This window comes from Hibiscus syriacus, unplaced genomic scaffold (assembly GCF_006381635.1).
Source record: "Hibiscus syriacus cultivar Baekdansim isolate YM2019G1 unplaced genomic scaffold, ASM638163v2 tig00002317_pilon, whole genome shotgun sequence".
NCBI lineage: Eukaryota > Viridiplantae > Streptophyta > Magnoliopsida > Malvales > Malvaceae > Hibiscus > Hibiscus syriacus.
The window spans coordinates 1,249,811-1,393,989 of NW_024061925.1; the positions used below are offsets into that span (position 1 = coordinate 1,249,811).

At 35.6% G+C, this 144,179-nt stretch overlaps 2 protein-coding genes and 3 pseudogenes across 4 annotated transcripts; 1 reads left to right on the forward strand and 4 right to left on the reverse strand.

Annotated features, from left to right (window-relative positions):
* Positions 1-19,949: 19,949 nt before the first annotated feature.
* LOC120144750 (phosphoinositide phosphatase SAC3-like) lies at positions 19,950-26,888 on the reverse strand. Of its 3 annotated transcripts, none has more exons than XM_039158742.1 (16): positions 26,609-26,888; positions 26,205-26,409; positions 25,950-26,115; positions 25,501-25,723; positions 25,307-25,383; positions 24,954-25,141; positions 24,760-24,857; positions 24,367-24,500; positions 24,081-24,209; positions 23,404-23,767; positions 22,756-22,877; positions 22,357-22,467; positions 21,670-21,858; positions 21,150-21,326; positions 20,591-20,696; positions 19,950-20,238 (listed from the first exon to the last, which is right to left on the reverse strand). In XM_039158742.1, exons 1-16 carry the CDS (start codon positions 26,723-26,725, stop codon positions 20,158-20,160), a joined length of 2,487 nt encoding a protein of 828 aa, XP_039014673.1. In that variant the 5' UTR covers positions 26,726-26,888; the 3' UTR covers positions 19,950-20,157. The 3 variants fall into 3 exon arrangements, with proteins under 3 accessions (XP_039014673.1, XP_039014669.1, XP_039014677.1); XM_039158738.1 differs by having other exon boundaries at positions 25,869-26,115; XM_039158746.1 differs by lacking the exon at positions 22,357-22,467 and having other exon boundaries at positions 25,869-26,115.
* A 5,136-nt stretch (positions 26,889-32,024) lies between these two features.
* On the forward strand, positions 32,025-92,441 carry LOC120144769 (annotated as a pseudogene).
* Positions 92,442-92,928: 487 nt separating this feature from the next.
* LOC120144778 lies at positions 92,929-94,405 on the reverse strand. Its single transcript, XM_039158756.1, has 3 exons — positions 93,988-94,405; positions 93,183-93,499; positions 92,929-93,152 (listed from the first exon to the last, which is right to left on the reverse strand). Exons 1-3 carry the CDS (start codon positions 94,020-94,022, stop codon positions 93,016-93,018), a joined length of 489 nt encoding a protein of 162 aa, XP_039014687.1. The 5' UTR covers positions 94,023-94,405; the 3' UTR covers positions 92,929-93,015.
* Positions 94,406-98,175: 3,770 nt separating this feature from the next.
* Positions 98,176-100,453, reverse strand: LOC120144386 (annotated as a pseudogene).
* Positions 100,454-127,826: 27,373 nt separating this feature from the next.
* LOC120144566 lies at positions 127,827-129,783 on the reverse strand (annotated as a pseudogene).
* Positions 129,784-144,179: the final 14,396 nt, after the last annotated feature.

Genomic DNA, 144,179 nt, shown 5'->3' on the forward strand with positions numbered 1-144,179 from the left:
CCCCATATGAGCATCAAGCATCATAGAAACATCATCATCGTTGGAAAACCGAAATGATGTATACGTGAGTGGAAAAAGTTCAGTAGGAAATCTATACTGAAGTGAAGATAGTCTTCTCCGGCCAGCTACACGAATCTTTAACGAAATTTTTGTGATTAACTCCTCAAGAGTGATGTTTCTCTTCAAGGTTAAGGGGGTATAATGATCTGACTCAAAAACAACCCCCTCTTCAGCTTCCTTAATTTCTCCATCATATAAAACAACAACAGAAAGAAAACTCATTTTCAGAGAATAGAGGAATGAGATTTTTGAGAAATTTAGAGTTTGAGAATTTGAAAGCTTGTGAACTGAAGTTTGTTTTGAAAGTCCATAATACGTTGCATATAATAATGTTTATAACCGGGGTACTATTCACATGAAGGCGCGTTTCCGGGGGCGCACATTCGATTATTTTGTCAGAGAATATGTTATCATTGCCCTATTATGTCACTCATGTCCCTTGAGGGCACTATTTATGTCAGCACCTATTATTTCTGAGGGGACTTGGCAAAGTGGTGAAAGCACGTTCCCGGGGGCGCGCCTTCAATTATTTTGTCAGAGAATATGTTATCATTGCCCTATTATGTCACTCATGTCCCTCGGGGGCACTATTCATATCAGTACCCAAAGTGGTGAAGGCGCGTTCCCGGGGACGCGCCTTCGATTATTTTGTCAGAGAATATGTTATCATTTCCCTATTATATCACTCATGTCCCTCGGGGCACTATTCATGTCAGTACCCAAAGTGGTGAAGGCGCGTTCCCGGGGGTGCGCCTTCGATTATTTTGTCAAAGAATATGTTATCATTGCCCTATTATGTCACTCATGTCCCTCGGGGGCACTATTCATGTCAGTACCCAAAGTGGTGAAGGCGCGTTCCCAGGGGCGCGCCTTCAATTATTTTGTCAGAGAATATGTTATCATTGCCCTATTATATCACTCATGTCCCCCGGGGAACTATAGATGGATGGTGAAATCAGGTAAATTATAACCAAAATTTAAGTTCTTTTTCGAATAGGCGCGCAAGTTAAGGATAAAATTATACATATGAATAAATTTAAGTTCATAACTTAAGTTAAAACGTTATGTGAAGTTTGAATAAATTGGATAAAATGTTATGAATAAATTGAATAAATGTTAAGTGATCAATTGGTTGTTTGAATATATTGGATAAAATGTTATGGATAAATTGAATAAATGTGAAGTGATAAGTTGGTCGTGACATTAAAATTGTATGGAATGAGCATCGACATGTTTTTACGAATAAATATGAAGTGATAAGTTGGTTTTAATGTATATGTTAAGGATAAAATCATACTATGGACAAATTTAATTTCAATTTAAGTACTATGAACTATAATTAGAATATAACTTTTAATTTTGAAACAATTGGAATATTAAGTTGAATTTAATGTTAAATTTTGAATACCATAATTTGTATTTTAATTTTAAATTTTGAATACTATAATTTGTATATTAAAAACATTTAATGTCAAGTTTCAATAAAAAATAACATTAAAAATATTGTTCTAACAACCATAAAACATTAAAATAACATAACCAAATTACATAAATTTATGAAATATAACTATTTAAATAACATTAAAATATAACTGGATCACCGATGTCGTCTTCTCGAATGAGTTCCACATGCGATGATTGTCTATTTCACTGAGGATTTCTCGTGGACCTTGTTCTTCAGTCTCCTCATCTTTACTATCATCATCATCATCAGTATTTTCTTCGGCTGATGTTGTAGATGACGCTGAAAGGCCTGTATAAAATAACGACCCTGAGGAGTGCTACTAACAATCCCACCGCTCATAGAAAATTGAGAAAAATGTGAAAACATTGGCATCGATGTCTGTGATCTATATGGAGATTGGGGTATCTATGGAGAAGGACCACCAGCCAAATAAGATGCATATGAACCATATGTTGGATCATTAAACATAGCCGTATATGCACCTCCATATGGTGTCATAAAACCCTGTGAGCTAGGCATATAACCTGGCGGGCTAGGAATGTAACCCTAAGGGCTAGGAATGTAACCCTGCGGAGATGGCATATAAACTGGTGGGCTTGGCCTATACCCCTGAGGAGATGGCATCTGAACTGGAAGGCTGGGCATCATTATCGGTGGATAGGGATGTTGTGGTAGGACTGATGCAGAACCGGTAGCACTTTCTCTCCGTCAACGAGCCGGGGACGATGATATTGAGACGGTTGACGTCTCTCTCGGTGCCTAGGAATGTTAACCCCTCGTGCTTCCGCCGAAAGTAAAAACGACTTTCCAATTTCATTAAACCAGTCCATATAGTTATCCGTAACCATATGACCAGTTTCATCGTAATATTATCGAGGGGCCACTGTGCATACCAGTTCTCCCAAAGCGCAATCCAATCTCTGTGTCTCACCACCTAGTTAACATCTTTCTTGCCTCGTCTATCTATGTTATGCATGTCGTCTAAATTCCTAGGTGCTCCAGGAATATATTACGTACAACCAAACTGACGAAGCACGCGATCAACTGGACGCTACTCAATAATAGCATAATATATAAGAGGTACAATTGATATCCATACCTCTAATGACCCACTCAGGTGAGGTGGGATGCAAGCCTTTACTTCATCGCTCGCATAAGGTATCCACTGAAACTAAAATATAAATATACAATTCAAATATATATAATATTCTAATTATATCTAATATTTTAAATTAAAATATTCATATTTAAACATATTTCAAAACATACCTCAGACCCAGTTTTTGTATCAATAAGTAAATGGATTTCCTCTAGTCCATTAGGTATATCTCTATGGTTCTTTCTTTTCATTGACCACCTATGAAATATAATATAAACTAATATCACCCTATTTAATTAAAAATATTTAAATCAAAATTTAGTTCGAAAATTGCCTCAATAATAAGGGGAATATGTATGGTTCATTGACGATCGGGCATAAGAAAGGCATACGGAACCACACCCATGATTACAGAAGCATGAGACATCCACCGATAGCAGTTTTCTTATAATTTATCACACGTCACATTTCTCTAAAGAGAAATGCCAAAACTGTAGCCCCAAACTATATCTTTCAGCTTCATACAATGCAATGCACCTGGTTGCGAGATTTGTTGGGCATCAATATTCCTCCAATGATTCGTAAAAATAAGTCCAAGCACATGCCTTTACTTCATCATCTGAAGCATTTTCATTCAGAACTTTAAAATTAGCTTTCAACCATGATAAAGCTATTCTACCTCCATTATACTCTGGCGGAACAGCTCCAAGATACTCCATGCACATTGACTGCCAATCACCATCCGCCATACCACACATAATATTCCCATCGACGGGAAGCCTCATATGCATAGAGACATCCTCCAATGTAATTGTAGCCTCTCCACATGGAAGATGAAATGTGTGTGTCTCGGGCCTTAATGCAGAAATTAGGACAAGTTAGAGTTTGCAATCGCCAATATTGTTGCAATATACCCTAACCCGACATAAGACAAATATGGCAAAATACGTTGTGGTGTGGTATACGTGGGTTTTTAATAAAAGTCTCTAAAATACGATATGTTCCTAAATAATATGTATTATAAAAATTTATAATTAATATAAATTCATTATAAATTTAAATAAAAAATAATAATAAATATTAACATTAATTATAAAAAAATATTATCATATCACTAAAATGTCTAGAGATATGATTTGCATCCAATCGTAACAGCATTTCACTTTCTATTATAACTATAAACAAAAAAATATAATTAGCACAAAAAATAATTAAATAATAAATGTAAATAAATAATAATTATATAAATATTATTTTAATAAAAAATATTTATATAATTATATTACTATAAAATATAAAAACTATTTAAACAAATACTAACTTCAAAATAAATTTCTTACCACTAATAAAAAATTTAAAACTCAAATAGTTTGAGAATTTGAGTTATATAAGAGAAGAGAAGATGATTTTGGTGTAAAGAATGAGGGGGTTTATATAGGGAGGAGAAGGGGTAGTTGGGGAAAAACGGATGGGCATTTATGACATTTAATGGTAGGCGCATCCCTGGGGATGCGCCTTACCCCCCATGGCATCCGACTCAGTAGAACCCCGTGAAAGCGCATCCCCAGGGATACGCCTTACACGCGTGGCATCACAGTCAACATAAACCCAGGTAAAGCGCGTCCTCAGGGATTCACCTTTGTGCCACCTCAGTCGAAAGGGTGCTACTTCGGGAAATATCGGTCAAAGGGTGTTAAAAAGGGAGATATTCAGCGAAAAAGTGTCAGTTTAGTCAAATCGCCGACGGTCACCATCCTTTAGGTCATGGTCATTTCCCCCCTCCTCTCTCTCACGGCCTTTCACTAAATATAACCCTTTATTAATTCAAGCCTCATAAAAAACTACTGACCTCCTTTTACAACCGATTTGGTGTTTTTCCCCTTGCAATCGATTGATCTTCCTCACTCTAGTTACCCTTTCAACCTTGCTTTCTTCGTTAGCTTTACTTTCCCTCTACCATCAATTTATGTTGCATTGATACGAATACGGGGATGTAAAATGATAATTTTAAAAATTTTAAAATACAGAGTCGGTAAGGGTACGACATATAAAAAAATTTAAAATTATAAATAGATTTAAAAAATCATAAATAAAGTCAATATTTCATAGAAAATTGGCGTAACATCCTAATTTAACTATAATTAAAAATCCTAACATTTGATTTTTTTTGTAAATTCCTAAATTAATTTTAGTGTCCAATTTGAAAATACTGTAAAATTTGTTGCTATATTTGAAAGCCCTAGAAAGATTAGGGATCAAATATCAATTACACCAAAAATTATTTAAATCCTATTTTAATTCTTATTCTTCCCTCGCGGATGTTTCTTCTTCCTTTTTTTATTTTCTTCTTTGCAAAACCTTGGGCGCCCGATGAAGTGGGAAAGGAAAGCCATAGGTGAGTCTTGATGCAAACAGTACTTGCCCTTTGGATACTCTATAGGCTCCTTATGATCTTCTGCAAACATCCTTTGCTTTGGAATCTTAGAATACTAGTATGTTCAACCATAAATATTTTTTCCCATTTTTAGACTGAGATTTTATCAAAATTACCCTTGTGGACGTCCCTGAAACATCCCCAGATAAACTTTAACCGTCCCCTCGATCACCTATACCCTACCATCGTGACATCTTCCTGTTACGTACCCCAATCGTCTCCGTGCCAAAAATGTATTGGGCACTTGAAACGAGGCTCCTTTGCCGTCCCCGTGCTTTATTGCCATCAATTGCCGAAGAGGTCTCCACCTAATGGGTCAACTCTCCTTCAAAGGAGGAAGTCATCGTGTTTGAAACTCCTCATGTCATCCGTCATGAAGACTTAAAGATCATATATAGATAGATTTTTGCAAAAGTTATCGCCTCCAAGCGAGTGGATGGAGAGGTGGTTATCAAAGTTTTTAAGTCGATTTGAGATCTGACAAAGGTCATTGAAGCTACTTGATTGTGTCCCAACATGTTTCTGTTTAAGTTTTCTTCATTGGCAGACAAGCAAACAGTTATCCGCAGGTCTCTTTGGAACTTTGATGACGATCTTTTAGCATTTGTGACTACGACCCAACCTTTAGTGTGGAAGAATACGACTTCTCAATGCTGCCTATATGGGTTAGGATCTTTGATATCCCCCTCGGTCTAATGAACCAAGTCTATAGCATCAAGTTTGGTAACACCATCGGTTCGACGATGGCTGTGAATCTCTATAATGAGGAAGGGAGATTGGGCATATATTTGTGCATCTGAGTTGAGATAAACATCAAACGATCATTGATGAGATATTTAAACTATGGTGCTCGACGGATAGATAAATGAGGCGTTGCCTTTTGAAGTATGAGAGGTTACCAAATTTCTATCATTAGTGCGGGATTATCGGCTAAATGATCACCAAATGCCCGTCTTACATAGCCAACCGCCAAAAATCCCTTCAATATGGGGATTGGTTGAGAGTCTACAAGCCCAAATATCAAGCTAGTAGCAGCAGCTCGAGGAGTGATTGATTGTTCTTTATGGAACAAGATTTGACCCTAACGTCAAATGAACAAAGCTCTTCTTTAAGGAGAATTCGAATGACACCCGAACCTTGTCTTTGCAAGCTACCAAGGACCCAAATGATGCTTCCCAACAAGTAGCTGAGAACATTGTAGAGAATGAAAAGAAGGCCATAGAAGAAGATGAAAAATTACCAAACCAAATCATCCCAAGGACCAAACTTGGAGCGAGTGTGCATGTTGATCAACCCCAACCAAATATCATAGTGGATTTAGCGTCTTTAAGCATCAGCAAGAGAAAGAATGGAGAAAGGCACAGTGGAAAAAAGAGGAACAAGAAAGCACACGGTAGATCGACATGGTGGGTACTATGAACTTTAGAGTTGAGAATTACAATGAGAAAGATCCGTTTGAACCCCCTAGTGAGGGGCAACAACAATGTACCAGTGGTGGAGGCTGTGGAGCTGCCCTACAAATCACCATGAGTATCCTTTCTGGAACTGTCAAGGGCTTGTGAACTCATTAACGGTTCGTGAACTTAAGAGATTAGTCTCTGCAAAGGACCCAATACTTGTTTTTTATTTTTTGAATCAAGACTCTGTAAGCATAAAACGAAGCGTATTAGGATTAGGCTAGGCATGAAAGATTATTTTGTGGTCTAAAATTCTGATTTTTGTACTGGCCCAATTTTTTTTTTGGAATGATGATATAAATGTGTCTCTTTTTGGTTACTCGAATGTACATATCGATGTTGAAGTTTATTGAAACGCTTTTCAGTTTCGTTTCACTGGGTTATATGAAAGTTGTGTTAGGGGAAAGAAAAGAGAATTAGGATCTTATCAACCACCTCGCCGACACTTCCATCCTTTCTTGGTTAATAGGGGAGGTTTTAATGAAATCCTCCACCCGGATAAAAAAAATGGGAGGACATAGGAGACTAAGAGTGGACACGGATGATTTCAGATGTGCTCTCCAAAGAGCCAACCTTTGGGATATCAAAGCTAAATCAGGTTGGATCACATGAAACTCAGTAAAAATTAGAATGAACCATATCAGGGGGAAAATTGATCGTTTTGTGGCAACTCAAATTTGGCTTCAGACATTTAGTAATTGTTTAGTGACAAATGGGATATCATATTCTTTTGACCACGTGGTGAGTGTCATTGTTCCTTTTAATCTTTCCTCTTCAAATCATCAAGACAGACATATAGACTATATGTTGGGTGAATAAGGAAATGTGCAAGAAGGTTGTGGGGGAAACTTGGAAAGACATGATGGGATCAACTACCGAAAAGATCACAATAATTGGGCATAAATTGGAAAATTGGAAGAAAGACTGACGATAAAAAGCTAAGAAAGAAGGGAAACTCTGCTCCCTTATTAAAACTTTAGGGTGGGAAAGATTACAGACCACTCAGTTGAAAGACTTCTGCAAGCCAAAAAATATCTGAAAGATTTATTTACAAAGACGAGGGTTATTAGATGTAAAGATCAATAGTTGCATGGCTTAAGGACGGAGATGAAAACACATCTTTCTTTCGTGCTCGGGCTGATGGTAGACGAAAAAAGAACATAATTGAGGGGTGTTGGGTTGAACACCAGGATGAGGTTTTTGACATCTCCATCGAGTATTTCACCTCTCTCTTTAACTCTTCATGGGTGGATCCGTCTAGCACAATCCTCAATGCAATTGAGAGACATGTTACAAAAAAGGACAACACAAACCTGAGCTAGAAGTTCACTACAGAGGACTTTCTTCTGGCTTTCTCTTAAATAAATCCAAACAAAGCCCCATGTATTGATGATGGACTCTATGGTTCATTTTTTCATTTCTTTTAGAATATTGTTGGATATGATCTTATTTCTCTTTGTCTTGATCTATTAAAGGATTTGCTTGATTTTGACATTGTCAATAAAATAGTCGTAGTCCGTATTCCTAAGACTAACAACCCTAGAACAATGAAAAACTTTAAACCCATAAGTTTTTGCACGATTGTCTATAAAATTATGTCAAAAGTGATAGTTAACCGTCTTTAAGCCATTAATTCCTAAGGGTGCGTTTGGTTCACGGAATGTAAGATTACCAGTGGAATAAAAGATTACCAGGGAATAGGATTATTGAGAATGTTGTATTTTGTGTTTGGTTGGTTTAGCAGGAATGTAAGATTACCGTGTTTGGTTAAAGGAATAAAAGATTATTAGAATGTATATTTGACCAAATTGTCCTTATTATATATTTGTATAATATTACAAATTGTAAAATATTTATATATTTTCTTTAAAAAATTAAATTCATAATATTCATATAATTTTTTTTACAAATTTAAAAATATAAAAAAGGTTTAATGAAAGGGTAAAATTTTTTTAACCCCTGAACTTCATATAAAATTTTAATTATAGATTTTTTTGTAAATCTAAAATAATTTAAGGATAAATTTGTAATTTAACCTTTGTAGAATTTTTATTATTCAATGACAGAAAAATGATATTTTTGAAAAAAAAAATTTAAGGGCATTTTAGTCCAAAACGTCGGTAATGTTACAATACCTTTGGGAAGGAGGTAATGACATTCCCGGTAATATACCCAAAAATCTACTATTGGTAATAAAACATTACCGGGAATGAGATTCTCGGCCAACCAAACATGGGAATGTGGGATTCCCATCCCATTGGAATCCCACAATCCTTGAACCAAACACCCCCTAAGTGTATTGCGGTTAACCAATATGCCTTTGTTCTGGGAATAAGAATATTTGACAATTCTCTTGTCCCACAAGCTTATTCACTACCTTAAAGGCTCAAAAAAGGGACATAACAAAGGGGCGACCCTTAAATTAGACATGGAGAAAGCCTACGATAAGGTTGAATAGAATTTTTTGTTTTCTATAATGGAGCGAATGAGCTTTAGCAATTCTTTTATTGCGATTATGAAGAAATGCATTTGTACTGTGACATTTCATATTAAGATTAATGGCCATCTCCCAGATTCTTTCACCCTAGAGAGAGGGTTAAGATAATGAGAGCCCATTTCCCCGTATATGTTTCTCTTTTGTGCACATGGTTTGTCGACTTTAATCAACGATGCTGTTAGAAGTTTAAGTTAGTTATTTTTCTGTTTTAATTGTAACTGATTGACAGTTAGTTGGTTAGATCAAATTGTATATATACATGTATTATTTCTATTCTAATACATGAGGTATTACACAATACAATATTTCCAATTTTAACATGGTATCAGTCTCCAGGCCATACCTTCTTGGGTTCTCTGTTTGGCCCATTTATCACTAACCGTTCTAGCCCGTCTCCCATCTGCAGCAGACTCGTTTCATTTCCAACAGTCCTCTCATTTCATTTACTTTCCCAAATTGATTTCTCTTAAGGTTCATGGCGCTCACAGTTTATCCAAATCACCCTCTCTTGCATCCGTCTGATACACCTGGTGTTCAACTGGTGTCCCTTCACCTCACTGGCGTTGAAAACTATAGTCTCTGGAGCCGTTCCATACGCATCGCGCTTCTGGCCAAGAACAAGCTTGGCTTTGTCGATGGAAGCTGTCGACGAGACGATTATGAAGGTTTGATGCAGTCTCAATGGGAGCGTTGCAACGCTCTTATACTCTCATGGATCCTGAATTCAGTCAGTCATGATCTATCTGCTGGCATCATTTTTGCCTCGACCGTAGAATCTGTTTGGAAGGACCTTAAAGAGCGTTTTGACAAAATTGATGGTTCCAGAGTTTTTTATTTACATCGGTCGATTGCAACTCTCGTTCAAGGTGACTCATCTATCTCCGTTTATTTCACTCGTCTCAAGCTTCTGTGGGATGAGTACACTGCTCTTGTCCCCTTCACTTCTTACGGTTGTGACGTTGCACAACAAAATTCGGTGCATGTGGCTCAACAGCGTCTTTTTCAATTCCTGATGGGCCTCAATGAGACCTACTATGCGATTCGGAGTCAGATCCTTATCATGAAGCCTCTTCCTACCGTCAATCAGGCGTATTCCATGATAACTCAGGAAGAACTGCACCGAATCCAGTTGTCTACTACACCTCTTGAATCCTCTGTCATGTCACGGATGCCTCCAAAGGGAGTGAACGAAAGCGGTTCACTGGAACCTGCGAGTACTGCAAGGTCAAGGGACACAGCCGTGATCGGTGTTATCGACTTATTGGTTTCCCACCAGAATTCAAGTTCAACAGAAAGAAGGCTTCTCCAGTTGCCATGACAGCCAATTCTGTACACACTGTGGATGGGGAGACTGAAACAGTTTGACGATTTGCTCTCCTGTCTCGGTTGTTCCCACCTTTACCTTAAGCAATACAATCAGATCTTGCATCTGTTGAACAAAAGCTCAACCGTAGATTCCAGTGTGAATCTTGCAGGTACTGTTGCTTGTAATTTACCTGCTTCCAGTAGTGCTTGCGTTCATTGGATAGTTGATACTGGTGCAACTGATCATATTTTGTCTGATTTTAAGGGTTTGCAATTTCCTGTTTCATGTTCTTCCCATCGCTATGTTCATCTTCCAAATGGTCAAAATGAGCTTGTGTCTCATATAGGGTCTCATAGGTTAACCTCTGATATTGTTCTGTTTAATGTTTTGTTTGTTCCAAGTTTTGCTCATAATTTACTTTCTGTTTCTCGGCTTGTCAAAGATCATGCATGCATCATTTCCTTTCATCCTGACATTTGTATCCTGCAGGATCCTTACAGTGGCATGATCAAGGGGATTGGTAGAAGGCTTAATGGCCTTTATATTTTTGAGTCTACTAAAGGAGCTACTGGTTTGCTTTCTAATTCTTTGATTGGTTCTGGGGTTAATTCTTGTATTCATCATATACCTGTTGTTTCTGATTTCAATAAAACTAGTCTTTGGCATGCTAGATTTGGGCATGCTTCTGCTTCTGCTATAAAAAAAACTGTCCTCTTATATTTGTGATAAATTTGATATAAAGTCTATTCATACTTGCAATGTGTTCCTTTAGCAAAACAGACCAGATTACCATTTCCTCTCAGTACTACTCGGTCCTCAAAACCTTTTGAATTAATTCATATAGATTTATGGGGTCTTATAGGATATCTACTCATAGTGGTCATAGGTATTTCTTGACTATTGTTGATGATTGCACTAGAATGACTTGGGTTTATCTCTTAAGGCTTAAAAACGATGTTGTTTTGTTTCTCAAACAGTTTCTCTCATTTACCTCCACTCAATTTGCTTCTATCACTAAAATAGTTAGAAGTGACAATGGTACAGAAATTTTCAATTCTTGTTGCTCTCCTTTTTTCTCTTCTCTTGGTATTTTGCATCAAAGTTCTTGTGTTCAAACCCCACATCAAAATGGAGTTGCAGAAAGAAAACATAGACATCTTTTAGAACTGGCTAGGGCTTTACGTTTTCATTCAAAAGTGCCTATTAAATTCTGGGGTGAATGTGTGTTGACAGCTTGTTTCCTTATAAACTGACTTCCTTCTTCTGTTTTGCAATGGAAAACACCTTATGAAATTCTTTATCACAAACCTCCTGATATGTCTATTCTGAAAGTTTTTGGTTGTTTATGTTATGCTACTGTTCCTAAACAAACTGATAAGTTTTCTCCTAGTACCTTCTGTTTTTATGGGATACTCTAACACTCAAAAAGGCTATCTCTTGTTTGATCTTACCTCTAAGAAATTTTTTGTCAATAGAGATGTTATTTTTCATGAACAGGTATTTCCCTTTCACTTTCCTGTTCAGACTGGTTATTTCTTTTCTTCTACTCCTTCTGTTCCTGATTCTGAGTTTTTAGACCTCTCTTTTGGGCGACAACCTGTTCCTATTGTTTCATCTGATTCTCCTTCAGCTCTGGTTCTATGCAATCATCACAACATCTAGAAACTCCTATAGGCCAGTAGCTCCGGTCTTGGTTAGGAAATCTACTAGGGTCCCTAAACAGCCTCAATGGTTGACTGATTTTAATTGTAATTCTGTTTCCACTTCCACTTATCCCATTTCAGATTTTATTTCCTATGAGCATCTTCCTTTTAGTTCACAATCTTTTGTTTCTTCTATTTCACACTCTGTTGAACCTACATCCTATCATGAGGCAATTCAACATCCAGAATGGGTACAGGCTATGAAGGATGAAATTCTTGCCCTTGAAACAAATAAAATTTGGTCAGTTGTATCTTTGCCTTCTGGAAAAGTTCCTATTGGTTGCAAATGGGTCTATAGGATTAAATAGAATGCTGCTGGTACTATAGAAAGATTTAAGGCCCGATTGGTGGCCAAAGGTTATAGTCAGAGAGAGGGTGTAGATTACGTGGATACCTTCTCACCAGTGGTTAAATTGGTCACTGTTCGTTTTCTCCTTGCCATGCTTCTGTCTTTGATTGGCCTCTGTTTCAGCTTGATGTATATAATGCTTTTTTACAAGGAGATTTGTCTGAGGAAGTATATATGGAACTTCCTCTTGGTTTTTGCAGTCAGGGGGAGAATATGGTATGTAGACTGCAAAAATCCCTTTACGGTTTGAAACAAGCATCTAGGCAGTGGAATTTGAAGTTAACTGAGGCTCTTTTGGGGGCTGGTTATGAACAAAGTAAGTTTGATTATTCTTTGTTCACATTGAGGAAGGACAAGAAAATTGTAGTTTTGTTGATTTATGTTGATGACTTGTTGATTACTGGCAATGATAATAGTTTGATTGATGATTTGAAGAATCTTTTGAACAAAAAGTTTAAGATGAAAGATCTTGGTGAATTGAAGTATTTTTTAGGTCTTGAAATTATGAGATCAAAAGAAGGAATTTTAGTTAATCAGCGTAAGTATGCACTTAAGTTGATTGAGAAAACAGGAGTAAGTGGCTCAAAACCAGCAAAAACACCCCTTGAACAGAATTTCAGACTTACTACATCAGAGTATGACAAATTATGCAAAAAAAGGAGTAATGAAGTTGATGAGTTATTAGCTGACAAGAGTGTTTATCAGAGGCTCATTGGAAGACTCATTTACCTCACACATACCAGACCTGACATAACTTTTGTTGTGCATTACTTGAGTCAATTTATGCAACAGCCAAAGGAATCTCACTTGCATTCTGCCTTGAGGATAGTGAGGTACATTAAAAGGAATCCTGGTCAAGGGATTTTGATGAATTCAAACAGCAGCAGTGAACTTAAGGCATATTGTGACTCAGACTGGGCTGCATGTCCTATCACAAGAAGATATGTTTCTGGATTTTGTGTTAAGTTTGGAAATTCACTGATTTCATGGAAATCTAAGAAGCAAAATGTCATAGCTAGATCATCTGCCAAAGCAGAATATAGAAGCATGGCTATTACATCAGCAGAGTTGACTTGGTTAAATGGTTTAGCCAATGAGCTTGGGTTAGCAAGAAAGCATCCGATCAAACTGTATTGTGACAACAAGGGTGCTCTTCAAATTGCAGCAAATCCAATTTATCATGAGCGCACAAAGCATATAGAAATCGACTGCCATTTTGTAAGGGAAAAAATACAAGAATGGCTTATCAAGACAGAGTTTGTATCTTCTTCAGAGCAATTAGCAGATATATTTACTAAAGCTCTTGGTGTACAACAACATGAATATCTTGTATCCAAGTTGGGGGTAAAAGATATTTTCTACCCACCAACTTGAGGGGGAGTGTTAGAAGTTTAAGTTAGTTATTTTTCTGTTTTAATTGTAACTGATTGACAGTTAGTTGGTTAGATCAAATTGTATATATACATGTATTATTTCTATTCTAATACATGAGGTATTACACAATACAAGTATTTCCAATTTTAACAGATGCACACCAAAAAGGTTTGATTAAAGGGGTCTGTGCCAACATCAGAGGTCCAAGGATCACACACTTTCTATACGCTGATGATAACATCATTTTCTTTAAGAAATTGGTAGAGGAAGCCAAAAAGGGTGAAAATCTATATAGCACATATGAAGAGGCTTCTAGAAAAAGATTAACTATGACAATCTAGTATTTACTTCAATACTAACACGCAACAGGAGCACCGAGATAACATACTCAAGATTTTCAAAGTTGTTGAAAAGGAAGAACCAGGCTCTTATCTTGGTTTGTTGCTTTTAGTTGGTAAAGGGAAGATCATCACTTTCAGTTTTTTTAACAAAATCACTAAACGCATAAAGGGTTGAACCAATAATCTTTTTTCTTTCAAAGGTTGTGAGATCTTCCTCAAGCCAGTTGTACAAGCCCTTCCCACTTATGTAATGTCTTGCTATCTACTTCCGGAGGGAATTATCGAGGGTATCACTTCCCAGATACGATCCTTCTGGTGGTAAGGAAAGCAGGACAAAAGAGGTTGGGTAATGGTCTTCTGGGACAAGATATGCAGAGCTAAGTGAGAATGATGCTTAAGCTTCAAGGACCTCAAAATATTCAATCTAGCACTGTTTGGCACACAAGTGTGAAGGATTCTACAAGACCCCGATTCTTTAGCAGGAAAGGTGTTGAGAGAAAAGTATTTCCCTAATCATGACTTTTTTGACGCCAAACTGAGGGATCGAGCATCTCATGCGTGGGATATCATTTTTAAAGTAGAGGAATCTTTTAAAGACAGTTTCTTCTAGATAGTTGGATACGATGGTCATGCAAAAATGTTTGGTGACATGTATCACCCTAAACAAGAACGACACACAGTCGACCGGTTAGAATTCCACATGGAACCATCGGAGTGACTAACCAATTTTTTTAATTTCTTAATCAATTTTTTTTTCTTGAAAATAATCAAAATAACGTAAAGTGACCACGTTTATAAAATATGTATACATCATAAGCTCCTAAAAATAATAATTCAAAATATACAGACAGTCGTTTAAAATAGTTACGACTCAAATATACAAAACGGGGGTCTACAAATATACATGCCCTCTAAAGAAGAACTAGATTTGTACTCTATTGCACTTGGTATAGATCTCGCTGCTCTAAGGCTTCCTTGACTGCTCCTCTACTAACCTGCGTAAGGAAACAAATTCCAAACGTTGAGCTAACTAGCCCAATGTCACATCAACAACTAATTCATACTAAAAGTGTTCATCAAATGCTCAAGCTAACTGGTAAAAATGCAACAGTGAGTATACTCGTATGTTGTACTCTCTACTCTATGGTAGACATCGCGGTGCAACTGAATGTTCTGCATCTCGGAGCTCAAGCACCCCTCTAGTCTATCGAGGATGAGGCCCGGAATCTCTACAACGGACACAACACCCTCGACTAACCCACCCCTCGCTAGTGTCGAGCCTCGACCCTAGTTAGTCAGTTTAAAGTTCCTCGAGCACTACCTAAGGATTTCGGACTGATTCTATTGATCAATACTAGTATCATTTCTAAAGTAACATAGGTGTCCTGATCGTTTCTCGAGTGTACAATTAAGGCTAGTTTTATATAATCCTAGTAGTTATTGTTGTTATCATTATGATATAAATTATTGTTATCACTTGGAGACTTATTTGTTATACATATGAGTATATGGGTACCCTGAGTCTGATCTCTTAATCATTGGATTAATTATCCAAAAATTTTTGTGGGTATCGATTTAGTATCGATACTAAACCTTTGATATCGATACCCACCTGCTGGTATCAATACCCCCAGACTAGTTGGGTAAGGTTGTATCGATACTCTAGGTATAATATTGATACTCTAGTGTTGGGGTATCGATACTTGCCTGAGTATCGATACCAAATTTAGGTTCGATGTTTTGAAAAATACCCCAAATTTGGGTAATGAGTATCGATACTACCTCTTTAAAAATAGCCTAGTTTTTGCCTGAAAGATGAACAATATCGATATTATTCGTACAATATCGATACCATCGCTACAAAGGGTCCTGTTTTGGAACAAAAACACCCAACTAACTACCCAAAATGTCCTAACGTGGTCCCCCATTAGTGTTTAAATGTCTTATTTGATATCAGGAATAATAAAGAATGCTTTAAGCATGCTAAAACCACAAAATGTATAACCTACCATGAATGCTCCATAACTCATCTTTAAGCTATAATGCATCTCTAATGACTTATAAGTGATATGAAGAAGTTGTGATTGTGTTACCTTGATTCTTGGTTGCTAAAATGCCCTCAAATCACTCAAGAGACAACTTTCTCTTTTCTCCTTGTTTTTTAACTTTCTCCCACTTCTTTCACTAATCAAAGGTAAGAAAAGGTGTACTAACTCAACTAAGTGGTTGGGTTAATGATAAAAACGTTTCCTATAACTTGAATCTAATAGAACAAGCCAAATCCATCTATTCTTTTGAACCTCTCAAAAACCCATTTTTGGAAACTAAGTGAAAAACTTGAGAAATAGGATTTGAATTGAAGCTTTAAGAGTAGAGATTAATAATCTTACCTTGGTTACCCAGACTTACACTTGAAACTCCTATAATCTCAACTTGGAAAGGAATAAGAAGAAAAAAAGATGGAAGGAAGAAAAAAAGTTTTTGGTGAGAAAATAAGGGGGAGTGGTTCACGTTAACCATATAGAAATAGGGGGTTTCAACTTTTAATATAAACCATGGGTAAACTACACTTTTAGTCCCTATGCTTTTAGTTTCAACTTAAAATCATCCTAACCCTTGGGCCTAACTCAAGGCCACTCTCTTTTTAAATAGGTCCAAACTATTCTAATGGGTCATTTGGCTCAATATATGAGTCTCAGGTTGACCCAAACTACTAACCTGAGATTCAGGGCCTTACATGACACTTGGGGGGACTCCTCCTGGTTTGCTAGACAAACTCCTACTTGACAATGTTAACAACCCTATCAAATGCTCAGATTTTATGCTTTCAAGGGTGTCAAGATGGGATAAAAGAAAGACAAGACGAGTTCTTTCAATTGAAGATGTGGACAAGGTTCTGGGGACCCTTATTGCTTATTACAAATCTGACAAGCTAATATGGAGTCATCTACTTCGGGTTGTTTCTCAGTTAAATCGAGCTATAATTGGTCACTTCTTTGAAAAAAAGATTTTGAGAGGGATAATGAAAGAATTTGGAAGACCCTCACCAAGCTTCTCGTTCTACTAAAAATAAAGATCTTTGGGTGGAGGATTTGACACAATGTCGTTTTGACATGAGAAAAACTTAAGAATACACGCCTTTCGAGGGAGCTTGTCTCTTCTTTGAGGACATTATGAAAATGTTGCTTCACGCCCTTAAGGATTGCCCAAAAACAATGACCATTCTATAGCTTTTTGGCCTCAATACAGACATCATCGAGTGGCATGAAGCCTTTTGTAAAGCATGATTGGATTGGTATGTATCTCAATTGGATCACATCGGGATCACAAGATTGATTGTGCTTATCACATAGGGATCAAAAGATTGATTGTGCTTTTATGGAATATATGGAACATGCAGAACAAGTTTCTTCATGATGGAGAGACTCAAAAAGGCAAAAATGTAGTCATTATAGCTTGGAACCTCTGTTCTGAGTTTTTGAGGTTAAAGACGGTTGGACACACCCTTAGGTGACCTCTTTTCTCTCTCGAACGTGGACTAAACCACTAAATTCTATTATAAATATCAATGTGAATGGGGCTTGCAATACCTCTAGCAATGTTGCATCCATCAAAATTGTTGTAAAAAATAATAATGGAATGGTGGTTGGTGGGATGTGTCGGCAAATTCCTTTCTCGTTCACTGCGTAGTCTATTGAAGTTGAAGCATTCACATAAGGGATCAAGTTTGCAATTGAGAATGGTTGGAACAACGCGATCATTGAAGGCGACGCGATCTCAATTGTTAACAGGCTAGCCAATGGAAACAAAGATGTTTCCACAACCTGATTGTTACTCAACGAAGCATGAGGGCTCCTTGCCCCAACCATGAGCTAAAAGAGTTTTACATTAATTGTGAGGCAAACTGGTTTTACTGTGATGAGCTTGATTGTATTAGAATTGATATAATTAATGACGCCATTGGAATCTAATGAACTCCTTTATTCAAAAAAAAGTTGTCTATTTGGATGAACAATCCTAAAAAATGCGCTTCTTTTATAGTTGATAGAATTTACAATGGATTCCCCACACAAAAGACATTGCATTGATTCTTACTTAATATTAAAAATAGGTTAATATCACATTAAAATTTCTTTAAATATCATTCGAATAAAAATGATACCTTTTATATGAACAATCATTGGAAATGTGCTTCCCTTATAGTTGGAAGACTTTCCCATAGATTCCCTTTTATTATTTATTATTAATATAAAATTATATTTAACATAGAAAATAATAGATGTAAATTATATAAAAAAAGGTATAAATACGTGTAAAATATAATAATAGTTATAAACTGCAAAATGTGTGTGTGTATATGTACATGTATGTATAAACCCGCCTATTCATTTGAAGGATGGTGGAAAGCTAAACATGCTATACTCTGACATTCTCCAACCAGCGAGGATGGTCATCGAATCAGCATGGCTTTTAGGATCAGACTTTACTACAGCAATAAATAATGGCAATAGGACCTGGATCACTCCACCGCGGGATAGAGGAAAGCAATGGCAGAAACCAAAGGTTGATAGATTTAAACTCAACGTTGATGGTGCTTTCTTTAATGGCACAGGGCAAGGGGCGATCGAAGTTATAGCAAGGGATCTTAATGGAATGAATGTGGGAGGCCATGCCCGGAAGCCGATTGGTACGCTCACGGCCGAGATCTTGAAGGCTGAAGCTTTTCGTGTGGGGATTGAATTGGCAAAGGAAAATGGATGGATTCGGGTGGACATCGAAGAAGACTCGTACGCTGTGATATAGATTGTGATCCAAGTATCCTGATCTATCGGTTGGCAGTCTTCTTCTCTCCGAGACACGAGCTATAATCTCACGGTGATGTATATGCCAAGAGCAGCAAACCGTGTGGCTCATGAACTAGCAAAATGGGTTGTTTCCTGCAACTCTCTTTTTCGGTTTGTTAGTGATGATCCACTATGTATTTCAAACATTGTTGTACTGGACGATGTTGGTTTAGAATAAATGAATTTCCTTTTTCTAAAAAAAAAGGTTTTATTATTATTATTACCGTTATTATCATTATTATTAAAAAAAACATTCTAAAACAAAATGCATTATATTTATATCAAGTCAGTATATCAAAATCCATTATAAAAGTTGAGCAGTCAAAAACTATTTGAAATGTCGAATGTACTCGTCCGCAATTTTAGGTCAGCCAAATCATCGGTATACCGGTAAAAACTTCACCTTCCATTCAAGACTTGGTCTTAATTAACATAAATCCACGGTTAAAACTTGCATAATTTCATCCGCTACCCTTGAAAAGGGGAAAAAAGAAGTATAAATTTATTGGTTAAGAGGAATTGGTCGTGTGTTTCAATCTAGACTAGTTTAATTCATGTGTTTCAATCTAGACTAGTTTAATTCATGTATTCCCTAGAAATACCTGCAAGACTGCAACCATTGTTTTTCAAAACAATAATTATACTAAAAAAGTTAACATAATATAATATTCTTTATGAAAATAAACACCAGGAAGCTGAAAAGAAGTTTACAGCTCTAGAACTTGGCAGCTTGCCATAAAGACAGCATCAGTCCTATAAACTGATTCTTTCCCCCACCCCCACCCCTCAAATGCAACGTCGGTTTCATTTCCATCTATCATCTGGCCATGGATGAACATGAAAAGGAAATAAAGAATCAAAGACCCGAAAACTCGGAAACGGAGCTCTTCAAAAGAGCAGAAGAAAAATACATATTTACAAGATCGACCAACCGAAACTGAAAAGCCCCTAGGAATTAAAGAGAGATGGATGATGGCTCCAAAAGAATCCTGTGTTTAAGTGTTGACTTATTTACTCTGTTTCTTGGAGTATTAGTTTCTGGTTTGAGGGTTTTTTTTTTTGGGATGACTGCTGTACTAGTACATGGGGGGATTGGATTGCGGGCGAGGTTATCTTACATAAGAGTGTCAGTACAAGTGGTTCCGCTTCTCCTGTTGCCTCAACGGCTTCCGTCATTGAGCCAGCTTGACTAGATGGACCCATCGATTTGAGGAAATTGAACAAACCTTCAACGGGAAAGCACATGTCCATAGTTTACCCACTGCACAAAACCATCGGGAAATTTCTCAGCCCCTTTCTGCTGCATTCCCTGCATATATATATATATATATATATATATATATATATATATTTGGGTTAGCCACTTTTGTGCTCGAGAAACTCACAGCTGCAGGTTTTATAAGACATTGCATAAATGGTATATAGATTGAATAAAGAAAGCAAAACTTAGTGTCAAGGAAAATTTTGTTGAGATGTACATGGTTATGGCAAAAAGAGAATGTCTTAGCATTATGAGACGTAAAACTATTATAGTCAAATCAAGTTTATCAGAAAACCTTGATTCATATATGGTGCATTCTTCGTGTGAAAAAATTTATATATAATAATATAACCATAAAAGTAAGATTCGAGAGCCTTCCACTGGCAATACAAGTACCAACCTTCATACTTGATCCATATTCACTGGTAGATGGGGTCGTTTCTCCCAATACTCCATTGACAACGTTCTCTGATGAATGCCCTGGACTGCTTTGAAGTAGTGATGACCTGCAGATGTTTATAACGATGTCTGAAATTTAGTTTCCACTCATAGGTTATACATAATTTATACAAATGCAGAAACCTTGTAGAACAAGTCATGAAACAGCAGTGCCCCTTTTGTATGCACGCACCAGTGTCGGGGAAAATTGCACTATTTTAAGATTCCATTTTTGGCGCTGTCAAGAAACTCTTACTAAGCTCTATCTTGAATGGAAACTATGCTGTAGGGTTGGGGAACAACAGGTCCGATTCTGAATAAATTAAATCATTTGATTTTTCAAGCTGCTCTCTTCTTCTTTAACCAGTGGTACAGGTAATAAGCACAAAAAACAAGCGTACAAACAGAAAATAACAAATAGCAAAAGTTTATGCCTATGTTAATCTGAACAACAAATGCCACTGTAGCCTTGAAGGTTGAGCTTTGGAGCATTCATGAAATACAGAATAGGAAAAATGTACCTCTCATATGGTTCGTCCTCGCATGAATTTCCAGAGGATGAAAGCCAGTCTAAGTCAACAAAGTTAGATCTATTAACTCCATCCCCATGTCCATAAAAGAAAATTTGACCAGTTTCAAGATAGCGATCTCTTTGCACATCTCCAAACAAATGCCTTTGAGACATAGAGGGTGTAAACCTATGCAAAGAATATGAAGATACATGTATCAAACAAGAAATTTAAAGGGACAACCATGTATGCAACATGCTACGGATGATCCATTAATTACAGGAAACCGTGAAACATGAGGTTCCACCAGCTGATTCATGCAGAAACACTTGACTTAATAAGTTACGAAAGCACTGATACAAAAGATTAGCTCAACAAAGCATAGATTAAAGGTTCAACAACCAATACCAATGAAACCGTAGATCCCATCTCATCTCCCAGCTGTTTATGGGAATAGAAGGTTGTAGCTATTAGAAACCAATGACATTTCAAAGTAAACGGCACTCAACATTGGGAATAGAAAGCCAGTAACCTTGAATATGACACATCACTTCCACAAGTTGATATCTCGGGTGATGACTCTGAAAGGCCACTACTTCCTTGTGATCGGTCAGGCAAAGATGAATTGGTAAATTTCTCTGGCTCATCTTTTGTAGCTGGCGTAGGTGACCCGGTTTGACGAAGAATGTTTCCATCAGAAAATGATCTTTTGAAAAATGACCTGAAAATTAAGGATTAGAAAGAGTAGTGATACACTGCAATAACCAGCTGACTAATAGAAAGTCCAAAACAAAGAAGAAAATGAAATGCAAAAAATCTCATTTCCATGCATTATCTACTTACTAAATTCATTACATCTGATCAAGCATATGTAAAACTGTGAACAAGAGTTATAGTTTATGAAGAAATATGGATGTGATGTGGGTTAGAAGAAAAACAACAGTAATAAAAAGAAATTAGGGTGAATAAACAAGTAGGAAAGAAGATGGAACTCAAGAAAAACATAGGGTTAAGGGAAACCTCTACTGGATTTCCACCATAACTCAGAAAAGCCCCATAACCATAATTTCCTAATTAACAAGAAAGTTGAGCATTCAAAATAAGAAATTGAAGAAAGCGTATTCACAAAGATGTGGTTCTCAAAAATAAAGAATGGAGGATGTTTATAGATACTACTTTATGGTTCAGGCATGAAGCTCAAGGTTACTTGGAAAACTACCTTCCATCTTCATCGACAATGGTTTCCCCGCTTTTTCCCCTATAATGTTGATCTGAACCCCACTCCCAAAGAGCAGGTTTACCAGCCTGGGGCTGGAAATTCCCAAGAAATCTGCACAAAGAATTAGTAATTCAATTGCTCAAGATACTAACAATAACACATTTAAGAAATGAATTGATGATAGCTACAAGAAATGTCAAATTTACTGAACTCCAAATAAAAGATATGAGCCTTTTATTACATTGAATTAGGATCAAGGATGTATTAACCCAAAAAAAGGCCAACTACCTATATGCATCAATGTTGTAGAGCAACATGCTTTAATACCATTCGTTGTCAAAGTGAAACAGACATCAATTTTCACCCCGAAAGTAATATACACATAATACTGAAACTTACACATTAATTGCATCTTGTTTCTCAGCATCCATATACGCATTGCTATAGTATCGTTGAAGTGTTCTAAAGAACTCCTGTGACTGGGTTGCGGCTCTCCACTGACCCCTTCTCTCAGAGAATATCTGCATGGTATAAAAGAACAGAAAATTAACTAATCGAGATGATTGTATTTAGAAATTAAACTAAATTTTAGCAGGCAGCTGAAGCATGTTACCTGAACTAGTCTTAAGTAACACATATTACCCTCGTCATTTATTTCTCAAAGAACAATTTTTTTTTTCAAAATAAGGCGGGGCCTCATTAAAAATTCCCTTCATAGTCAACGACAAATCAAGATTTAACGTCGACAAGCGGAAGGGGGGAAAGAGTGCCCAAGGAATATTATTAAAATAAACAACTAGGATAGTTCGAACAAAAATTGAAACCCAACAGGTGCAAGGTATCCTATAGTAGACGATTCCAACCAAAACCAATAAATGCTGGGGAAACCCACCACCCAGCCCCGACACTAAGGACTAAAGCAGCAGGAAAGCCAAAATAAATACACAAAGGCTTCAACCAGTTCCTTCTTTGGCAAGGGCATCCGCTTCAACATTTAAGAATATATCTTATTGTGAGCTGCAGTATTATAATCACAAATTGGAATACCTTATTGTGAGCTGCAGAACCACCGTACTGGTGTGCAAGTGTGTCACCCATTCTCTCATAGAACCCCATTAAATTATCTGCCAAAGGATCATTAAGATCTATCTTCGGGGTATCTTTAATCCCTATAGCATGAAGCTGGTGTCCAAGAGCACCCAATCCATATGCATACTGTGCAACATTTGTGCGATCCAGACAGTCAATACAATTGGTCCTAAGCACACCTCTTTGGAATGTTGGAGGCTTGAGAGAATGATTTCCGTTAGTAACATTACTATATCCAGAACATTTCCTCTCCAACTTGTAAGCATCATCAGTAACATTGTTGTGATATCTCCGGGGTGATATGTCAATCTCATTTAAGTTCCTGTATCATCGTTTGAAGACAAAAATGCCATTTTCAACTTTTACCAGATACAAAGCAGAGATCTTTAATACTTATAACATGGCATCATCAAAGTCTCACCATATTACACTAATAATAGATAGATATCCATAATTCATAAAGCCACGTGCCAACCTAATGCTAAAGTCTAACACGTTGCAAATTCAAAATGCCTACTGATGAGTGAGATTGGGTTGGGTATCTAGATTACATTCAATACTATGGTTTGGAAAAATGTCATATTTACAAAATTTTCATATACAAAACTAGAAGTTACTAAATGTGAAAAACGTACTCAAAGGAAGACCAAGCCATGCACTCCTCAGGTCTCAAGGTTGAAGTCAACCGACAATAAAAGAAACCTGTTAGCATTAATGCGTACGCAGCCACTTTGCCCAAAAGTAGCAAAACATTTGTTGCTTTGCTGGAAGAGAAAAATTGGAAGTTTTTAACAGTTGAAGAGGAATCAAACTATAAAAATAAAAATGAATCAACACCAAAGAGCAAAGAGGAATAAATAGATGGGGAAAGAAGGGATAACACGCAATAGTTTGGGGCAAAACAACAAGCTTATGGCATACCACCGAGAATGTTTGTGCAGATCCCAGTGAAGGAACCTCAATCGATTCTCTTCTGACAAATCTTTATTTATAACATCGATTGCATTTGCAAACTCTTGACGAAGAATTGACTCTCGAGGCTTCTTCTCTTGTGTCTGCTCATCAGACAAAAGCAATAGGATTCAGAACTTTATCATTAAATCAGTTATACCATAGAGTTACGTCAAAGTACGGTATTATCCCCCTGCCCCCAAAAAAAATCTTTTGTACCAATTTTTAGATTTTCTACGCATGCATTATCTTTAAGAAATATATCAGTTTATGAAATAATAAACGAAAATAGAAAATCGGGATAATGTAGACATACAGCCGAAGAAACCTTAAAGGAATACAGGGTGATATAATGAAAATTACCTTAATCAGATTCAAAATAATTATAGGGTTGCCATATCTTTTGACAAGATTTTCAAAATGAAGTCTGGTTGCTTCATAATTTTTGTCCTCCTTTGACACTGTAAAAGGAGAAAGGGTTAGTTTTCCTTTTTCAGAGCAAATGAAAAATGGCTGCAGCAGCACCTGAAGTACTCCCAGCAATTACAAGCACATACATATGATATCTGGTTTAAGATTCAAACGGGAGGTTTCTTGTGACCAAAACAGTGGAATTGAGCCACGGTTCTGGACAATTGAAGTTATTTCTGCAGGAAGCCCATCAGGGACATCCTCAAACACAATCTGCTCTGTCTCAACATCATTAGCTACTCTGCCTTTCTCATTCACCCCTCGTTTTAAATACCTACATACAAAAAATCATGTGCACATGAAGAGAAGAAGTTCCAATCCATAACTGTCCAGATCCATATCACAGAAAATAACAGTAGGATTTCATCTCACATAGCATTAGTGCTCTACAAAAATGGAACTGAGTGTTTTTCCCTTTAATGTGGGAAAACTTTCCTACCTGGTACCAGCATAGTGGCGGGATCGCCTTGCAATGAGCGTAAGTTTGAAATCCCTTCCAGCTATAGAAAGTGTGGCCTACATTCATATAGACCAACGTCAAACTATAAAGCCAACCATCCATCTTATAAAAGCACAACAGAAACTTAATAAAATATTAGCTAATAATAACTTCAAATGAGCACCATCCTTAACCTGCTTAAAGAAGCCGTAAACCAATGCAACTGTCCATAAAGTATTCTGGAGGTGATTGCGGATCCCTCGAGTTAGGAACTCATTCCACACAAACATGGTCTCATAAAGAACCTGACCTGGTTCATTATTACACATGTTCTTTTGAAGACTACGCATAACATGGTATGAGTAGCTGAAGAAGAAGTCCTTTGTCAGATCAACCGTGCACAGGAGCTTCTTGTACCTAAATAAAAAAGTATAACAACTATTGTCGAATTAAAATCCAAATGCATAATGCGTAGCAGAAGTCACTTAATTTAAAAATAAAAAACAAAAGGGACATAATAGAATGCCCATAATTTTCTACATATCTCAGTGCAGAACAGAACAGAACAGAAAATCTTTCTGCGCAACATTCATGACTTTTTAGAAGTGGACCAGGTATATTAGCAAACAGAAAAGAAGAAGACCTATTCTCATCCTTAGAGTCAGCCATGTTCGAGTTAACAGTTGAATTTGGAACAGGAATCATCTCGCTCTTTGAAACCGCATACACATTATGACCACGAATTGAGCCAATCTGCCTTCTTCGTGTAATAATAAGCATATAGTAAGGCCCCAGAAATTTAATAAACCCTAAAACATGGAACGATTTACATATTAGATTATCATTTGAATAAAATTAATAGTCCCCTCAAGTCATAATGGAATTCCAACATCCATACCAACAATGCCATAACAAATTGTAACGAATTTCAATCCACCGGTAGAAATATTTCCTTCATGTATTCGTCTCAACAACTCGGAGCATTCACTCTCCGAATACATGGTAGAATCTTCGCGAATGTTCAGCTCAGAAGGATCAAGCCGGTTTATCTTTAACACTCTCCAATACGTTCTACTCTTGTCCCTTCCAATCATATAAAAGCTCTGCACACAAACAACAAAATGAAATTAGTTAAAACAAAATTCTTCTTCCACTTAATTTAATAGTTCAACATCAAAACAATCCATTCCAGTAAAAGTACATCCGAACTAAGCTGTTAACAGAGTAAATTAATGAAATCGAAGAAAACAAAGAAACAGTGATACAGAATTGTTAAAAAAATAGAAATGAAAGAAAAACTACCGATCGAGTTTCGTAGAGTCTGAATTTCTGCATACACGTAGACGGTTGCGATTGGGAGGAGCTCCCATTATCGTTAATATTTTCGTAATCGCAACTTTTTGCAGCGGATGATTCCATGGTAAGCGTCTTTATTCCCTCCGTTTTCAGTTTATAGATTCAGATCTCCCCGAGCCCCAGGCTCAGGGAATTTATCAAAACAGCATGCACCGACGACGGAACTTTTCTTGCTTTTATTTTTTGTTGAGGAAAAAAAAACAATACCTTAATCCAAAATTAATTTATTCTTGTCGAACGAAAGCCTCTCTTCCTTTGCAAATAATAAATGAAGATACTAATTTTTTTTACCCATTTGTTTTTAATATTATTATTAATATATTATTATAATTTTATATATATTATTATTATTAAATAATTACAAATAATATTGAAGGCCCAAACCTAACAAAACTCTAAAATTCATTTAGGGTTTGATCTCAGCTTCAGCCGCCGTTCTTCTCTCAGCCGTTGGATCAGACCTTGATCCAACGATCCAAGGACCTCCAGATGCAAACCCTAGGGTATGATACCCTAGGGCCACGTCCCAGCCGTCGCTTTTGTTATCTCCACCGCCACGTTCAACGCCGCTCAACCGCTGCCACGAAGCCTCCAGAAGAATTGAAGAGAACCGTCCACGTTGAGGGCTACGGTGAGTCACCACTATAGTTTGGTGACTCACCAAACTACAACCCTTTTATCCGGTCCGAGACAAGCGCCGGTGATGGCTATAAAGCCATCAACCGAACCTGCAAAGAAAAAACACAGAAAAAAAGCCAGAGAACACAGCAACCAAAATACCGAAGGTATTTTTTGTAGATCTATGTAAATAGGAGATATTTTGAGGGAAAGGGGGTCGGATTCGATTTTAGATCATCGATCTATGTTTTGAGAGGTTTTAGAATTTTCGACCACCGTTATCGGTGGCCGCGCCGAGGAAGGCGGCGGTCGGCCGGTGACCGACTTCCCTCCGGTGAGGGAAGCTAGAGAGAGGCGAGAGAGTTTAAAACTCTCTCAGAAAGAGAGAGAAGGAAAGAGAAGAGAAATGAATCTTTGGCCTTAAGGCCGTCTGATTTGGGGCTTAAATACCCCTCCCCGAACGATGCCGTTTTGGGGAGAGGTCTGTTTGTAATTTATTAAAAGTTAAACCCCGCACGCAGTCCAGTAATTTTGTAATTTTATATTATAGTCACTAGAATCAAATTTATGATCTTTTTAATTTGTTCTATTAATTTTATTTAAATCATAATTTAGTCATTAGCATAATATATATATTTTAGGCAAATAACCGATTTAGCCCTCATAATTTTATTAATTAATATTTTAAACCCCGAATAACATGTTTTGATTTCTTTTAATTTGATATACGAATTTGATATAATTTTAATTTAGTCAATAAAATTAATAAATGAGTAAAATAACATGTTTAATCCCTGTAATTTTAAATAATTAATTATGAATTAGGTATTTAATTCTATTAGGTTATAATTTAGTCACTAATTTCAATTTTTATTTATTTTTTACAAGTTTTATTTATTTTAAATATATAGTTTTAATTTTATTCATTGTTTAATTATATGTTAATTTTATATGTTTCCTTTTAATTATTATTACTATTATTAGTATTATTTAACCATAAATATATATATTTATATAATAAATAATATTTATTTTATTTATTAAAATCTTATTTGATTACTTTTAACTTATTTTAATCCTGTTTTAATATTTATTTTTTAATATTAAGAAAGGGCATTCTTAAAACAACTGGATGTCCATTTTCTGATATTTTTAAATAAATAAATATCCTATTTTATAAATTATATATTAATTATTTTAATTATTTATTTATTTTTTAATATAAAAAAAAGAGTTGTCTTAAGGCACCTAGATATCATTTTCTGATATTTATAAATAAATAAATATTTTGTTTATAAATATATATAAATTAATATTTTTTTTCATAATTATAATTTTGAAATAATAGGATTATAAATTAAATATATTTTGAATTTTTAAATTTCTAATAATAAGAGACAATTTATAATTAAAAAGTATCAATTTTAGGCGTTGTAGGGTGCTAATCCTTCCCTAAACGTAACCGACTACGAATCCCTTATTATTATTAAAAAGAACGATTTTTGGTTAAAACGCAGATCAATTTATCTTTTAATCGATGTTTTCTTAAAAACTCTTTTAAAGATGATTTTTAGGTATTCGACTTACCTAACCCAAAAGGACGATGACGACTCCTAAATTATTTTAAAAATTATTTATTCAGCTCACTTTTCCCGCCAAGTAAAAATTCGTGTCCGGACGAAAACCGGTTACGAGGATAAAGTTTGGCTTCTTCAAATACAACATCTTCTTTGCAACCAGAACAAAAGAAAAACCGACGAGACGGGGAACTCAGATAAGCTGGCTATGGATATTTGACCTTTTCTTTATCCCTAACTTCGATTGTTTTCCCTTTCAGTTTCACAGCCAATCAAACACAAATGCCAAACGCCGAATTACTTTGACAGAATTTGTTATCACAAATGCCAAACGCCGAATTACTTTGACAGAATTTGTTATCTTTCTCCAATCACGGCCGAAATTGACGAAATTACAGAGATCGAAATAAAACTAAGCAATGTTGTATGTATTTTTTCATAAAACTGCTTGCGTTTTTTTATTTTGGGAAGCCAGCGACAAATAAAATTGCGAGTTTATAAAGTAAGGGAAGATGAGTTTGAGATTGAAAAAAAAATAAACAATAAATGATTTTTTTTGGATAGAAAATAGAATATTATTTTAGATGAAAAGGGGTAGCTGCTGGGTTAATATTAATGATGAGTTATTGTTTGTTTAGCTAATTAGCTTCGTTGGTGTAGTTGTTTTTTATTTTATTTTATTATGATGGTGTATTTGAACTATAGGGTAAACTACAACGTTAGTAATTAAACTTCAGGTTTTATGTCGATTTTCACTCTAAACTTAAAATCCTGAATTTTAATTTAGAGTTCAATTAAAACATTTGATTGTTAAATTGTTAATGACATGATGAGATCATAGTTTCTTCTTCATTTTTTACAAAAAAAAATGTATACTCATACTAAAGATAATATCGTTCAGTTATTACTTATCATTGATTATTATTTGTGACAAAACTTATATTAAAACATTTATATTTTGCATAGTTTTTTTATCTTCAGATTAATTGTTTTTTTTCTAATGACACTCAAAATTCATTTAAAGGTTTGACTTTCTAATGCATTGACATGTTTTTACGGTCATTTGATGAAGCTAATTTCGATGTGTGTTGCTCGTCTTCTTGAAGAAAAAAATACTTCATATCATACAATTTTTCAAGCACGTGTCCCAAATTCCTTGAATTCGAGAAAGCTTTCAAACCCTCAAAATGATAATTTTATGTTTAGTTTCACAATTTGAGAAAATTTAAACCGACAAAATAATAGAAGATGATGAGATGAGACCATTTGAGCATATGATGGTTAAAAAAACCAAAAAGAATATTATGATTTCCAACTGCGACTGAAAATGGTAGAAAAATATTAATTTTAATGAAGATCGGATAAAATAAAATAAAAATTATTAACTCCCACATTACCACTAAAATTGCTATATCACCGTGTCATTTTGAATTTAACGTCTCAATGCTTTAATTGAATCCAAAATCAAAACTCAGTGCATATATTGAAATATTCTAAAATTAGGTGTTAAAATAAATACTAAACTTAAAGTTGTGACTAACATTATAGTTTAGCCTAAACTTTAAAAAAAATAGGGGAAATAAATTAATTAGTTGAAAAAGGAAAATTCGTGTGAGCAAATGAAAACCACATCTTTGGTGGCCGCCACATCCACATATCAGAATTACCCTTATTTCTGTACGACAATCTATATCTTTCCCTTTATATTATTTTAGGATGCTTCTAAACTTTTCCTGATTTTCCCCCAAAAAAATGGAATTAAATCTTTTATTTCGAAAATAATATACCACAGATCACATAAAATTTTTTAAAATAATATTTAATAAATTATTTATTGATTAGAAGTATTGATGTAAAATCCTTATATACGCTCAAGTAATATTTCGTATGAAAAAAATTCCTACTAAAAAACTCATCCACCAAAGTCAGGTGTACGAAATAGATTGGTCCATCTCAAGTTCAAGCACCAGAGACTATATGATATTTGAGTGTTCATCATCAAACGGTTAAGAAACTTTATAATATACACTACCCCTTATAAGTCACCTTATATTGATTAAAAAAAAGTATTGATCAGATTTGAACTCAATTATCATTCATGTTGAAAATTTCATTATATATATATATATATATATATTTGTTTTTATAATTATAATTAATATGTTTATATAAACATATGAATAGATATATTAATAATTAAAATATTATTAATTTACTCATTCTTCACATTTCTTTATCATTTTTTGTTATAAGGTGATGGGAACGTATGATTAGGGTGGATTTGATTTAAATTAATAAATAATGAAAAAAGGGTTGTTAAGGCAAGTCCACCAAAGCTTGCGTGCTTTCCTTTGGACTTGGAAGATTGCTCTGCAGTTGGAAATTTAATTTGGTAACAACGAAAGAAGTTAAACAAGAAGTGTGACGTGGCAGAATTAGGGAATTTCTTTTTTTTTTTTTTAAATAGCTTTATGCGTGATGTAACCACCCAAAGCATGTGACCCCGACTCCTCACTCAGTTCACCTGGACTCAAAAAGCGCCCTTTCGACTTGACTTCCTGCCTGGCCAGTGTGCTGTCTTCTTCCTTTCACGAATAAATTATTACCAAATATATAGGTTAATTTATTATCGACTGAATTCGATCCAAGTGATCAGTTGAATCATAAAATGCTGTTTTGATTCCATTATTACGCAGTTATCCACGTTATAATATAAATTAAGAGGTACAATATAACAAGATTCAGAGGTCCATGTGGCCTTAAACATGTGATCGGGAAAGGTTATTGTTCTTTTCTGAGTTTGCTATCTCTTCAAGACAGCCGAATCTCGACTCGGGATCTATACGTTATTTGAAAGGTTTCAGCACTTATATGGTTAGATGATCACTCTGTCGTCCTTGACTAGACGATCACAGCATCGGACATGCTCCATTTTTGTTGTTTTGCTGATTTCAGCTCCGTTGTTATGTTTTGTAATGGCTTTGTTCTGTTGAATCTGTGCTTTGTGCTGTTTCAGTCAATAGGGCGGCCTGTGGCCTTGATGCCAATGAAATGAATCTCGTTTGATGCCCAAAATTAAAAAAAGTTTGTTTTTTCAAAGAAAACAGGAAACAATCAACTCGTTCCCTCTAAAGTTTGTTTTTTCATAGAAAACAGGAGAAATCGAAATGTCAAAATCGCAATCGGATTCGAGCGTTTTCTGCGTTCGAATAGTGTCCATCGATCATTACATGGCACCGCCAATCCCCGACTTCGGTATTTGTTACAATAGCATTCAAGGTACTATTTCATTTGCAATTTTTCTTTTTATCACCGACTAAATCCAAAACGTTGTGTAGCTACTGTTGTTTCTGATAAAGCTACAATTGCTGAAATTTTTGAAGGTGGAAAAGTTAATGAAGTTCCAGTTATAAGAATTTATGGTTCGACACCGGCTGGTCAGAAGACTTGTTTGCATATTCATAGAGTAAGATTCCTATTCTATTTTCTTTCTTGATCATGACTTGGGTTTGTAATTAATTAACAAAATTGTTGTCTTTTATGAATGGTCGAGCTGTTATTTGTTTTGTAATTGGAGATTGACAAGCAAATGGAGCTCATCAGCCTGCATCATGTATTTGCATATATTATTAACCAAGCCTTCTTAGTATGAATGAGAAAGAACCATTCGTAGTCCTTGTTACAGGTGAGTTTGTTTAACTATAATTACTTCCTTGTTTATGAGGTCTTGATTGTTGCATTTTCCATCTCCTAGGCTTTGCCTTATTTATATGTTCCATTGGCGAATTTGTTACCTCAGAGCACTCCTACACACCAGGAAGGTACTGAGCATGTTTGATGCTCTTTGCATTTTGTTTATTGTATGGGTAATATTTAAAATAAATTGCACTCCTTATCTAATTTATAGCAGATGATGCATGCATACATGCCTTAGCTCTAGCCTTAGAAAAAGCCTTGAAACTATGTTCAGTTAAATTCATGGAGTTGTGATTGTTGATTTGTGGTTTTGGCCTTTTTTCGATAGCTATGTTGCTGATGCAGCAGATATGATCTGAATTTGTTTTGAATTTTACTTGTAGCTGAAAGGTGTTGTTGGTTCAAATCATCACCATGTCCATGGTTGCAGCCTTGTACGAGCAAAGAAATTTTATGGTTATCATTCATCTGAAGAGCTATTTGTGAAGATTCACTTGTATCCAAAGACTATATTATATTAGTATTGTCAAAAGCAATGAATTTTATTGTAATTCTCATATATTGAAAGTGAGGGAAACTTACAATTAAATATACAAGCTTATGCCTTATCTTAGGTAACTTCTAAACTAGGAAAGAGACTAATTATAATAATAAAACAATCCCTTAGAGTTAGGGATCCTAACTAATAAAATATTTACAAATCTACTCAATCTCTTTAATTTAAGAATCTAATCTTTGACACTCCCACTCAAGCTGGGGGCATGGATGTCTTCCATCCTCAGCCTCAGCTTGCCTGTTAACTTCTGAAAATACTTACCAGGTAGTCCCTTGGTAAGTATATATGCAACTTGATCTCCAGTGGTCACATAGGGAGTACAGATCATGCTATCAAGTTTCTCTTTTATGAAATGTCTATCTACTTCAACATGTTTTGTTCTGTCATGTTGAACTGGATTAGGAGCAATGATGATTGCTGACTTGTTATCACAGTATAGTTTCATCGGTCCATTCCATTTTAGCTTCAAGTCTTCTAAAATAATCTTAAGCCATAATAACTCACAAATTCCCAATGCCATAGCATTAAATTCAGCTTCTGCACTGGATATGGCCACCACATTCTATTTTTTTGCTTCGCCAAGTAACTTAGTTTCCTCCAACGAAAGTACAGTAGCCTGAGGTTGATCTTCTATCAATTATGGATCCTGCATAGTCTGTATCCGTGTATGCTTACAAAGTCAAGTTCCCCCTCTTCTAAACAGAATTCCTTTGCCTGGTATTCCCCAAGTATTGCAAAATTTAGACTACAACCTTTAGGTGTGATTCCTTAGGATTGTGCATGAATTGACTCACAACCCCAACAACATATGCTATGTATGGCTTGGTGTGTGACAAATAGATAAGTCTTCCCACGAGTATCTGAAATAAACTTCTGTCAACTGCCATATCATCCTCCTTTGAGTCTCCAAGCTTGTGATTGACTTATATAGTTTCTGTCGGTTTACATTCTAGTTTTCCAGTTTCCTTCAACAAGTCCAAAGTATACTTCTGTTGAATATAAAAATTCCTTGTTGTAAGTGTGTCACCTCAATACCAAGGAAGTATTTTAATCTTCCAAGCTCCTTCACTTTAAACTCTTTTATAAGACACTCTTAAACTATCAATTCCTTCAGAATCATTACCTGTAACAATTATATCATCTACATATACCAACAATACATTTACTCCCCCTGAAGGAGAGTGTTTCACAAACATAGTATGGTCACTTTGACTCTGTTTGAAACCTTGTCTTAGCATTACTTTAGTTAACCTTCCAAACCAAGCTCTTGGGGAATGTTTTAGTCCATATAGAGCTTTCCTCAATCTGAAAACTGTCTGTCCAGTATTTGAACTAAATCTAGGTGGAATATCCATGTACACTTCCTCTTCAAGGTCCCCATGCAAGAAGGCATTCTTAATGTCAAAATGTTGCAAATTCCATCTCTGAATAGCTACTAAGGACACTAGGACCCTCATTGTATTCATCTTTGCAACAGGGGAAAATGTTTCAAGATAGTCGATCCCATAGGTTTAAGAGTACCCCTTTGCCACCAATCTTGCTTTGTTCCTTTCTAAAGAACCATCTGACTTATACTTGACAGTAAACACCCAATTGTATCCCATTGTTTTTCCTTTCTGGCAGCTTCACTAAATCCCATGTCTTATTTTTTCCAGTGCCTCCATTTATTCTTTCATAGTATGTTTTCAGTTCTTATTTTCTAATGCATCAGATATTGTTTTAGGAATAGTAATGTCATTTAGGCTAGTAAGGAAGGCTATGTAATTTGTGGATAGGTTTTTGTAGGTCATAAACAAATAGAATGATGTTTGGTGGTGCAAGATCTTTTTCCTTTTCTAATAGCAATATATAATTCAAAATCAGAAGTAGATATAATACTTTCAATATAATTTTTTCAGAAGAAGTTTTAGAGTGTGCCTCAAATGGTATAGGAGCAAGAGCATGAGAAGGGAATTATTGAATCTGCATAGGTGTTTTTCTCCTCGAATAGACCCTTAGGGGATAAGTAGTGTCTTGAATATTGGGATGTGATGTATTAATGTTTGGTTGAGGAGTTTGAAGAGTATTAGGTTTTAACGGGGGAGAAGAAGATGGAGTAGGAGCAGGTTGTATAGGTTTAGGTTGTATAGGTGTAGATGTAGGAAGATCAATAAAGGGTTGAAATAAAAACAAATATGCATCCTTATCTTCCCTAAATTATATCTCCCCTGAAGATAAAGAACTTTAAAATAACTCTTTTTCCACAAAAGTGACATCAGCGGAGGTGTAATATTTCCTTGTAGGTGGATGGTAGCACTTGTAGCCCTTTGAGTAGAGGAATAGCCAATGAATATACATTTCAATGCCCTTGGATCAATTTTACCTCGACTTTGAGAATGGATGTGAACAAAAGCAACACACCCAAATACCCTCGGTTTTAGGTTAAGAGATGGGCTAAAATTTGGAAAGAATTTTGAAGGGGACTTTGGGATTCAAGGACTTTAGTGGGTAGTTTGTTTATCATGTAAGTGAAAGTTTATGCAACCTCTCCCCGGTACCTTTTAGGGACCTTGTTTTAAAATAAAAGGGCTCTAGTTATGGCATGAGATGTCCATTCTTTCTTTTTGCTATCACATTCTGTTGGGGAGTATTTACACAAGAGGACTCTTGTATAATACATTTTTCTAAGAAATAAGGGAATATGACTTGATTAAAGTAGTCCTTTGCATTGTCTGATCTAATTCGCTTTATTTAATCCCCAAACTAAGTCTTAATCATGGTGTTGAAGGTTTTAAAAGTAGAAGTAACAACTAAATTCTATTTCAGTAGGTAAATCCAAGTAACCCAAGTACAATCGTATATAAAAGACAGAAACCATCTAGCCTCAGTTATGTTAGGAATAGTGGAAGACCCCCAACATCATGTGAATAAGAGTAAAGGGACTGTTGGTCCGTTTATTACTTGTTGGGAAATGAACGTTTATGTTTTACAAGTTCACAAACTTCATAATAAAATTCTTCAATATTTAAGGATTTACACAGGGAGGGAAACATAGCTTTTAAGAATCTAAAAGGTGGGTGACCAAGGCGAAAATGATGTAGCCAAATTTGGTCTTTATTGGATATAGATTCGGATAAAAAAGACAACGATTGGGTATTCAATACTTTAGTTGGTCCACTAAGGTCTTCAAGGTAGTATAGGCCGTTTATTTCCCTAGCACGCCCAATCATCCTCTTCATTTTTGCTCTTGAAAAATGCATTGAATAGAATGAAACAAAACATCGCAACTAGTATCTTTGATAAGATTTGGAATAGAAATAAGGTTAGTAAATAGTTTTGGCACATGTAGGATATTTTTAAGTAATAGGGTTTTACTAATGGCAATATCTCCTTTGTTGGCAACTGTTACCATAGTACCATTTGCAACTGTGATTTTCTTATTGCTAGGGCAGTAAGTGTAGGTGAGGAATTTTAGTGGGGAACTAGTCATATGATCAATGGCTCTTGAGTCAATTACCTAGGAGTTTTAGGGAGGTATGTGGGTGGATGATTCCAAGGCATTAGAATTCTGAGAAGAGGAAAATTATATACCTGAGAAAACCATATTGCATGTACCTGTAGAGGATGGTTTTTCTATGGATTCCAATAGATTCTTTAATTTTTCTACTTCTTCTCAGTTAAACTTAACAGATTGTTCATCTGATTCCTTAGCCACTTGTTTGGTTGCATAAGCTCTATTCTATCCCCTTGTTGAGCCTCATTTCTCTATGAAGTTCCTACTTGCTGACTGAGGCTTCCCGTGTAACCTCTAGCATTTCTCTTTAGTGTGGCGAGGCTTTTTGCAGTATGTACACCATAAGGAGTCCTGTTCACTGTCCTTGTTCCTTCTGGTATACCTTCAATACTTTGTTGTTCCAGACGTGTTAGTCCCTCAGGAACAACCCTAGTAACCAAGGATGAACATTATACTTGATTGTTTTCAACCACCATCACTCATCTTCTTTATTTTTTAGCAGAATGATAGCAATAGTTTCATTCAGTGAGGAAAGATCTTCTTTTCCTAGAATCTGGACTCTCACTATATCAAATTCTATATTTAGTCCAACAAAAAAGTCATAAATCCTACATTTTTTGACAAATCTCTTTAGAATTATTGCATTCTCACTGTATTTCATCTTAATGCATTGATAGTGGTCTATTTCCTGCTAAAGATTCTGTAGCATGTTAGAATACTTTGTAATTGATTTGCTTCCTTGTTTGGTGGCTGAAATCTTACTCTTGATTTCATAAATCTTGGCAGCATGTTAAACCTTCTAATAGGTTTATTTTACAGCCTCCCATATCTCATAGGCTGTTCTAAGAAACATATATGTATCACTAATTTCAAGCACCATTGAATTCTATAACCAAGACATCACTAATGAGTCTTGTTCATCCCAAGCCTCGAATATGGGATCTCCTTCCTCAGAACCTTTCCGAGGAGATTACTAAGTTTACCTCTTCCTTTTAGGAAAGTTCGAACCAATTGTGACCACTTAAAGTAGTTCTTACCATTCAATCTATAGGCGACTTGTATGTTTTGTAAGTCACTTATCATATTAGAGTAACTTCCCTCACTCATTGTGTCTCCTTGAACAATTTTAGTACTGATGTAATCACCCATATAACCCATATTTTGCCGATCAGGTGCTATACTTTCTTAAGGAATGATAGGAAATAATAAAAAATTGCTCAATAAGAAGATTACGACCCAAAAACAAGTGTCTCTAATACCATGTCAAAAGCCATGAATCTTACTATAATTCTCATATATTGAACGTGAGGAAAACTTACAATTAAATATACAAGCATATGCCTTATCTTAGGTAACTTCTAAACTAGGAAAGATACTAATTTTAGTAATAAAATAATCCCTTAGAGTTAGGGATCCTAACTAATAAAATATTTACAAATCTTACTCAATCTCCTTAATTTAAGAATCTAATCTCTGCAATTATCATTATTATTTTTTTGATAACTTTTTGTATTCACTTAGACTAGATATTGAGGACCTTGACATGATTAAAGCTACCAAACTCACGATGTCTCTCGTGCTGCCAATCTTCTTTTGGTTAGAACTTGTTAATGTTATTCAATGTTTTGTTATCATTTTCATTCATGGACTTCATATTTTCTTTGATTTAATGTTTTAGACTATTTTCATTCCGTTCTAAGATCTATGCTGACCTGTAAGATGATTTTTGTCATAAGTGGTCTATTATGTTTAGCATACCTATTAATTAGAATAACATGTTTCTCTGTTACATTTTTATCTTTGTTTCAATATTTTAAAGAAAGCAATTTCAAATTGTTCCCTAGGTTATATGGCAATTAGAAATTCATAGATAACATTTGATTGCCACTTTTTGTTTATGCTTTTACATTGTAGGCTCTTAATAGTTTTGATTTAGGAATTTACTTAAGAAACTCATAGGTCATTGGTCATGGTTTTTCAGACAGGTTCCATGTTGGATAAAATATTACAGCCTCATGAATCACACATTCCATTTATTCTCGAGTTTCTTGTAAGTACTTTTATGTGGATGTTAGTACTACAGTTAATCACTAATTACTTTTTCTCATTTAGAGCCCCAATCAGAGCTGTAGAATAGAAGATCATCTTAGTAAGTCCACAATATCAAATAATAGGTACTAGAGGTAGAGTGTGTGTGTGTGTGAGTTTGAAAGGTCGTTCTTCCTCTGTGATGAATGGACTATCTTTGTTGACAATCTAAGTAAGGGGTTTCTAGAGAGCATTAAGGGAACTATTCAATCATCATGGTACAGTTGTGAGGGTCTTCATCCCAAGTTATACGAATAAACTGAATTATAAATCTTCAATGTTCGCCTTTGTCCAGTTTGCGAAGGCGGTCAATAGAAGAATGACAATACATAATATTAATGGAACATGGATAGATGGGAAGAGATTTTTGGTGGGGGTAGCAAAATATAATAAATATAGGAAAAGAGTAGCTGATGATGGCAGATTCTAGACAGAAGTTAACAAGCCATTAAGTTATGAAAAAAAGGTCTGAGGAAGATGTCGAGTTATTAAGAAGCCTGAGGGATGGCAGAACGTACAAGGAAGTGTTGAACGTAGAGAACAGATCGAGAATCAAACAAGAAACAAGGGTTAATAAGGGAGGTCCAATGCAAGCTACAAAGGGGTTAAGGAAAGTATGGGAAATGCATATTCCTACGAAAGAATCCAGCTGGATGAAAAGTTCTTTAACGAGGGTTATCAAATCCTCTTTCGATCCGAACTAGGTGCAGAAAGCTTTGGCAAATTAGGGATTTGAAGTAAAAATTGTGAGATGGGGATATGTATGGAATTCATACATCATCATGTTCAAGTCTAATGAAGAGTTCTCAAAATCGTGGACTAATCATCGAGAGGAGATTTTCTTTTGGTTTGACTGGTTGGCTCATCGTTGAATGATGAAGGTGTTCCATTGACGTATTATTTGGTAGAGTTAATCATTTCTAGAGAAACTTATTCGGATGTGGAGGAAGTTAGTATGTATTACTGAGGAGATAAGAAAAAGGGAGGACCTATCATCGGCGAGATTACTAATCAGGGTGGCGAGCCCTTTTGATGTCCCAAAAATAATTAATATAGGGTCATATGACAGATCTTTTAAAGTTAAAATTAAGTTGAGATCGGTTGATAAAAAATATTCTAAACTTTCAGGGAAGAGATGGAAAGGGTTTTAGATGTGTGGTACAATGATGATGTCTCGACGGAGGAAGATGAGGCAAACGTCCTGCACTGGTAGTAGCGGAACGTGTGTTGTCTTCTAAGGAGGTTCGGTCAAAGGTGGACATGTAGTTGGAGCAAAGTGATTTGGGGGGTTTGAGAAAAGTTTGTGGGGGACATCATTGAAAAAAAAAGTCTTACATGGAACCTTCTATTAATGGGGTGTCAGGTTCCCTTGAAAATGGGAAAATTCAAAAGGGGATTTTGCGGGTCTTGGGTTGAGGAAAGAAGTGGACCCGGATCCTTTAACCCATTCTAATGACAATTGGGAATCCAATTCTCCAATTAAGAAACTCTCACCTGCTGGGCCCGTTTTTAACTTTAAGTGGGGAAGTTATGGTAAGCATAATAAGTTTCGTTTAATACCCTAAAAAAATGTTGGAATAGACAACACTGGAGAGGATACACGTGAGGGAGATAATATAATAGTAGCATATTCTCTTGTTGTGGAAGTAGTTAAAAAAGGGCTATTGAAGGTAAATCAAGAATTTAACTCGCAAGGTTTTCAGCGCTGGAGTCTATCGCATCCAATGTCCAGCCGATTATCAATTAGAAATGCCCAGATGGAAAGAGGGAGAGATGAAGTTATGATAGAGTGTACAACAGATCTAGAAAAAGGTGAGTCTGGTTTCGTTCGGGTAATGAAGAGGTACCAGTGCAAACAGCGGTTCTTCCAAATAAGTTAAGAAGATAAGAGGTTATAGAACGGGTCAGCGGTCCTTTTCAACAGATTCGGGTGAAGGTCAGGACATGGGTAATAATGGTTCTGTCAATTCTCCGAATATATCTATGATTCCTACCCATTCCAGTATGTATACAGAGATTTTTTAGTAGGATGTCATGTTGTTTCATGGATTGAGAAAGACCGCAGTAGGAGGATAATGACTTTGATTAGTGAAACTTTGGACATGGTCAGTAGTTCTACAATTTTTTCCTCCTCATTCTCGGTGTTTTTGGAGGAAGCTTTGGCTACCTGGGATGTCTTTCAGATGTTAGGAATTTTTTTCAAGGAAAGGGAAAAGGCTTTCATCGAAAAAATTGTAAGTCTGAAGAAAGGATCAGGAGAAGATAGGGTATGATAATACTCTAGAGAACTTTTGTTTTATACGGCTTTTGGTTTTTGGAGTTTGGTAATAAATTTATTAATGACTAAATTAAGTATTATCTCGTGGACTATAAAAGGCTTCGGGAGAAGAGAGAAGTCTATAGCAGTGGCAAGGCTTGTTAAAAATATCAAATCGTCAATCCTATTTATACAATAAACTAAGCTAGATCAGTGCCAATTGATGTTTAGAAGGAAGATAGGGGGAATTTACTAAAGGGAGTGATTTTTTCTCCAGCTGAGGGGTCTGCGGGTGGGTTGCTTTGTATATGGAATGAAAACTTGTTTGAAGTCACAGGCCAACACATTCACAATAGATTCATTGCATTTTTGGGAAGTTTATAGGAGTTCAAAGCAGAGTGTGTTTTTATCAATGTTTATGGCCTTTCAATAGAAGTTGAAAATGAAGAGTTTTTCAGGGAGTCATTGAATTATGTATCTAGTTGGAATTTCCCAGTTTGCATTGGGGGTGATTTTAATGTATATCTTGACACATGAGAAAAGATAGGGAAATCACAAAATTGTCATGCCATCGACCTTCTTCATTCCTATGCACAACAAGTCAATCTCATTGACCTTCCTTTGTCGGGAGGAACATTCACTTGGTGCAATAAAAAAGATTCTCCAACATGGGTTTGACTTGACCATTTTTTAATTTGTGGTAGTTTCATGAACAGTTTTCTAAATATTTCTTAGCGCATTCTCCCGAAATCCCTTTCCAATCATAATCCAATAGTGTTGGAAGATAATAGTTTAAATTATGGCCCCATACCGTTTAGATTTTTTAACTATCTTTTAAGGAAGAAGGTTTTGATGAGATGGTTAAATCATCCTTAGCAGCCTCGAATAAGAAGAATAATTAAATTTTCAGTACGTTACAGGGTACTAAAAAGATGATCAGAAACTGGTCTGACAACTTTCATCTTAGGTTGAAAGATTCTATTTCAGAGTTAGAAGGTAAAATAAATGTTTTGGAGATTAAGTCACAAGGAGAAAGCATATATTTGGGGGAGTGGGACCAGTTGATGCAGTTTAAAAAAGATCTTTGGAGGTTGTATAGGATTGATGAAAGCATTTGGTTTCAGAAGTCGAGAGCGAGATGGATCAAAGATAGAGACAAAAACACGATGTTTTTTAACCTCAGTGCTCTGAATATGAATAAAGTCAATGTTATTTCTACCTTGAAAGTCTAAGGGAACGTAGTCTCAGCTCCATAAAAGATTAAGTCCCTTGTTTCCAATTTTTCAAGGCAACTTATAATACCAAATCAATGTTGGAAGTCGAGACCATCAATTTTGTATTTGCAAAATTGTCAGCTTCTCAAAGTGCTTTCCTTGAGGAGCATTTTTCAGAACAAGAAGCGTGGGAAGCCATTTCATCCTCTGACAACGCAAAAGCCTATGGTCCAGAAGTTTTACTATGGGATTTGACAAAAAATAATGGCCTAGTCTAAAGGAGCAGATTATGAAGTTCTTTTTAGATTTCTATAGTGGAAGAAAGTGGGATCACAAGGTTAATCATGCTTTTATTACCCTTATTCCAAAGAAAATTAATCCTGAGAGTTTAGAAGACTATAGATAAATTAGTCTTTTGGTAGTCTTTATAAAATTCTCTCAAAAGTCCTTTCTAAGAGACTCATTTCTTCTGTAAAAGATATTGTTAGTCTATCTCAGTTTGCTTTTATCCCGGGGAGGCAGCTGTTGGATTGTACCTTCCTAGCTAATGGAGGTATTGATTTTTGGAGGAAACAATGACTTAAAGGGGTTGTTTTTAAAGTTGAATTTCATAGAGCATATGATTAAGTTGAATGGCCAAATCTTCTTCAATTAATGAAAGAGATGGGCTTCAGTGAGAGATGGTGTTCGTGGATTTCATATTATCTTTCTTCTGCATCAATTTTCGTTTTAGTAAATGGCTCCCCTATAGAAGAGTTCCCAATGGCTAAAGGGTTAAGACATGGTTGCAGTGTTTCACCTCTTCTGTTCAATGTTATTGGTGAATTGCTCCATTTGATGTTGTCTAAAGCTACTGACTTGGGTCTCTTTAACGAATTTACTATTGGAAAGTCTGATAATCCTTTTAGATTGTCTCATCTCCAGTTTACTGATGATTTTATTATTTTCTGCCAAGCTTCTTTACTCAAATTAAAAATATCAGAAGAGTTTTGAGGATTTTCAACTTATTGACGAGGCTCCATCTAAATTTAGCTAAGAGCAAACTTTATAGTATAAATGTAGAAGATGACATCCTTCAAGAATGGGCTTCGACCATTGGTTGTTCAATTGGTTCTTTTTCTTCAGTATATCTAGGCCTACCACTTGTGGCAAAAAAGAATTCTGATGCCTTATGGGAACCAGTCATCGAGAATTTCAAAAAGAAATTGACCGGTTGGAAAACTTACTTTTATCTATGGCGGGTAGAATGGTGCTTTTGAAGTCGGTTATGTCTTCCTTACCCATCTTTTTCTTATCTATTTTTAAAATGCCTTGTAAAACTAGCCAGAATATTAATTCTTTGATGGAAAATTTTCTCTGGGGAGTTGGAGCTGAGAAAAAACGAATTCACTGGTGAATTGGAAGACAATATGTAAATCGTTGAGTAATGGTGGTCTGGGAGTTTTGGTTATGAATCTTACTAACCATGCTCTGCTGGGTAAATGGGTTTGGAAGTTTGCCACTGAAAAAGATTCATTGTGGAAAAAAATGTTGTGCAACAAACACAATGTCAGCTGTAATACCATGGCAATCAACAAGGTTTTCTCCTCTCATGACTCTAGGATCTGGAGAAGAATTGTCAAGAGTTTCTTGAAGGATGACTCTGCTGGAGTATGCCTTATAACCCATGCGAAGTTTCAAGTGGGTAATGGTAAATCTATCTCTTTTTGGAACGACATTTGGATAGATGATTCTCCTTTGAAAAACCAATTTCCTAGGATTTATGCTCTTTCATCTAATAAAGGGGTTATGTGGTTGATTTTGGTAGTTATGGTTCAAATGGCTGGGAGTGGAATATACAAACTAGGAGAAATTTATGTGATTAGGAAGTGGTCCAGTGGGTGGATTTAATGGATAAGTTGAATAACATCATATTGATCGATTCAGTTGATGACTTTTTATTGTAGAATGGGATGGGGATGGACTGTTCTCGGTTAAATCTTGCAGGATGAACCTATCTTTGCTCTCTGGGGATAATTTTTTGTGAAAGAAATGGGTATGGTTGGGTTTAGTTTCTCCAAGAGTTGAGACATTCATTTGGCAGGTTTCTCATCAGAAATTAGCATTGAGAGTGGAGTTGAAGAATAGGGGGTTCCCTTGGGAGAATACATTTTTTGTCTATTTTGCAGTCAGTATGATGAAACAGTCCAACATCTCTTCATCTCGTACTATGTTTCGTGGGAACTATGAACAAATTAATTAGCTTATGGGATCTTTCCTCAGCTCTGCCTCGTGATCCTTTTCCCTTCTTAGCTCGTGGTCTGATTTGAGGGTTAATTCGTCTATATATAAGTTTATTCGTCGATAGAGGGAAACTTGACAGATCCACACTTTTCTTTATCGTTAGATTCAGGTTAGCAAAATGGTTTCTAGCCAAGTATCATCTCGTTCCTATCTAGGTGGATTCATTGATTGGAGATCATTCCCTTGCATACAAGAGTTCTGTTTTAAAGATTAAGTGTAGGCCTTTGCTTTGTTGGAGTCCCCCTCTAGTTGATTTTTTTAAGATGAATGTGGATGGATCGACTAGTTGTGACGGGTTGGTAGGAGGTATTGGAGGTATTATAAGAGATTGTCATCGCTCTACTCTCCTGTCCTTTTCAGAAAGTGTTGGTCCTAGCCCTCCCCCTTTGGCAGAATTGAAAGCAATCAAAAAAGGCATCGAGATCTTTATCTCTTCAGAGTGGGTTTCGGAGGGTAGACTGATTGTTGAAAACGATTGCAAGTCAGCAGTGGAATGGATTGAATCTCCTTCTTCGACTCATATTTTCTTTAGTAATATAGTCAAGGACATTTTCTGTATTGTATCATCTAAGGCATTTATTGTTAGGTTGATCCCTAAGAGCTGTAATTGTGAGGCTGATAAGTTAGCGAAGGAGGTGATTGGCGATTGTAAGGATTTTTTTAGTTATTCTGTGTGCTTCTAGAGAACTGATGTATTCAGTGTTTTTTAAGTCTTATATAACCTGTTTATTTTCAATATACTAAGGTACTCTTTTCTTCCTTCCGCTAGTCGGTTCTTTCCTTAGGGAATAGGACTATTATGAGGGAGGTTTTTAATGAGGCCTCACACTTCTATAAAAAAAATTACTTTTTGTCTATCATGTACGTGCACGTTGAGCATGTACATATGTTTTGCGAACTTCCCTTTTATTTGTCATACTCTACCATTCTACAATACTTTGTTAAAATACCACAATAGGTAATTGGTTTTGTACCATTTCTTAACAAATTTAGGAATACATATCTTACAATAAAAATGTGTGTTAAAAATATTGTTATGGGATGCTGGAAATCTATCTACCATACTTCATCACCTGCTTTGTTGAGGGCCTCTGTTGTATTATCTATTGTTAAATTAGTTTATGCATTTCTTATATAGGCAGTAACTTAAATACGATTTTCTAATTCTCATTAATTGGGTACTTTGAAATACAATTATTCGGTTGAATGATTGTGAAAATTTTATTGTGGAATTTTTATTTATCTTTAAAATAATTTTTTCATTAAATGTTTCATACAAACCATTCTCCTTGGAAACTCAATCATACTACTTCCTCAATTCTGCTTTTCTTTTTAATGGTGTTTTCAAGATCTCATCTCACCGCTTCCTTTCAGGTGGATTACAACTAATATGGGATGAGTCATCTTCATTTATTAAGGATGAAGTTCCGTAATCCCATCCCTGATCTTTTCCATCCAAGAAAATTTAATTGGTACGGTCAACAGAGGCAGAACATGGATGACTTAACAATGGATTATGGTGGTTTTCAGGTTATTTTTGTCTTTCCTCCCCCTTGTGTTGCTTGATGCTTCATAAAGCCAAGTAAGCTTAGGAATTGTAAATCATCTTCAGCCTCTATGATTCTAAAGATTATTTTCCTTCTGTTTGGTAAGTAGGAGAAACTCAATGTTCAAACTAGGAGAGTGTAGGTCTGAGGCGGAGAATATGAGTGAGAGAGGCAGAGGCGGAGAGAGAGAGAGGAGAGAATTTAAAAGATCGGTCCTTTGCCGGTGAGGTTTGGACACATCTCATCTATAATATGAGTAAGAGAGTTTCGAGACGAGCACTAAGGGAACTGTTCCTCTTTCAGGGTCATGTAGTGTGAGTCTTCATCCCAAGCATAACGAGTAAACCAAAATACAAATCCTCCACTTTTGCTTTTGTGTAGTTTGGCAATAAGGCAAGTTTGAGGAAGGCTATCGAGAATGTAAATGGATCGTGGATAGACGGGAGAAATGTATTAGTATGAGTTGCAAAATATCATAACTCTCGATTAAGGACGGTGGGGACAAAACAAATACTGACTGATGCTTCAAGGCCGAATATATAAGAAATAACAAAGTCAAAAGAGAAAGCTAAGATTCCGAGGAGTATAAGGGATGATATATCTTATAAAGATGCTCTTTTGACAAACAGAAGGCAACAAAGTGATTTGGAATACATGGAGAATAAGAATGACAATAAAGATAAGACGACAGAAGAGTGATCGTTTGTAAATGTATATGCTAAGGCAAACAAATATGTGCAAGTATACATAATCGATGCAAGTAATATAGTAGTGAGTGAGTATCATCTCCACAGGGATTGGATTAGAAATATATTTTCACCACAACTAGAACTAATATCACAAACTAAGTCCTACTAAGTATTATCCTAAGAACTAATATTAATGAACTAAGAAAATGATTTAATGATTCCAGAAAACTTTGGTTGAGGCAAAATTAATATGCAGACTAATAAAACAGTTGATGATTTAAATATAATGCAAATAAACTCTCATATTCAGATGTGTCACAGAGCACTTATGTTAAACCATTGTCTTGAAAACAAATATTCTCAGTTTAGAATGACTTATTATGACTCACTAAAACTGCCCGACAAGATTACTAGGTATTCTTAGACGGTTGCTACGACCATACCTCTTGGCGTTAACTACGGACGTAGTCTCTCCTACTCTAGCATCTATCCCTTTTAGTCATTTGAAACTCACTCCTTATCTCTAAGGTAGACAAGTTAGAACTTCACCATCCCAGATTCATTCCATTGCTCACGTTGATCTATCTTAATTCTCTTGAATGTAAGAATCACTTATCTAGACAAAGGCTATCTCTCGATGATCTTACAATGCCAAGACATGTTTTACCAAAACCCAAGGCTATCTCTCCATGCTCTTACAGTGCTAATGTAAAATATTTAAACTATGAACAAAACAGTCATAAGTGAAACATACTTCATCATTCATAAACATAAAAAAATATTGTTCAAGCAAAACAAAGTTTAACACCAAGTAAAGCATTCATGGTTCTATCAAAGATCATCCAAGATTAAATGTTTGATACAACCCCAAATAGATAAAGAGTTAAAAACAAAGGAAAAACGACTCCCAAAACCAGGGGCTCTGTCGCGACAATCTTGATCAGCACCACGCATGCCTTGGTGATCACCCTCTCTTAAGGCCTGATCACCGCTCTACTATCGTCTGGCTATGGAGGAACCAAGGAAGTTTGATAGGTAGATGGTGGGAAAGCACTGCAGTTGCTTACTCACGCCTTAGGTAATGTTATTCTCTCTTCTTCCTTGCTTCCTTTTGGCGGCTACTGCTGGTTATTTATAAGGAAAATCTCCCAGGGATTTGTCTACTTTTGGAGTTTCCTTAACTAGCCGTTATTAATTGCCAGAATTAAAAAGAAAAGGTAGCTGGCGGTTGTCAGAATAATTGAGGTTGGCGTGTGACATAGGCGATATAGCCACACCTGCTTTAGACTTCTTTAAATGAATCTTGCCTTGGTGAGATAAATTTTCTCTTCACGTTCTCATCTGTTTCGTTGGCCTCTGCACTTTTACATTGTCATGACTGAAATGTTCTTCTTCTGTAGGATTCCTACACAAACACAACCCAAACAACCCTTTCTCTCTAACAACATCAGTCAAACCAAATAAATCTTGCCTAAGCAAAACTTATCCACCACAATCTAATATAATCTATATGCAACTAAAAATGTAATGTATACTTTGTCTAGACGAGCAATAACTTAAGTGAAAAGACTAGGAATTAAGTCTTTTTACAGAGTTATCAAAGATGAACATATGGCAGATGTATATCCTTTCTGAAAGTTCAAGCTGGATGAAACGATCATTAACGGGGATTATCAAACACTCTTTCGATATGGAGTTGGTGCAGAAGGCTCTGACTAATATGGGTTATGAAGTTCAGACTATAATTTGGTGATACGTTTGAAATTATTGCATCATCACTTTCATATCGATCGAAGATATGTCAGAGGCATGGATGAATAAGAGAGAGAAGTTATTTTTCTAGCTCGATCGGTTGGCACCTTTGCTGAATGAAGTTAGAGTTCCAATGACATACTTCCTGGTTGAGTTATATGGTGTCCCTCTTTTTTGTTAGATGGATTCTTTTCTAGAAAGGCTAGCTAGCAGGTGGGGGCAGTGGAATGCATTTAGGAGTCAACACAAAATATGGAGGATCTTTCGACGGCAAGAATTTTGGTTAGGGCGACGGTCCGTTCGACATCCTGGAGGTGATCAATGTATGGTTGTATGGTAGGTCCTTCAAGGTGAGTACAAACCTAGGATCGGTCTCATATTTCAAGCATTTTTCTAAGCAAAATGTCAGAGAAAGATACCGATGATTGAGTCAATGAGAAAGCTTCATCGGAGGAGGAAGTTGACAGACGAATGACTATAGACATTGAAGGATCTGAATAGTCAATCGAGGATGCATGACAGAAGGTGGACACGTGGATTAAACAAGGAGTTTTTTTTGATTGGTGGGGGACAACAGTCATCAATGAGAAGTTGGGATAGGGAACACATTAATAACGGGGTGTCAGACTTCCTCATTTTTAGGAGAAGTAATGTTGGGGAGTTGGGGTGTTGGGCATCAAGAATCTGGTATGTTCAGATACTAGCTCTCAGGCCCAATCAGTGGAAAACAGTGAGACCGATTCCTCTATCTTAAAGATTAAACCTTCTGGGCCAGTAATTGATTTAAAGGGGTACGGGTTTGTGAGTCAGAAAAAGAATCGAGTTTTGTCTAATAATATCAGGGGCATAGTCAACTATGGGAAAACTCCATGTGAGAAAGGAGTAGTTGATGGAAAAAGGGCTCCTGCAGTGGAATTAGTTAAGGTAGGGACTTCTGAAGGTTATACGGAAAATCGATCAAGGGGAAGCTTGACATATCTTTCAGTAAGTAGATTATCCATTAAGAGCGCCCTGGATGGGAAAAGGAGGATCGACTGTTTTAACAGAGTTTACAGAAGGCCAAGGGAGAGAAAAATATGGCTTCGAAATGAGGAATGTACATATTGTGTAACAGAGGGAGATGCTATTGGTTTTACGTTCGTGTCAACCCTTATCTATTGCAGGCCCGAAGGTAGCAATTACTAGAAAATGACATGTAGACACTTATTCTCAAAGCTAAATAGAGTTTCAAACACAAATAAATCCCGATAAAGGATGTCATTCGGAAGACTGCAGTTCTGGCATCGTTAAGGAGAATAATAATAGGAGGTTTAAAAGAACTTTGATAAGGGATGCGTTAGATCAAGTCATCATTTCTACAATCTCTTCCTCAGTTTTCATGTTGTATCTTTCAAGGATGGGAAGAAAACATTTCTGGAGAAAATAATTAATTTAGAGAAAGGAATAAGATTGGCTAGGTAAGGTGGCTGCCTTATTGTGGGACGGTTAGGTTCCTATATTATTATATTATGTTGCCAAAGTTAGTTATAATTATATGGAATGTAAGTGGCTTGGGAAAGAATGAGAAACAACGCGCAGTACAAAAATTAGTTTCCAAGAATAATTCATCTTTTCTATTTCTACAAGAAACCAAATTGGAAAATTTACCAAGATCATTCTTTAGAAAGAATGGGTTGAATAATCTTCAAGATTTTGTAGAATTGCCAACTGAAGGCTCCTTAGGAGGTCTTTTGAGTTGTTGGGATAAAAACATTTTTGAAGTGAAAGATCATTTTGTCAACAGAAGGTTTATTTCCATCTTTGGGAAGTTTAGAGCAAATCAATTTAGTTGTGGTTTTATTAACGTATATGGGCCTTCCATGGAGGATGAGAAAGCAAGATTTTACGAGGAGATTTGTTTGTATCTGGTTATTCACGGAATACATTTATGTGTGGGAGGGGACTTTAACGTATATTTAACAGAAGAAGAAAAGAAAGGTAGAGTACAAAACAAGAATTCAATGGAGATTTTTATGCTTTTTATTCATCAAGTTGGCCTAATTTATATGCCTTTATCCGGGGAATCTTCACATGGTGCAATAATCAGGAATCTCTAACTTTTGTTAGACTGGACAGGTTCTTGGTGGATACAAATTTCATGACAGCCTTCCCTGAAATTACCAGTCTCTACTTCCTAAGTTAGTTTCATATCATAATGCTATTATTATTGAAAATGGTGAGTTAATTGGGGCAAGTGACCTTTCAAGATGTTCAATTATTTAATGGATGAGGATGGTTTTGAGGTGATGGTGTTTTCATCTATTAAAGATTATAAGAAAAACATATGTGAAAAAACATGAGAGAGAGTGGTAGAGAGAGTGTGAGAGTCACAAAGGTAATCATCCTTCGATGAGGAATGGACGGCGTTTGTGGATAATCTGAGCAAGAGAGTCTCTAGGAGAGCAGTTAGGGAATTTTTCCAACATCAGGGTAGTGTTCTACGGGTTTACATACTGAGTGTTTCTAACAAACTAAAGTATAGAAACCATACTTTTGTGTTTGTTCACTTCGCGAAGGATGAAGGCTTGAAGAAGGCGATTGCGAATTTAAATGGAACGTGGATTGATGGGAAGAGAGTAACTGTAGGGGCTGCAAAATACGAGAGTAAGCAGACTAGGTTAGTTGCTACTAGAAAATCCAAGATGGAAGAAGAAAAGTTAAACAAGGGAAAGAACTGGAGAAGAAGAGATGGAGCAGAGTCTTTGAGTCGATTAAGGGATGAAAGAACATATAAGGATGCTCTGGCATCCAACGGATTGTTGAAGGATGAACCAGTGAGAAAAGAGAATAGAGAGGGGCGTATGAGGATGAACTCCAGGAAAATGAACGTGTAGGAGATGCATATCCCTTCGGACGAATCGAATTGGGTTAAAAGATATTTAACAGGGATTATTAAACCTCTTTTTGATCTAGAACTAGTATAAAAGGGTCTAGCTAGTGATGGGATTAAGGTTAGGATAGCCAACTAGGATATGCTTGGAACTCATGCATTATCACCTTTGGTACGGTCGAAGAACTAAAGGAGATATGGTTGAATAAAAAGAAGGAACTAATCTTTTGGTTTGAATGTCTTAACCCTATTCTGAATGAGAATGGTATCCCTATGGCCTTTTGCTCAGTAGAACTGGTTAGAGTTCCATTGTTATGCTGGAATGTTTTATTTTTGGAAAAACTTGTTGCAAGGTGGGGGAAGTTGATGTGCATTCAGGATTTGACGGTGAATAGATAGGACATGTCGGTTGCAAGGGTGTTGTTGAGGGTGGCGAGCCCTTTCAACATACCGGAATCAATCACGTTGGGATCATATGGGAGATCTTTTAAGGTTAAAATAAATTTGGGATCAGTTTTAGAAAATAGGTTATTATTAAAGTAATATCATCAGAGTTGGCTACCGACGGTGTGTACAGTGATGTTACAGCGTCAGAGGAGGAGGAAAAAGGTGGGGCTACAAAAGTGGTTGGTAAAACTGATATGTTAGCTGAGGATTCTAGGTGTTGGGTGGACATGTGGTTGGAAGGGGGTGGACTTGCTGGTTTTTCTTGCTGCTGTGGGGGATAGCAGTTAATGCCGCGGGTTAGAGAAGGTCAACATAATAGAGAAAGGGTGTCAGATACACTAGATTATGGGATAAATTATAGAGGGGATTTTGAGGGGCTCGGGTTGAGAAAAAATAATTGGATGGGAGTGAAAAAGCCAGTCCGAAAATTTTAGTGAGCCCATCTCTACCAATTTAAGAATTATTCTGTCTGGACCAGTTTTAAAATTAAAAAAACATGGGTTATGAAAATAAGAGCGAGGTTCGGGCAGAGCCTCAAGGAATTCTGGAGCATATTGTCTTGGAATGAGCAGAACGAGAGAATGGTTTTTTTTGATGTTGGTTTTAGTGGTTTTGCGACAGGAAAAAAATTAAATAAAAGGTGTTCTTCGTCCCCGCCAACAAATTGAAGACGATCGAATAGTGTTGCTACTGTTTTCTATGATAGAGTGTACAACATGTCGAATAAGAAAAATTATAGAGTTAACTCAGATAGGGGTTTCTCTATGTTGGATGTTTCGATAGAGAATGATGAGCTCATTTCTACTTGGCATGTTAGTAAAATACTGGGTGTAACATTTAAGGGAGGGAAAATCGCCTTTGCTAAGAAGTTTTTGGAATTGAATCCGAGTAGGGGTGAGGAGGATGAGAATTAATTAACTCTGGATAAAGTGTTTAATGTACTGTAAATGGTAGGGGTCTCATGTGTAACTTGGAATATCAGGGGATTAGGAAGGAAGGGAAAGGCAAGGGCTGTTAGAAAGGTGGTAATTAACAGGAAACCTTCGATTCTCTTTCTGTAAGAAACTAAATTGGAGCTGGTTAAACCGTCAATGAGAAGGAAGTTAGGGGGTAAGTACCTTGGAGGGTTTGTTGTATCGCCGTTAGAAGGAGCATCTGGAGGAATACTAAGTTTATGGGATGAAAATTGGTTCATACCTCAGATACAGAAAATATCATTTAGGTTCATGGCGATTAATGTACAATCAAGGAAAGTAATGAGGACTGCTGCTTTGTAAATGTGTATGGTACTACAGTAGACTTTAAAAAGGAGGTTTTTTTAGAGGAATTGCTAAGTTTCATTAGTACATTGGATTATCCCTTGTGTGTAGGAGGTGATTTCAATGCGTATTTATCGCAGGATGAGAAGATTGGGAAATCACATAATTCGATTTCACTTAGGCTCTTCAGGGATTTTGTGTTTCAAGCAAATTTAGTGGATTTACTGTTGGTTGGAGGGAGTTTCACATGGTGTAACAATAGGGAAGTTCCTTCGTTTTTGAGACTGGATCGTTTTTTAGTTTCTAACAATTTTTTGCGGCTATTCCCAGACATTGTACAAGTATTATGCCAAAATCACTTTCGGATCACAATGTAGTGGTGTTGGAATCGAGTAAGATAAATTTGGGTCTGAAGCCTTTCAAAAATTTTAATTACATAATGGATGAGGTAGGTTTTAAAGGCACGGTTGAAAGGAATATTAAAGAGTTGAAGAAAGAGAAAAGTAGGGGTATCAAAATATTAATTAAAGAATCAAAGGAAGTGATCAAAATGTGGTCTAACAGTAGCCGATTGTAATTACCAAGATTGATGGAGAACCTAGAGAAGTTCATTTCTTACCGGAAAGCACTACTACAACAAAGGAATTCAATGATTTCGATGGCGGACATTGCACAAGATAAGAATGAGTTATGGTCCTTTTATAAAAAAGATGAATTAATTTGGTTCCAAAAATCAAGGGAAAATTAGATTTAGGATGGTGATCGGAACTCTAGATATTTTCACCAGTGTGCCACAAATAGAGGGAAGATCAATGCCTAAAATCTATAGATGTGAGAGGTAAATTGATTGCGGATCTGAAACAAATAAAATCATTCATTTTTGAATTTTTCAAGGCATCCTATAACTTGAAGCTTACGGTGGAGGTGGAGCATTTGGATCTGAATTTTAAAAGGCTTTCTGAGGATCAAGTTGTGCATCTATAAAGAAATTTCTCGGATGAAGAACTTTGGGAGGCAATTGCATCATCAGATAGTAATAAGGTGACGGGTCCAAATAGATTGAACATGGGTTTTTTCAAGAAATTTTTGCATGTTTTGAAAGAAGACATTCTGAAGTTTTTCAAGGGTTTCTATGATGGGGAGAAGTTAGGGAAAGGTGTGAATCATTCTTTTATCACACTTATTCCGAAGAAACCGAATCTGGTTGGTGTTGAAGAGTATATACCTATTAGTTTGGTTGGGGGTTTATATAAGATTTTGTCTAAAGTTTTGTCAAGAAGATTAAGGATGTGCATAGATGTGTTGATTAACCCTTCACAATTTGCTTTCATCCCAGGGAGACAGATTTGTGACTATTAATTCTTAGCAAATGAAGGCATCAATTATTGGATAAGGACATGGAGTAAAGGTATTGTGTTCAAAGTGGATTTTAGGAAAGCATATGATACTGTGGATTAGGATATCTTGATCAAAATAATGGAGTTTATGGGGTTCAGAAAAAGATGGCGGTCTTGGATGTTAGAGTGTTTAACTTCAATTTCAATTTTGATTCTTGTGAATGATTCTCCCATAGAAAGCTTTAACATTTCTCGGGGGTTATGCCAAGGATGTTCTTTATCTCCGCTTTTTTTAATCTTGTGGGAGAATTTATTAACCTTTTGCTCTCTAAAGAGTTGAGTTGGGGTTGTTTGACGATTTTCAGATAGGTTGCGACAATTTGTCTTTAACGTTTTTTCATTTATAATTCGCTGATGATTTGATAATTTTTTGCAGAGCCTCAGAAGGGCAATTGAAGAATATTAAGAGGGTTTTGGTTATCTTTTAGTTGTGTACGGGTTTGTAGTTGAATTTGTTGAAGAGCATGATATTTGGTATTAATATGGAAGATCAAATTGTTGAGGATTTGGCAAGCTCTATTGGGTGTTTACGTGGCGCTTTTCCGAAGGATTATCTGGGGCTACCTTTGGGCGCAAGGTAAAGTTTTGTTTCTCTTTAGGAACCGATAGTGAATAATTTTTATTATAAGCTTGCTGGGTGGAAAACAGGGGTCCTCGGTTCAGAAGAGTCGGATCCACTAGGTTAATTGGTCGACTGTTTGTAAAAAGAAAGATTTTAAGGGTTTGGGTATCTCAGATTTAAATATGAGGAATAGGGCTCTATTGGGAAAATGGGTATGCAAGTTTGGGAGTGAGAAGGATTCTTGGTGGAAGAAGATAATTTGTTGCAAGTATAATGTTAATAGAAGATCTATTATAAGAATTTGCCTCCCAGTGCATCTTGGATTTGGAAAGGAGTCATTAATAACTATCGGTCGAATGAACCTTTGGGTTATGCTTTCGAAATCACCTTATGTTGCATGTGGGAAAGGGATATTCCATTAGGTTTTGCAATGATAATTGGTTATGCAACATCCCTTTGAAGACTAAATTTTCCAGGATGTTTGCTTTGTCAGTTAAAAAGGATAGGGTCATTGCCGATTTTGTATGTTCTAGCAATGGGAAGTGGGTTTAAGACTTTCATCTTAGGAGGAATTTGATGGATAGTGAAACTGACCAATGGATGGAACTGATGTTGTTGTTGGATAAAATTCATCCTGGTTTGGAGGGTGAAGATTGTTTCTCTTGGAAAGAAAATGGTGAGGGTGTGTTTTTGGTTAAATCATACATTAGCTTAATTTCTAGCTTGTTAGAGCCAAATGTGTCATGGTCTAAGATTGTTTGGAGTGGGTTAGTTCCTCTTAAAGTGGAGGTTTTTCTTTTGCAGGTGATCCACCAGAAGTTGATTGTTAGTACTATTTTATTGAGCAGGGGTGTTCAAGTAATTAAGGATTCTTAATGCACGGTTTGTGGCTTGAAACCAGAATCGGTGTGCCACTTTTTCTTTTCTTGTAAAGTGGTTTGGGAGATTTAGGTGCGGTTCCTTCAATTTTGGAATTTATTTTCAGTTTTACCCAATAATCTTAAATATTTGGAAATTTGTGTCGGGTGTTGTTTTCTGGACTATTTGGAATTGCATGAATCAAATAGTGTTCAATAATGGCAGCCTGGATAAGGATAATATCTTATTTTTGGTGAGGTATAGGGTGGTTTCTTGGTTCTTGGCTAAAACCATATCCATGTTGACTGCCTTATGGGTGACTTAACCTTGGCTGATGTGCACCGTTCCCCTTTAAAGTTTGGTTTGTCTAAGCCAAAGTGGTGTCATCCCCTTTGGATTTCTTTAAAATGAATGTGGACGGGGCTATTAATTTTGACTGGAGGTGCAATGGTATTAGCGGTGTTCTCAGAGATGCTGATAATAAGAGGTTGGGTTCTTTCTCAAGAGCGTCCAGACCAGGCCCCCGATCCTTGCTGAGATTTTAGCGACCCAAGCAGGGTTAGACTTTTTTTTTGACTCAGTGTGGAGGGATAAGGGGATTTTGATTTTAGAGAGTGATTTCTCTCTTGCTTTGAAGTGGATCAACAACCCGGAGACTTTCCCGATTCACTATGTTGATTTGGTTAGAGATATTCAGAAAACTGTGTTGTATTTCAATATTATAACTAGGCATGTTAAGAGATGTATTAATGGGGAAGCTGATTGTTTAGCTAAATCAGACATAGGATAGTGTGAGGGGAGATGTTTTGGTTCGGTGAGATGGGGGTTGTTTTGGGTGTTTTAATGGGGTATTTGTACTGTATCTATTTTGGTTTTGGGGTTAGATCTTATAGTTGGTAATAAAATTTTGGGCTCTCTTTTTCTCCTTCCAATGACTATTGAGTTGTTTGGATTTTGATTGTTATGAAGGGTTTTTTTAATGAAGCCTTATTCTTATCGGAAAAAAAAAAAGATTATAAGAAAATCTAAAAAAGAATTGGAATCTTGAGTATCCTGAGAAGCACGAAAGCTGTCATAAAAAAACTGGTCTAGAACTAGAAATCAGTTTCTTGGTGGTTCGATCCTTGACGTTGAAGAAAGAATTCGCAATTTAGAAAACTATTTACAGCAGAATCCTGATTCGAATGGAAGTGCCACACTTTGGTTTCTTTTAGGAATGAATTATAGAGGCTTTATAAAATCGAGAGCAAAATGGGTAAAAAATGGAGATCGTAATTCAAGATTCTTCCATACCTATGCTTTTATTATGAAGAGGATGAATTCCTTGAATATTCTTAATGTAAAGGGAGAGATCATCAAAGATTCGGCTCTCATCAGGCTAGTTTCCTAGATCACTTTTTCGAAATTTATAATTATCGATCAACCTTGGAAGTAGAAGGTGTGAAGCTAAATTTTACCAAAATTTCCTTGGAGCAATGCCTTTTCCTAGAAAATGAGTTTTCAGAGGAAGAAATTTGGGACGCTTTAAACTCGTGCGATAGCAATAAAGCTTCAGGGCCTGATGGGTTGAATATGGGGGTTTTCAAAAGGTTTTGGTCCTTCCTAAAAGAAGATATTATGAAATTTTTAACTATTTTTTCTTGGGAAAAGAATGGGAGCACGTAATCAATCATACTTTCATTACTCTCATCCCGAAGGGTTATAATATTGGTGGCTTAGATGACTATAGACCTATCAGCTTGGTAGGAGGGATACACAAGATTCTTTTGAAGTGTCTTTCAAGGAGATTGAGAAGTTGCATCAATGATATCATCAGTTCTTCGCAATTTGCTTTCATTCCTGGTCGACAAATCCTGGATTGATCTTTTATCACGAATAAAGGAATTGACTATTGGAGGAAAAAATGATTGAAGGGTTGTTTGTTCAAGGTGGATTTAAGGAATGTATATGACACGGTGGATTGGACAATTCTCTTTAAAGTGATGGAGAAGATGGGTTTCAAGGCCAAATGGTCCAGTTGGATGAGAAAACATGCTAACACCACCACGATGTCAGTTCTGGTGAATGGGGTTCATACTGAGGAATTTCCAATGGCAAAGGGTCTTAGATAAGGTTGCTCCATTTCCCCACTGTTGTTTAATTTGATTAGGGAACTTCTTAACTTATTGCTTCTTAAGACAGTTTCTTCGGGTCTGTTATGTGGTTTGGTTATCGATAGGAATAAAGGTTCCTTTAATTTATCGCATCCGCAATTTACAGATGATCAAATAATTTTTCGTAATGCCTCGAAGATGCATATCCTAAATGTAAAGAGAGTATTACGAGTCTTTGAAGTCATTTCTAGTTTTCAATTGAATCTCAATAAATGTAGATTATTTGGCATAAATACAAGTAAAGAAGATGTAAAGGAGTGGGTGAGTACTATTGGATCCTCAATTGGATGCTTCCCATTAGATTACCTTGGGTTGCCACTTGAAGTAAACAAAAACTCAACAGCCCTATAGGATCCAGTTATTTAGAAATTTTATAAGAAGCTTGTCGGTTTAAAGGCAACAACCCTTTCTTTGGCAGGGAGATTGGTCTTGTTAAAGGCAGTATTGTGCTCTCTTCCTACTTATTATTTATCTTTATTTAATATCCCTTTTTCTGTGAATAAAAAGAACAATTCCATTATGACAAGGTTCTTATGGGGAGGAAATTGGTTGATAGTGTGTAAAGCCAAAAATAATGATGGTCTGGGTGTGTTGGACCTCAACCTTATGAATATAACTCTTCTAGGGAAATGGTCTTGGAGGTTCGCTAATGAAAAGGAGTCTTAATGACGGAAGTTGATATAAAACAAGTACAATATTGACAAGAGTTTACTACTGTTCAATAGTAAGATTCCGGCTCAAGCTTCTTGGCTGTGGAAATCGGTAGTGAATAATCATTTTAAAGAAGATTCTTTTGGTTCCAAATATCACAACATGTTTAAAGTCAAAGTGGGCAATGGCAAGAACATTCGGTTTTGGCACGACTTTTGGGCGATAGATTCTCCTTTTAAAGTTGTTTTCCCTAGACTTTTTGCCCTCTCTACAAATCAGAATGGTAAGTTAATAGAGTTTGGTGAGTTTCGAACTGCGGGTTGGGTTTGGCTTGTAGAGATGAGAAGGAACTTAAGAAATTAGGAACTAGATCAGTGGACAGTTTTGTTGAAAATCATCAATAAAACTAGTTTTTCGGAAGCCTTGAGGGATGATTTGATTTGGAGAGGAAATTGGAGGGTATCTACACTGTCAGCTCATGTGTGAAGTCGTGCTCCTATGGTTCGGATGTTGATCCCTTTTGGAAGAGCCACCTATGGAGGAGGTTGGTGCCTCCAAGGGTGGAGACTTTTATATGCAGGTTTTTCATCAGAAATTGGTCGTAAAGTCAGAATTACTAAAGAAAAGGGTTTAAGGGATTGTGAACGTTTTATGCCCGTTATGCAAATTGGAGACGGAATCATCCTCACACTTATTCTTCACCTACTCAGTTTCGTGGAATATGTGGAATAAGTTCTTGAATTTTTGGATAATCACTTCGGTTTTTCATGAAAATGCACAAAGATTTCTTTTAGCTTGGGAAGATTTGGTGTCTCATTAATCTATTTGGTCTTTTATTATGGGTTTCGTACTTTGGATAATTTTGAAATATAGAAATGTCATTGTTTTTTATGGGGGATGTTAGATCAGTTTGAATTTTTTTTCACTGCAAGATTTAGGCTAGCGTCTTGGTTCTTAACCAAGTTTAATGAGGCTTCCAGTTCTAAAGAATCCCTCATAAGTGATCCCTCTCTTGGTGATTTCTATTCGACTTTTAAAAATCTGATAGTTAAATAATTTTCTTGGTCCCCCAGGGCTTTCTAAAGTTAAATGTGGATACAACCATCAGTGGTGACTGGAAGACAAGTGGATTAGGCGGGATCTTAAGAGATGAAGCTACTTCGGTGCTAGGTTCTTTTCAAGAAGATGATGGCCCGTGTCTACCTTCCTTAATGGAGCTTAAGGCAATTAAGCAGGGTTTAATTTTCTTTGATTCCTTTCGGTAGTGCTTCAAGAAACGATTGATTATTAAAAGTTATAGTAAGTTGTTAGTGGAGCGGATAAATAATATGGAATAAATGTCTAGATGTGTATGTTACAATTGTTAAGGATATTGCTGATAGGATAAGAGTTTTGGAGGGTTTAATTCGATGGGTAGCTAGGACAGAAAATGTTGAGGCTGACGGTTTAGCAAAGTCTGGTATTGGCTAAGTTTAGGAGCTTCTTTTTGGAAAATTTATCTTTTTTATTTTTGATTTTTCGTTGTAAGGGGGTGTTCTTGACTATATTCAATATCTATGTATTAATCTTTTATTAATGAAATTTGAGGCACTCTTTTTCTCCTTCCGCTGATTAAGAAACACCCTTAGGCATTTCAATAATCACGAAGAGGGTTTTTTAATGAGGCCTCCTCTTCTTATAAAAGAAATTCTTCATAAAGCCATGAATTTCCTTTCTTGCGTATAATTGTGTTCTCTTTTATGATATGGAATTGCAATTAGGCAGATTCAAGTTCTGATGTGTGCGTAAGTTCTCCTATTTGGGTATCTTCCAAAATTCCACGTGAATGGATGTGGCACTCTTCAAATGAACTTTATGTGTCGTCAGGCCAAGACATTTGTAACACCTAAAACCCATGTGATTATACCCATACATATTTTAGATGTCACATGAATTTCTTAAAATATTTTCCCATTCAAAACTAATTTAAAATTTATATTCTTAAAATGATAACTTATAATATAAAAATATTAAATCACATAAAACTTTCACAAATTATTTAAAACATATATTAATATGGATTTATGATATCCATATAGAAATAAAGTAAAAACGTTCAGTTTAGTCATTACAAACCAGTTCAAAAATAATTCAACATAACAACTAGGACATTGATAAGTACATGCCACTAACTAAGTCAAAATCAAATCATATGATGTCTTACTGATATTGTAGTATATTCCTTGATGATTGGAGTGCTCTGTACTCTTTACTCTACTCTTGGATTTTTACCAAAGCATGAAAATCATCACACCCTAAATATATACTTAGTGAGGCAATTAAAAACAAGAAATAGTGCAATACAACTCATGCATGAAATTTAATGTCATATTCAAATGTCATAAGATCATGTTACTTGAATGTCCAATATTTTACCATAATTAACATGATATAACCGAATATAAAATTTCTTACCAATATAATTGCCATTTATACCATAAGTTCGTAAGCTTATTTGTATGTTTATCATTCATTAACCAATAAACCATAGCCCAATTTAAACCCTGAGGACCCTAGGTACGCGAGTCAAATACCTGCACCGTAGTGCTAAACCTGTACTAAGCTTACGCTATAGTGCTAATCCGGATATGACAAATAAGGTCGTGCCCACCACCTACACTAGGTTTACACTCTAGTGCTAATCCGGATATAAACCAGCACTTAGTGTCCTTACACATTATAGTGCTAATATAAACTTGCAGCTGCTATACTCTATGGCAAGCGAACTATTCCATGCCCCTCAATGACTTACTTGGGCATATAGTCTATTTTATTTAATCCATCCATGACAAATTATATTATCATAATTTAACAATGGGGTAGTTCATACCCAAAATAACATTCATGGTAAAATATAACATTATTCATGATCAATGCACTATAATTTCACACTGTGACATATCAATGTTATATCGAAGTTATAAAAATGACAATATCATGCTGATATAAACAAGGTCAACTTGTCGCAAGTCTTCCTATGATGTATAAAACATCTATGTACCATGTCATGCATGTATTGCACTCACCTGGGCCTCACTAGTTAAAACAATACTTATAATTCTTATCTCTCACTTTATCAATCTTATCTCGTTAACCCGTCCGATTATTATTTTCGATCAATATCTCAGTTTTCGTGCTATATCGATCGACCAATTAGTCACCATTCGTTCACTCTCGAACTTGAAACCAACTTCTAAAAATTCCTTAGATACATAACAACATGAATTTTATCAGAAACAGAGCTTTATTGTAAAAAATGGATCGAATCAGGTGATTAATCAGTGAAAAATGCTTATCGGGTTTGAATTTAGCAAAACATACCTAAAAAATAGACTCAGGACATCAAAAAACGTCAGGATAGGTATACCCAGAAAAAGTCAATGGTCAGTCAACGGTGATCAACAGTCAACAGTGGTCAACGACGGTCAACAGTTTGACTTAGTTCAGCTCAATCCGGTCCGGTTTGGCTCGGTGTCTCCGATCGTCGGTTCAGCTTGAAATTTTCCAGATTGTCGATCGACACCCTGGGAGTCTCGTGCAAGTGTTATTTTTCCAAGAAACATAATGTCTTACGGAATTTGAAAATATATCAACTTCTCCAACGGGGATCGACGAGTGACAACGAAAGAGCCAAAATGACACGACGATTCGGTCAGGTTTTGAATGATGAGTCCGATGGTGCAGAAGGTATGATAAACGGGTGGTCGGATCAACCGGAATCAACTGAAACAAATGGCGGTCAAATTAAAACCAACGAAACTTCCAATTGAGTTTTACGGTGAACGACGTCGATTCACAACGGGATAGAGGTCGGGTTTTGTTCACCGTTCAATGGTGAATCTATTAGTGGTGTCAGATCGACGAATAGTGGTCGTATGGTGGAGAATCAAGGCTACAAAAGTGGGTCGATGCAGAAGAAAATTGGATAAAAGATTTGCGTAAGTTTCTGGAGAAAACCATATTACACGAGGAAAGGGGTTTTATTTTTCAACATCTAAGAGAAATGGGTAAATTCAGGACTGGGTCCTTGAATTTCTTTCACTTTCTAAATATGTTTATAACTTTTGGAAACTTATAATTTGACCTCCTAAATTGAAGTGTTTAATTCATTTCTTATCAAATGATCATTATATCTTTTTATCCTTACTTCTTTGTTATTCAATCCTACACAAAGATATTCCAATTAAGTCCTCGAACTTTTAAAAAAATTCTTCAAAATTGACCACAATGTTTCAAAAACTTACAGTTTAGTCATTAGCCCACATTTTGGGATGTTACAAATCTCCCCCTTAAAGAAAATTCGTCCTCAAATTTTCACTGCACAAAGAGATGGGAAATTGTCTACTCATATCTTATTTCACTTCCTTGTTATACTACAGATCCACTTCTTTCAAAGATCTCATAAGGTCCAATGAATGTAGGACTAAGAGATACTATACAGAGAATTTTATTCGGAACAAGACGTTAAAAAATACTTTATCACCTACCTAGAAATTCCATTTCTTTTCTCTTTAAATATGTGTAGAACTTCTGATAACTATCAACTATCTTAATTTTTTATATATTAATGTTCACTTTTTCTTCAACTTCTTTGATCTAATCTGTCCATACCAAATCTCAATATTTCAATTCAACTAACTTAATGGTGTCCAACATTTCTTTTACACAATACTTCACTTAAAGCTATGTTGATACCTTTCTTTACTTACTGATATACCACTCATTAAACAACTTAATGATAACTCTTTTTATGGCATGATAACATTCATCCGACTTTAAGTCTTTAACTCTACCTTTGTGGTTGCAATTAATAAACTTGTCTTCAATTTTTAAGGAGTTCTATCCATTCCTATCTTTTCACTCATTCAATTCTACTCCTACTTTTAATCTTTATAAATCTATATAAATATAATGTCTCTCAACATGTAGATAATAATATTCTATCAATATTGTAATCCCCAATCCTTGCAACTCAAGGTCATGAGTCAGCTGATTTTATTCATCAATCTCTAATGACTTACAACATAAACCAAATCTTTATTCTTGTATCATCTTCACCTGAAGTACAATACATACTTCTTTCCAAAATTTACTTATATTAATCTTGAAATTGATGTCAATGTTCTTTTTATCATCTCAAAAGTAACATGCTTATCTTTAACAACTTGATCAAAGAGAATATAATCATTCAAATATATCTCAAGCTTCCTTCCTACATATCAATAAATCCTTATCTCTTTGACTACATTTACATGGATAAGAAACACAACCTTAAACAAATACATGTCACACTTGGTTAACTTATCCTGACATTTTTTCTGATATTTTAAACTGCATTACACTCATCCCCTTGCATAACTTTTCTAAAAGCCTGAATAAGCTGTTTAAACTCACTATCTGTCTATTTATAAATATCAATGCTACAGTTAATTTGAATTCATGAGACCTTGTTCAAAGATTTCCATAACTTTGAGGTACCCTTAAATCTTCATCAGATATAATTGAGACATATACTTCACAAAATCAAATAATCTTTTCATATAACCTTACATATTTATCCAAGAAATATTTACCTCTTTAAACTAAAGGGTGCTAACTTAATCCATTTCTTCATAAAAGTCCAAATTTAATCTCCACAGAAATTCTGATACAAAATTCATAACAACTCTTTATCGTTTCCAATTAGAATTGAAATTTTTTTACTTCTATACCAAACTTATAATCTATACCTCATCATAACACTTGTCATACTTCAGCCTTTAAATTCCATTACTCTTCTCATATCGATATGAGAAATATCATCATAACACTTATACTCATATATGATTATTAATTTTTATCATATCTTCTTAACCTTGATAGTCAACACTACTTGCACATAACTTTATTCTTTATCATTCTTATACTTGTATTTTCTCCACTTGATTCAGCAATTACCATATTCCAATACTCACCTAATCCATTTAAAATACTTTTTCTACTTCAATTTACATAATTTCTAACAGAACTTTTAATCCAATTCACAAAGATTATATTTAAACCTGATTTATTATCAATTAAACATTTTTTACTCCTTATTTAATCTTCCATCACCAGATCCTACTAATTGAGTTTGTCTGACTCTCATCGGATTTGATCCTTTGACAGACGTACAACTAATTCAAATTGAGTCTGAAGTTGAAAACCAGAATCTCTACCTCTCTTTGATTGTGCTGAACTCTATGAAGCACTAATTCTCTTAATCATCTGAGATTTTTGTTCTTCAAACCTTTAATTCTAAGCTCTCTCTAGAGCTTTAGCGTGATTAACCACTTCTTGAAACAAAAACAAATTCAAAACTAGTAACACTCTTTTAATTTAAGGCGCAAGCCCTAAACAACTAATCACATGCATCATTTTCAGTCAGAATTAACTCATCAACAAATATGCTGAGTTTATTAAACTTACATTCATACCCATACACGGTGTATTTCCTTTGCTTCAAGCTCATATATTCTAGCTTCATTTGTCTTATAAACTGGTCATCGATGTACTTATTCTTGAACTCTTCTACAAACAATAACCACATCACTTGATCTTTTAACATTCTCATGGTGACATTTGTTCACCATACTCTAGCTTGCCCACGTAGTAACAAAAATACTCCATCTAACTTCTCTACTTCTGAGCAGTGAAACCTTCTAACATTATCTTCATATCATTTAACCAAAGGTCCATAACAACAGAATCTTCCTCAACTTCACCCTAGAACACGGGTGCTCCTAATCTTTTCAACTATTTCGCAATATTTATTCTTTGAGTTGAAGGAACAGGAGATTGGAAACACATCAGAATATCATTCAACATCCTGAAAAACATCCTCTATTTTTATACAGGCACTCCCTGAGGTGTTCGCTTTTCACCCTGCCTGGCCAGAGTGAATTGCTATTACCTTCAGGTCTATCGCCTCCCACTTCACTTCAGAAACTCTCATAGTTAGACATTTAACATAATAATTTAACTATATTAACAAGACATCACACTCCTTACACTATCATATCAGAAAAGTTTCACTTTGTGTTAACATATCCTTAAGTATCTCGAGCACAGTACGAATATAAACATCATGCTCTTTCATTATCTTTGTGTATACCAGAATGTCATCAATAAAGGCCACCACAAATTGATCCAAGTAAGGTTGAAATACTTGGTTCATCATATCCTCGATCTAGAAGCTCTTGTTATTGAGCCTTCATTCTCTTAACTCAATTTCATCCATTTGATATTAAACCATATATACAAAATCAAAGCCCTGAAAATCATAATATCTTTAATTTCACCTCTCGATCTGGAGATAACCCAGATAATAAATCTAAAAAGACTTATGGAAATTCCTGAGTTATTGAAATATCATATGATCTTACTTCAGATACTTGAGTATCTATCACATTAGCTTGAAAAGCTATGCATCCTTTTTACATCATTTTAATCATATTCATTGTTGATATCACGATAGTGATGATCTCGTTTTTTTTTTCATCAATCACTAATTTTTCCAATTTATCCACATCTTTCTAAATTAATCACTTCTTGTGACCATTAACACAACCTTAGTGAAAATACGACCAATCCTTGCTCAATATAATTTAAAACTCGTTAAATGATAATCCCCATAAGATTCATCAGGAACATAAGTTCCTGAATCTTTATCAAACATTTACTACCTATCCGACTCACACTTGCATCATAACCCATAGGTATTCCACTATAATATCACTTGATATCAAGTAGAATTGAATATTTCTACTTTGGAATTCCTTATTTCATTCTTAAGGAAATCTGTATAACTTATCCAGATCCATAGAAATTATTCTCGAGCAATTGAAACATTTTTCATCTCAAAATGAAAATCTAAATGTTCACTTCGTTCAATAAGAAAACTGGATAAATTTGTAGCAATAACTTCATAGTAGTTAATGCTAAAATCACACTATCAAGCAAATTTACTATTTTTCCCCTTACTACGAACTTGAAACTTTTCAAGTTCTTGAGAATCAATCTCAATCTAAACAATAATTCATTGCAACATGGAAGGGTTAGACAATCCATTTCACAAATTTACCTTCGCAAGGTAACTCTATCAAGTCCATAAAGCTTAACATCTGTTCTCATTCAAACTCGTAATCATTTGTTTCACTAATAACTCAACTTTCTTTTAAACTTTTAGCAGATAACTTATTTACCGCTTATTTATTTCCTCTTACTCAAATCAACAATGCTTTAAACAATTTAATGCTTAACTTAAATATTCCTCAATTATTTAAGCTTACCTGAAGAAACCTCAGAATCATCACTAGATTCAGAAATCTCCTCTGGATCCTCATCTGATTCAATTTCTCTTGTAATCCGTTTAATATTTTTAATGGATTCCTCAAATGCAGAAACTTCTTTAAACGCTGGGGCATTTCTTCCACAGAATAGAGGAAAATCCCTAACAACATCCACTCTTCTAAGGCATTTTACAGAAGTCATATCGGATTCTTTTGGATTGATTTTTATCTCGACCTTTTTCTCAACATTATCAACTTTCTTACCTTTATCTTTAGTTTCCGACATCTGAACATAGTCAAAATCATCTTACATTAGTAAAGAGTATCTTTACTCCCAATAAGAATCATCAAAGTATATATACAACTATCAGTAAACTTTTGACATCCTAGTGGCATGTATACATTCTTGACTTAATATAAACTCTTTCCATGTCCATAAACGGCTAAACATGTAGCTCTGATACTAATAAATGAAACACCTATAACCTGTATAATTATACCCATACAGATTTTAGATGTCACATGAATTTCTTAAAATATTTTCTCATTCAAAACTGATTTAAAATTTATTTTCTTAAAATGATAACTTATAATATAAAATTATTAAAAACATAAAACTTTCACATAATATTTAAAACATATATTAATATGGATTTATGATATCCATATCGAAATAAAGTAAAATCATTCAGTTTAGTTATTACAAACCAGTTCAAAAATAATTCAACATAACAACTAGGACATTGATAAGTACATACCACTAACTAAGTCAAAATCATATCATATGATGTCTTACTGATATTGTAGTATATTTCTTGATGCTTGGAGTGCTTTGTACTCTTTACTCTACTCTTGAATTTTTATCTACGCGTGAAAATCATCACACGCTAAGTATATACTTAGTGATGCAATTAAAAACAATAAATAGTGCAATACAACTCATGCATGAAATTTAATGTCATATTCAAATGCCATAAGATCATGTTACATGCATGTGCAATATTTTACCATAATCAACATGATATAACCGAATATAAAATTTCTTACCAATATAATTTTCATTTATCCCATAAGCTCGTAAGCTTATTTGTATGTTTATCATTCATTAACCAATAAACCATAGCCCAATTTAAACCCTGAGGACCCTGAGTACGCGAGTCAAATACCTGTACCGTAGTGCTAAACCTGCAGTAAGTTTACACTATAGTGCTAATCCGGATATGACACATAAGGTCGTTCCCACCACTTATACTAGGTTTATACTCTAGTGCTAATCCGGATATAAACCAGCATTTAGTGTCCTTACACACTATAGTGCTAATATAAACCTGCACCTGCTATACTCTATGGCATGCCAATTATATCATGTCCCTCAATGACTTACTTGGGCATATAGTCTATTTTATTTGATCCATCCATGGTAAAGTATATTATCGTAATTTAACAATGGGGCAGTTCATACTCAAAATAACATTCATGGTAAAATATAACATTATTCATGATCAATGCACTATAATTTCACACTATGACATATCAATGTCATATCGAAGTTATAAAAATGACAAAATCATACTGATATAAATATGGTCGACTTGTCGCAAGTCTTCCAGATGATGTATAAAACATCTATGTACCATGTCATGCATGTATTGCACTCACATGGGCCTCATTAGTCAAAACAATACTTATAATTCTTATCTTTCACTTCATCAATCTTATCTCGTTGACCCATCCGATTATTGCTTTTGATCGATATATCAGTTTCCTCGCCATATTGATCGACCAATTAATCACCATTTGATCACTCTTGAACTTGAAACCAACTTCCAAAAATTCCTTAGATACATAACAACAGGAATTTCATCAGAAACGGAGTTTAATTGTGAAAAACGGAACGAATCGGATGATTAATCAGTTAAAAATAGCTTATCGGGTTCGAATTTGGCAAAACGGACTCATGACGTCGAAAAACATCAGGATATGTACCCGAAAAAAGTCAACGGTCGGTCAACGATTAACAACGGTTAATGGTTCAGCTTAGTTCAGTTCATTCCGATCCGGTTCAGTCCGGTTCGGCTCGGTCTGGACCGATCCAGCTGGTTCAGACCGATTCAACCCATTTTCCTGCTGGCAGACAACGCCCACTCTCAAGGGGGCGGTGTGCGGCACGTGCGGCGCGTGTGGTGTTCCCGATCGTCGGTTGACTTGAAATTTTCCAGATTTGTAGATCGACACCCCGGGAGTCTCGTGCAAGTGTTATTTTTCCAAGAAATATAATGTCTTATGGAATTTGAAAACGTACCAACTTCTCCAACGGGGATCGGCGAGTGACGACGGCAGAGCCACAACGACGTGATGATTTCGGTCAAGTTTTGAGCGTACGGTGACAGTGAGTCCGATGGTGCAGAAGGTGTGATAAACGAGTGGCCGGATCGACCGAATCGTCGAAAACAAACGGCGGTCAAATTAAAACCGATGAAACTTCCGATTGAGTTTTACGGTGAAAAATGCTGATTCACAACGGGATAGAGGTCGGGTTTTGTTCACCGTTCAATGGTGAATCTATTAGTGGTGTCGGATCGATGAACCGTGGTCGTATGGTGGAGAATCAAGGCTACAACAGTGGGTCGATGTAGAAGAAAATTGGAGAAAACATTTGCTTAAGTTTCTGGAGAAAACCATATTACACGGGAAAAGGGGTTTTATTTTTCAACATCTAAGAGAAATGGGTAAATTTAGGACTGGGCCCCTAAATTTCCTTCACTATATAAATATGTTTATAAGTTTCAGAAACTTATAATTTGACCCCCTAAATTGAAGTGTTTAATTCATTTCTTATCAAATGATCATTATATCCTTCCATCCTTACTTCTTTGCTATTCAATCCTACACAAATATATTCCAATTAAGTCCCTGAACTTTTAAAACAAATCTTCAAAATTGACCACAGTTTCAAAAACTTACATTTTAGTCATTAGCCCACCTTTTGGGACGTTACAACACTTGCAGTGTTAAACGTCAGGGTTTATGTGAACTTGAGGGAGATACTCTATAGATGGTTTGTATGACCTTTCTTTGCAGTGCTGGCAATATATACTTCTTCATTTTGTATCTAAAATTGTTTGTTACCTTTACTTTTCAGACATTCTTAACCACCAATTCAAAATATTTACATCTCTATCACAGACCTCATCCGATGTGAAAATGGTTCAGTCACTTATTCCAATTTGGGAGGTTTGAACTCTCCTATCTATTAGCTGTTCTGTATTTGGATATTCTGTTCCTTTGTTAAACTTTACAATCGGTACTATAGGAGTATAAAAGAACAGGGATGCGTGGGACAACTCTACTATCAGACCTTGACAAACCACTTCCTGAAGATGTTTCAAAAGATCTCTCACTGGGTCTTGGATTTGATTACAAACTAATGGAATTGTGCTTCAAAGTTGAAGAACATTTGCCTCACAATGACTTGGGATTTGAACACCCAATCCTGCCTTCAGCCAACCTGCCAGGATCTCTGTCTCAACACTGTAAGCCACGTGAAAAGGAGATGACTGCTGCATTATCTGAAGACAAAGATGTCTGTCCTGTACTATTGTCTGTTGGTGAAATACAATCATCAGAAACAGTGTTACCCTCTGACCCCAAGGTAGTTCTCATATATTGTGTTCTTTTGCTAGTGTCTCTTTACTCTTAGTTGACTTTCATTTCTTGACCATTTATATTCATATGCTTTTGTAACTATTGGCGATGTGTATTTGGGTCATCATCTGCTTTATTTCTTTTGGGGTAATAGAAGCAGCCAGCTGACTGCATTGATGGCTCTCCTATTTTCTCCCTTTCTCCCCACAGGGGCATCATGCTTCATGTTTTCAGCTTTTTGGTGGTCTAACTTTTACTATTTGAATGTGCAAATTTGAGTGCACGAAAAATTTTAGTTACTGTTAAAATTTTATAAATCAGGTTACATGCCTGTCTAAAGGAATTTGTTGGTAAATTTTTTGTGAAGCTGCTTACTTACACTCCAGTTTCTTCTACTTGTGCTATCAATTACAGGCTACAGATACAGAAGTTTCGGGACTTTTGAGGTGGCTTGCCACTTCTCATGCCGCTGAAGATATAAACTCAGATGATGAGCTTGTTCGTGAGTCTATTCTGACTCCTCTGCTACCTGCAACAACCATGGATAAGGTGCTAGAGAAAGCCAATATCGATTATAAGAGTGAATCACAGAAAGAATGTCAGGATATTCTTGATTTGGTTGAGGATTTAATCATCTTTGAGGGTCTGAAGGAAAGAACTTGTCATTCTTTTGATCCTACCCAAGTCTCCTCTGGCTAAAATATTCCCCAAACAGATGGATCCAGCGATGATCTATCTCTATCTCCTTCAGCGGGATCAGTTTCAAATTCCACAAAAAGAGACATAAAAGCTGAACATAAGAAGTCTGGTTATCAAAATAATTTCGATTTCTTAATAAATAAAAAGAAAAATGTAGTATAAAAAAGCATGGTCGATCCACAGAGACTGTGATGTTTCTGATTTAATAAATCTCTTTCTTAATTTAAAAGAAAATAGATTTCCAAATGAACATGAAAATATATAATAAAATAAATAATTATAATTTAAAAAAGAAAAAATAATAAAATAATAAATATTAATAGTAATAAATATAAATATAAAAGGTTTTTTTAATTATTTAAAGAAATAAAATATAAAGATTAAAAATAAATAATAGAGATAGCGATAAAGAAAACTTAATGTAAAAAGAACCCCATACTTCAGCTTCGCCTTAAATTCCTCGAATCATCGAAACTTATCTTTACTTCAAGATTCACGTCGGTTACTACAAGAACAATTCCTCGCTGCTGACTCGGATTATGTTGTTTCAACAATAACTGATTTCGATCTCCGTTTCCTCTTAGCAAACAATTTTGTTAAGTGTGTTCTCAGGAAGTTGAATGTGCTTCAATAAGTCAGTCCTTCTTCCAACGTTAACTATAACAATATCCAAACAAATGCTGAAAATCGTTTTGATTTGAAAAATAAGCCTAGAACACAACGAGAAAATCCGAAGCGATTTAAGTACCTTACAATTCTCACGTTTGGAATTGAACATTCGCTTTAACCCTCGGCTTAAAAATTTTTAACTAAGCATGACCAAAGTCATACTTAACATATTAGAAAACAAATTTTAAAGGGAAATAAAGGAAATATGCGAAAAATAGAGAAAAAGCTAGAGAGAAAAAGAAGATTTTATTCTCATATGAGAGAGATGTGTTTCAAGGTTCACCCTTAGAGGGTATTTATAGCATTCAAATTCCTAAAAATAAACTAAAGATAATTCCTAAAAAATATATTTTATCCTAAAAAAACACTTAAAACTATTTAAACTAAAATACTATTTAAAATAATATCCTAAATCCTAATTGAAATACTAATATCTATTTAAACTAAAATACAAAGATAAAATATAATGTTTAAAATATTATTTTAAACTTGAGTTTAATCCAAATCCGTATTCCAGAAACGTGCGGCCAATTTATTCGTTCTTCTAGAAACACTGACTGGATCTTCTAGAAGGTGTTGAAGTCATCGCCTCGTCAGATGTTTCATGCCCGAATTCATGTTCACTAATCCAACTTCGATTCCGAAAATAAAAAAAAAATTGTAGAATTCTTTCATTTTAGTGTAATTTCTAGAATCTGACGTACTGCACAGAAAATGAATGAAAACAAATAAATAAACCACAAAAACTAATGATTTAGGAGTAATTTTAAAGTAAAATATTAACTAAATTAAACACTTATCAATAATGGTAAAATATTTAGTAGTAAGCAGGAAAAAATTCTTTATGGGCCTCTTTCCGTGATAGAAAAGGGGAAGGATAACTTGGATGGTGTCAATTTCAACGTTACTGAAGCATGCACGGATGAAATTAAAGAATATTTAGGCACAAGTTTCTCATCTGAAAATAATTTTGGGAAAACTTACAATCCTTTATATGTAAATTTACATGCTAACGACTGCAATAAACAAGAAGCAAGCACATTAGTTGAATGCTCTGCGCGAGACTTGATGAGGAAAAAGAGAAGTCGCCAAATTGAACCCGCTGATTGTGGATCTGTTAGAAGCAAGAATGTTTATCCAACTAGGAAAAAGGAAGCACCTATTTTCATTAGCCCAAAACAATTAGATTTTCATGAGGTACATGATGACCTTGACATGAAAGCCCCTGGTTCTCTCAAGCGTAGGCCATCATTTACCAATAAACAAGAAGAACTTGCCCATTCTAATTCGACATATGGTGTTCTACCCCAATTTTCTGACGTTTATAATGCATCAGAGGCTAGCACAGACCATCCTGAACATAAGGGGAAGATGTCAGCGGTGAAGCTTTACCCTGAGAAGTGTGACTCAACAATTTCTGTTGGTCCTTGTGAAACCTATAATGATAAAAAGTTCGACTTTCAAGCAACTGCTGCAGAACCCGTAATTTCTAATGCCTACGCTTCAGAATCCCATAAGGAAATAGTTTCTCCTGATGAAACAATTGCAGCAAACAGGGATTAGCGGCTCTTGGTGTTTGTTCGCTTCATGTAAGTATGAAGTGCAAGGAATTGATGGTTACATTCTCAAAGATTACAACACAAGTGGAACTTCCTTATCTGCCCACAAACTTGTGCTCGTGGATGCAGTGATTGACAAAAGCGATTTGCTCAACGAAGATTGTGGTGGTGGACAACATGGTCACCATACTGGCTTGGTTGTTGGAAATTAGGAAAAAACTGAATTAATTGGCATGACCTTCTGCAAGAGACCCCTACCTGCAGATTGGAATGATGGACCTGGAAATGTTCCACTTTTTAGATAGGGAAATTAACATTTAACATCAGGTGCATTTTTGTATTCTCTGAAATCTTGTACCTTAACATTTCATTATGTTTTACCTTTGGTTAAAACCACTTCTCCTTAATATAAGCAACTATGCATCTTGTTTCTGTGCATCAAGAACCATTCCTGTCTCAAAAGAGAAGAAAAAAAGAAGAAAAGAAGCAGAAGCAGAAGCAGAAGGGGCGGGGGAGTGTTTTTTGGCCGTAAAGAAATCAGAAAAACAGTTGTCTTGTGTCATATGGTTATGGCTTATTGTTAAAACCTGTCAATAAGCCACTAACTGTGCAGCTTGTATTGTTCAGAATAGAGTTTATGATATTCTAGGCAATATGCTGTCATCTGTGCATTTGTTTGAAAGAATTATATCTAAGGCCCGTAGGAAAAGCTATAGTTACAATGACTCCTTGTATTTATTGTTGACCAATTTGTGTGTGTTTACCTTTGAAAAGGGAGAGCTATGGATGAGATTATCCCTTTTTTTCACAGGAAACAGAAGAGAAGGAAAATCAGAACAATTCCGTTGGAAATAACAGCTGTAAATCTTAAGAAGCTGCCTAGGGCGTCCCTACTCAATATCAAAATGATGGGTCTTTATTGGACCAGTTAACGCCTGTATTTTCACCCCCTTCTGTGGATTCTGTGTATGGATGGCTATCATGTCTTGACAAAGGTATAGGCTAGATTTGTTCAAAGGGCTGCTTTGTTTCCTACTTTTTTCAATTTCTTTTTCATGAATTTTGTTTCTGTATTTATAGGAACTTCAAAACAGAGTAATGAACTAAAAGCAGAGTCTCCACCTTTAACAGGTAGAGTTTATGATTTTTCTTCTGTCGAAAGATAAATTGGAGAAACCATATCAATAGGTTATAAAATTTTGCAGGCTCTTCCGAGTGTCTAATTTCCTCAAAAAAGTCTTCACCAGTTAACCATAAGGAGTCTTTGACTGAAACTACTTCTAAATATCACATGGAATCAGTGTTGGATCGAGGTCATCCAGAGAAGAATTTGGTCCTTGGTTCAGACGTGAACTCTTGCCGCGATGAATCAAAATATCAAGGACAAATTACTAACATAAATAATGCACCGCTGGATCACAAGACATGTCTCAGATTTCAGGTCCAGATGGAAAATCCATGCCTACTGCGCTAAGCCAAATTGGATTCCAAGTTCCTGCAAGTGTCGGTGCTGGGCAGCAGCTTACATTGTTAAGCTTGGAGGTATCAGTCACAACATCTTTGTTGATGCAGTATTTCTTATTGATGCTTGAAAATTGCATATCATTACTGAAATACAAATTGATGCTTGATCTCTGTAGGACTTCAATGCTTTCTGACAAGTTCACACAGAATCTAGAGGAGATCTACGACCTGATCCTCAATTTGATGCCGTCAATGTCATAGCTCTCGCAATTCAGAATGACTATGATTATGTGACTGAAGTTTATGTGCTTTTGTATAGCAACGGTGGATTTTGTCAGAGGTTTGCAAGTTTGTGATTTAATTGCACGTTGATTGGTTTATTCTGCATCCTTTGATATAAAGTTTATTTCTGGATGTCATTGTCTTCTTTTATTTGAAAGGTTTATTTAGCATCTAATGATGCCAACATCAGTTTCGCCAGAAACTTTTTGTTCTATTTTATTCACATAAAATGTTTCTGCCCTTTTAACTTTTCATACTCATCTTGATTTTATTGCAGGAGTCGTGATGGGATATCTGGGTTTAAAGTGTTTGATTTCGATGAGGAGAAACACTTATTTGGTCAGTTTATGGACATTTTATGTTCTCTTGATCCTGATATTTTAATGGGTTGGGATATACAAGGTTGCTCTCTTGGTTTTCTAGATGAAATAGAAGCACATCTTGGCATAGGATTGCTTAATAAAATATCAAGGACGCCATCTGAAACCAAAATAAAAGCTGAAGAAACTAACACTTCTGAGAAGGGTTTAGAAGATGAATTGCTGCTTCAGCCATTGGTTGCTGATAATGTTGTGACTGAAGATGCAATAATAGAGGATGAATGGGGCCGAACTCATGCAAGTGGTGTCCATGTTGGTGGTAGAATTGTCCTTAATATCTGGCCGTTAATGCGTAGTGAAGTTAATATGTGTATAGCTGAAGCAGTAGCTGAATCTGTTTGAGGCGAAAAATTCCAGCAATCCCTTATAAAGTATTGACAATATGGTATTCAAGTGGTCGTGCACGTGCAAGGTACAGATGTGTCGAATATGTGGTTGAAAGGGGAAAGTTGAATTTGGAGATAACGAATTAACTTGATATGGTATGATAATGCGCACCTATCTTGAATTTTTCATGCGGAATGGTAGTTGGGACATCGTATTGTCTCCAATAACTATTAGCATTTTCTTTGTCAAGAAATGACATTTTTTTATTGTTCTTAATTGTGCCTATCAGTGTTGTCTTTGATCTATTGTGCCTGTTGTCTACAGTGAATCTATGGAGATAAGTCAAATCTCCTTCCCTGGTTTTACAGTTCATCCTGGTTTACAATTGTGATCGTATTGGCTTTTACAGATAAATCGAACATCAGAAGTTGCTCGTGTTTTGGTATCGATTTCCTTTCTGTTCTTTCTAGAGGTTCACAGTTTCGTGTTGAATCCATGTTTGTGAGGTTGGCACATTCACAGAATTATCTTGTTATTTCTCCTGGAAGCCAACAGGTTTTTGCTTCTCATTTTTCTCTCTTTTGGTTGACTTTTAGACCATGATATAACGTTGCCCGTGCTTCTTCATCTCTCTCTTTGTAACCACTTATACTCTGCATTTTGTAACATTAAATGTTGAGATTGATTATTGTTATGGTCCTTGGTTGTGGATTGATTACCGGACGATTGATTGGCAAATTGCTCGACTTGAAGGAGTTTTTTCCCCCTTGATTCTTGTTTCTTCCTCATGTACCCATGATGAAAAAGGAGATTAAACTTGTCAAATGGAGTTTCGAGACTCGTTTGGAGACATGAACCTTTTAAGAATTTAATAATCTGACTTGAAATTTATTGATTCATATCATCCCCTTTAAGTAGAGGTTACATACCATGTTGAAATAAGTGTTACTAAACAAGCAATCCAACTAAGGGAAAACTCCAAAGAATATAAGATACTAATAAATAAAATCTCCTAAACTTACAACTAATAATTCTCATAATAAAGTCTGACTCCTAATAATAAAAAGAGAAAATAACCTCAGTGACCAAAAATCCCATATAATATACGATTTTAACCAACTTTTTCCGGATTTGCCAAAATGACCAACAAAATCGCAATGCGATCGCTAATTCGCAACGCGATCTCCATTATCGCAAATTCGCGTTGCATTTTCGCAATGCGATAGTTGAAAATCGCGTTGCGATGGTCTACAGTATCGTTGCGATTTTGCCAATTCGCAATGCGAATAAGTAAATCGCAACGCGAATTGGGAAAATCGCAATGTGAATAAGTAAATCACAACGCGAATTGGGAAAATCGCAATGCGATACTGATTATCGCAATGCGATAATAAAAAATCGCAACGAGATACTACTTTCACAACGCGATACTGACTTTCACGTAGAAGACCTGACAAGATTTTTGAATAATAAAGATGGTTTTACTCGGATGGATGACGTCGACGTTGTCCGAGTATGCCTTCTAATTCTTTTGCATGCCGGCTTTTTAGGCAGAGAGGCAGACAACCTATTCCAAATGATCTAATCAAATTGGTAGAAGACCTAAATGCGTGGAACCTGTTTCCGTGGGGCTCGTATTTATGGAAAGTTACATGGAATAAGTTATCGTCTGCCTTGGATGATCGAAAAAGTTTGCATGGCGATAGTTCCAAATACACTTTGACAGGCTTTATTTGGGCCTTTAAGGTAAGAATTTTTATATGATGTTTCCAAAATTATAAGTAATTATTTAACAATTACTAATGTTTGTTATTATATTGTTTGTAGATTTGGATATTTGAGGCCTTTCCCGCCATGAAGACATATGCAATAAAAACTTCAAATGATATTCCCAGGGCTATTTCCTGGAAGAGGAAACGGACCTTGCAATGGGAAGATTTACTACGGTATACGACAATAAATAATGTAAGTTAACATAAATACTACCATATGTTTATAAACAAGTTATTACTAGTACACGTTTAACTTTGTTTGAGCTTTTATTTTAGGAGGCCAACACTCTCTACAGAGGCTGACACCCGGAAGCTGAGCTTGCCACTGATTGTGGCAAGCTAGTAAGCGTTTTTTGATGGAACGGTTGATGAGCAGCCTCCACTTCGGGAGCCATCACCTCGCCCAGAGCTATCACCTCACCCAGAGCCATCATCTGATCGACCCGGCTATACACCTCCACAACGACAGCCATCACCTATTCTGTCACATCATCGAGCCTCTTCTCCACCATCACCGCAAGATAGGCGACCGGCAAAGATGCCACGACGTTTATCTCCCTGTTCTCCACCTCCACCTCAACGGGATGAGTTAGGGGAGTTACGTGATGAGGTCAATGCCTTGCGTGAGGAGGTCGGTACTTTACGCAAAGACGATGGTGCATGGCGTGTTGAGGTGTCTACATTACGCGGTGAGGTAGCCGCTCTACGTGAGATGGTAGCATCGTTGCAGAATGAGGTTCATACTCTACGCAACGAGGTAAGTTTAAGATTTTTCATACTCGTAATTCATTCGGTTGCTGCCAATACTGCTAAACTGTTTTTGTTAGTATTTTTTGGTTTTTTTTTGTCTTTTGGTTGAAGTAATGCAATCCATTCAAGTTTCAATTTGCAGAAGAAGAATAGTTTACTTTCGCAACACGAAAATGACTATCGCAACGCGGAAATGGCTATCGCAATGCGAAATGAAAATCGCAACGACAAAATCGCAACGCGAAAAATCGCAATGACAAAGCGAAATGAAATCGCAATGACAATCGCGCGAAATGAAAATCGCAATGCGATTTGTGTTTCGCGTTGCGATTTCATTTCGCGTTGCGATTTTGTCGTTGCATTTTCATTTCGCATTGCGATAGCCATTTCCGCGTTGCGATAGTCATTTCGCGTTGCGATTTAAGTTTCGTGTTGCGAAAGTAAACTATTCTTCTTCTGGAATGTTTATATATGTTGTCCTTTTAAATGTTTATATAAGTGCTTACTTCTGGAATGTTATCTGAGCATTTTGTGAACTATGATAGAATAGATTTGGGTGAATACAATGCTAGTTTGAAACATATTTGTCTTTGTTTAATATCATGTCTGTTTATTTACTGATTTATGTATTAATTTTTTTTAGCGGCCCGATAAGGTGGATGCTTTACGTCGGGTTTTCCTTGCACGACGGAGTTCACGCATCAGACGGCGTGGACGTGCTATTACGTCTCCATTCACCCCAATGGTGCGAAGACTCCGCAAGAAAACCCGACTCACCGGTCATCCCTCAAGAGTCCCCTCCAATCGTTCAAGAGGCCCCTATTCTCCCTCACCCCCACCGGTTCCGGACATGATGGATGAGAGTGGCTCTCGTATGAGTTACCGGCTAGTACCCTTCCAGTCTGAAGAGAGATGAGACAACTACCGGAAACAATTGTGGATAATCCCTTTGGGCTAAGACCGCAGTTGATTTTTATCTATGAGCGGAGCCAAGGGTGTTACACTGACATCAGCAAACTCGATGAAATGTTTTTGTTGCTTGATCGGTCTTGGTGGGGTGTGCTATTAGGGTTAAACAGTGGCTATTTGGATGGGGAGGTAAGTCTTATATTTATGATTTTGATTAATTTGTTTAAAAATTAATGTAATTCACTAATATATGTATTTTTTTGTAAAACACATATCGATGCGTGGGTGTCATGTCTACTAATAATAAGGAAGCTTAGGAAAAATAAAAAAAATTCGCTATATACAATAATGCCGACGGCTTTTCACGCAGTTCACTTGAAGAATCAACGAGATGAATCATTTTTGTTGGGCAATGGACAAGCTAAACTTTATCCTGCATGGTGGGAGGTCGATAAGGTTAGTGTTTATTTTTAAATTTTTTAAAGGTGTTCATAAATAAGTGCGCAAATAAATGAATTATTACTTATGATCGCAGGTGTTTTATCCCTGTTTTGGAACGTCGTCACTGGCTTCTCGTCCAACTTCAGCTCCCATCCCTGAAGATAATAGTGTATGACAGCATGATCAATTACATATCACTGTCTGATTTGAGAGATATTTTCAAGGGATGGAGCTCTCATTTGGCTAAATTCTTGGATGGGATTAAGTATTGGAGTCATTCTGGACACAAGAAGCCAAAGAAGTTCAATGTCACAGTTGTCAGAGACGAGACCGCGCCACATCAATGCCGGGAGCCAGAGGGGATTGTGGTCCTCTCGTATGCCTTTGCTTGGGCGTTTGACGACGGGAAGCATAGAGTTTTTACCTCCGATAGAGATAGAGCTGCAGTAGGCTTGTTTTCGGCATTATATGGCTAGAGCAATATATTCGAGACGCTGCCTACCTGCATCCGCGTTATGAAAGTGTCCATTGTTAATTGGTAAGTCAAATGCAAGTTTTGTTAACATATATACTCCTTTTGGTTTGAAATGTTGGTTAAGTACCTAGAATTCAATAATTTGCTGTTTGTAGGTTTAGATGTGTAGGAAGTCTTGTTTGAGCAAATGTTTGGTTTCTGCAGGTAATCCTTAAGTGAGCTGCGTGAAATGGATGTACGGGGTCACAAAGTTGTTGATTCATTGATTCAATAATTGATGAAGAAATAAGAATTATTATTATTTTTTGATTGTTTAATTGATTGTAAAAGATGATTTGTAAATGTTGATTTGTTTAATTGATGTGTACATAATTTGTGTTGAAATGTAATAGTTGATTTGTTGATTTTCAATCTGCTTTATGTTGAAGGCAAAACAGACTATCGCAACGCGAAATGGCTATGCAACGAGAAAATCGCAATGCGAAATGAAAATCGCAATGCGAAATAAAAATCGCAACGAGAAAATCGCAATGCGATTTTCATTCGCATTGCGATTTTCTCGTTGCGATAACCATTTTCGCGTTGCGATAGCCATTTTCGCGTTGCGATAGTCAAATGAATGTCTAATAAGTGATGACAACTGAACAGATCATAGCAATGTTCAAACTCAAGTTACTAATACATGCCTAACTGAAAATGTTAAAAGTGCACACATAAAATACACATAATGCAAGTTTTGTTAACATATATACTCCTTTTGGTTTGAAAATGTTTGGTTAAGTACCTAGAATTCAATAATAATTGTTAAAAGTTTATGCATGTTAATCCTCGTTGCCTTTTTCATTTCGCATTGCGATTCTATCGTTGCGATTTGCATTTCGCATTGCGATGGTCAATGATTGCCTTTCGCAACGCGATTCTGACTTTCGCAACGAGATAATATAGAATCGCAATGCGAGTTTCAAAGTTCGCAACAGTTTTAGTTTCGCAAGCCAAATTTTTGTGTATATATATACGCAGCAGCAAAACTCATAACTAAATCCCTAAATCGCAACTCATTCCATCTCATCTATCACTCTCTCCGCGACATCCGTTCCAATATCCAACGACATCCTTCCCATCCGGCAACAGGTCTTAGTTTCGCATCTCGTTTGTTTATTACAACCATGAAATCATCTAATGTTGATCATGTTTGGATAGATTTGTGTTTTGGAGGGTCATGGGAGAATGTTCATGGTGTTTTACAATATATGCCTTTACCCATGAATCTTCAACTAAAACTGTCATTAAAGAAGTTAACTTATGAAACCCTAATGTTACGTGTTTCAAAGAAATTGAATTTAGAGCCCCTAAGTGGATTTAGGCTATCTTATCAGAGAAATGGTAAAGTTTATTTGTTAACCGACAATGAAGATGTTGAACGATTCATTGCTTACATTAATGTTTCAAGTGATAATGTTAATTGTATGTTGTTGAACCTAGAAGTAGTATTGTTGGGTCAGTAGCGGGTAGTAATCAACTAAGTGGGTCTCAAAACCCACAGCCTTTCTCTAATCCAAATCCAAATCAACTTTCAGCACCAAATTCGGTTTTCGTATGACCAATTAGAGATGATGAGCCAAGAGAAAAAATTGTGAGTACTAGTCAGTATTCGAAATTTGATCTTGGTCAATACCGGACTTTGATATTGGTCAATACATGGATTTTGATGATGTTTCAGAAGAAGAAACAGACCCTGCGTGTAATGATTTTGATATTGGTCAATACCCGAATTTGATGATGAAACACCCGTTGCCGAGGAAGATGTTGTTGATGATAATGAGGAGGAAGTTACGACTGTGAATGAACATGTTGAACATCCATTCTGTAATTCATATAATCCTGAAGAAGAAAAAAGAAGAAAAAGTCCCCGAAGAAAAGAAAATGCCACGGGAGTATAACTGGAATATGCCAGAATTACTTCAGTTACCGGAAGAAGAGTTGGCAAAGAAAGCAGTTGATTGTTACACAAAAGTTATTCGTATCAAGAAAGATGATTGTTTTGATACAAAGGAAGACTTGAAGATAGCTTTGTATACGAAATGTGTGGAAGATGGCTATCAACTAAAAGTTAACAAATCAAGCAAAGATCGTTTCGAAACAAGGTGTACGATTGACAAAAACTGTACGTGGCGTATGATTGCAAAGAGGATAAAAGATTGCGCAATGTTTCAAGTTAGGACTTTTATTGATAAACATACATGTTCAAGAACCCAAGTTTTTCCTCACCATAGACAGGCAAACAAAAAGGTGTGGGTGGTTTCTGGCTGAGTTAAAGTTTTTGAATGGCAGGGATATCGGGGCCATGAAATTATGACTGACATGAATGCTCGGTTCAAGATTAGTATATCATATTCTCAAGCTTGGAGAGCCAAATGTTATGCCTTGGAATTGTTGAGGGGGTGCCAGAAGCATCGTTTGCCCAACTGCCGCTTATTGTCACAATTTAAAGCTGAAAAATCTGGGTCGGTAACTCATATCAAAACAGATAGAGATGGACGCTTTGAGTTGTTTATCGCCATTGGTGCTGCGGTTAGTAAATCAATATAATTCTGTTGACTCATTTCTGTTAGTTACATGCATTTCACATTTAAATGATTATTTCTTGTGTATATTATTTGTAGATTCGTTCGTTTATTACTTGCATGCGCCCAGTTATTATAGTTGACGGAGCACATTTGAAAGGTCGATACCTTGAGTAAATTATTAGCAGTAGCCATGGATGCTAACAATGGGATATTGCCAATAGCTTACGGGGTTGGCAAATCTGAAACCTCTGATTCATGGACATGGTTTATGGGGCATCTTAGGGATTGCATAGGTCCTATTAGCAATCTGACAATCATATCCGATAGGGCAAACTCAATTGACAACGCTGTTAGAAGGTGTTTCCCAGATGCTTTTCATGGATTTGTGGTGTTCATTTGTATAGAAATCTAAATCAAGGTCTGCTGGTATAAAAAAGCACAAATGGACATACTGGAAGGCTGTAAAGGCTTATCGGGAAGTGGATTTCAATAAGCATATAAACTGTTTAAGACGTGTTTTGCCTCAGTGTGCTCAAACACTAGAAGATGTCGGGTTTGAAAGATGGTCAAGAGTACATCAACTTGGAGCAAGATATGGTTTCATGACGTCTAATAGTGCAGAATCAATTAACGCTCTAAGTCGTCATTCCCAAATTACCCATTACTATGTTAATGGAGTTTTTTCGAGCCTCTATTCAACAGTGGTACTACAAGAAAGAAACCATGCAGGTATTATTTCTTTGAATTCGTAACTTATCATATTTTACTAAGTATTATTTATTTAAATTTACAGGAACATTGGAACATCGTGTTACACCATGGACTGAAAAAAGATAACGAAACGTGTTGTAAGTCAACGTCATGGAGAGTTGAACCATGTTCAAACACTTTGTTTGAAGTACTGGATAATAACTTAAATGGGCTTGTCGATCTAAATGCAAGGACGTGTAGTTGTATGAAATGGCAAACATCTGGTTATCCATGTGGCCATGTTATAAAAGTTGCTCTTCATCTAAACCAGATGATTCAAGCACATACCTATGGATTGCTACACTACAGAAGTATATCGACAGACTTATGCCGAGATTGTCTACCCTATTTCACATCCTTCTGAGTGGGACATACCAGATAACTTACAAACAGTTTTGCCACCAGCCATGGACAGAAGGCTACCTGGCCGACCAAAAAGTCACGATCGTATACCGTCTAAGGGTGAAGAGAAGAAGAGATCGACATGTAGTCGGTGCAAGGAAAGTGGTCATACAAGGTTTACATGTGGATCACCAGTGCCATCACAATCATCTTTTCCTCTACCAAAATATGGATCATCATCAAATCCAAAGCTCATATGGTGTCAAGAAAAGGCAATCAAAATCGCAATCATCTTTAAAATCCCAATCACAACTGGCTTCACCTTTTGGGACTGTTAACTTAGGTGATTTTTAAATGCAAACGTTGTATTATGTAGATTTTATGTGTGAACTTTTAACATTTTCAGTTAGGCATGTATTAGTAACTTGAGTTTGAAAATTGCTATGATCTGTTCCAGTTGTTATCACTTAATAGGCAATCATCTTAATGTCCATCGCAACGCGGAAATTACTATCGCAATGCGAAATGAAAATCGCAACGAGAGAATCGCAATGCGAAATGAAAATCGCAACGCTAATTTCGCAATGTGAAATGAAAATCGCAACGAGGGAATCGCAATGCGAAATGAAAATCGCAACGCGAATTTAATTTCGCGTTGCGATTTTCATTTTCGCGTTGCGATTCTCTCGTTGCGATTTTCATTTCGCATTGCGATAGTACTTTTTGCCTTCAACATAATGCATATTGAAATCAACAAAATCAACCATTACATTTCAATCAATTAAACAAGCACAAATAAGAATTATTTTAACATCAATTAAACAAATCAACTTTTACAAATCACCTTTTACAAATCAATTAAACAATCAAAAAATAAGCAATAATTATTAGAGAAAATAACACTTCTACTATTGAATCAACTTTTGCAGCCATACATCATTTTCACGCGCTCACTTCTGAGATTAACCTGCATAAACCAAACATTTGCTCAAACAACACTTTCTACACATCTAAAACCTACAAACAGCAAATTATTGAATTCTAGGTACTTGACTAAACATTTTCAAACCACAAGCCTATAAACATACCAATTGTTTATGGACATTTTTATAACGCGGATGCAGGTAGGCAGCGTCTCGTATATATCGATCTAGCCATATAATGTCGAAACCACAAGCCTACTGCAGCTCTATCTATATCGGTGGGAGGTAGATACTTTATATTCCTGTGATCAAACGGTCCAACGCCAAGCATACGAGAGGACCACAATCCCCTCTGGGTCCTTTCGTTTGTTGTGGTGCGGTCTCGTCTCTGCTAACTGTAATATGAGCTTCTTTGGCTTCTTGTTTCCAGAACGAGTCCAATAATTTATCGCATCCAAGTATTTAGCCAAATAAGAGCTCCATCCCTTAATAATATCTCTTAAATCAGCCAATGATATGTAATTTATCATGCTGTCATATACTATTGCCTTAAGGGATGGGATCTGAAGCTCGACGAGAAGCCAATGGTTACGTTCCAAAACAGGGATAAATACCTGCAATCATAAGTAATAATTCATTCATTTGCGCACTTATTTATGAATACCTTTAAACTCAATCTAAAATAAACACTAACCTTATCGACCTCCCACCATGCATGATAAAGTTTAGCTTGTCCATTGCCCAACGCAAATGATTCATCTCGTTGATTCTTCAAGTGAACGGCGTTAAAAGACGTCGGCATAATTGTATACCGTGTATTCTTTTATTTTCCTTAAGTTTCCTAATTATTAGAAGACGTGACACCCACGCATCGATATGTTGTTTACAAAAAAGACATATTAGTAACTTACATAAATTTACAAAAAAAATAATCAAATGAAAATATAAGAAAAATATAAGACTTACCCCTCCATCGAAATAGCCATTGTCTTCGACCCCTAATAATACGCCCCACCAAGACCGATCAAGCAAATAGATATCATCATTGAGCTTGCATATGTCAGTGAAACACCCCTGGCTTCGCTCATGTAGATAAAAATCAACTGCGGTCTTAGCCCAAAGGGTGTTATCCAGAATTGTGTCCGGTAGTTGTTTCCTCTCCTCTTCAGATACCGGTATGGTATTGGCCGGTAACTCATACGAGAGCCAACTTGAATCCATCATGTCTGGCACGTCAGAGGGTTTCTCAAGAATCCTACATATGACGCCATGTGAATCGGGCTCTTGAATGGTGGGAGGGACCTCTTCAACGATGACAGTGGCCTCTTGAACGGTGGGAGGGGACTCTCGAGGAATGATAGGGGCCTCTTCAACGATAGGAGTGGACTCTTGAGGGATGATAGGCGAGTCGGGCTTCTTCTTGCGGTGTCTTGCACTATTGGGGTATACGGAGACTTAATAGCACGTGCACGACGTTGATGCGTGAACTCTGTCGTGCAAGAAAAACCCGACGTAAAGCATCCACCTTATCGGTCCGCTAAATAAAAATACAAATATCAGTAAATAAACAGACATGATATTTAAACAGTGAAAACAAATAAATATATTTCAAACTTTCAACCAAAAGACAAAACAAAGACAAATACTAACTTCACAGTGTTAAAGTAAAAAGTTTAGCAGTTTTGGCAGCAACCGAATAAATTTACTAAGCAATCTAAGTGAAATGGTTAATTTAAGTGAAATTACGAGTAAATTTATCATCAAGTTAAATATGGAAAATCTTAAACTTACCTCGTTGCGTAGAGTATGAACCTCATTCTGCAACGATACTACCATCTCACGTAGAGCGGCAACCTCACCACGTAAAGTAGACACCTCACACGCCATGCACCATCGTTATCGCGTAGAGTACCGATCTCCTCACGCAAGGCATTGACCTCATCACGTAACTCCATTGACTCATCCCGTGGAGGTGGAGAACAGGGAGATAGAAGTCGTGGCATCTTTGTCGGTCGCCTATCATGAGGTGATGGTGGAGAAGAGACTCGATGATGTGACGGGATAGGTGATGGCTCTCGTTGTAGAGGTGTATAGTCGGGTCGATCAGGTGATGGCTCTGGGTGAGGTGATGGCTCTCAAAGTGGAGGAAGTGGAGGCTGCTCATCATTCGTGCCATCAAAAAAATGCTAACTAGCTTGCCACCAATCAGTGGCAAGCTCAGCCTCCGTGGGTGTCAGTCTCATTAATGGAGTGTTGGCCTCCTAAAAATATAAAAACTAAAATAAAGTTAAACGTCTACTATTAATAACTGTTTATATATGATAGTATTTGTGTTAACTTACATTATTTATTGTCGCATATGGTATTAAGTCTTCCCAATCCAACATACGTTTCCTCTTCCAGGAAATAACCCTAGGAATATCATCTGAGGATTTTAATGCATATGTCCGCATGCTGGGGAAAGCCTCGAATATCCAAATCTACAAACAATATAATAACAAACATTAGTAATTGTTAAATAATTAATTATAATTTTGAAAACATTATATAGAAATTCTTACCTTAAAGGCCCAAAGAAAGCCTGACAAAGTGTATTTCGACCCATCGCCCCGCAAACTTTTGCGGTCATAAAGGCAGACGACAACTTAGTCCAGGTAGCTTTCCATATATACGAACTCCACGGAAACAGATTCCATGCATTTAGGTCCTCTACCAATAATATTAGCTCCTGAGGAATAGGTTGTCTGGCCTCTCTGCCTAAAAAGCCGGCATACAAAAGTAGTAGAAGGCATACTCGGACAACATCGACTCATTCATCCGAGTAAAACCATCTTTCTTATTAAACAATTCTTCATGTCGTCGACGTGTAAGTTCGGCTTCTCTATTGACTCATCAGGAAAAACCCTGGATAACCATGATGGGGTGATATGACGAGTGTACCGGCCTACATCATCGTGTCCGAATCGTAACCAGTGATTAAGCAGAACTCCTTCCGCCCAAAACAAGTATACGCCGGTGGAAAATGAAACCATATCTCTTCCTCACCACGTTGTATACTGTCGGGTAGATCGCTAGTCATGGTCTGAAGCCACAAATGGGTCAAACTAGCATCTCCACCCGGATGTTGTACTCTCAGCCATGGCCCGAAGCAGGTTTCTTCAAACAATTTTCTTTGTGCAGCTGAAAGCTTCGAAGCAATTGTAGTGGCTAGGCTAACTTTATTCCTTAATGTCAATGAAGCCGAAAAAAATTTCTACAAAAAAACAATAAACATACCAAGTTAGATATACCAAAAATTACACTGTCAAGATATACCAAAAACAAAACAATAAATATAAATAGTAGTTTATTCTTGAAACTAAAATTTGCAACACTGTTTTTGTCTTTTGGTTGAAATGAAAATCGCAACGAGATAATGAGAATCGCAACGCGGAAATGACTATGCAACGAGAGAATCGCAACGCGAAATGACTATCGCGACCAGACAATCGCAACGCAAATGAAAATCGCAACCGCGAAATAAAAATCGCAACGCGAAATGAAAATCGCAACGCGAAATGAAAATCGCAATGCGATTTTGGTTTCGCGTTGCGATTTTTATTTCGCGTTGCGATAGTTATTTCCGCGTTGCGATTTTCATTCTCGAAACTATTCTTCTTCTGCATTACTTCAACCAAAAGACAAAGCAAAGATAAATACTAACTTCACAGGCTAAACATTTAGCAGTTGGCAGCAATCGAATGAATTTAATAAGAAATCTAAGTGAAATGGTTAATCTATTATTGAAATTACCAGTAAACTTATCATCAATCTCAATATGAAAAACCTAAAATAATGCAAAAATTTAAAATAAAAATAAAAAAACTAACCCTCGGAGGTTGATTTTCCATTTCTGAATGATTGTGAGGGATTTTTGACTGTGAATGGTTGTGAGGGATTTCGCAGCGATGGGGACGGAAATCTTCGGAGATGGGGACGGATTTCGTAGAGAGTGAGAGATGGAGATGGGACTGAGTGTTGTGTTTTTGGGTTTGAGGTTATGAGTTGCGATTACTGTGGACGGTTCAGTTTCCGATTTATTAAGAAAAAATTCGTGTTTGGAATTTGAAAAAAAAAATACGCGTTAATACGAATGGCGCTATGTAAATCGCATTGCGAAAGTCAGAATCGCGTTGCGAAAGTCAGTATCTCGTTGCGATTTTGTATTATCGCATTGCGATAGTAAGTATCGCATTGCGATAGTCAGTATCGCATTGCGATTTTCCCAATTCGCGTTGCGATTTACTTATTCGCATTGCGAATTGGGAAAATCGCAACGACATTGTAGACCATCGCAACGCGATTTCCAACTATCGCAACGCGAAATGCAACGCGAATTTGCGATAATGGAGATCGCGTTGCGAATTAGCGATCGCATTGCGATTTTGTTGGTCATTTTGGCAAATCCGGAAAAAATTGGTTAAAATCATATATTATATGGAATTTTTGGTCACTGAAGTTATTTTCTCTAATAAAAAATACTAATGTTGTCTTTTTCCTAAAATATCTGTTCCCTAATAATTAAATATCCTTGGTTACTAAGGAACATAACAAACATTGATTCAGTTTTTCTCTTATACAGGTTGCTTGTCAACCAACAATGGAGTGTTTGCCTCTTGTGATGGAACCTGAATCTGGCTTCTATGCTGATCCAGTTGTTGTGTTGGACTTTCAGTCTCTTTATCCATCCATGATAATTGCTTACAACCTTTGCTTTTGCACATGCCTTGGAAAAATAAATACTCTTGGGGTTAGTTCATATGCACCAGATCCAAATGATTTGCGGGATTTGAAAGACCAACTGCTGCTTACTCCAAATAGTGTTATGTATGTGCCTTCAAAGGTAATTATCGTTTCTACTGTGTAAAATTTATTTTATTTTGGATTTTTTCTCTGCTTTTATTTAGGAAAATAAGGGGTGGAATAGAGAGATAAAAGAGAAAAGGATGCTGCATATCCAGTAATTCCCACTTTTTTTTCCATAGGTACGCAAAGGAGTTCTGCCTCGCTTATTAGAGGAAATATTATCAACCAGTATAATGATGAAACAAGCAATGAAGAATTTGACTCCTACACAGCAAGTTCTTCAGAGGGTATCTTTGTTACTGATGATTTTGTCTTCATATTTTACTCTTAAAGTACAATCAGAATAATTACATTACCCATATTCTTGGAATTCAGCTGCTGATCGTCTGATTCATTGTCTTGCTTAGCTCAGATAATTTCTTATCCCTTTCGCCTTCCCCTCTCTGCAACGAATATTCTTAATCCTTCGAGAAGTTCAATATTTTAGCTGAACTAATCACAATATTAGCAGTCCTTAATATGTATTTATTTTATTTTTGGTTATTCAACCATGTACTGTTGTATGAATCTAAGGCGAGTCGAAATTAGTTGTATGTTACAGTACTTTTTCAAGAACTAATGTGAAATAAACTATTGTCCATCAGGATAAATTAACATTTGACATTCATTGTTATTTTGCCAATAATATTCTTTATATAGACTCGTTAATAAATGTGATAGGTCACTGTCTTTTATGTTCTTTTTTTAAGATATTCAATTCAAGACAGCTTGCTTTGAAGCTGATAGCAAATGTAACATATGGTTATACTGCAGCTGGTTTTAGTGGTCGCATGCCTTGTGCTGAGCTTGCAGACAGTATTGTTCAATGTGGTCGTAGCACGCTCGAAAAAGCTATTTCCTACATAAATGCACATGAAAAATGGAACGCTAATGTTATACATGGCTACACTGACAGGTATGTAGTCAGGCTTGTTACAGCAGTAAGGTTGAAATGTAGGTCAAAAAGGCTTGTGGTGCATGCTGTGCTTCAAAGGCTTATTAAGAATAATTCCAGGGTCGGTTCATAATCTTTGATCTCTTTATTGTGCACGGGGAATATGATACTAGATTTTTTTAATACCTCATGCATTTGGGGAAATGTAAGATTAAGGGACTTTAATTTATTGCAGCATGTTTGTCCTCCTTAAGGGGCACACCGTTGAGGAATCATTCTAAATAGGGCGTTAGATTGCAACTGCAATAACAGCGATGAACCCATATCCAGTTACACTGAAAATGGAGAAAGTCTATCACCCATGTTTTCTCCTTACTAAGAAACGTTATGTTGGCTATAGTTATGAGAGTGCTGACCAAGCAAAACCTATTTTTGATGCTAAATGCATTGAGACAGTTCGCAGAGATACTTGAGGTGCTGCTGTCAAGACACTGGAACAGTCATTGAGACTGTTTTTCGAGCATCAAGATATATCAAAGGTATCTAAATTTTCTTATTTATATCTTTACTTGTCTAGGCTGACAATCCACTTGAAAACCCTTGGCCTTTGATAAATTATTTGATAAGTAGGTTTAGTGAGGAACTATCTAGCAAGCAACTAGGCTTTAGGTGCCAGAACCTCTATATACACCCCACAATATCAAATTTGACATGAAGCTATGCCTCGTCGCTCTGAATGCCATGATAAGTTGCCTTAAGATGTTGGCAATTCTTTCATCATCGATGATGAAATTTACGTTTGTTGTTTTGTAAGGTTAGAGCATACTTGTATCGTCAATGGACAAGGATTTTGTCCAGTAGGGTTTCTCTTCAAGATTTTGTTTTGGAAAAAGAAGTTCGCTTGGGAACCTACAGTACGAAAGTAGGTTCTCTACCACCAGCAGCAATTGTGGCAACTAAAGCAATGAGAACAGACCGCAGAGCAGAACCACGCTATGCAGAGCGAGTATCCTATGTTGTTATCCATGGGGAGCCTGGGGCTCGCCTGGTTGACATGGTGGTGGATCCATTGGAACTTCTAGCAATTAACTCCCCTTTCAGGTTAAATGATTTGTATTACATCAACAAACAGAATCCCAGCATTACAGAGAGTTTTTGGGCTTGTTGGTGCTGACTTGAACCGGTGGTTCTCAGAAATGCCACGTCCAGCTAGGGAAGCTTTCGGTAAAGGTTTAAATGCTCTAAATCCCCAGCGTATGAGAATTGATTACTATTATCTTTCAAAACACTGTATACTCTGCGGTGAGTTGGTCCAATCATCAGCCCATCTGTGCAGTAAATGTTCACTAAACGAAACTGCAGCTGCGGCTGCAATAACTGGGAGGACATCGAACATAGAGAGAGAGATGCAACACCTTGCTGCTGTAAGTAATGTGTCCCCCTTTTAGCCTCATATCGTTTGCCTAATTTCTGGTATTGAATTCGTCACAGTGTCGACTCTTGCATTGCTTTACCTTGGTTATGGATCTTGTGGCAGATATGTCGACACTGTGGAGGGGGGACTGGGTTGTGGAGAGCGGGGTAAAGTGCAATTCACTTGCGTGCTCGGTTTTCTACGAGAGGCGTAAAATCCAGAAGGAACTTCAAGGTCTGTCTGCGGTTGCCGCTGATAAAGGTTTCTATCCCAAGTGTATTGTGGAATGGTTTTAAACTTGGTTCTTGATGCTTGAACTCGATAAGGTAAGGTTCTCTAACATGTTTTCGGGTCTCAGAGAGTCGACTATTTTGCATATACACTTGGTTATGTTTTTAAGTTAACGTTCTACTTGTAATTATTGTATATTTTCGTGATGTAACTTTAAATTTCCTGTTATTAGCTTTCTCATCTTTGGTAACTTGTTATGGTGCACCTCCAATGGTACTAGACCTATTGGTTTCATCGAAAAAATTTTAGGAAATAAAGTATAATACTTTCAGTAAATATTTTTTTAAAAAAGTATTTTACTGTACTTAAAACGATGTGTACACTTTTTTATATAATTTAATACGTTTTTTTTCATATTCATTAAATATAATAATTAGTATCATTTATTAAAAACTAATTTTATGTTTTCAAATACTATATAATTAAATTAATATTGTTTTTAGGGGGGAAATTATTTTTGAGACGAAATATACAAAAGCTTGGGTCAACATTTTCCTTCAGACAATAACAAGGATGCATAAAACGTGAACCTAAATCCCCTTTGAGCATAAACATCAAACTACGTCTATACGTCATAACAAATTATTGTCAAGTCTCTTTCTCAAAAATTAGTTTCATCATGAAATGAAGCACAGTCTGGATTTATGCTTCCTATAACCGTACTATATGCCCGGACATCAGCCAGCGAGAAGGGCCGCCAATTAGAGGGATTCCAGCCACTAGAAGACGACGATGGCGACAACGGGGTGGTGTTGTTATTAAAAGATGTTCGGGTTTGAGGGTGCAACGGAGGAAGCCGAGGGCTCGATGCTGAAGTGGAGTCATCACTTGTACTAGAGATGCTTTCGGAGCTACTCATTGCAACGGCTAGAGCCAATGTGCTTGTGCTGGAGCTGATGGGCGGCCTAGTGGGTCTTTTATTGTTCCTGCTTTTGTCCCATAAGTGGTTGATTGCTAATAGATTTCTCCTCCTTGTATAAGCGTTTTCAGGCTTTGCCATTTCTTTAATGGATGTTGCTGAGGAAGCATCGGCTAAAGTTGTGAATGACTTCGATTTGCCATTGTAGAAACTCGAAATGCCTCTCCTATAATACCCAATTTTGACGAGTTAAGATTTATTACAAGGACCAGTTCCTCTCAACTCATTTATTTCATTCACAAAATAAGAATTTGAACCTTTAATTTTGTTTATGATGGATAATTTATCATCATCTTAAATTATAACTATAATTTATGACTTTACAGTTTTTAAAATGATTAAATTAGCATTTAATTGTTTATGGGAGAGCATAAATGGATTTATACCATTGTTATAGTTGAAAACTTAAATATTTTAAAGGGTGGCAAGCCCCTGAGATTAACTTCTTAATTTGTTCTAAAATGTGAGATTAAAATCTAAGGAAGTAAAATAATAAATAATTTCACCTTTCTTCTTCGTCTAATACATAATTATTACTATCCAATTTAGTTCCAATTTTTTCACTAATTAATATGACAGATCTACATCATCACTCAAAATTAAGAATAATTTCTTTTCTGATCAAAAAAAAAAAATCGAGAGATGAGAACAAACCTCATCGGCAAAACCTGTTGGAGCGAATCCATCATGTTTGAACCTTTGTAATGGCTTTGAACCTCATTTTCGTCGCAATCTCCACCGTCCGATGATCTTCCGGACACCTCATCACTGTTCCTCCCGATCGAAGACGAGGTCGCCGTGGACGAAGAACTCCTCCAATCATCTTCCGCCTCCTTTCCTTTCTTTCAGCGGCGTGGATTCAAATCTGAAAGTAACAGTGGCGCGCTCCATCACCGTTGCCGAATGCAATAGGCATAAAATTCCTCCTTGTGCAGAGTACCTTTGGCTACTAAAAAAAACAATGAAAACAGAGAGAAAAGGAATGATTCAAGAAATCTTTCTTCCTTAAAACACAAAAAAACAACCAAAGCCACCGAGAAAGAAAGAAAAATAATAAACGAAAGAGAGAATGGAAACAAGAGTAGATATGAAGGTTTTCTATGCCATTTTATTGGATGTTTCTTTGTTATTTATTTATTTATTATTTAAATGAAAATGTAGTTGATTATTGAATTGTGTTTATACAGCAGTCATAAAAACAATTTTTAAATATTTTTATAAATTATCGCAACTTTATAATTAAAATGAATTGCCATATCTAATAGTAATAAATTATGAATTCAAATATAAAAATCCTTAAGCAAACTTTATTTTTTTTCTTAAAAAAAAAGTACAATTGGATAAGGCAGTTGGTGGGAACAACTTTAAATTGAGGGTGGAAAGGTAATTAAACGAAGAAACCCCAGGCCCATCAAAATAATAATAATAATAATAAATGGGTGGATTATTGGTGAAGTGAAAGGCCACGTGGAGAGATGTAAGAGAAAAGAGGATGATGACGACACGTTGAAGAGGTGTCCCGGTACTATGGTCGGAGAAAGACGTATCAAAGACCTGCTTATTCCCACGTGTACCATGCTGTCTGCCTCACCTTATCCACAATTCCTGCGTGGGACCCCCATGTGAGGGTGGAGTAAAAATTCATCGCACTCGGAAAATTAATCTCTTTAATACCAAAAATTTCAACCCTTATTGATTCGACTTATAATTTCACGAGTTCTATTCCATTTAAAAAGTTAAATTTAAGTTATAAAATATAATTGAATAGTTTAAAATTTATATATTAATTTTTAATTTATGTTGATTCTTTTGATTTTTTATGATATATATATATTGTATATAAAAAATATATGTGATATATATAATTATAGAAATTAATTTAAATTAAAATCAATATTACCATAATATTATAATATTATAAATAAATTTAAATATAAGTTCAAATAAAAAGACTCAATTCAAATTTTATAAACCCAATTCAAAAATCAAATAAAATTGCAATTATAAAAATATAATTCATAAATTCAAATAATTTAAAACTTTTTTTTAACTTGACTCAATTTATCGTATGCTCATCCCTACCCTCCATAATTTCTTTCTTTAATAGGATCCAATGCTAAATTGGTTCATAATTTATGAGATTAAGTAATCGATTAAGATATATAAAAGTGGTAAAAATAACTAAAAAAAATATCAAATTAGTTATAAGATTAGAAAAGATATACTTTCCATGTCTATTTAAAATATCTCTTATTGATTTTTCTTGGGTCAATTTTCTTTAGTTTGTATTCATTAAATTTATTATTGATAAAAATATGTAAAAATATTTTATAAAATGTTAATAAAATGTTTTTGAAATATATATTTAATAATTTTTTAAAATATTTAAAATAATTATGATCAAAATTTAAAAATTTTAACTTTTAAAAAGTCAATAATAAATATTTTTATTATGACGAACCTAGTAATACTTATTATTCAGGATGATTCAAATTTGATTGATCGATTTTAACTTAGTTCTTACTTTTCAATTAAAAACTTACTTCATTTTTAGGGATGGGCATAGATCGGGTTGGGTTGGATATTTTGTCCCCCGACCCGACCCGAGAACAAGATAGCCTCCACCCGAGACCCAAAACAAGGTTTCACCGACCCGAATATATGACATAGAAACCCAACCAGAAATAATAAAAAATATTTTTATTCAATAAAAACATCTTAATTGAAAAAAAATTATATAGAGGGATATTATTATATTATACCTAAATATATAAGGTAAAATTATATATTTTTCGGTCGGATTTTTTTCACCCTAAATCCGAACCCGACATCACATAAAAAATCCGAGCTGACCGACCTAAACCCAATTTTTTTAAGAAAAATCTGACCGATCGCGTCGGGTCGGATTTAAATGCCCATCCTAATCATTTTACCTAAAATTCATATTTCAAAAAAAAGTTAAAAATGGTATAAAACCAAACCTTATCCAACTGGACTATTGGAGTTTTTTACTATAAAACTGAATAGGAAAGTAATATTTAAATAGCCGTGCTAATTTTTGTTAAAGACATTAAATGATTTTATATATAAAAATTTATTATATAATGCAGTTTCCCTTTTATTTTTTCCTTGAAAAAATATTTTTCTGAAAGGGAAAAAAATATTTTATATAATATTTTTCATAATAATCAATAATTCAGGTTAAGTATTAATCAATTATATAAATAATCTTTGATTAAAAGAATAATCCCCTAAACCCTACAATTTAAAGCTAAGCTTATCTTCTTAAACCTCCAATTTAAGGCTAAGCTTATCTTCTTAATAAAAATTATTAAAAAATAATATTGAAAGTGAACGGTAACCTTATCCACAGTGACTTTGTGATTCATTTTCTTTATAAAATATGTGATTTATGTCATCTAATCAACTCATTAACAACTTAATAAATGCACTCAAATTACTCGTTAAATTCAATTAATTATTATTTACAACGATACTTTATTGTAAATATAACAAATGATGCAACTTAAATTGACATATATTTTAACTAAAAAATATTTACGTATAATAAAACTTAAATCTAAATTTCTCAAAATTAAAAATCATTAAATGTTTGAACTGTTTTTGTTAAATAGTAATTAATTCGACGGATAATTAAACAAAGAGAAAAGAAATGTCAAAAATGTTATTCGGTGGTTGATAGGTACATTGTAGGTATTTAATCCGAGATTAATAAATAACTTTGTGCTTATCTAGAATACCTCAATTTAAATGAAATTTTAAGTACCGAATGCATATTTATTGATTGAAATATGAAAATTAATTATTATAATTATTAGGGAAGTGAAGGTAGGGGACACCTATATATTTGAAGAATATATATATATATATATATATATATATATAGTAAATAATATAGAAAATTCTACAACGTTCGACGAGGACTATTAAGCATTATTAATTGAGTATCATTTATTTAATTTATAAAAATTATAATTCTAAAGGACTCAATGCATAATTATAAATTAATTAAAAAATTAAAGATAAATTATTTAAAATAAAATATTAATTACATAATTTTTCATAATTTTTAACAATTTTTAAAGGTAAATTATAATTTTTATTGTTAAAAAAGATTACAAAAAATAATTTAATTAATATCTTATTTTAAATAATTTACCTTTAAATTTTTAACTAATTTATAATTATATTGAATCCTTTAGAATTTTAAGTTTATATAAATTAAATTAATGGTACTCAGCGGTACTCGTTGAGCGTAATAGACTCGTCCTAATAATCTATATAGAGATGGTCAAAAAATTTTATATTAGGAATATAAACTTAAAAAATTATATTAAGATTTTAAGAAATACTAAATTTTAATGATTTAATGAGATAGAAAATTATATCATCAACAAGAAATATATAAAATATAAAATTTGAAGTTTTTTACCTTCAATACAATTAAATTTCTCTAGTACCTAAATGAATTTAAACAAACTTTAAACAAAAATCAATATTTACCCTAAATAAGTATTTATTTGGACATGAATAAAAAAATAAAAGAAAAAGAAAAGCAAATCAAATCAAAATAGTAAAAAATAACTAAAAATAAGATATATTTTTAGTAAAATATATCTATTTAAATAATAATTTGGATAATCTCGTGCACAACTAAACATAAAACTGTGACATACTCTTAAAATTTTATCTCACCAACCAAAGTGATTAAAATGACCAAAGTGATTAAAAATGAAGATAAATACTAAGACGAAGGGTTAATGTGAAGAAAAAGGACCAAATTAAAAAAAAAGCGGTCAAATTTAGTGATTAAAAGTTGTTTTATCCCAAAATAAAACTATGATTTATTATGATGGCGAGTAAGCTTGGCCAGGGCCCCAACTGCTAGAGAGTTAACGTAAGTGCATGGCTCAGTGTAGACGGATGTCCAACGTAAATCACTGAACTTATCTTGCTTGTCCGGTCCACCGAGGATGGCGCCGGTTAACTCATTAGGATTGGGTGCATTTTTGTTGAACCAACGAACGAAGCTCATTCCGCAGTCCACGCCGGTTTTAGCTTCCGATAATGGGACCGAGGCACCCCGATGGTGCGCTTGTGTTGGTGGATTCTTACCAAACCGACCATGTATGATCTTCCTTCTGGGTTTTGTCCTAATATGTAGTCCATCTGCATAGTTTTAAAACAACATCTCTAAGTAGAACAAGATTTTATCCATTCCTATTTAGAATAATTTGCGATTAAAATCATTTCAAACTCGAGTCATTTTAGATTCAGATCAAGTCGGATTCATATCTTTAGGCTCAGGTTAGAATTAAAAAATTTAAAGCAATTTGGGAATCCATTCACCTGCTGCTTAGCAAAAGCCACATGTGCTTGGACTCGAAAGATTTGCCTCCACAATCAATCTTTGGTTGAATTTCTTAAGCAAACCGCCATAGATACTGAACAAGAAAGAAGCTCCAGTAACATACTGAAGGTTGGCTCCATCTCTCAAATGAATCAAACCACCTGATATTCCATCAAATCAAATCAGTTCTCCAATGTATATACACACACACACACAACACACACACATATATATACACGTATCATCTTCATTAGCACGAAAATATATAATAGAGGAAGCCATTAGAGACCTGGAGTCATGGGAATTCTTCGATAAGGACTTTCAGGAAGTGCTGCACAAATATAACTATCAGCATGTTCCTTGAAAGTATGGAACTCGTGGGTACCTTCAAAGAAAGACTGTATAATTGCAGATATATATAGGTGAGATACTCAAGTTCAATGTTAAATATGGAAGATTGTAAATAACATCTAGGTTTAAGAGACCTTAGAAAGGAGCACTTGGACTCCAGCATATTTGAGGTCCCAGTTGAACTCGTCCACAACTGCAGGAACTGTTTCTTCCTTGATATACTTAAAATACTTGTCACTATGGGTTGCTGTGTAAAGCCATGCTGCCGCCCAAGAAAGCTCATCCTGCATGTGTTCCACAACCATGAAGTTATGGTTATGGAGGTATATATATATATATATGGAATTGAGTATCGATCGAGAGATTTACATGGAAGCCGGAGAAGGAGCAATAGAAGGGGCATTCTCCGTCAAAAGTTTTCTTGTGTTCGTCAGCAAATTCGAAAAGCTGCCGAGAAGGAAACTACTTTAATGTCATGGCATTTGCAGTTAAACAGGAAATGAGAAATGGTCATGAACGAAAATGCATACATAGGTACCAGTTTGGCTTTGTTAAGGAGACGACGTGCATAGGGAGCATCGATGAGTCTAAAGACCATTGAAGCAGCCGCCATTGCGGCTGAAGTTTCACCTGCAATCTCTGTTCCAGGGTTGTCGCTATTGATCTGCAGAACTGGCCTTGGACCCTTCATATCCTCTGGTCTTACCCACATTGATGATCTTTTCAGGGTCACCAACCTTTTGTTTTCCCCCCAACAACAACATGAAACAAATCATCAACATTGTTGAAAGTGAAACAATGCAGTAGTACCTTAAGGATTCAATTAGAACGTCTTAAATCTGTGAGGATCAGTTTAGACTTTTGCAATCAAACATAAATAAAATCGGCATATTCTATAATCATTTTTACCTGCACGTACAATCTGTCGTGTTTAGCAGCGGCTTTCAGGAAATAATCAGTGCCCCAACGAATGGCAGCACGAACATTTTCCATCTCATCAGCAGATTTTAGCTCGGATTTGAAAGCAATGGCGGACCATGCCAAGGTCGTGACCGTGAATGCCATCGGCAACCCTACTTCACATTGTCTCCTGCATCATAATATCCTCCCACAAGGTCCTCCTGTATTCATTCAAGCATAAAATCAAACGCCTAATAATCAAAACCACCATGCGTGCAAATATAAGATGGGAAAAAAGGGTACATTTGCTTCTTTGCCATCATCGAGACCAGAGTCCCCTCTCCAGGGTAGCCTATTATTGGGAGGCAGTTTTCCTGATCTTTGTGCTTCCAAGAAAATGAGTGACTTTGAGAGAGCTTCCCTGTAGTTAAAATCATGGCCTTTAACAGCGACTATATACACTAGAAGAAGAGGCAACCATGCTACAGCAGATCCCATGAAGACACAATCGTTCCGAAAACAAATCAATATTTAAAACCAATTCTAAGCAATGGGTTTCGATTATGGAATGAGGCAAAGTGTGATTTTAAAGGTCGAGTTTATGTCCGGAGGGAAGAAGGCATACCCGTATTTAGGCACACTAAACATGGATTATTAAGAATGTGATTTGTTTGTAGAGTAATGAGGGGTTCCCCCTTGCTCATAGCTCCACCCCTCATCTTTTTACCTGCAAAAACTTCAACTTAAAACAATAGATTACATTCTACCCATAGTTTATGTATGTATATATATTGCTTGCTATGGTTCGAGGGAAATTTGACAAATCACACATTGCCTATGCAATTGAATCCATGGACATGGAAATTCAAAATCATTTAAGAATGCAAGTGAAGTAGACGAAATCCCTTCGTAGTATATCTTAACTTTTAAGGCCACTTTTCAAATAAATCTCTTAAAATATCAAATTGAATCATAACTGTTTAGAAGATCAAAGGTACAATTTTAATCTTATAGTATAATTTATAATTCCATAAAAAATAGTGCTAAATACTAATTTTCTCATTTTCTTTCATATTGGGAAAAAAATATTAAAACAACTTTATTTATTCAAAATTTAATGGATATGATATAAGTGAATAAATATGAAATAAACGATTAGTATAGATAAATTACATCATATATAATTTAACTTTAGGTGATATATCATTCATGTTATTGAACTTTCAATTGTTTCAATAAAAACATTGAACTTTCAATTGTTTAGATGAAAGCATTGAACTTTTATTTTTATTTTAATTATATCACTAAACTGTTAACTCAGTAATGATATGACAACATGGGTGTCGATCGTCAATGTGATATCACACTAAAATAATATATATGTATTATAAATAATAGGGTAAACTACACAGGTGACCATTAAAATATGGTTAAAAATCACTTTGACCACCGATGTTTCAATTTGATCAAACAGACCACTCAACTATTTAAATGGTTAATTTAAGCCACTCTCCGTTAATTTTTAACGGAGATGGTATAATACCCCAAATCTCGGATCAGTAGTTTGGACCATTTTATGAGGGTATTGGTGTTGAGATTTATTAAGCTCAATTGACAACCGAAAAATGTACCAAGAGGGGTGAAATGGCAAATTGTGTTTAGGGAGTAAGGAGAAATAAAGTATAGACAATTTCACACAGCGATTTATAGTGGTTCGACTTATCAACAAAGTCTACATCCACTACTTAAGCTCATCACTTAAGATTTTCCAACAAATCCACTAATTTGTTCTTTCTTTTTCAAGGACAAAGAGATAACCTTTACAAACTCCCTAGCTTTTCGAAGGATTAGCTAGAACCAAAACACCTTTACACAAAGAAAAAGATGTAAACAAATAAACCTCTAAAAAGGAAGGTGTTTACAAATTAAAACTCACGAAAAACCCAACTATTTACAAGAAAAGGAAATAAAGAGTGAAAAGCTCTTCTCTTGTGTTTGATTGCTTGGATAGGTGTTCTAACTCTTCTTCAAGTGTCTTGAACTTGTATTTATATGATGAAATATGTTTGTGGTCGTTTCTAGCCGTTGGGGATGTTTTATCTGCGAAATAAAACTGCCCAGTACAGGGAGTATCGGTAATCCTTTGATGAGTATTGGTATTTCCTTTAATATTTTAAAAAAAACTAGTTGTTGGGCCTGACAGTATCGATACAATGCTCATGGTATCGATACTACTATGTAAAGTAGTATCGGTACCCTTTTGGGTATCGGTACCTATTTTGCATTCTGGAATTTGAGAAAGCTTGTAGTATCGATACTACCTACTACCTAGAGAGTATCAATACTTCTCTTACCTAGGGTATCGGTACCACATGAACAATATCAATATTGTTCATATAGTATCAATATTGTAAGGACAGTATCGGTACTTCATACGTGAAAATCAGTTTTGTGCTCAAATTCACTTTAAATGGACTTTGAATTTTTAGAAAACTTTTGAAAACTTTGAACAAATGCAATTAAGTCCAAAACATTTTGCCTTAATTTTTATATCAAAATATTATAAAACATGGTTCAACATTCTCCCACTTTTTGATATACATTTGAAAAAATGTTTTTGGCAAAACTCCCCTTAATAAAACATTTAATGAAAAAGATACATATTTTGGAAAAACATTAAATCTCCCCTTTTTTCATTCTTGAAATTGATTTTTTTTTCAAAACCTAACTTCCCCCCTTTTGTTATATAAAAAATAATTCAACTTTAAGGTTCAAAAAATAACAATGGAGAGTAAGTGATTAATTTATCATAAAATCATTTGAAAAATCGAAACTTCACTCTTAATAAAAGCATTCCAAACAAATATTTGACTTTTAAAATCTTGACGCTTAAAAAAATAAATTTCAACAAAGATGAACAAACATGTTAGTAGCATATGAAATTCAATATATCTAAGTCTAATATACTTTATGCAATACCAATTGTTGAAATTAAGTGCATATGCATAAATTATCCAAAAATGTTATGCATTTGAGAAATTGATATCAATTGTTAAAGAGATATCATTTGAAATTAGTCACATGCATAAACATTTAAAATTAAGTCAAAAATTAAAATTAGTAAATCAAAGCATTTGAAAAATTGATATCAATTTAGAGAGATACCGTTTGCATTTAAAACCAATTTTGACCAAAATTTATTATGATGAACAAACATTTATGAAAAATCATTAAACTTTAGAAAATGTTCATTACAATTCTTTTTAACATACATGAGATAGAAAATCAACACAAAATCATTTAAGTTTAAAACTCATGCATGTATAAACTAAATGAGCAACCAATTATGCAAAATCAAAAAGCTTTTAAGCTTAGAGGTTACCCATTCCTTTTCAAGTGTGGATAGAGCATTTGAATATCTTCACTTTCATCACCATTGCTCCCACACCTACAAGAGACATTTAAGTAGATATTGGTATCCAAATTGCTTTGAATCCTTGAACGTTAGTTTCAATGCCCCTTGTTCCCTTAGGAACCCATACTTGTCTAATTTTAAATGTTTTCTTTCTTCAAAGGACAAGTATGTTCCAAATGACCATGAAAATGACAATGTGATCATTTTACCATTTTTAAACATAATGAGTTTTTTTTTGAAATTAATTCTTTTTATTTTGTTAATCTCTCAAGCTTAACTTTCAAATCAAAATTTTTCTTTTTCTAAATCATTGATTTTGACTTTTGAAATCTATAAATCATTTTTCAAATATTCATTTTGTTTTTCAAAATCAACTTTTGCTTTCAAAACCTAATCATCTTCAACTTTAAGTTTTGAAATTAATTTATTATATTTAGAATTCATGGTCTCAAATTCCAAATACAACTCATTATAAGTAATTTGTAACTCATCAAAAGAATAAGGATCTAATTCACTAGAGTTAGAAGTTACCATTGAATCTTCTCCGATGGCCATGAGGCATAGATTAGGTACTTCATCTTCATCATTGGAGTCATATTCATCACTCCAAGTTGCCACAAATGCCTTATTTTGACTTGATCTCTTATTTTTTAGGAGGGGGCAATCATACTTGACATGCCCCGTTCTTTGACAACTGAAGCACACCGGGGGACTCTTCTTTTTGATCGATCCATTTTTCACTTCCTTAGAAGTCACGAATCTCTTGAATCTTTTCAAGAGCTTGGTCATCACTTCTTCTTCATCATCATCTTTATCCACATCATCATTTGATTCTTGATTGCTCTCATTGGTGGATTTGAAGGTAATGCCTACCTCTTTATTCTTGTTCTTATTTTCTTCATCATATTCTTCTTCATTTACCATCAACTCATGAGTGAGAATAGAACCGATAAGCTCATCAAGAGTGAGTAACTTGAGGTTCTTAGCTTCGATAGTTGCTGTGTTCTTTGATTACCAAGACTTTGGAAGATAGTAGATCATCTTCATCACAAGCTTCTCATTAGGGATTACTTATCCAAGTCTCTTAAGACCGTTAACAATCACAGAAAATATATCCATCATAGCTTTGATGTCTTCATTCGGTTTCATCTTGAAATTCTCATAGCTATGGTTGAGAATATTGATTTTGGTTTCCCTCACTTCATTGGTTCCTTCATGAATGACTTGGAGTTTGTCCCAAATCTCATTGGCATTAGAAAAAGAGGAGACTCTTCTATATTCATCCAAGCCTAATGCACAGAAGAGAATGTGCATAGCCTTAGTATTGAGTTGGAATTTCTTCTTCTCTCCGTCACTCTAATCATCCATCTCACCGATTGGACTGGAGTATCCTTTAACAATTGAGTTCCAAGCTTCTAGATCGTTGGCTTGAATGAAGAACATCATCTTATTCTTATAATAGGCATAGTTTGCTCCATTGAAATAAGGTGGCTTGTTGACTGTTGAGAGTCTTCTATATAGTAGAAGCCGGAGGTCGAAGCCATCTTCTTGTTGCTTATGTCAGAAATCCGTAGAGCTTCTTCAAGGATCGTCTAAAGGATGTGAAGCCTTCTAATGAGTAAAACTCTGATACCAATTGTCGGGATTTATAAAACTCAATTGAAAATCGAAAAATGTACCAAGAGGGGTGAAATGGCAAATTGTGTTCAGGAAGAAAGGAGAAATAAAGTATAGACAATTTTGCACAGTGTTTATAGTGGTTCGACTTATCAACAAAGTCTACATCTACTACCTAAGCTCATCACTTAGGATTTTCCAACAAATCCACTAATTTGTTCTTCTTTTTTCAAGGACAAAGAGATAACATTTACAAACTCCCTAGCTTTTCAAAGGCTTATCTAGAACCAAAACCCCTTTACACAAGAAAAAAGATGTAAACAAAGAATCCTCTAAAAAGTAAGGTGTTTACAAAGTAAAGCTCATAAAGAACATAACTATTTATAAGAGAAGTGAAATAAAGAGTGAAAAACTCTTATATTGTGTTTGATTGCTTGGATAGGTGTTCTAACCCTTCTTCAAGTGTCTTGAACTTGTATTTATATGATCAAATATGTTTGTGGCCATTTCTAGCCGTTGGGGATGTTTTCTCTGTAAAATAAAACAACCCAATACAAGGATTATCGATACTCCTTTGATTTGTATCGGTACTTCCTTTAATATTTTTAAATAAAACTAGTTGTTGGGCCTGACAATATCGATATTATGCTCATGGTATCGATACTACTATGTAAAGTATTATCGGTACCCTTTTGGGTATCGATACCTATTTTGCATTCTAGAATTTGAGCATGCCGGTAGTATTGATACTACCTAGAGAGTATCGATACTTCTCTTACCTAGGGTATCGATACCACATGAATAGTATCGGTATTGTTATATAGTATTGATACTGTAAGGACATTATCAGTACTTCATATGTGAAAATCAATTTTGTTCTCAAATTCACTTTAAATGGACTTTGAATTATTTCTAAAAACTTTTGAAAACTTTGAACAAATTAAATTAAGTCCAAAATATTTTGCTTTAATTTGTTATATCAAAATATTATAAAACATGGTTTAACAATTGGACTTAAATTTGGCCCCAAGGGTAAATGTTAGTGATGGTTTTAAGTTGGAATTAAAAAAAGAGGTGTCAAAAGTGTAGTTTTCCCATTAATGGGTTTAAAGGATAAAAATACCTATTGTTTAGAGGATTTCACTAAACCAAACTCCCCAAGCACTCTTATATTTCTTCTTCTCCTTTCTCTCCCTTTTCTCTCCAAGAGTGAAAAAAATGAGCAAGCTTTTGGAATCTCAAGTTTAGTTTGAATCAACCAAGGTAAGAGTTTTAATCTCCAACCCTAATGTTTAATTTTAATCCCCAAATCTCAAGTTTTGGTTTAAATTTAAAAAATAGGTTTTTATGAGGTTTCAGGGATTCAAGGAATCCAAGCTTGTATTTAGTAAAATTGAGTTGTTTAGAGTGTTCTTAACCTAGTTTCAAGCCTTAGATAAGCTATTAAGTTTTTTTCTTACCCTTGTTTAGTTAAGGAAATGAGAGATATTTCAAAGGCAATGAGTAACGAAAAAGTTAATCCTAGTTGATTCGAGAAGAGTTTTATCAGGTAATGAAGCTAGGTAACACGTTCACAGCTTCCCCATATCAGTTGTGGATCATTAGAAATGAGTTATAGCTAAAAAGTTGAGTTGAAGCATGTTAAGTAAGTTTTCAAGGTAGATTCTTATTAAAGTTATTTTAGCATGTTTTAAAGCCTTATTTATGACCCTATGATTCTCATAAGACTTAATAACAAGTGGGAAACCTCAAAGTAGTAAAATTTAAAATTTAAAGGGACTAATTCGTGCCTAAATAGGGCATACGTAAGGGTGAGTATTGATATTATTCATGGTTTAGGCATAAAATGAGAGTTTTTGTAGAACAATATCGATACCCTATGCAAGAGTATCAATATTGAGGGTTTGATATTTAAATCGAGGGGATTAGTATCAAAATCAGGAATCTAGAATACTATTTAGGTATCGGTACTCTAGGGAATATCAATAACTAGGGTCCAAGTATCGATACTCCCACAGGAGTATCGATACTTCTCCTTTTCTTTCAAGGCATTTCAGTATGGGGGTATCAATACTGATGTGAAAGTATCAATACTTGGACCCTGGGTATAGATACTCCCTAGAGTACCGATACTAAAATAGTATTATGGATTCCAGGTTTCGATACTAATCCCATCAGTCTCGATACCAAACCCTCGTTATCGATACTCTTGCATAGGGTATCAATATTGTTCTTCAAAAACTCTCGATTTTATGTCTGAACCATGAACAATATCAATCCTCACCCTTAAATATGCCTTATTTAGGTACAAATTAGTCCCTTAAACTTTTAAATTTTACTACTTTGAGGTTTTCCACTTGTTATTAAGTCCTATGAGAATCATAGGGTCATAAATATGGCTTTAAAATATTCTAAAATAACTTTAATAAGAATCTACCACGAAAACTTACTTAACATGCTTCAACTCCACTTTCTAGCTATAACTCATTTCTAATGATTCATATGTACTAGTTATTTTATGGTAGATTCTTATAAAAGTTATTTTAGCATGTTTTAAAGGCTTATTTATGACCCTATGATTCTCATATGACTTAATAACAAGTGAGAAACCTCAAAGTAGTAAAATTTGGAAGTTTAAGGGACTAATTCGTGTCTAAATAGCTTAATGGTGAGTATCGATGCTGTAAGAAATAGTATCGATGTTGTTCATGGTTCAGGCATAAAATCGAGAGTTTTTTAAGAATAGTATCGATACTGAGGGTTTGGTATCGAGACCGAGGGGATTGGCATCAAAACCAAGAATCCAGAATACCATTTTGGAATCGGTACTCTAGGTAGTATCGATACCCAGGGTCCAAGTATCGATACTCCTATGGGAGTATCGATACGTCCCCTTTTCTTTCAAGGAATTTTAGTATCGGGGTATTGATACTGATGAGAAAATATTGATACTATAAGGCCAGTATCGATGCCAAGGTTAAGTTTTGAGTTAAAAATCAGAAGAATCATAAAAGTAAGTGAGGTTTCTCAAGAGCTTATAATTACCTCGAATAAAACTACAAGTGAGAACAATAATAATGTTTAATTTATACTTGATACATGCATCACAAGGCTCACATCAAACGAAGAATTAATATCTCTTCCAAATTATCCACTCGTCAAAGCCTTAGAAAAGAAGACCAGAACAGTAGCAGATTTGCGATGACTTTTTGAATGGGATCCTGATCTTATTTGGTCAACATATCTTCTGGATATACAACTTTCTATCTTTTATCTTTCCAACGGTTCTTGAATCGTATCAATCCGATATCAGGAACTCAATATATATTTATTTTTGTGAAGACAACACATACATAAATTCCTATATGTGATTTTGTAAATATTACGAATTTTTAATATTTATATTGATTATTTGTAATATAATTTAATATAGGATGATGTATTATATTTTAGGATTAGATTTATTATTTTATTAAGAATTAAGGTTAAGTTAAAACATTATTTTTAGTTATTATTATTTTATTAGGAATTAGAGTTAAGACATGTTTAGTTTGTTATTATTTTATTCATTAGTTATTTAGGACCTTTAGAATTCAGCCCCTATATAAAGGAGGTCTCATTCAACTTTGTAAAACATATTTCTTTGATTAATAATACAACGAGAGTTTGTTTTTGCAAGTGTTGATTGTCTTGTGCCTTCGAAGCTTTTTCTCCTGGAGTTCTTTCAAGTTGTTGTGAGGGAGATTAATCTTCACACTCCAATTTTCTTTTTCATCGCAACTAGGAGGGTTGGTTAGAGCCATATTATCGTGTTTTCCTTTTCATTGCGAATAGGAGGGTTCGATAGGACATTATCCATCGATTTTCCACATATCCATCCACATCATCAATCATCTTTACCTTTCACCTTCATAAGGGAGACATTTTGATTTCTTGGTTATCTTACTTTATTTTCAATTTCTTTATCTTTTGTTTATCTTGTTCTAATCTTATTTCTTATCTTGTTTTCCAGCAGTTAAAAGAAACTCTAAAAAACCCTAGTTGCTTCCACCACCTTCCCCTATTCATCCCCCTTTGTTCTTCATCGAGTCTAGAGATTTCTAGGTTTAATTCTTCAATAAGAGCAACATTCATCAACCCGCCACTGCTTCCCTATCAATTGGTATCAGATTTGGGCCGATTATTGGAAAGAATCAAACAATCTTGCTTGTTCTTGCACACAAAACTGCCAAGGTACCCCAACAGAGCTAGTTCGTAGAAGATTCATCATTTCAGGTTCTTTTTGTTTAAATTTAATTTTTCTTCAAATCCTTCTTGTTAGTTTGCTATTTTTCAAAAAAAAAAAAAAGGGCCAAAAAATCAAAAAACCAAAAAGGTCACAAAAATTGAAAATTTGTAAACGAAGGAATTTAGGTCTGATTTTCTCCAAATCTCATATTCATCCTAATATTAATCTCCAGCACAAAATTCACCCCAATCATAGTTCATTTGAGCCTTCAAATACATCGTTCAATTTTCATCAGCATATTCGGTCTAGAATCTTGTCGAATTTATTGAATATTCTAAAGGAGGAATTTCGTAGTGAAATTTTCCATATTGAAACTACATATATTTAAGATCATTCACACAAAAAATCAGAAATTTTTTAGATCAATAAAATCTTCGAACAAAGTGATCACAAAAAATAGACTGTTTGAGGACTCACCGTTCAACAGAGTCTATTGGATACTACTGAAGGTATTTGGTTCTGAAAATTTACAGGTGGTTTCTACACACATTTAAAGACATTCAAGAATTTTTGGACATCAGTAAAGTCCTCAAAAACGTTACTCAAGTTGACCCAACGTTTTCTAGGTTTCTAGTTTGGTTTTTTTTTCTTTTTTTTTCGACTCTTAATGCTTTAGGTTCTTTTGTTTTCCTTTTTTATTGTTCTTTTACATCATCTAATACATTATCTTCCTTGTGTTATTAGGACTAAAGAGTTTTCATACTTCTTCCTTCTTTGCATTCTCGTTATCTTGGAGTCTAACATTTGTTTGGCCTCTTAGAGCTTTTAAGTTTTTCTTATCGCCTTTGCTAGTAATAAAACTCCAATATGAACTATGGAAGACTACTAGGTAAAGTGAGTTTTAAAGAGTACAAGATCGGCTTACTTGCCTCTATCTGTGTTACTTTCTTGGAGTGACTTGTGAGGTTTCTTGCTTTGTTGAATTTTCTTTCTTTTATTTTTATTTTACTTTAAAATTTTCTTTTGAGTGTTATGATTTCAGGATGGACGACAATAAAAACAAGACACTTACGACTATCTTAGATGTAGTTGCACGACTCACGACTCAATTTGAAAGATTTGATGAACTTAACAATATCGTGAGAGAATGATAAGAACCATAACTGGATCTACCAAACCAAATTCCAAGACCAAACAATGATGTACTTTTGGGACCCAGACGAGCACAACCACGTTTCCAAGCATCCAAACTCTTTGCAAAACCAAAGTTCATGATCCCTACTTTCAAAGGAGACAACGATCCGGAAAAGTACATCAATTGAGAAGGAAAAATTGATCTCATTTTTGTATACCATGACTGCCCCCAAGCTGAACAAGTTTCCCTCATCACCATGAAATTCGAAGGATATGCCCACACTTGGTGAATGCAAACAAGGAAAAAGATCGAGAACTTCCAAATTCAAGCAATCACTTCTTGGACCGACCTCAAACAAACCATAAGGAAACGATTCCTACCAACACATTATACGCGAGAAGTTAAACTATGACTACACCGACTTCGACAAGGTAGAAGTTCAGTTAAAGACTACTACAAGGAGATGCAATCCTTACACAATAGGGCTAACATAACCAAAAAAGAAGAGGCCACCGTGTCAAGATTCGTCGTCATCTTGATCTCAAACATCATTGATATTCTTGACCTCTATGAGTACGAAAACCTTGAAGATACACTAAAGAAGGCAATAACAATCGAAGCACAAATCCAAAGAAGATTCCGATTTAAATATGTAATTAATTTTAAAATATATTAATATTATGAAAAATCTAAAATTGAGATACAATTTGTTGAAAACATTTTGATATTTTGATATAACAAATTAAGTTAAATGAATTTTAAGATTTTCCAAATGATTTTCTAAGTATATTCGATAGAATTATTCGAATATAAAAACATTACTCCAAATCTTTCAAAGATCATTTTTAATCCTTACTCAAAGTGTAAAATTAAGTTTTAAACTTAAAACAATTTCAAAATAATTTTACAAAGTATTTCGAACCATTTCAAAGCCAAAAATTCCAGATTGCTCAGAGGGAACTGAATCCCCCCCAAGGGGGTACCGATTCCCCCTGAATGGTTTGGCTCCGAGAATTCCAGTATGCTCGGAGGGAACTGATTCCCCTCCAGGGGGTACCGATTCCCCCTTGTATAACGGTTGAAATATTTGAATTTTACACTTAGGGAACCGATTCCCCCCACGCTCCAAACTGTTTTATTAATTGTTTTCAAACTAAAACGGCTATATTATTTTCTCTAATTATCCCCAACATTCAGAAGTGATTCAAGGTGTATTTAAGCAAGCTTAGAAGCCATTGATCATCAACAAGAAACATCAAGCAATTAGAATCAAGAGAGAATCAAAGAGAAAGTATCAAACCTCAAATTTGAGAATTTCAAGCCTATTTTTCATTCAATATTCATTTTGCTTTCAAGAACACTTATTGTGCTCAATTGTATTTATTCTTGAGTGTTCTTTCTTTGTTCTAGAATTGTGCAAACATATTTGCCTTGTGAGGTTTTTCTTGTAAGTTTGCAAATTTGTATTTCTCTTTGAGAAAATAGTGTTATCAAGAATTGGGGTATATTCTTGAGGGAGTTGTAAGGTTATCTCTTTGGCCTCAAAAGAAAGAAAAAATTAGTGAATTTGTTGGAAAATCCTTAGTGTGAATAGCTAAGGTAGTGGACGTAGACTTTGGTTGATAAAGTCGAACCACTCTAAATCGCTGTGCAATTTCTTTTAATTTTCTGCAAAAGCTTCCACCAAATTTTTTAATTGCCAATTCACCCCCTCTTAGCCATATTCGTCAATTGATTAACTTAATAATTGGTATCAGAGCCTAACTCATTTGAAGGTTTAATCGCCTCTTGAGTCGATTCGGGAAGAGTTATATCGATAATCAAAGTCATCAATGGCCTCCGCTTCAAACTTCGACTCCGGTCTCGACTCGATGCCCGTCAACAAGCCTCATTTCTTCAATGGAGCTAACTATGCCTATTGGAAGAATAGAATGATGTACTTCATTCAAGCAAGTGACATGGGAGCATGGAATGCTGTAGAAGAAGGATACATCAAACCTCTCACTCATCCAAGGTTGTGGAGTGAAGGAGTGACAAGAATGTTCCAGCTCAACTCCAAAGCCATCCATATCATTTTTTTGTTCTCTTGGACCAGATGAATACGGAAGAGTTTCATCGTGTACAACCGCCAAAGAAATATGGGACAAACTTCAAGTCACTCATGAAGGTACCGATGAGGTAAAGAAATCTAAAATTAGTATTCTAACGCATAGCTATGAAAATTTCAGGATGAAACCAAATGAAGATATCAAAGCTATGACGGATAGATTTTCAACGATTGTCAATGGTCTCAAATCATATGGAGAGATCATTTCAAATGAAAAGCTTGTGAGGAAGTTAGTCTACTCCCTCCCAAAATCGTGGCAATCAAAGAAGACAGATATCATCGAGTCTAAGGACTTAACGTCCTTAACTCTTGAAGAGCTAATTGGGTCACTCCTCACTCATGAAATGATGCAGGAGGATGAGGTGGACCTCGACAAGATTGACGAGACACCAAAGGAGAAGGAGAATAAGAAAAACATTGGAGTTGCTCTCAAATCCATAAAAGATGAGAGTGATTCGAATAACGATGACGATGACGAGGAAATGGCATTGTTTTCCAAACGGTTCAGAAAAATGATGAGACCTTATCGAGGAAGAAAATTCAAACGAAATGAAGGCCTAAAAAATGAACCGAAAGAGAAGGACCCAATCATTTGCTACGAATGCAAAAAGCCAGGGCATGTTAAATATGATTGCCCACAATTGAAGAAAAAGGGTCAATCAAAGAATAAGCACAAGGCTCATGTGGCTACATGGAGCGATGAAGAAAGTTCCGATGAAGAGGAACAAGAAGTAGCTAACTTGTGCTTGATGGCATTTGGGGAAGATTCTAAGGTAACCTCTAACTCATCCGATTTTGATGATTTATCCTATGATGAGTTATTAGAGGAATATAATGGGTTGGCTTCGGATTATGAGAAATTATTTTTAAAATATAAAAATGATGTTTCAAAATTGAAAAATGAAAACAAACTCATATCCAAAACCAACAACGATCTTGAAAGTAAAATCAAAGATTTGCAAATCAAACTAGAAGAGTTTGAAAAGAAAAATTTAGATTTGCAAAATTTACTTTCAAAGATCAATGATGATCATCAAAAGAAAATTGATGATCTTAAAACTTCTTTTGATAAAGTTGGAACAAAACATTTTGAAAAAGGTGGAAATTCAAAATCCAACTTTGTTAGAAAAAGTTTTAGAAACTACAATCATAGAGGTCCCCAAAGAACCTCTAATGGAAAAATCGTTAGAAGTATGTGGGTTCCTAAAGAACTCATTACTACTAAAGATAAAAATATCCTACACAAATGGATACCTAAGGGGACTAGGATTTTGGAAACTAATGAATATGGTCCCAAAAGAATTTGGGTACCAAAAATCAAAAATTAATCTATGTTTGTAGGGAAAGGAGTATTGCTACAAGGCACGGGAAACAAATTCAAATTCATGGTACCTTGACAGTGGATGCTCAAGACACATGACTGGAGACAAAAGCCGGTTCATTGAGCTTAACGCCAAAAATGGAGGAGAAGTGACTTTTGGAGACAATTCAAAAGGTCACATTGAATGTATTGGTACAATAGGTAATACCTCTTCCATACAAATTAAAAATGTTTTATATGTGAATGTATTAAAGCATAATCTATTGAGTATTAGTCAATTATGCGATAAAGGATTCAATGTCTTATTTGAAATTAATGGTTGTAAAGTCATTGACATTGCATCTAATCGGATTATGCTTGTTGGTCATAGAATAGGGAACATATACATGGTGCATTTAGATTCTTTTGATATGACTAATTTATGCCTAGTTTCTAAGGATGAACATGATAGTTGGTTATGGCATAGGAGACTAGGACATGCTAGTATGAGTGTTTTGCAACGGTTAATTCAAGGAGACCTAGTAAGAGGGTTGCCTAAGCTTAAATTTGATAATGATAAAATCTGTGATGCTTGTGCTAAAGGAAAACAAAAGCGAGTTTCTTTTAAATCCATTAATGATGTATCAACTAGTAGAGTTTTACAATTGATCCATTTAGATCTTTTGGGCCAACTAGAACTACTAGCTTGGGTGGAAAACAATATGCATTTGTCTTGGTAGATGACTATTCTAGATATACTTGGGTTCTATTTTTAAATACTAAAGATGAAGCATTAGAACAATTCATCACATTTTCAAAAGTAATCCAAAATGAAAAAGGTTACTGTATAACTAGTGTTAGGAGTGATCATGGAACTGAATTTGAAAATCTTGGATTTACTGAATTTTGTAACTCTAACGGTATTAGCCATAATTTTTCAGCACCTAGAACCCCTCAACAAAATGGAGTTGTTGAGAGGAAAATCGAACTTTAGAAGAAATGGCTAGAACCATGCTTTGTGAAAATAATTTGCCAAAATATTTTTGGGCGGAAGCCACAAATACCGCTTGTTATGTTGTAAATCGAGTAATGATTAGGCCAATTTTAAAGAAAACTCCATATGAAATTTTCAAAAATAAAAAGCCTAACATTAGTTATTTTCATCATTTTGGATGTAAATGTTTTGTTTTAAACAACGGTAAAGAAAACCTTGGCAAATTTGATGCTAAAAGTGATGAAGGAATTTTTCTGGGTTATTCCTTAAATTCTAAAGCCTATCGTGTATTTAATAAAAGAACTTTAGTTTTAGAAGAGTCTATACATGTTGTTTTCGATGATAATCCCCTTCCGAGGAAGGATTCGTGTGTGAATGATGATGTAGGTGTTATAAATACAAATGACGTTAGACATGACGTTGGAGAACCATCATCAAAGGAAGAAACGAAAAATGAGAAAACTCATGATCCTCTTGAGAATCCAACCATTGAAGAAAGGGAAGTATCTTATCCAAGAGAGTACAACTATGTCAAGGATGGTGAAATTATAGGTGATCCATCAAAAGGGGTAACAACTCGATCTTCTCTTAGAAATATTTGTAATTATGTTGCATTTATCTCATGCATAGAGCCTAAGAATATTAAAGAAGCATTAAATGATGAACATTGGATTATGGCTATTCAAGAAGAGTTAAATCAATTTGAGAGAAGTAAAGTATGGACATTAGTTGAAAGGCCTAGTAATAAATCTACTGTAGGTACTAGATGGGTATTTAGGAATAAGCTTGATGAGAGTGGTAATATAGTGAGAAACAAGGCTAGACTTGTTGCTCAAGGGTATACTCAAGAAGAGGGCATAGACTATGATGAAACATACGCTCCCGTAGCTAGGATGGAAGTAATTAGAATGTTATTAGCATTTGCATGTTTCAATGAATTTAAATTATATCAAATGGATGTTAAAAGTGCATTTTTAAATGGTTTTATAAAAGAAGAAGTGTATGTGGAACAACATCCAGGTTTTGAAGATTAAATTTTCCGGATCATGTTTTAAAATTGACAAAAGAACTTTATGGTTTAAAGCAAGCTCCTAGAGCTTGGTATGAAAGATTGTCAATTTTTTTAATTGAAAAAGGTTTTTCAAAAGGGAAGGTTGACACTACATTGTTTTTGAAGCATAAAGGTAAAGATTTATTAGTAGTTCAAATTTATGTTGATGATATAATATTTGGTTCTACTAATGATGTTCTTTGCCAAGAATTTTCTAAGCTAATGCAAAGTGAGTTTGAGATGAGCATGATGGGGGAGCTCTCATTTTTCTTGGGACTCCAAATCAAGCAAAGAAAAGATGACATCTTCATCAATCAAGTTAAGTACGTCAAAGATATGCTCAAGAAGTTTGGACTGGAAAATGGGAAACCTCATGACACTCTAATGAGCTCTTCAACAAAGCTTGACTTAGATGAATGAGGTAAATGTGTAGATGTTAAATTATATAGGTCAATGATTGGATCTCTACTTTATCTAACTGCAAGTAGACCAGACATTATGTTTAGTGTTTGCTTATGTGCTAGATTTCAATCATGCCCTAAGGAATCACATTTACTAGCTGTTAAGAGAATCTTTGGATACCTTAAGGACACTCCTAGTTTAGGACTTTGGTATCCTAGAGACTCTAGCTTTAGCTTGCATGCTTTTTCTGATGCGGATTATGGAGGATGAAAATTAGATAGGAAAAGTACCTCCGGTACTTGCCAATTCCTTGGAAATATGCTAATTTCTTGGTTTTCAAAGAAACAAAATTGTGTTGCATTATCTACCACTGAAGCCGAATACATTTCAGCTGGTAGTTGCTGTGCACAAGTTTTATGGATAAAACAACAACTTTTTGATTATGGAATTGAAGTAGGTACCATTCCTATCAAGTGTGACAATACTAGTGCAATTTTTCTCACTAAAAATCCCATCCAACACTCTAGAACTAAGCACATTGAAATAAGACATCACTTCATTAGAGACCATGTCACTAAGGAAGATGTAGTTCTAGAATTTGTTGATACTTTGCACCAATTAGCGGATATCTTTACAAAACCTTTAGACAAGGAACGATTTTGGACACTTAGGAGAGAATTAGGTTTGACCAATCTATCTTCACTGAGTGTTTAAAATAATTTTAGCACTTTTAATAATAAATGAAAAATGCTTATAATAATAATTTTTGATTGCATTCATTGCTATTAGTTAGGGGGAGTTTATGATTCTTGATAAAAAAAATTAATTTTATGTTCAAATATCGTTTAAAGATTAATTGAATTGTTTGAACATGATTAATTTTCAATATATGAGTTGCCAATACCACTAGAGGAAATTAATTTAGCATTTTTGGGTGTTTAAAATCGGATTTTAGCATTTTGGTGCAGAGAGAATCGATCCCCCCTTGAGGGAACCGATTCCCCCCACAGGGGAATCGATACCCCCCTGGGGTTCTGGTTTTAACACAGGTAGAACCCAATATTTGCTCAAACCTCTCTTATTTTTCTCTCTTCCGCCGTTCCCTCTCAACTCTCTCCCTATCTCCATTCTTGCCTCAAATCATCGATTTTAATCGGAATTCACTTCAAATATCATCTCCTAAACTTGCAATCATCATTAAAATCGTGCAAACAACATCAAAATCCACTCAATCTCATCCTTCAAGGTAAAATTTTCTAAACTCCCTATTTTATTGATTTTGAACATAGGACTTGTTTTAATTAGTTCTAGGATGAACTTTAGATCGGGCATTGATTGTTTAGTGATTAGAAACTAGATATTACAAACCAATTTCATCAAAAACACAAGAATTTTCCAAATTTTTTTAATTTTTCAAAATTAAAAAAAAAATGTTAATTTTCAAATTATTGTGTTTTGATTAAATTATGTTGTTGTTATGAAAACTATACATATATTGTTTCTCAAAACCATATTTTTCAAAAGTTTTTCAAAAACTTTGCCCATTAGGATTGATTTGGAGAACCTTGAAATATTGAGAACTCAATTGAGTTTTGGGATTGATTGAATTGCATACATGTATTTTCTAAATTGCAGATTATCAATTCTATTCCGATTTCCTAAACCATGTCAAATCCTAAACGTGCTAGGTCTTCATCTAGTCGTTCACACCGTCAACCAAATCCACCTCCAAATCCTCCACCTATTCCAATTTCTAATCCTAATCCTATTGATCCTAATTTGACTATCCAAAATTCTTGTTTCAATCATCCTGGTCCTAGAAATCATCATTTTTGGTATTATCAATATTTCGACTCTTACAAAATCCGGGAAGAACGTATTCCTTCTTGTCAAACTATGTTAGCTATCAATTTTAAATATCTTCCTCTTTTACAAGAGTGAAAATTTGATAAACTCTTTGACCTTGAACCCATCGTTTACCATCAACTTGTTCGTATTTTCTATTCTAATGCCGTTTGTGTTAAAAACCAAACTGAAACCGAAACCATAGGAATTCGTTCCTACCTTCTAGGACAATTATTATATATTGACTTGTCTTACATAGCCAATACATTCGGATTAGATAATGATGGGATTTCAAATGAAAAACAGGTTTTAGGATCTCGTTATAAAAGAAGGGATAGTGCAAGTGTCCTAGACCTTCATGAACGTTTTCTTCATCTAATGATTTCTTGGTGGTTTCAACCATCCAGAGGTCGTTATTATACTCTTAGAGCCTTAGATCTTTGGTGGTTACATTGTTTCGAAAACAATATTAAAATCAACCTACCTCAGATTATTTTTGCTGAAATTGTTGAAACCGTAAATCTTGTTCCTAACAAAAAACTCTGTTCATCTCTTGTTTACGGTTGTATTTTGAGTAATCTGTTTTCCAAAGCTAGGCTTAGAGTCGGTCTAGATGCCATTTTTCCTCTTAAGAAACAAATTAACCTTCTTTCTTTAATGAGAGCGGGATGGATTAAGGATAAGGAAACCGGTGAATGGGTTCAATCTTCTGCAAATACTCCGGGAGCTAGTTCTTCACAAGCTCCACCCGAAGCTGACGAAGATATCGAGCTTGAGCAATTAATGTGAGACATCGATGAAGCTGAAGATGAACCTGAGCAGCCCGAGGAGCAGCCCGAAGAGCAAGCACAACAAACGCATCCAATGCCTCCATATTTCCAATCCTTTATGGAGACATTCGATTTTCGATACGCTACTATGGATTCGCGCTTTACTTCTATAGAGTCCCATTTATCCACAATGGGAGCTCAATAATTAGAAATTCTTCGGGAAATGCGTGCAAATAATGAAGCAACCAACGCACGTATTAATGACCTCACTAACGAAATGGCCGCTATGCGAGCTCATTTTCCTCCTCCTAATCCGGATATGTGATTCAATGTTTTGCTTTGAACTCCAAACTTGTTTTAACATTTTGAATATTTTGGAATGTTTGAATTTGTGGATTGATTGACTTTGAATTTGTTTGGATTCATGAATGGTTAGAAATTATCTATTTGGTGTGATTAAATTTATTCATTATTGCATCATTTACTTCATGTTTAGATATATGACCAATTTTGTCATTTAACATTAATTATGAATATTGATGAAACTAATGACTAACATTTCTCTTGCTTGTGATCTTAGCAGCTTATATTATATATAATCAATTGGCTAAATGATTTCAAAACCTTGTTTAAATTCTTTAAAATGTCTTTTTGATTTAACAAGAAGGGGGAGAAGTGTTAAAGGTGTTTTTAAATGATAAATGGGAGAAGTGTTAAAGTAAGGGGGAGTAAATTTCAAAACTTGATTGATTTCAAAATCTTAAATTTACTAAAATGTTTTGTTATATCAAAAAGGGGGAGATTGTTGAAAACATTTTGATATTTCGATATAACAAATTAAGTTAAATGAATTTTAAGATTTTCCAAATGATTTTCTAAGTATATTTGATAGAATTATTCGAATATCAAAACATTACTCCAAATCTTTCAAAGATCATTTCTAATCTTTACTCAAAGTGTAAAATTAAGTTTTAAACTTAAAACAATTTCAAAATAATTTTACAAAGTATTTCGAACCATTTCAAAGCCAAAAATTCCAGATTGCTCAGAGGGAACCGATTCCCCCCTGAATGGTTTGGCTCCGAGAATTCCAGTATGCTCGGAGGGAATCGATTCCCCCCAAGGGGTACCGATTCCCCCTTGTATAACGGTCGAAATATTTGAATTTTACACTTAGGGAACCGATTCCCCATAGGGGGTACCGATTCCCCCCACGCTCCAAACTATTTTATTAATTGTTTTCACACTAAAACGGCTATATTATTTTCTCTAATTATCCCCAACGTTCAGAAGTGATTCAAGGTGTATTTAAGCAAGCTTATAAGCCATTGATCAACAACAAGAAACATCAAGCAATTAGAATCAAGAGAGAATCAAAGAGAAAGCATCAAACCTCAAGTTTGAGCATTTCAAGCCTATTTTTCATTCAATATTCATTTTGCTTTCAAGAACACTTATTGTGCTCAATTGTATTTATTCTTGAGTGTTCTTTCTTTGTTCTAGAATTGTGCAAACATATTTGCCTTGTGAGGTTTTTCTTGTAAGTTTGCAAATTTGTATTTCTCTTTGAGAAAAGAGTGTTCTCAAGAATTGGGGTATATTCTTGAGGGAGTTGTAAGGTTATCTCTTTGGCCTCAAAAGAAAGAACAAATTAGAGAATTTGTTGGAAAATCCTTAGTGTGGATAGCTAAGGTAGTGGACGTAGACTTTGGTTGATAAAGTCGAACCACTCTAAATCGTTGTGCAATTTCTTTCAATTTTCTGCAAAAGCTTCCACCAAATTTTTTAATTGCCAATTCACCCCCTCTTGGCCATATTCGTCAATCGATTAACTCAACACAATTAATTTAAAAGGTTTTATATAGTAATATAATAAATTTATTATTTCTTTTTGAAAGGTTTAGGTTGGTTATAAGGTGTTATTCGTTTAAAATCTTTGTTAACTATCAATTATTAACAACACGCATATAACTTATATATGCAATTGCTTGAACGTATGATCTCTAGAAAAAATAATTTTTTAATCACTAAAATACTTAATGTGTTCAAATAATAATTTTATTAATTACCTAATAAAATTGATCTGTTTATAACATAGATTGATTTAAATTTTCCTAAAATTTTCTATTCAAAAAATCTCTTAGAACTTTATATTCTAAAATATAACTCTATGAGTACGAAAACCTTGAAGATATACTAAAGAAAAGATTCCAATTCAGAGAACATTACCAAGGTACTTTATCCTCTTACCAAGGTAATCATTCAAATCATTCATCATCTTCTACTACATCTTCTCTAAAAAGCCAAGAGATAACAAGCCTGAAAAGGAGAAAGAACGACCAGCAAAGAATGACACACTTCCAGCCCCTAAAGATCAAATGATAATTTGTGAGGAGGTAGGGAAAGCAAAAAAAAAAAAAAAGCTGAGAAAGAGGCAAAAGAAAAAGAGGTCACTAGTTACAAAAGCCAAAAAGAATAATGACCAATGGGAGGTGAGTGAACCTAATTGTGAGAAGAAAAGAGTGACTCAAAATCTATGTGTGAGCACAAAAGAATTGAGAGAGAACATTGTTTACAAACACCTTTGCATCCTTGCTCGCTTTAGGGAATCAATTGTTTTGATTTCTAACATTAACAAGGATTTGCCTAGTGTATTTTCATCTTTGTTACAGGATTTTCAAGAAGTGTTAGGTGATCCACCTGAAAAATTACCATTAGAAAGAGGAAACCAACACCAAACCAACCTAATTAAAGGTTCTATCATACCTCGTAAACATACAATCTCGAAGAAACAAAGAGTTAGAGTTGTTACAAAATGGCTACATCTAGGAAAGCCTTAGTCGTGATGCCATCTTAATGTTGAAATAGGATTTGAAAAACTCCACAGGCTTTATAGTTCGTGCACAGGGAATCCATGTAAATGATGAAAAAGTAAAAGCAACACGAGACTGGCCCACACCATCTTTCATTGCCAAGAGGTGTCTAATAGTGCTAGGTGACCCTCCTGACGGGTTACCACCTAAAAGACCTAATCACTATGCCATATCAATGAAGAGTCATGATTTTACGAGAGTCCAAAGACCGAGGTAAGAAAAACACAGTAGACGATGCACTACCACGAGGGTTCTACATTCCATAAATCTCCTCCTGAGAATTCTTAATTCATGAACCAAACTTAGTAGACTTAAGGGATTACTTTAACAAACCAGTTGACATGGTTTTTAAACATTCATTCTCGCCACACACGAATAAAACCATGGAGAAATTATATGAAGCAATCATACAGAAAGCCAACAGTGGTCGGTGCCATGTTGAATTTCAACCAAAACATCAGATTACAAGACTTTTATGAAAAAGAGGGTTTCAAGACTACAAGAAATCAGTTCCTAAAAAGAATAAACATCGACTAAAATGCATAAAGACACATCACATTGATCCTGGTAAATGTTTCACAAATTTTCCTTTCAACACATCTAATTCTCTATCTTTTGGATTTTCAGATTCATGGACAAATCCTTTTGAGGAGTGGGGGAATGATACATGCATCAGAGTCCATAATACATTCTCATTTGGACTAATGTTTCTACTCGAACCTATTAAAAGAACAAAGTCTCGAAGATTCAAAGCATATCTATTTGGTAAACATAATGTGAATGAATCATTAAACGATTCTAATGTTGCTTCCTTTAATGTTTCAGATTCTAGGTTGAATCTTTTTGAAGAAAGGGAGGATGATACATTCATCACAAGGCTCACATCAAAGGAAGAAGTAATAACTCTTCCAAATGATCCACTCGTCAAAGCCTTAGAAAAGAAGACCAGAACAATAGCAGACTTGCGATGACTTTTTGAATGGGATCCTGATCTTATTTGGTCAACATATCTTCTAGATATACAACTGTCTGTCTTTTATATTTCCAACGGTTCTTGAATCGTATCAATCCGATATTAGGAACTCAATATACATTCATGTTAGTGAAGATAACACATGCATAAATTCCTATACAAGACTAATACGTGATTTTGTAAATATTATGAATTTTCAATATTTATATTGATTATTTGTAATATAATTTAATATAGGATGATGTATTATATTTTAGGATTAAATTTATTATTTTATTAAGAATTAAGGTTAAGTTAAAACATTATTTTTAGTTATTATTATTTTATTAGGAATTAGAGTTAAGACATGTTTAGTTTGTTATTATTTTATTCATTAGTTATTTAGGACCTTTAGAACTCAACTCCTATATAAAGGAGGCTTCATTCAACTTTGTAAAACATATTTCTTTGATTAATAATACAACGAGAGTTTGTTTTTGCAAGTGCTGATTGCCTTGTGCCTTCGAAGCTTCTTCTCCTGGAGTTCTTTCAAGTTCTTGTGAGAAAGATTAATCTTCAGACTCCAATTTACCTTTTCATCGCGACTAGGAGGGTTGGTTAGAGCCATATTATCGTTTTTGCCTTTTCATTGTGACTAGGAGGGCTCGATAGGACATTATCCATTGACTTTCCACATATCCATCCACACCATCAATCATCTTTATCGTTCACCTACATAAGGGAGATCTTTTGATTTCTTGGTTATCTTACTTTATTTTCAATTTCTTTATCTTTTGTTTATCTTGTTCTAATCTTGTTTCTTACCTTGTTTCCAGCACTTAAAAGAAACTCTAAAAGACCCTAGTTAGTGCCACCACCTTCCCCTATTCATCCCCCTTTATTCTTCATCGAGTCTAAAGCTTTCTAGGTTTGATTCTTCAATAAGAGCAACGTTCATTAACCCGCCACCGCTACCCTATCAATATTTAGAAATGAGATAATGTTGGATGAAATAAGACTACCCTTGTTTGAATATTTGGGAAACGATTAGGATACTCAAGTTCCTTTGGAAAGCTAGCAGTGTCGAAAGTATAGATTCAGTCCGGATATCCTTAGGGAGTGCGCAAGGCACTTTAAGCGGACAGGCGCGACACTTGCAAGGGGTGGATTAGTCGTGGGTGTTAACTGGTGCAGAGATTCTGGGTAATTATCCTCAGTAGACTAGAGGGGTGTGTAAAGCTTCGAGATGAAGAACTCTCAGCCGCACCATGATGTCTACCATAGAGTAGAGAGTGAGTATACAATTATACTCATTAAAGCAATAGACTTGATAGCTTGAGCCTTTTAGTGATGCACTTTTAGTATGATCTAGTTGTTAGTGCGGCACTAAGCTATTTAGCTCAGCGTTTGAAATTTGTTTCCTTACGCAGATTAAGTGAGGAGCATTTGAGGAAGCCTTGGAGCATCCGAGGTCCAACCATAAGCAGATTAGAGTACGTCTCAAGTTTTTGGAAGGGCATGTATATTTATAAACCTTGTTGTAAAGTGAGTCGTAAAGTTAATTAAAATTGATTTGTATTATTTTGTATGTAAATATTATTTTGGGAGCTCCCTGATGTAAAGTGTGCATTATAAATTTATGTTGCTTTTATTATGAAAATGGTCGTTTTAAAGTAAGAAAAATGTTGTTCAGCAACTCCGGTGGTTCCGTGTAGCGCCTTAATTGGTCTATTATGTGTTGTATTGGTTTAGAGTATTACAGATGGTGACGTGTCAGTTAATAAAATTGACATAACTATACATTTAGTCCTCAATATTCACGCATTCTATCAATTTAATCTTAATTTTCATTTAATTTAAAAATTAACCCCAATCCGGATGTGCCATGTGTCACTATATTATTGAAAGGTTAATTTAATTTAATATTTTTATTAAATAATTTTTCTCATCCAATCAGGTCATGACACGTGTCACCGTAAAGAGAAATCAAAATTAGGATGCTTACCGGGGGAGTCAAACCAAGGACCAAGGGAATTCCCAGACAAGCTTTCGCCGCTAAAGCAAACTTCACTTTTAATTTCGAATTGCACAGGCTTTTATATATTTTGTTTACCATTATTTCATATATATATATATATATATATATATATATATTAAATTGTAGTTAATGAAAAATTTAAAAATAAAATGAATATTATTATATTTTAAATTAAATTAGAATTTTCTTTTTCAGAATTATTTTCAAATAATTATAAATTTAAAATAAATGAAAAATAATTAAAAAAAGTTTTGAAGACAAAAATTTAAAGATTCGGATTATATTTTTTATGATTTAAGTTTTATTTTTGACTTTGAATTTTTTAATTTAATATTTATTTATTAGGTATGTTTTAATAATTATATATATATATATATATATATGTATGTACGAAATAATCGCAAACAAAATGTATAAAAGCCTGTGTAATATGAAATCAAAATTGATGTTTGCCTCAGTGGTAAAGGCTTGCCCAGGGACTCCCTTCGTCCCTATTTTGACTCCCTTGGTAAGTATTTATCTTAATTTTGTTCTCTCTTTATATATGTCACTACTTGATTGGTGAAAAATATTATTTAATTAAAATATTAAATTTAATTAAATTAATCCTCCAATAATATAGTGACACGTCGTACTTCCAGATTGGGGGTTAATTTTTAAAATATTAAAATTAAAATTAGGACTAAATAAATAGAATGTGTAAATATTGAGGACTGAATGTACACTTATGCCAATTTTATTAGTTGACACATTATCATCTCTGTTAAAAATTAACAGAGAGTGACTTGAATGAATCATTTAAAAAGTTGAGTAGTCTATTTGATCAAATTGAAACATCAGTAGTTAAAGTAATTTTTTATCATAGTTTAGTGGCCACCCGTGTAGTTTACCCTAAATAATATTTTTATTTTTGCAATATAAATTATAAATAATGTTTATAAAATTATATTATGAAAATATATCATTAAATAAGGGCTAAACTATACCATTGATCATTTAATTATTTAGTCATTTCACTTTTGCCACTGATATTTCAATTTTGTCAATCAGAGTATCAGGCCACCTAACTATTTAAGTATTGTCAATCAAACCACTAACCCTTAAGTTTTGACGTGTCTTTTTCTTTTAAATTATATTTTAATTAATATAAATAAATTTAAATTATATAAAAAACCTTTAATCTAATGGTGACACGTGTCACCACATGATTGACTAATTAAATTTATTAAATTAAATTAAAACCAGGACTAAATCAATAGGATGTATAAGTATTGAGGACCAAATATATAATTATATCAATTTTAGTAACATACATCTCAACTGTAATGCCCCAATCATCGGGTCAGTGACTAAAGTGTAAGGATTTAAAAGTTAGTGGTTATATTTTGATAGATTAAAAAGTTTAAGGACTAATTTTGGAAATGTTATCTAGGACTTATTCTCAAATATTGAAGGATTGAAGGGCAAAGTGGTCTTTTGACAAGAAATGAATTTAAAATTCATTTCTAAGGGTTATTTAACATGTGAGGATTAGAGAAAGGGAAAGAAAAATCTAGAACACTTGTCTTCTTCCTTTCTCCATCGAGACCCATCATGGCTAAGGTAAGTGATTTTAAAGTTGATTGTTTCTTTCGTTTTTGAGTTGGTTTTTGGTGCTTGGGTTATATAAAAGCTTAAGAAACCTTAAAGACAACTAAAAACCATAGAATTTATGAGTTATTGGTGAATTAGTAAAATGAGTTTTTAAGAGATTTTATGAGATTGATTAGTATTTGTATTTCTAATGATATATTTGACTTGTCATAGGTGTAAATAATAAATTTGAAGTGTTAGAAAGGATTGAGAACATGTTTGAAAATTTTTATGATTTTTAGTTTCAAGAGTTCTATGGATAAATTAGGGTGTTAAAGGGGTTTTATTGTATATAAGTTATTGGTAATAAGTGTAAATGAGCTTAAAGGCATGAATGGAGTTTAAAGTTGGAAATTTAAGTGAAGTTAGGAAATTTTTCGAAGTGAAATAGATGAATTTTGGGTAAAGATATCGGTACTGGAAGAACAGTACTGATATTATAATGTTAAAGTGTATTAATCCGATGAACATAATCGATATTGATTAAAGTAGTATCGATATTGATGTGGAGGTATCGATACCAAGATTGAGGTATCGATACTGTAATTGAAAATGAATTCCAGAATGCCAAACTGGTATCGGTACTGAAGTAGGTATCGGTACCAGAATGCCAGAATTCCAGAATGCTCTCATATGTTTTGTAAATATGTTTCATTTTCCAATAAAAGTAAATTTTAGTTAGAATTTCAAATAGTCAAAAAGTCAATATGACACCTCAGACGTGTATCCGGGTCGGGTACGGGTCGGGGGTGTTACATCAACACTTTTGTCAACCGTTAACGGTTTGTGGCTTGACTGATAATAATTAAATATTTAAATGGTCTGATTGATAAAATTGAAAGATTGGTGATAAAAGTAAAAGGGCAAATATGATTGACAAAATTGAAAGATTGGTGACAGAAGTATAATGACTAAATAGTTCAGTGGTCAATAGTACAATTTATACTTAATAAATTAAACTAATCTTAAGTATAATTTAAGGTACTCATTATTTTATTAACATTGTAATAAAATTTTAAGTTCATCTAGTGGTTTGGACTTTTTCTTTTAGAAATCTCTGGTTTAGGCTTCTCCGAGTCTCTGTTGATAATTTTTCTATAACGTCAAAAGATAAATGTTTTCTGATGTAATTTTCCTTTAAAATTTTAAAATTTTAAAATATTAATAGTAAAATATTACAAAATAGGTAAAACTAGAATAATTTTACATAAGTATAAGGGGGACATTCCCACAAATATATATAATATATTGTTTCAACAATATATAGCGTAAGGGGACATCTATTTCAACTGACGATTATCCCAAACCTACAAAGAACATGTGTTCAAAACTATCTTAACAAAAACAATTGCAATGTTTTGCATTGACTTCCCTCCATTGTTTTTGTTCATCAGCCAACCCCCTCTGAAAGTACGGTATAAAAATCCATGATAGACTCGAGTTCCTCATGCCGGTAGACATTTTGCACATCTAAAAAACTGAGAAAATGGTGATAAAAAAACGAGAGCCACTTCAGCACCTCCTTATGATGCTCGTGACGTTTCGGCCAATATCCACTTTTGCTTGCTCGGACACTGGGAAATCTCCAATGTACATGTCAAAGAAAGCCCCTGGCACACAACCAAATATTAGAGTCAACACAGTTGAAGGTGTAAAGGAATGCCAGGACAGGGATTTTACATACTGCATAAATCCTTGCTGTGGATAGCTCCAATCTATCTACCTCTGATGGCAAAAATAATACTTTCGCTATAAGACAGAGGTATACTTCTTACAATATTTCGGAAACAAAAATTCCGATTTTCTAATATTTGGATCATTTGTTTAACTCATTTAACATGTTACAGGCAACCTGAGATGATTGTCTTGCTAAAGTTGTTATTGTCGAAGAAGGGATAAACAGAACAAGAAAGAAACTTACTTTTGGTTATTAGTTGTCCATCAGTTGTCCTTTGAAAGTTGATTATTGTTCCCTGCAATATCCGACAGAGTTAAGTTGACTTGCTGCTACATTCGATCAAATAGAGAAAAGACAGTTGAAGGATGAAGGATGAAGGATGAAGGGGATTTACCGCAGGTAATGGAATATCTTGAGAGAAGTAGGAACCAAATGTACTGAGACAAAGATAATCTGTGTTGGGATTTCTCTGGTATAAGTCAATAAATTTGTTAGAATTCTAGCAGATCTAGAAAAGAAAATAAAACGAGAAAGATGGGGAAAGGAAATAAATCCACTGACTTCGATCGCTTACCTTTACTAAACGAGCACGAAGAGATTTTTCAAAAGCACTGAAACATACACGATTGAAGTCATTTAAAGGCGCATGCAATTAGACTATCGTGTTTGTAAAATCTTAAAGGGTGCTGGATATGGGGAAAAAGAACTTACTCTCTAACTGTATTGGCTTTCATCCCATTGCAGTTTACCACTAGCCTAACGGTCATACCAATATCCTCCCTGCATAAAAGAAAAGATTCATGATATAATAGACAAAGAAAAGACATCTTCTGCAAAGATAAAGGGAACAAGAATGTAGGACTGAGCCTAAAACCTGTCCCAACTCGACTTTGAAGTCGAACACACAACTTATGAATGTTCAAAGTCCTTATAAAAATATATAATTTACCATCGGTTCAGCATGAAAATCTTAAATACCTAAGATGATCCTGATAAAAATCATTTTGTTTATTTAGTTCACCCACTGGAATAGAAGCATACTTTGCACCCAATTTCTGGCAAACAGAGTACTGATGAATATCTATGTAGGGAAACAGAAAATTGAGCATGAGTTGTTGAAGCACATGGAAAAGGACATCATTAATAACACAAGGTAGGAGGAATGAAGCAAAATTCACAAGTACTTATAAAAGCCAAATGCATACACCTTCAAAGACTTAATTTTGTTTATCTTCATGGTTCTGGAACCAGTACCTACAAGCACCTACAAGCACCTACAAGCATAGAGACATTATTCAAGTTATAGCATAAAAAATAGATAAAAAGCATATTTCAGAGGATTGATTCAGCAATGTCCCAAATGTTTTACCTCGGGAGCTAAACTGGAATTATTCCATGTATCAAATATGTTACCAATATTGTTGGGAACTCAATGCCAGTCCTGGGTACAACATCATGTCATTTCTGGTTCAAATCTAGAAATGGTACACTGCCACATCCTTGACCAACTTCACAAGGCCTTCGGTCCATGCATTATGGCATTTGAACTTCTGTGTTATGAAGGGGAACATCTAGTACTTTTGTGAGAAACACAATGATCATATTTGCTTCTAGTGTACTTTTGCCTGAAATGTTGGCATATTTCATGCTTTTAGTTAGAACTTCTGTGTTATGAAAGGAAAAGTCAATATCATCAACGTACAAGAGAAGATAAATGAAAGATCTATCTTTAAGCTTTTGCAAATAAACACAATGATCATATTTTCTTCTAGTGTACTTTTGCCTCCTCATAAAGCTATCAAATCGCTTGTACCACTTCCTCGGAGATTGCTTTAATCCATATAGTGATTTGTTCAGCTTACAAACCCATTTCTCACAACCACCATCTTTGTATCCTTCTGGTTGAGTCATATAGATCTCCTCTTCTAAATCACTGTGCAAGAAAATCGTCTTTACATCATGTTGAGCTAGTTCCAAATTCAACTGTGCTACCAAGGCCAACAATATTCTAATGGAGGAATGCTTCACAACAGGGGAAAATACTTCATTGTTATCGATTCTCTCCTTTTGAGCATAGCCTTTAGCTACCAACCTTGCCTTATAGCGAACATCTTTCTTGCTATGAGATCCATCTTTCTTTGCAAATACCCACTTGCATCCAATTTCTCTTTTACCTTTCGGTAATTGTGCAAGTTTCCAAGTGTCGTTGTTTTGGAGAGATTGCATTTCTTCATCCATGACACTTTTCCACTTATCACTTTTCAAGCTTTGTATTGCTTTTAGGTAAGTGATAGGGATATCATCATCAACAACCGGAAGAGCATAGGCCACCATATCAACAAATCGAGCAGGTCTACAAATATTTCTCATTGGCCTTGTAACTGCAAGTGGTTCTAGTGTCTCCACTGGTTATTGGGTTTAAACCTCTTCATCTTCTGATTATTCTATTGAAGTTGAAGAAATATCTGCATCAACTTCTGGGATCATCGTCTGCTGAAACTCCACCTATTTTTGAGTATGCTCCACCTACTGCGGAGTACTACTTGTCTGGACAGCTTCATTTGTTAACTTCTTTACTAGGGCAAATTCATCAAAGATAATATCTCTGCTACAAATTATCTTCTTGGTGTCTAAACACCAAAGGTGGAATCCCTTCTGTTAACTTCCTAAAAAGGCTACTTTTAAAGCCTTTTTCACTTAAGTTATTGTTTGTTTAAAAGTTCATTTTAGTCATTTTAGGATCATGTAGTTGTATATAGATGCATTTTTGGTGGTTGTGCTATTTTATTTCTTAATGGTGCTGTTTGAGGGAAAGGTGCAGTTTGTCTATGGTGTACAGGGAATAGCAAGAAAAAGGATTCTTTGGGAAGTAATGCCGCGGCATCACACGTTGCTTAAGCATATTGAAATGCCTCGGCATTTCTGGAGCAGAAAAAGACAAAAAGATATTTCTGCATAAGGACAGCTGGCACTGGACAGCTGTCTCTGCACGTGAAGGACTGCTGTAACCGCCTGCCAGAGCTGCCAAAGGACCATTGCCACTTGGAGGATAAGGTTCATACACAACATGTGATTCTAGGGGTATGAGGGGTATTTTGTACCCAACAACCTCATCATTACCCCTAGATATTTTTATTATATATGACACCTCATGGGAGAGAAAAAAAAGCGGGGGAGAGAGAGCACACCCATAGAGTAGAAAAAAATCACATTTTTATTTTCTCTTTTCCTTTCTTCTTCCTTGGGATATTCCTCCATTGATAAAGCTCCAAGGAGTGGCAAGCTAGGCGCCGGAAGGAGCAAGCGAGCTAGGTAGTTCGTGGTGGCCGAGAGGAGACCTCCGGTGGCGCGTCGAAGGCTTCTTCTCACTTCCCTTTTGCTGCTATTTTTCTATTAATTTATGGGTTGTTGGAACGACTATTTTCATGACTTTGTGTTTGGATATTTCGAACCCCACCATGAACTAACTTATTTGGTGGTGGTTGGTTGAACGATTGTTTAAACTTTATTTTTTAGGGTATATTTAAGTTTATTTTGGGTTCTTTATTTGCTTTGCTTATGAATGCTTCACCATCTAGGCTTGTAAGAGGCATGTAAATGTCCATCTCTTAGATGAAGGTTAGGTATTCGGAAGAATCCTAAGCTAAAAATACTTGTAAGTATTCGGAAGAAAAGCAAGATAAGATCCTCATAACCAATGGGTTATGGTATTTTCAAGGGGCTTTGAACCGGCTTAGGAATATTATAACTTAATCCCTTAGATCTCGGAAGAGACTAGGATAGGATTTCAACGACTAAAAAGGATGTCTTTATCAATAGGGTAGGTTGTCCAACATCGTTGAGTGAGACCAGATGCCTTGGCATCCTATTCTGTTAGGTTCTTTTGAACACCTTAGGAAAGCCCTTTCGAGTAAGTAAAGACAAGATAGCTTAAATATACTTGAGAAATAAGTTTAGCAACCTTAGACCAATCCTTACCATTCATTTCATTGGAAGCTTGTCACGTGAGGATTATTTTCTTCTTATTTTATTTATCTTTTTATTTATTGTTTTTTACCATTTTTCATTTCCTTGACATTTCACCATACTCAATATTAAACATCCATCATTGCCACTGCATTTCCATTTGCTACACCATCACACCATCAATCCGCATCCACCAGCATACACATATCCATTGCCGTGACATTTGTATATATCAAGACTAACTATACTTAGATAATTTAGTGCGTTGCTTTGGTTAGACTTTCGTAATTTCACCCAATCCCTGTGGAGACGATACTTACTCATCATTATATTACTTGAGCGATTGTGTATACTTGCACATTATTTGCGTATATTTTATAGTACTCACAACACGCGAACAAGTTTTTGGCGCCGTTGCCGGGGATTGACAGCATGAAGTTATTTAGTTTTTCCAGAGCATTTTATTTTGTTTTGCATTTTTATTTTTTTGTATAGTTTACTTGATATTTTTGTTTTATTTTTCAGGTTTATTTAGTGTATGCCTAGAAGAAATTCTGAAGAGCCTTTGGAACCAATAGAACCTGAGATTGAAAGACTCTTTAGAAGAAGAAGACGTGCTCAAGGAAATATGTATCATATTGGAAACCAAGGCATTGGTCAAGATGACGGAAATCAGAATGTCGTGGCATTAAACAATGCTGAACCTGCTATCAGGCCTCATATTATTCGAGATCATTTAAATCCGATGTTGGATGATCTGAATCTTGGGGATTGTGGCACCCAAAATTCAAGCTGCACATTTCGAGCTGAAACCAGTCATGTTCAACATGTTGAATTCCATTGGGCAGTTTGGGGGTATGCCAACTGAAGATGCTAGGCAGCACATTCGCAATTTTCTGGAAGTTTGTGATTCTTTCCGCCAAGAAGGAGTTCATGAGGATTTTCTGAAATTAAAGCTTTTTCCGTATTCATTGCGTGACCGAGCAAGAGCTTGGTTGAGTGGTGTACCAGCCGGTTCGATGGAATTATGGGCCGATCTTTGCAAGAGTTTCTTATTGAGGTACAACCCACCAAACATGAATACGCAGCTAAGGAATGAAATATCATCTTTTCGCCAGGGCGACGACGAATCCATGTATGAGTGTTGGGATCGTTACAAGAGTTTGCTTCGAAAGTGTTCAAATCATGGTTTTCATGATTGGACTTAAGTAGTCATGTTCTATAATGGAGTCAATGCACCCACGAGGATGTTACTGGATGCCTCGGCAAATGGGACATTACTGGACAAATCACCTACGAAGGCGTTTGCTATCTTGGACAGAATTGCTAACAATGATTATCAATTTCCTTCCTCAAGACTTGGGAGTGGGAGGAGAGCACCTGGAGCATTCGAGTTAGAAGCCAAAGATTCGATGTTCGCTCAAGTCTCCGCTATTACTAATATGTTGAAGAACTTACAATGTTCCACTGATGTGAAGGAAGTGAAAACAACTAATCTGACATGTCTGTTATGCCAAGGCAATCATCACGAGAGCAAATGCCCAACCAACCATGAGTCCATCAACTTTGTTGGTAATTACAATCGAGGCAGCAACAATCCTTACTCAAACACTTATAATGATGGATGACGTCAGCATCCCAATTTCTCATGGGGAAATCAAGGAGCCCACAATGCTAATCAGCCTACTAGGCAGCAGAATCACAATGAGCCTCAAAGTTACCAAAATGCTATGCCATGGCATAATGCTAACAAAGGAGCTTCATCTTCAGCGAGCATAAGTTCCTTAGAAGCTACAATTCAAGAATTCATATCTACTACGAAGACAATGCTGCAAGACCATTCTACTTCAATTAAAAATCAAGGAGCTTTACTTCATAGTCAAGGCGCCTTACTTCAAAGCCATAGCTCGTCTCTGAGAGCTTTGGAAGGTCAAGTTGGTCAGATTGCTACGGCATTGCAAGAGCATCAGCAAGGACGTTTTCCAAGTGATACTGAAGTCACTAAAGGGCCTGGAAAAGAGCACTGCAATGTGTTAACTCTTAGGAGTGAAACACAAATCAATCGACAAGTCAAGGATAGTGGGCCACAGCATGATGATTCTAATCCCACTACTGAAACTGAATTACAAGATGATAGAGTTTCTGAGAAGGACAAGGAGGAGGATTCTGCCAAGGTACCAGATTCTGATGCCAAGGCAAAAGAAAATTCTATTCCTACAGCTAAGGAAGCTAGACCTCCCCCACCCTTCCCGCAAAGATTGAAGAAGCACAATGATGAAGTTCAGTTCAAGAAATTCGTAGACATTCTTGATCAGCTCCATATCAATATACCTCTCTTGGAAGCTGTTGAACAGATGCCGATGTATGCCAAATTTTTGAAGGACATCTGTACCAAGAAGAGGAAAGTAGAGACTGTTGCCACGGTAACAGAATTTTGTTCTTCATTGAGTAAGTTGCCGCCAAAGAGAAATGATTCGGGCAGCTTCATTATTCCTTGTTCAATTGGAGCTAATTTTGTTGGAAAGGCTTTATGTGATCTTGGTTCAAGTGTTAACTTAATGCCGAAATCGATATTCTTGAAGCTTGGCATAGGAGATGCAAGACCCACCTCAATTATTTTACAACTTGCCGACAAATCCCATGTTAAACCTGAAGGGAGAGTCGAGGATGTCATAGTAAGGGTGGACAAGTTTGTGTTTCTAGTCAACTTCTTAATTCTGGACTGCGAAGTTGATGCCAAGGCACCAATCATTCTGGGAAGACCTTTCCTAGCCACTGGACGTATCTTGATAGACTGTGAAAAAGGTGAACTCACCATGAGAGTGGCTGATCAGTGTGTGACTGTCAATGTTTTTAGAACACTCAAATATGTTGATGACACTGAAGAATGCCAAGGCATTTCTAAATTGAACTCAGTGATTGAAGAAGAGACTGAACATCTTTGCCAGAACAACTTCATTCAGCTAGCAGAAAATAAATATTGGGTGGATGATGAAAGCTTAGTGGAGTCCGATGACTTTCCAATTTTGGAGGAGCAATCTAGCTTAGTACAAGTTAGATCAGGTATGAATTTTAAACCTCTGAATTTTGATGAATTCATTTCTCCTAAGCCTTCATTATTGCATGCACCCAATCTAGAGCTTAAGACTTTGCCAGGGCATCTTAAATATGTTTACTTAGGTAGCGATGAGACTTTACCGGTGATTATTTCCGCTAACCTTACTACTAACCAAGAGCAAAGTTTGTTAAGTGTTTTGATGCAGCATAAGAAAGCAATTAGTTGGACTATGGCCGATTTGAAAGGCATTAGTCCCACGATGTGCATGCACAAGATTCTGCTAGAAGATTGCCACGGTAATTCAATTAAACCACAAAGAAGACTCAACCCTATTATGAAGCAAGTGGTGATGAAAGAAATTCTGAAATGGCTTGATGCTGGAGTGATCTACCCTATCTCCAATAGCTCATGGGTGAGCCCTGTCCAATGTGTTCCGAAGAAAGGAGGCACGACGGTGGTTACGAATGAGGATAATGAGTTATTACCCACTCGCATTGTGACCGGATGGAGGATATGTATGGACTATAGAAAACTCAACAAAGCTACGAAGAAGGACCACTTTCCTCTACCTTTCATCGACCAAATATTGGATCGATTGACTGGCAAAGCATTCTATTGCTTTTTGGATGGGTACTCGTGGTACAATCAAATTGCCATCGCACCAGAGGACCAGGAGAAGACTACATTTACTTGTCCCTATGGCACTTTTGCCTTTAGGAGGATGCCTTTTGGACTCTGTAATGCCCCGGCAACGTTTCAGCGCTGTATGCAAGCTATATTTTCAGATATGGTTGAGGATTTTCTGGAGATCTTCATGGACGACTTTTCTGTTTGTGGGGACGACTTTGAACGATGCCTCGACAATTTAGAAAAAGTTCTCAAGAGATGCGAGGAGGCTGAGTTGGTCTTAAACTGGGAAAATGTCACTTCATGGTGACTGAAGATATTGTATTAGGCCACAAAATTTCACACAAGGGTATTGAGGTGGACAAGGCAAAGATTGAAGTGATTGAAAAATTTCCACCACCAACTTCGATCAAGGAAATAAGAAGTTTTCTTGGACATGCTGGATTCTATAGAAGGTTTATCAAAGACTTCTCCAAGATTTCTAAACCCTTGTGCACATTGCTTCAACAAAACCAACCCTTTGTGTTTGACGAATTATGCCTCGGCGTATTTACTGAGCTAAAGCGACAACTGATCTCGGCACCCATTGTAGTCCCTCCCGACTGGAAATCACCATTTGAGCTGATGTGTGATGCAAGCGATTATGCCGTAGGAGCTGTTTTGGGGCAACACCGAGGTAAAATCTTTCATGTTATTTATTACTCTAGACGCACTTTAAATGAAGCACAATTAAACTACACCACCACTGAGAAAGAATTACTTGCCGTAGTATTTGGTTTTGATAAATTTAGACCTTACCTAATAGGCACTAAAGTTATTGTTCACACTGATCATTCGACTATAAAATACTTAGTGAACAAAAATGATGCCAAGCCTAGACTTATTAGGTGGATCTTACTTTTGCAAGAATTTGACTTAGAGGTGGTAGATAGAAAAGGAACTGAAAATCAAGTTGCTGATCACTTATCTAGGCTAGAGAAAAATTCTGAATGCCATGACACTGTAGATATCCAAGAGGAATTTCCTGATGAGAAAATTTTATATGCCACGGCAATCCCGTGGTACGCTGACCTTGTTAATTTTCTTGTTAGTGGAATTGTGCCTTTTGATTTGAATAGTCAGGCTAAAAAGAAGTTCAAGCACGATGCAAGGAACTATTTTTGGGATGAGCCATATCTGTTCAAACATTGTGCCGATCAGCTCATTAGACGATGTGTACCTGAAGAGGAGCAAAGTGATATTTTTTACCATTGTCATTCGGCCCCAAGTGGAGGCCATTTTGGTGGAGCAAGGACTGCTGCTAAGGTCCTGCAATCAGGCTTTTACTGGCCAACTTTATTTAGAGATGCCCAAGCATTTTACAAAGGATGTGATCGATGCCAACGGACTGGAAACATCTCCAGACGACATGAGATGCCGCTGCAAAATATTTTAGAGATAGAGCTGTTTGATGTGTGGGGCATCGACTTCATGGGACCATTCCCATCTTCTGCAGGAAAATTATATATATTACTTGCTGTGGATTATGTGTCAAAGTGGGTGGAAGCAATAGCAACATCAAGGAATGACTCCAAGACCGTACTCAAGTTTTTGCACAAGTATATTTTCACTCGGTTTGGAGTACCTCGTGCTATCATCAATGATGAAGGAACCCATTTTGATAACAAGTTGATTGCTAAGGCATTGCTGAGATATGGAGTTCGACACAAGATTGCCACGGCATATCATCCGCGGACAAATGGCCAAGCTGAGATATCTAATCGAGAGATCAAGCATATTTTAGAGAAAGTGGTGAACCTAAAGCGAAAGGATTGGTCGCCAAAGTTGGATGAAGCACTTTGAGCGTACAGAACAACATTCAAAACTCCTTTGGGGATGTCACCCTTCAAGTTAGTGTATGGTAAAGCTTGTCATCTCCCGGTTGAGCTTGAACATAAAGCTTATTGGGCTATCAAGCGATTGAATTTCGATGCTCAACTAGCTGGGGAGCAGAGATTATTAGAACTTAATGAAACGGAAGAGTTTAGAGCACAAGCATATGAGAATGCTCGGATATACAAGGAGAAAACCAAGAAGTGGCATGACCAAAAACTGATGCCACATCATTTTCATGTGGGGCACCAAGTCTTGCTTTACAACTCCAGACTTAAACTCTTTCCTAGGAAGCTAAATTCTCGATGGTCAGGGCCATTTGAGGTGCATTATGTCTATCCCCATGGAGCTGTTGACATCAAGAGAATAGACAATGGGAAGATCTTCAAGGTCAATGACCAGCGTCTGAAAGCCTACAATGGAATTCCACCACCGCACAACAAGGACGTGTTACGGCTGTACGATACTGAAGCGTGCCCAGAGGAGAACCAAAATTCGATGCCTCGGCATGGAATTTGTGTCTGTGCATAAATAAAATTTAACATTCAAGTTTTTTTTCTTTAGTTTTATTTTATTTTGTAATTAATTTTTGATCTGTTTTGTAGGGACCACATTGATGCAAACCGTACAAGGAGCGGTTACCAAAGGGAGGAAATGACAGAGCATTAATTGGAGAGATATTCTTTTGATTTGTTTCTTTTTATTTAATTTAATTTCTGACATTTCTTTTTCTCTTTCCACAGACTTGTCCTATCACCATCATTACCTTTTGGCAGTTTTTTTTCCTTCTCTATACATGCACAACCCCCACCCACTAATTCCTCTCTTAACCGTCCTATCACCCCTTTTCCCTCCCAAATTTTTAACTTTTTCTTTTCTCTTTCTTTATTCATTTTTTTCTCTTTCATGTTAACTTTTACTTTTTCTCTCTCTTTTACTCATCTTCTTCCCTTATTCTCTCCATAGCCAAAATACATCCAAGTTTTTAAAGCTTTCAAAAGCTTCTTCCTTTTTCATTTTTCTTACTTCAAAAACACTGAAAATGGTGCGCTCAAGACCAGCTCCAACCGACATGACCGCTTGGCAACAGTTTGAGAACGATGAGGCCAAGGCTCGGTTCCAAAACTTCAAGAACCGAAAACTCTTTTTTGAGTTGGGATTTATTTTTTACCGAGGAAACCGATGGTGGTTTTGGACCCGATGTTATGGACATCGTGACGCCGCTCAAGTGGCAGAAGTTTGCCCGTCATCCTGGTTCGGTGAACGCCTCATTAGTTAAGGAGTTCTATGCGAACATTTCCAAGCCCAATCAACACTCCATCTTCGTTCGAGGTAAGCAAATCCGTTTTACATCTACTGCTATTAATCGTTATTTTCATTTACAGGAGGTAGTAGACGGCCATGCTATGTTCGAAGAGGAAACCGATAGCAACACATACGATGGGGTCTTGGAGAACCTTTGTTTTGAAAACACTGAGTGGAATGGATGACAAACGAGTAGATACTCGGTCAACCGAGAACGTCTTCAGCCGCGCGCAAAGTTATGAAATCACTTTCTCAAGCATAAACTAATGCCCACTTCCCACAACACTACGATATCACTTTCACGCTTATTGCTTTTACATTCTATGATAGTATCCCGTCCGATCGATGTGGGTCGTATTATTGTTCAGCAAGTTCATGACTGTTTGGGTAAAAAGGCAAGTGCTTTGGTGTTTCCTAATTTAATTACCACTTTATGTCGTAAGAAAAAGGTTGAGGAAAATGCTTTTGATGAAATTTTACCTGGATTATCGAGCATCACTAGGGCTAGACTTCCACTATTGTTGGGACTTGAAAATCCCAAGTCTAAAGACCCTGTTCATGAGCAATCTGAAGGTACTACATAATCGAATGCCGAGGCAAGGTTACTTGCTCTCGAGGAAGCTGTGACGCAGACTCAAGCTCAACTGCATGCTTTACACGGTGACATCCGTAATTTATTTGGATACGTGAAGCATATAGATGCTATGGTGGAATCGTTGTTTCAAGAAATTATTCCCCACGGTCAACGGAATTTCCCTGGTTTCCCAGACGAAATTCTGTCGGCATTCAATGCCGAGGCATCTCCAGAGCCTGAGCACGATGCACCCGATCCTCCTGCTGATGACCCTACTCCTGATACACACCAGTCCAAGACTCCTGAATATCCGCCCATTGTCCCTGTCGAAGAAACACTGACAACTGTCGTTTCGGATGTCAAAATAAATTCCTTCTTCTATGATAATAATTAAAGGTAATTCGTAGCATAAAGAAGTAGGGTCGAATCCACAGGGACTTGGAAAATTCTTAATTTAATGTTTGATTAGTCTATGGCAGGTGTGAAAGAGTAAAAATGGGGGGATTTTAGTAAAAGATAATAAAGTGATTAAATAAAAGTAAAAATAAGAAGATGAAGATTGTGAATAAATACGGTAAAAGTAGCCTCAAGCTTCGCTTTGATTCAATTTCCTTTAGATCATCGAATAAGATTTTCTCTTCGGGATTCACGTCGGTTACTTTGTCTACAAGGGCTATCCTTGTGACTCTATCTTGTATACCGAATACCCAAGGCAATCTTTGATTTCGGCTTCGGTAGTTGATTCTAACAACATCTATTTTCGTAGATCAAATACCGTTTAAGTTCGTGGCGACCGACTCGGATTGTTGTTTCTATAACCGTCAATTCCGATCTCAATTCCCTCTTGGCGAAGCTATCTCGCCAAGTGTGTTCCCAGGAAGTCGAATTGTTTTCTATAAGCCGAATCTTCCTCCCACACGTTTAATCGCAACAACTTCTTGACCAAAGTCAATCTTCGATTTTGAAAACTGTTTTGATTTTGAAAAATAAGCGCAGAGATTGAGAGAGAGATTTTGAAGATATTAAGGGACCGTTTCAATTCTCCCGTTGGAATTGAATCATCGCGACAGCTCTCGACTTATGAAAAGTTTAGCTAAGCATGACAAAAGTCATAATTAGCATAAAAATTAAAACTTGAAAATAAAGAAAAATAAAAAGAACTTGAAAAGGAAAAGAGAAAACTTTTATAAAAACTAGAGAGAAAAGAAGAATGTATTCTGAATGATTCGTTTAGGCTTACCCCAAGTGGGTATTTATAGCCTCTCAAAGCCTAAAGGATAAACAAAGAAAATAATAAAATAATTCAAAAGATAATTGTTTTTAAATTTAAATTCAAATTTAAACTAGTCTCCTAATGCAACTCTGCTCGTCAATCTTCCAGAAGGCATGCAGACGAAGTCTCCTAGAAACCGCATCTGACTGGACCTTCTAGAAACTGCCATGTCAGACCGCGTCGTGCCCAGAGTCGTGCCCATGTCTCCAGCCGTGACCAAATAATAAAAAAAAATGCAGAATTCGCCCGTTTTATCACCAATTCTGGAAAGTAAGGACCTGCACGAAAATAGACATAACACAACCAAATCAGCAGCAATAACTTCACAAAATCAAAGAAATAACGAACAAATATTAACGATTCTGAACACTTATCAAATTCCCCCTCACTTATCTCATGCTTGTCCTCAAGTATGATTAACCAAATCAGTCAAAAACTTCATTAAACGTTCTTTGTCAAGTTTCATATTCAAGGAAGCAAGGTAGAGACCACAATAACTATTGAAGTCAAGAAATCAATCAACTGAACATCACCAATTGAAACAAGTCAAGTGCAATTGTAATATCCATTCATTCATAAATCTCAATGCTCATAACTCAATACCTTACCGGGATTCAGTCAAATCACTCAATGTGTTTGGGGTAAAGAAACACTCAATGTCAGAATCGACACGATATTACCATAAGCCTGCAAGTAAATCAAATCTCCACTACTAATAAGAACAAGATGCATAAATCAAAGGGTCTTTTATTGGTTGTAACGTGGCTTAGGTAAAGGTGGGGAAAAGGCTAAACATAAGGCTAAATATTCAAGGCAAGGAACTGACAAATAATAATCTCAACTCCATCAAAACATTAAGCACAACAAGATAAAAAGACGACATATCAAACAACAAATTTCTTGTCAAAATGCATTTCTTTTTCACACTTTTGTTGTTTTGTTTTTCATTTTTTTCTTTCATGTTTTTTTTTCTTTTTCTTTCGAACAATTTTTTTTTTCATTCAACATTTTTTTTCGATGGAGAATACAACGGTAAAATTATTCACTTGCCTTGAAAAAGGTAGAAAAGAGGGATAAAATAAAAAGGTTCAGGTTTATGAACATGGTGAAAATCAAGAAGCGGGAATAGGCTCAAAAGTGGTTAACTAAGGGGAAAATGTATGGGTAGGCAATTTAGTGGGGAAACGGAATGGTTAATCCCAAGGTGCCCAAATCATCTTAAAGCATCATGTTCATGTGTAATATCGACAGTATTTAACATGCAGGTTCTAGAATGCCAATGTCAAATTCGACACACTCAATCAAACAAAATGAGAGCGAAAATGATATGCTCGTAAAGGCTCAAATCTCACCAAATTGTTTTCATGCATTGAGCTAATCACATTTCAACCAAAAAAATCATGGAATATCACAAAAATACCAACTTATCACAATTCATGCTATTCGCTATCAAGAATATCCTAACCTAAACAATTATGTGTTCCCAAGCAAGCATAGTATTCCAAAAAATTTCAACAAGACAAAGATAATTAATGAAATTTCCGACCAATTCAACCAACACATACTAGATTCAAAGCATAAAGATAAGCGAAATGAAATTCAATCCTACACTCTACTCCCCCTCACTTAAAGCGTTTTGCCTCAAAACGAATAATTAAAGTGCAAGAGAAGGAATAGAGGACTCCCCTGAACTAGTGTCGACTGCGGCCACGGCCTCGGCCGCGGTGAGAGGTGCTAGGACGGAGGTATGAGAGAATTTCTGTGATGTTCGTCTCGATAGAGTGGAGGCGGTCGTGAACTTCATCCATTTATGACTGCATATCTGGGCGTGGTGCTGCAGGAAGCGGCGCTTGTGTGTTTCGACGAATGAAGACTCGCTCGCTGCGAGGAGTGAGGACACCCGGTGGAATGAAGTAAGGTGCAGTTGGGGTTCCGGAAAGTAGGCCCATTGAATCCAAGCAACGCTCATCTAAAGCATCTGTAGAAAAAGCATAAGTAAAACGTGTTACATCAAAGTAAGCGATGCGAGAAGCTAAATGTGTAATGTAAGGGCCAAGGATAAGTGGGCGGTTGGATCGGATAACGATCTCAAAAGCCCGAGCAAACCAAAATCCTAGGTTCACATACTCGCCGGAGGACATGCACCATAAAAAGAATAGCTCGACTCGGCTTAAGGAGGACGATGAGTCATTCCGGCCAGAATAGTTGTAAGCGAGGAAGCGATGGATATAGCGCAAGGCCGGGTCGTGGATAAGGTGGGCTCGCGTCGAGCGGGCGTTGAATGGTTGTTCGGCTAAACCTGTGAGCGCCTCATAAGTCGTATCGGCATCGAAACTCTATGGAATCTCAAGTAAAGCAGTTAGATACGAATGACTCGTGACATCTGTCACGAATCCCATAGCAAGATTAAATTCCGATATAGACATTGAAAAGTAAGACCCACACAGTCGGAACGAGACAACATCAGGTGAACTAACATTAAGCAGGCGTTGGGGCGAAAAATTAAAAGTGGCATAAAATTCAAACACAAGTTCATAAAACGTTCCATAGTTAATCATCGGAAAAAGTTCCCAACCAATGGCAGCAAAGTATACATGAACAGACTCATGTAAATGCAATGTTTCTAGAGTACGCGTCGGAATATATTTAGCAACACGGAAAGGGCGGTGTCTTACCGATTCGAAACGTACCAGTTCGTCATTGGAGAATTGTAAATAGCCGTGCAGTATCTCCTCAGGGGGAACTGCGTATGATCGGCCCCGACGGTTGTGCTACGGGTTTTCGTGGGTTGGTGGCGGGTCGTCGGGCACATCCTTCGAGCTAGGTGGATGGGTGTGCGAAGCTTCACGGTCGTGGTGTGGTGGAGAGCTGGACGTCGCGGGTGAGGGATCCGGGGGTGGAAATCCGGCAGTGAAGTCCTCTGTAAAACCATAGACAGGGTGGTACATTAGCAAAGGTTGAATCGATACAGGGCTAGAGTTTACCTCGGGAGCAGTATCCGACGTAGCTGAGTGCATCGAGTATGACGGGAATGACGTCCGTCGCGAGCGAGATGATGATGCTTCAGTCGGCAGGGAATGAAACGACGGGGACGGAGATCGTGGAGGGGACGGGCGATGAGACGTGCTCGGTCCGGGACGTAAGGAGGCGGTCGGTGCAAAAGACGAGTGATACGGGGATATCGGCACTTGGCCATGACCTTACGTCGGTTGAGTCAGAGGAGGCGGCGGAATGGATTCGGAGTCGCTCAGTAATTCGACGAACGCCGGCGCGTTTGAACGGCGTCGTCCTCCTAGGACGGTGGGCGGAGGGGCGTTGGCATTCTCGGGTCGGTTTCGTGTGCTCACCATAGTGGATGGAGGGGATGAAACACGTTAGCAAGGCGTAGATGCCGCCGGTGGTGAGTAGAAGGAAGGCGATGGTTTCATGCTTTGGGAGGGGAGCGATCGGGGATGGGGGAGATGAAGAGAGTTGGGTTAAGTTTGGCTCTGCCGTGCGTTGGGGGTGGGTGT

Bases quoted from the DNA above. Each gene is read 5' to 3' on its own strand.
- LOC120144750 (XM_039158738.1), bottom strand. From the start codon at position 26,725: ATGGAATCATCCGCTGCAAAAAGTTGCGATTACGAAAATATTAACGAT. The intron at 25,142-25,306 runs GTAGGAAAGTTT...TTTTGTATGTAG, and splicing joins CGCCACTATGCTGGTACCAG to GTATTTAAAACGAGGGGTGA. The intron at 20,697-21,149 runs GTACATTTTTCC...AAACATCTGCAG, and splicing joins GAGGACGAACCATATGAGAG to GTCATCACTACTTCAAAGCA.
- LOC120144778 (XM_039158756.1), bottom strand. From the start codon at position 94,022: ATGATGGATTCGCTCCAACAGGTTTTGCCGATGAG. The intron at 93,500-93,987 runs GTTTGTTCTCAT...TGGGTATTATAG, and splicing joins CAACAGGTTTTGCCGATGAG to GAGAGGCATTTCGAGTTTCT. The intron at 93,153-93,182 runs CATCTTTTAATA...CCACCCCGTTGT, and splicing joins GTTGCACCCTCAAACCCGAA to CGCCATCGTCGTCTTCTAGT.